Source organism: Rattus norvegicus, chromosome 3, assembly GCF_021556685.1.
Source record: "Rattus norvegicus strain SHRSP/BbbUtx chromosome 3, alternate assembly SHRSP_T2T, whole genome shotgun sequence".
Lineage (NCBI taxonomy): Eukaryota > Metazoa > Chordata > Mammalia > Rodentia > Muridae > Rattus > Rattus norvegicus.
The window spans coordinates 155,922,026-156,058,141 of record NC_141536.1 but is presented as its reverse complement, the minus strand read 5'-3'; the positions used below and the strand labels follow the sequence as shown (position 1 = coordinate 156,058,141).

Sequence of the window (136,116 nt, the reverse complement as noted above, 5' to 3'; positions counted from 1 at the left end):
CCTCTGCCTCCCAAGTCCTCAGGCCCTTGTCATCACACATAGATACCATGGCTGCTTTTATTGGTGTCAGTTGGCAGCTCCTGATGTCAACACTGACCAGAGGGCCCTGTAACTGCAGCTACACACGGACCCAGAAGAGAACCGGAGGGGTTGGAGCGTCAACCAAAGCCTGACCCAGCTGGGCATGGTGGTGCATGCCTGGGATCCCAGCACTTGGGAGGCAGAAGAATCAGGAGTTCAAGGATAACCCGTCTCGAGAACAGACAGACAAACAGACAGACGTGTCTGCAATGTTCCTAACGGTGCCGTTCTTCATTCTCCATGGTCAAGTTATGGGTGTGACTCAAACACCCATTGCGTGACCAGTGGGTAAACCAAGTGTGGTTTATCTGTAGGATGGCACATCTGTCGACGAGAAACAGCCGAGCTACTTGGTAAGCTGAGGCAAGAAGATCGCCACAAGCTCTTGGCATGGCTGAAGGTGGAAAAGCTGCCAGCCTTAGAGGCCTCTGCACAGGAGCATGGTCCAGACAACACCAGAGGAGACAAACCCACAGCAATGGCTGGGGTGGGGGCTGGAAGAGGGGGTGGAGAGGCTCCTCTTAGGTCAGGGTACGTTCTGGAACTGGAGGTGAGTGACGGTTGTGAGGCACCGTGAAAGCTGACGCCTGCCACTCAGCACGTTTACCTCACCTGGAAAAGAGGCCTCATTCCCCCAGAGCTTGGCAGAGCGAGCCTCTTGGAGAGCTAGCCTCGGTGCTCACTGAGGGAATCATCAAGCAGCTGGCTGCAGGGTTAGCATGTGAGGCACGTCTAGAGGTGAAACTCCCTAGTTACCCTCAGCGGCGCTGTGCTGGGCTCCGCAGCTGTGTACCCAGTGCCACACTGAGCCCACGACTCCTGGCTATTTCGGGGAAAGAGACATTCCCCATCGCTGCCGTTTCCAGAGAATAGGGACTCTGATGTCATGTGGCTGTGAGTGACAAGAGAAGAAGCCCAAGGTGACTCAGCCAGGGCTACCAGGGAATGTTCTGTAGAAGACGTGAAAAAGCTCAAGACAAGCCTGACGGCCCTTATTAGGACTTGTGCATCCCTGTGTGATGCCCACCATGTCTGCCCACCTCACGACACCATCTAGTCCCCTAGACTGCACATCCCCTCCCCACCCCTATCCTGACCACACCTGGCACACAGCTGGCTTTGCTGCAGGGCCTTTGCACTTGCTGTTGTGTGCTAGGCTCGTGTCCTCTGAACTGGCTCCCTCTCGCTCTTTATATCTCTGTTCATGGAAGTCCTCCCAGCCTCCCTGTCCCTCCCCGTCCCTCCCCGTCCCTCCCCGTCCTGAGGGATCTTTATTTTTCCTGCTATTATCCCCTCTCCCACTGTTACCTTTAGGACGTTTCACCCTAAATTATCTTTGACCTGTGTCTATTTTCCGGCCCCCTGCCCCATGAGATAGTCCATTTCCTAAGAGCCAGGCTGCCTCCTTACCAATACCTAGTAAGTATCCTGCACACAGTAGGTGCTCATCTGTGTGCAGTCAGACACAGAATAATAAAATGTGTGCACACATGAATGAATGAATGAATGTTTCTTTGTATAGCCCTAAGAGGGCTAAGGCCTCCTTACAGACACACAAAAAGGAGGTGACCCTGGGGCTCCCTTTCATCCCAGGCACCACCACAGAAGCCTCCGTTAACTAAAGGCCGTGAGTTGGCAGGAGGCCAATGCAGCTTGGGGGACCCCCGTACACCTGCGACTTCCTCCCTGGGAAGTCTAACCACTCAGTTCTCCAGCCGCATCCTGCCTGGGCAGGTCTCTAGCTCAGGTGACCCTGGGGACTTTCACCAACAGGTAAGGGTGGGGACCCAGGTGGAACGGTGCCAGGCAGCCCCAAGACAGCTGAGCTTCTGAAACTTAAACAGGAAGAGAGCAGAGGGACCAAGCTCATTTACCTGAGGCCCCGAGGACACAGGCCTGAGGGCTCCTGAGCTTCCGACCTCTCCAGATCACTCTTGGCTTACGTGTCCACCACAGGTTCTTCCTGACATTCTGACAGCAGGAGTTTGCTGTCACAGGCATGCAAGGTAGCATACACCTGTGAACCCAGGACAAGACTCAGGAGCCTGAGGCAGGAGGATCACTTTGGGTTTGAGGCCAGCCTGGGCTACAGATTGAGACTCTCTCTCTCTCTCTCTTAGCCAAACAATAACAGCCACGCAACAAGCAGAAGCATCAGACGTCATGTCTGCCAAGGGAACGAGTGAAGGAAGAAGGGGGACACAGGTTAAGGCAGCAGGCAGGACAAGCAGCCGGCCCAGCATTGTCTGCCTCTGGCTCACGATCCCTGCTTCCCAACACATTCCACCTTGGCCTCCCAACAGCCTCTAGGGGACCGAGGAGGCTGGCGGGAAATGACTCAGCCAAGGCCTGAAGGCTGTCTCCAGCTGGGGCCGAGCTGGCCCATGCTTCTAGGCAGCTCTTAGGCTCCACGCGCTGACAAAACCAACCCCGATTTCTCCACATGACTCCTTTCAAACCCAGACCTTTCTCCACTGGAGAAACTGAGGCAGGCAACAGCAAGGAGCCTGTTGAGCAGAAGAAGCCACTCCTGGATGCGGCCCTTACCCAAGGGCCCTGGAGTTTGACTGACATGGCTGGCCAGGCTCAGGGAATAACTCAGCCAGGCTCTCAGTGAAGAAAATTCGTGTCCTGGCAGCCTTGGCTTGTCCCTGGCTCTGAAGACGGGAACTACCTCCCCCAGGGCCTGTCACTCCTGGCAACGGGCGGCAGATGTGGAAATCCAGAGGCTGAGCTGGCAAACAGCGGGTGGCGGGCGGGACTTAGGCCAGAAACCTTGGGCTGACTGAGTGTGTGAAACGTAGCCAGTGCTGTATTTCATTCAGTCATTCAACAAACATCCATGGAGGGTCTGCTGGGCCAGGCTCCTGGCTCTCATCCCTAATGTTGGTATTAGGGGAAGAACATCGGACAGTGTTTAAAACAACCCAAGACACTTGTTCATTATCCGTCCTGCATTGATTGTGTGATGGGTACCCTGTGTAGCCTATGAGACAGACAAGTGCACATGCGCCATTGGTGGACACACAGAAGCTGGGGTGGCACCTCATTCATTTGGAGTCTGTGACAATCCCAGGCAGTAGAATCACAAAGCAAAGAGAGATTCCAAGACTCCCCCTCTCTCTTCTTTCCTCTCTCTCTCTCTCTCTCTCTCTCTCTCTCTCTCTCTCTCTCCCCTCTCTCTCTCTCTCTCTGAAACTTAGCAGGTACCCAGGATGAAGGAGTCATACTGAGGTTCCCTTCAAAGGCAAGCAGTTGTCTCATAGCTCGATCATTCATTCAACAAATCCTTATAAAATCTGCCACAGGGGCCAGCGAAAGGGCACAGTAAGTAAAGCTGCTTGCTGTGTGAGCCTGGTGGCCTGAGTTTGATCCCTGGAACCCATGTAAAGGTGGAAGGAGAAAACTGACAACACAAAGTTGTCCTCTGACCTCTACACATGTGCTACGGTACACACACATGCATGTGCATGTATATAAACACACATACACACACTGCAATGATAAAATAGGGTTGGTTTTTTGTTTTTTTTTTTTTTTTTTTTTGTTTTTGCTTTTGTTTTTAAAAGACTGTTAGCGTGCCTTTGATTCCAGCACTTGACAGGCAGAGGCAGGTGGATCTCGGTGAGTTCAAGGCCAGCCTGGCTTACAGAGTGAGTTCCAGGACAGCCAGGGCTATATAGTGAGACCCTGTCTCAAACTAACACATAATTTTTTTTAAATATGTGTGTGTGTCTGAACGAGTCTGTATGAAAGTATGTGTGCCATGCATGTAGTACCCATAGATGCCATGGGAGAGGTCATCAGATCCCCTGGGACTGGAGTAACTGGTGGTTGTGAGCCACCATGTGGGAACCAAATCTATGTCCTTTGGAAGAGCATTAAGTACTCCTGACTGCTGAGCCAGCTCTCCAGGCCCCAGGTGGAATTTTGAAGAGCTGTCCTGAGACAGGTGGCTCAGGCCTGTGATCTGAGCACTTGGGAGGCAGAGAGAAGAGCTAGTTAGAGGCCCCTGGGCTGCACAGCAAGACCCTGTCACAAAAGTAGGTGAGCAGAGGGAGAGGTAAACGGGGCCTGAGGACTCAGCACATCTCCTCAGCCATCACGTAGCAGATGGACGACCTCACAGAGGAACTGTTTTCCTTAGGTTTCTGTTGCCGAGTTAAAGGCTGCAAGCAAATGCAGGAAGGCCTGGCTCCAGCTTACACTCAGGTCATACTCTGTCACCAAGGGGAGTCAGAGCAGGAACACAAGGCAGGAAGCTGCAGGCAGGAACGGAAGCAGAGGCCACACAGGAAAGCTGCTCATTGGCTTACTCCCCACGGCTCTCTCAGCCTGCTTCCTTATAGAAGGAGGACCACCTGCTCAGGCTCCCATCACCCACAGGGGGCTGCGAGTTCCCACATCAACCACCGGGACTCTGGAGGCAGACGCAGGCCCAGTCTACAGATGGAGTTCCAGGACAACCAGAAGATCCTGTCTCGAAAAAAGAAAGAAACAAAAAGGAGTGTGAGAGAGAGAACACCATGGGCCAATTTGATGGAGGCATTTTGCCAAATGAGGTTCCTTCTCAAATAACTCTGGCTTGTCTCACGTTGATTTTGATTTTAGATAGACAGACAGACAGACGACCAGTATAGTAGCTTAGACTAGATCTGTCTTAGGTCTTAGATGTCTCTAGACACCACATTTTGCCTGGCTCCCTCTTGGGTCTCTGCAGCAACCCTTCCAGCAAGATACGGTCCTCAACCTTGGATACAGTCCTCAGACCTTGAATCCTTGAACCTCAATCCCAGCACTTGGAAAGTGGATAGGTGGACCTCAAAAAAAAAAAAAAAAAAAAAAATCCAATGTGAACCTCCACCCTCTGGACCAGGGACGTAGCAAGCTTCCATTTTATGTGGATGTCCCATCTGTGGGGCCAAAAGGCATGAGTCATACATAGTAGGATAGGGCTTGAGGCCACGAGACCCTGTGAAACTCCTAGTGGTGTACACCCAGCATGAAGAGGCTGAGGCAGGAGGGTCACCTCCAGTTCAGGGTCTATTTGGTCTATATAGTGAGTCCTAGGTCAGCCCTAGCTCTGTGTATCTAGACTGTCTCAAAATAGAATAATAGGCTAGAATAAACCACCCTAGATGTTTTCAGGAAGGGCCCCAGGGACACTGGCACTTGAGCCTCCCCTGTGCCCTCCTCCACTGGTCCAAGCCAAAGCACATAGAGTTGAGAAGAGATTCCCCCCGGTGTCCCATTAGGCCACACAGAGGCCTGTTCACCATACGGAGGGTCTGGCACAAGCCAAGTGGGTTTGGAATAGGGGTGGCAAGGCACAGGCCTTAGGGCAGAGGGAAACTGGCTAAGATCTGCAAGAATAGGGGGTCAGGAAATGGAGGTGGTGGTGGGGAGGTAGAAGGAAAGAAAGAAGGAAAGACAGAAAAATTGGGGTCTGTGGCTACAGGCCAGTAATCTCAGCTACTCCAGAGGCTGAGACAGAGTCTCACATTCAAGGCCAGCCTGAGCAATTTAGTGAGATCCTATCTCAGAATAAACCGGGGAAGGAAGCTGAGGATAAGGTCTAGTAGAAGAGCGTGTGCCCAGCATGAGGACCTAGGTTCAAACTCCTGAACAGCAGGACAGGCGGTAACCCACACCTTTAATCCCAGCACTTGGAAGGCAGAGGCAAGTGGATCTGTGAGAGTTCAGGGCCAGCCTGGTCTACAGCCCGAGGTCTAGGACAGCCAAGGGTATACAGAAAAAACTGTCTTGGAAAAAAAAACGAATGAACGAACGAATGAACGAAAGAAAGAAAGAAAGGAAGGAAGGAAGGAAGGAAGGAAGGAAGGAAGGAAAGAAAGAAAGGGGAAAGGAAGAAAGAAAAATAATAAATAAATAAATAAATAAATAAATAAATAAATAAATAAATAAATAGTGGAAGAAAGACAGAAAAGGCTGTCGAATGTGATGGCTCATACCTGCAATCCCAGCACTACCCAGGCTGAAGCAGGAGGACCACCATGAGTTCAATGCCATCCCGAGCTACAGAGTGAAAACCTGTCTCAAAAATAAAAATTACAAACTACAAACTACAAAATAAAAGAGGGGGAGAGAGAGACGGGACGACAGAGACGGAGAGAGAAGAAGACTAAGAAAAGAACTCTTCTCTGTCACAGGCTCAGGGCTGTGTTGGAGCCAGACCACAGGGTTCTCATTTTCTGCAGATTTTTCCGCCAGAGGCAGGAAACGCTGTCCCCCGGGAACCTCCGAAATAGCTGAGTTCCAGTGCAGGGAGGCTGGGGGCGGAGGCCGCGGCCAGGAGGGATTTACACCCCGCTCTGCAGCGCCTGGAGCTGGAGAGGGCTGCGGCTGGCGCCAGTCGGCCTGGGTGTGAGCCCCTCCGCCGCCGCCGCCGCCGCCGCCGCTGCCTGCCTCTGCGCCCCTCACTCAACAGGGATAGGTTACAGCAGGGCCATGTCTACAGCAGGGGCATGTCGGCATGGAGGCGGTCTCAACTCATCGCCAGGCTTCTCCAGCTCCTCCTCGCCCAGGCAGTGTGAACACTATAAACCCTATATCTGAGCAAGGGGAAGCTCACATCTAGGCTCGCCCCTTCCTGGGGTTGCTGACCCTAGTTAAAAAAAAAAAAAAAGTAGTCCTCACAGGGCCAGCTAAAAGTCTTGCACTCTGTTATTGGCAGAGAGGATAGAGTTCTCTGATTGGTTAGTCTAGTCCCTCCTAAGTCTGGGGGATGGGGGCAACCCAAAACCTTTGGACTGAGACCAGAAAAGGGAAAAATGGGGGATGGGGGTGGTAGAAATCAGTATTAGATACCCACAAGGGACCACAGGGACAGAACCAGAGTGGGCAACTTGGCATTTATTGAGCACCTAGCATGCTCCAGTTTAAGCCTCCCCAGAAGGTCCTTCCCAAGAAGTTAGGCTCAGAGGACTAGGTTGACTAGGCCAAGGACACCAGAGCCACCGTATCCCTGCACCCTGGTACCTATGCATTGTCTCTGCACCCTGACCCCTGCACCCTGGCCTCTGTGCAGCCTGCACCCGGCCCCCTTCTGACCTTAGCCTTTAGACAACAAAAAACAGAGATGGACTGAGGAGGCTTGTTTGAACGTTGGCCTCCAGTTCCTTACCACTGACCAAGCCCCTAACACTGCCGGAGGATAGGGACTCCACTGAGGGGCTTGTGCAGGTCTCACGGCAGGGAAAGAGGAGCCAGAGGCTGGCTCTGGAGGGGTCTGGACTCACCAGGGGAGACAGGGAAAAACCAGACTCAGGCCCCAGACCACAACACCTTGAGGAGTCCAGGCCACCACAGCTGCCCTAGCTGTGCCAACCTCATCGGCCGTGACATCATCTGGGTGAGCCAGGCCTCTCTGGTCTCCAGATCTCCTTTCTTGGCTTTCAAGAACCCTGATGTGAGTGAGATAGACATTTCTGCCCCCAGATGCCAACTTCGCCACCACCCAGAAATAGGGATGCCCAAGATTATCAGTCTACTTTCCAGAGGAGAAACTGAGGCACAGAAAGAGGTGGCATGGCAGGTTTCCCAGGCTGGAGATGTTGCCCTTACTGCTAACAAATAAATAGTAAGGCGAGGATGGGTAAAACTCGGGGTTGCTCATGCTGGGAGCAGGGCTCTAGCACTGAGCCACACCCCAGCCCTAGAGCATAGCCTAGGTCCTTGACCCAGGGCCCTACAGACAACCAAGGTCAACTGACTATTATCACTGCCCTTGTGGCTGGTACTATCTGCCCTGTGTGGACCAAAGTCAATTCTAAACAGCCGTCCTGTTTAGTACACTACTGGGGAAACCGAGGGACAGGGTAAGTCTGTGTGGTACACAATCTTGAGGCCAGTTATAGTTTCTCAGGACAAAATCATCTCATCCGGCCTGCACTCCCCAACCCCGACCACCCATGCCCCAGCACCCCTGCATGCGCATGCGCGGGTTGGGGTGAGCGATGCATGCAGGAACAGTGAGTCCCCTGTGAGGCTGAAGCTGTCTCATGTCAGCTCCACGGCTCCGGCTCCACGCTGGCTGCAGGACATTTGCTATAGTGTCAGCTCCAGGCCCCACCCCGACGGGGGGCCGCAGGCAGGGGGGTTTCCTGGTGTTGGGAGGGAGGAGTGCACCCCACCCCCACCCCCAGCCCCATATGGCCAACATCCTGGCCCATCTGCTTTCTATTGCCCAGCACCCGCCAAGGGGCTGCCGCAGCCCGCCTGCAGGGGTGTGAAGTTTATGTGGCCGGGTTTGGAGCCGGCGGTGACAGGGCCACACACACACATGCAGACATACACTGGACATCCCCTACCTTGCTATATGTGGACACATCAATCTACCCTCACGTGCCCTGAAGTGCCCAAATACTCTCCAGATACCAGAGGCTACCTCCAACCCAACAGACTCCCCCTAGACACACCAGCTCACACACTCACACATGCACACACACTCAGCCTAGTTCAGTCCCAGAATACACCTCTGCACCTACTGACATGCCACGCCCACTGACACGAGAGTGTGCCCCCTCACTCACACCTGCCACACACACCTCTCTGCACCAACATAGGCAGGCTCAGTCAAGCCAGCTCAGTTCAACACAGTGACTCACAGCACAGGCCCAACTCAAAGGAACCCAAATTCCTGAGCCTACAGGGCCCCCTTCTCCCACCATTGTTTTTACTTCTGTATCTTTTGATCTTTTGATCACCCCAAACCTGAAGTGCTAGGGGAACCCAGAGCCCCACACCTTCATGACACATGTTACACCCCCTTTGGCCTCCCCAATCCTTCCCAGCCTCTGGAGCCTCTCCTCCTTCAGGAGAGACATGAAGGATGCTGGACTGGCCCCCAGGGAGTGTGTGCAGGGCCAGGTTCTAACTCAGGCCCAATGGTGTCTGCACCAGGCACTTTCTAACTATCCTCAAGAAGTCCCCATTGACACCCCCACCCCAACACACACACACACACACACACACACACACACACACACCACACCACCCTAGCTCGAAGTCTCTTTTCTCTTTCTTTCCTTTTTTTTCTTTTAAAGACAGAGTTTCAAACAGTAATCCAGGCTGGCCCAGAACTATGTAGACCTGGTTGGTTTTAACCTCATGGCAATCCTCCTATCATAGCTTCCCTAGTGCTGGGATTATAGGTATTAGCCACCAAGTCCAGATGAAAGGTACAGCCCGGAATCCCCTCTGCTCTTAGCAGATATGGAGAGAAACTTCAGTCGGAGGCACACTGTGGCGGGTCACTCCAGACCCCTCTTCTGTATCTCTGCATGTCTAAGGAGTGTCCTCCCAACGCCATGGGAGCTGCTCAAGGGACAGTGTGTAGTGTCTCAGTGAACCAAGGAGCAAACTTGGCCTAGATCTCAGCTCAGAGCCCTGTCCCCAAGAAGAGAATTCCAGGGCCTGGCCCAGGAGGCTCTGCCACAAACGCCATCTAAGCTGGGAATCTCTGGGTTAGCCCAGACAGTCCAGCCAGCTGCCTCGCCAGAAGAGAGCTGGAGCCTCCTTTACAACGTGTGAGAATTCTCACTGGCGGCAGGCAGGGCGGCAGGCAGGGCGGCAGGCAGGGCGGCTCTGGCCTCCAGGCCCCCACCCTGCCAGGGTGCTGGTCCTGCAGCTGAAAATGAGCCTTCCTTTGCTGGCAGAGCCTAGCCCTCAATCCCTGTCCCTCCCTTTACCTGGCTCTCTGCCTGCCTGTAGCTCAGGAAACCTGCCCCTTACTAACCAGAAAGAAAAAAAGAAAAAGAAAGAAAAAGTTTTGGCGTCCACCTCTGCTTTTGTCCATTCACCAATTTCTTTTTTGCATTTATGAACACCTACTGTGTGCTGGGGTGGGTACAGAGGCTGTGAGTAAGTACAAAGCCCTGCTTTCTTGACCCCCAGGGCAGGGAGAGGAGGCAGGCAGGAAGCTAGGGTATACCAAAAGGGGGTATAATATGACCAGGTGAGATGGCACATGCCTGTACCCCCAGCCACTGGGAGGTAGAGTCAGGACAGCAAGCAGGGTGCCAGTCAAGACCAGTGAGTTCAAGGTCAGCCTATGCTACACATTGATACCTTGTTCCAAAACAGTCTGTTTGGGGCCATACGCCAGCATTTGGAAGATGGAGACAGGAGCATCAGGAGTTCAAGGCTAGCCTGGACTACATGAGACTCTGTCCCCAATACACTAGGGTGTCAAGATAGCTCAGAGGGTATACTGCTTACTGAGTAAGCCTTAGTAAAGTGAGTAACCCTTAGTTCATTCCCCACTGTCCCTTCAAAGGTAGAAAACATCACATACCTCCCCAACGTCATACAGACACAATAAAAATAAGTAAAATGGGACTGGGGAAATGGCTTAATGTAGAAATGGCTGGTTGTGCCATTCCAAGGTCTGAGTTCAAATCCCAGATCCCACAAAATGCTACTCAATCTCACACACACACACAGACACAGACACACTGTGTGTGTGTGTGTGTCTGTGTCTGTGTCTGTGTCTGTGTGTGTGTGTGTATAACCCCACACTACTCCCACTGCAGATGGGAAAAGGAGGGAAGAGTCCCCAGAAGCTAACGGCATCCGAAGTCCATGAGCAATGAGGATGCCCTGTCCCAGAGGAGGGGGAAAGACAAGGACCAAAGCCTAATGCTGTTCTCTTATACACCTGCCCATACACAGGTACGTACATCACACACCCATACACACACAGAATCAAACAGAGCTGGAGAGATTGCTCAGCAGTTAACAGTGCCTGCTGTTCTCCTTAGGACGAGAGTTCGATCCCAGCACCCACATCAGAAGGCTCACAACCACCGGAACTTCAGCTGGGGGGGGGGGGGGGACTCAAAGTACAAACCCAAAATCTAAAAAACAGGGCAGACAAGATGGCTCAGCAGGGAAGAGCACTGGCCACCAAGCCCTGAGTTCTGAGTTCAAGTCCCCAGAGCCTGTTTGGTGGAAGGAAGGACTGGATGCCAAGAAGTTCTGACCTCCACACAAAGGCCACAGCCCTAGCCAATCCCCCACCGTTAACTAATTGACTTTTCTTTTTTTTTTTTTTTTTTTTTTTTTTTGTTTGTTTGTTCTTTTTTTTCGGAGCTGGGGACCGAACACAGGGCTTTGCACTTCCTAGGCAAGCGCTCTACCACTGAGCTAAATCCCCAACCCCACTAATTGACTTTTCAATTAATTGAAATCTTAAGCATATCATGTAATGAAGACTGTGACAAAGGGAATGGCTAGGGCGGCAGGGAAATGCACAAGTGTTTTGAGAAGATCCCTCAAGGCTGTGGAGGAAGGGATGGAGGAATTCAAGCTAGCCTGTGGAGCCAGCAGGGTACCCGGTCCCAGGCAGAAAGAAAGATCCACTCAAAGAAAAGAAAAGACTGACTGCCCTCTCCCCTACTCCTGTGCTCCACCTTGCTGGGACTTTTTTTTTTTTTTTTTTTTTTTTTTTTTTGTTCTTTTTTTCGGAGCTGGGGACCGAACCCAGGGCCTTGTGCTTCCTAGGCAAGCGCTCTACCACTGAGCTTAATCCCCAACCCCTTGCTGGGACTTTTTAAATTTGATTTTATTTGTTGGACAGGGTCTTACACTGTAGCCCAGGTTAACCCAGAACATTCTGTGTGGTTCTGACTGACCTCTCTGAGCATGGGAACTCTCCTACCTCACTCTGTACCTTCTTCCTATGATTCTGAGACAGGGCTTTGTTGGGGCAGGGGAATTGCCTTGTATCACTCCTGGAGGTCGTCACCTGCCTTCCCTTTCTCCTCTTTGCTCTCACCACTGCTGCTAACGGTACAGGAAGGCACACGTGCCAACTTGGGAAGAGTGTTGGGTAGGGGACCCTAAGGGGGTTTAGGTGATGAGGATTCTGTCCCATGAATGGATTCCTGTCACTGTCGGTGGGGGGGGGGGGGGGGCTTCACCTCCTCTTTGTTCTTCCACAGTGGTGACCCAGCACAAGGACCTCATGTGGAGGCCACCAGCACCATGAACTGAGCAAGTGTCTTTGATTTATACAGAACGCTGCCTCAGGCATTCCTTCCCAGCCGCGCAAACAGATGAAGAGGCAGGGGACTAACTGGTCTAAGCACAGCCCCCCAACCCCCACCCTGTCCCCACACACACACCCTGCAGAGGGGCCCCAGTGTTCAGAGCTGGTAAGCCCTTCTTTCTCTTAGCTTGGCCTGGCCCAGCGCGCGACGGTAGGGAGCTCAGAGAAGCCCCAGGTACCGAGGCACTGAACTCCATCCAGACCTTAGTCCTCCTACACTGGGCAGGCGGTGGCCTCCTTCACCCACCACCCTGATTTCAAGTTTGGCTTAGCTTCCTAAGGCTGCGGGCGTCACCCTGAAATCTAGCGGTACACGTAAGTAGGAGGTGGAGACTGGAGGATCGGAATTTCAAGGTTATTCTCCGCTACACAGCCAGTTAGAGGCCAGCCCGGGCTGTCTCCAATAGCCAAAAAGGGAGGAAAGAAATCTGGATCCGCTGCTGTGACACTCCGAGAGCCTGCCGAGCTTGGGCTGGCCACCCTGTCGACTGCAGCCCTCTCCTCTCCCGCCTCCACCTGCCGGGCGACACCCCCCGCCTCCCGCCTGCGAATTTTCCACGCAGGGTTAGGCTGGCGGCGCGCTGTCTGCGGCCCATAAAGGCGGCCGTGTGCTGCATTCGTCTCGCTGCGCCGCGGGCGGCCGGGGCTGGAGGGGGCCGCGCTCTGGGACCCCACCGCTGCCTCCCCTCCCCTTCCCTCCCCTGGCCTAGGCAAGCCTGTGTTTGAAAGAAGTGGCCCCAAAGTAGGTAGTGATGGCCGTTGCCAGCTCTAGAGATGTGGAGACTGGAGTCTCAAAGGGACTAGACCTGCCTTGGATACATTGCAAGTTTGAGGCCAGCCTGGGCTTACTGAAGACATTGTCTCAAAACAGAGAAAAAGAAGAGGAAGGGAGGGAGGGGAGAGAGAGAGAAGCAGACACAGAAGATGGCTCAGGTCAGGGTGCCTGCCCCCAAATCTGATGACGCACATGCTGGAAGGAGAAAACTGATTCCAGAAAATTATCCTCTGACCTCCACATTGGTATCCTGACCTACGCATGCCTGTGAACATTCACACATACACATAGATAGTTAAACGAACGAATGAATGTAAAAGAAAGCAGAGGTCCAAGGTCACCCAGGAGGGAATTTGGCAATCCTGTTTGATCGTTTGATCTTAGCTCAGCTTCACCCTCAGGTACCATCAAAGACGGATATCACAGGAACAGAGCACCCAGCCTCCTGTGGTGACACCTTCCACAGGAGAGCCAGACACCAACAAATCTACACCTAAGCACAGTGGCAGATGGTAGCCAGTGCTGTGGGAGGAGGTGGGGTGTGAGGAGGTGGGGTGTGAGTGCTGGGAGGGGGCCACGGGGCCGGGGAGACACGGAAAAGCTCCAGGATGCTCAGGGGGCAACTGTGGGAAGGTTGGAAGTCGGAGGGCATCAAAAGGAAGAGTGTCCTGGAAAGTAAAAACCGCCTGACAAAGCCCTGTGGCAGAAACCTTATCATTAACCACAGGTGTCATCCCCCTAGGCTCCTTCTCTTGGGCTAATGCTGGCATCTGCAGGACAAGCTGCCCAGAGGAGGGAAGAAGCCTAGTCAAGGTCCCATGCCAGGCAGGGAGCTGCTGGGGCCTGAACCATCGACCATCGACCATCGTCTCTGGTTCTCTCTCCCTCTCCCTCTCCCTCTCCCTCTCCCTCTTCTCCTCCTTCTCCCTCTTCCTTTCTTTCTCCCTCTCTCCCTCTCTCTTTTTTTTTTTTCAGGCAGTGTCTCGTGTACCTCAGGATGACCTCCAACTCACCTTGAACTTCTGGTCCTCCAGCCTCCACCTCGCACAAGCTCAGACTGCAGACACTTGCTACCACACGGAGTTTGTACCGTGTCACATACACGTGACCAGTCTCCCTACCAACTGAATCATCCCCAGGCACGAGAAAGGGTGTTACTCTGTGGTCCAGGCTACCTGAGATCCTGTCTCAAACCAAGCTAACAAAGCCCTCAAAATTCACTAAGGTCAACTCAAAAGCGAGCATACGGTTTGAATATCATCTGTTTTCAGTAATTAAGATAGGTGGATTGTATTGTAATTTAGTCATAGAAAGACGTTGAACACTATCAAGTGTAGGAAATGCAAGTTAAGAGCATGAGATAGGAGCTGGAGAGGTGGCTCAGTGGTTAGGAGCGCTGGCTGCTCTCCCAGAGGTCCTGATTTGATTCACAGAACCCACATGGTGGCTCAAAAGCACCTGTAACTGCAGTCCCAGAGGACTCTGTTGGTTTCTGTGGGCACTGTACACACACATGGTACAGACATACATTCAGGTAGGACATCCAAACACATAAAAAATTAAAAAATAATATTTCTCAAAAATAAGAATTGAAGTTGGGTGTGGTAGTGTACAACTTTAGTCCCAGGACTCAGGAGGCAGGGCAGGTGGCTTTATCTGTGAGTTTAAGGCCAGCCCAGACTACAGAGTGAGTTCTAGGACAACCAGGGCTACACAGAGAAACCCTGTCTGAGAGAGACAGAGACAGAGAGAGACACTGAGAGACAGAGAGAAATGGGAGAGACAGAGACAAAGACAGACAGAGAGAGATAGAGAGAAACAGAGACAGAGAGACAGAGGGTCAGAGAGAGAGACAGAAACAAAGAGACAGAGACAGAGAGACACACACACAGAGACAGAAAGAGACACAGAGAGACACAGAGAGACAGAGACAGATAGAGAAACAGAAAGACAGAGGGTCAGAGAGAGACAGAGACACAGAGAGACAGAGAGACACATACAGAGAGAGAGAGAGAGAGAGAGAGAGAGAGCTATAATGAAACCTGGCTGTGCACAGTGAGACTCACCGGTAATCCTAGCATTTAGGACTGGGAGGCAGGAGGATCAGGAATTCAGGTGTAGTCTTAAACCACAAAAAGAATTCAAAGCCTGCTTGATCTCAAAAGAAAACAAAAAAAGGGGGCCTGAGGAATGGCTCAGTGGGGTCAAACTGATGACCTGAGTTTGGATCCCAGATCTTATGGTGGATGTCGAGAACCAGTTCTCAACGTTCTCCTGAGTCCGCACACATGAGTGCCCACACACAAACGTACACACCAATGAAAGCAGCATACTAGAGAGTTGAAAACTCAGAAAAAGGTGAAAGAAAGAGAAAGGAATGTGGTGATGCTTCTTCTCCCCTCCCGGGCGGCCTAAGTCCACGCCACCCTCAGCTACCCGGCCCACAGGTGCCTCTGTCAGCTTCCACTTCCTTTCTGTGGCTCAGTGGCCTCTGCCTGGTTCCCACGTGAAGCCTAAGGCACTGTGTCACCCCTTCAAGTAAAATCCCCTGGTGGCTTCCTGCGGCTTAGGAAAAAAAATGGCAGTGCTAGATCTGGACCATGAGTCTCTTCAGGGCTGCAGGTCCAGCCCTGCCCATTCGCACTCACTGCCTGACATTTCTTTTGTATTCTCTTTAGTTTTGTTTGTTTGTTGAGGCAGAGCCCTGGCTGGCTGGAAGTCCGTGTCGACCAGGTAACTAACTCACAGAGATCCACCTGCCTCTGCCTGTTGAGTGCTGGGAATGAAAGTGTGTGCTACCACACCTGGCTTTATTATTTTTATTTGTTTCAAACTTTATTATGGGTATGTATGTGGGCACAAGTGGCTCGGCGTCCTATGGAGGTCAAAGGACAACTCGCAGGAGAGCAGTTCCCTTCCACCGTGTGGGTCCCTGGAATCAGACTCAGGTCATCAGGCTTGGTGGCAGGCACTTTATATTCTGAGCCATCTCACCAGCCTTTTTATTTTATATTTGAGACCGTAGCCCACACTGGCCTTGAACTCTATATAGCAATTGCAAGCCTTAACCTCCAGATGTTCCTGCCTCTGCCTTCCCAGCACTGGGATTCCAGGCACACAGCCATGCCTGCCTTGTGAGGCGGCTGGGGATGGGAGCCAGGACTTCATGCTGCTAAGCAAGCGCCCTCCTGGCCGAGCCACACCCCCAGCACCCTCCTGCTGTCTCTGGCCACCCTGGGCCTTTGTGCTCAAGGTCTTCTTCAAGTCCCCCTGCTTGCTTGGTGTCTTTCCTATGTTTCCAGGGTGCTTGGGTGCTACAAGACTCCCCATGATGTCACGACAGCCACCATAGGTTCCAGAACCAGGCTGGCTTGTGGCACCTAGCTCAGTGACATCATTTGTGTCGGACCAGCTGGGAGTCCAGGTGGTTCACATCTGACTCCTTACACCCTCTACCAACCAGTGCCCAGTTCTGAGCAGAGCCCCAGATGGGACCCAAGTGCTGCCTCTCTCCCACCTTCCCAGGCATAGAGTCGGTCCTCCACCCCCATCCCCAAAGCTGCCAGGCCGTGGTGGAGATCCCAGATCAGATTCTGCCTGGATGATGATGGCCACAGTCTTGCAGCTTTCTTTCTCGAAGAGAAAGAGAAGCTCACTGACCAGATTTCACACACGACACAGGACGGTCAATCCTGCCTCCCTCAGTTCTTGAGGAAAGGGCTACACAGCCACAAACTCATCCCCCCAGTGGAACAAAGAGGTTGAGATGGGGCTCTGAGGTAGAGAGTTTGTGTAGCCTGCAGGAGCCCCAGGTTCGGTCCTCACACTGCAAATAATAAACGAATGTTAGAATGAAAACTAGCCAGGCATGGTGGGACACACAATTAGGCTGAGGCAGGAGGATGGCAAGTTCCAGGCTAGGCTGGGCTCCATGAGAACTGTCTCAAAATCATAAAAGCAAACTCAGTGGTAGAGCGCTTGCCTAGCAAGCACAAGGCCCTGGGTTCGGTCCCCAGCTCCGAAAAAAAAAAAATAAATAAAAAATAAAAGCAAACTGGATGGTGGTGGTGGCAGTGATGCTTGCCTTTCATTCCAGCACACAAGAGGCAGAGGCAGGTGGATCTGGCTGCCCTGGAGCTCGCTATGTAGACCAGGCTGGCCTCCAACTCACAGAGATCTGCCTCTGCCTCCTGAGCCCTGGGATTAAAGGTATGTGCCAACATCTCCAGCCAACCGGAGGGTACCACTCTGTCTTAAAGATAAAAAGATGCTGGAAAGATGGTTCGCAGGACGGCTCCTGCAACCCAGCCTGACAGCCTGAGTTAGGTCCTCCGGAACCCATGTAGTGGGAGGGGAAACCAGTTCCCATAAGCTGTCCTCTGACCTCTCCACATGAGCACACACACATGTACGCACAAATTAAGAGAAATGAGATATAACTAGAGATTTGCTAGTGTGGGGTACGGTGAATCACACCTGTAATAATGCCCACATATGGGAGGCAAAGGCTGAGAGATCAAGGGTTCAAGGCTGCCATCAACTACACAAAGTCTGAGACTAACCTGAGCTATGTGAGAGCTCTCCTGTTTCATTTATTTTTTTTTTAAATCAGTTAAAAAATAAACCGTAAAAAAGGTCAGGGCAGTGGTGGTACATGCCTTTAAGCCTTTGGGAGGCAGAAGCAGGCAGATCTCTGAGTTCAAGGCCAAACTACAGTAAGGCCCAGGACATCCAGGGCTATCCTGAGAAACACTGTCTCAAATATCAAAAGAAGAAGGAAAAAAAAAGGGTGAAAAGGGACAGCCTCGACTGTCACTCGGTAACATGACATTCTCCTAGCGTTATCCTGAGGACCCTGCTTTCAGTCCTTAGTACGACGAATAATAAACAGTAAGTAGTAATACGTCAGTAGAGACCGAGATGACTCCAAGACAGTTAAGTGTCCCCTTCCAGTCCACACAAACACACACAGGAATGTCCCAGCAGGGTTTTCCCCAAGAGCTGAGGAGAGAACAACCCTAATGAGTGGATGGTATATATGCATATCCGGGAATATTATTCAGCCTTTAAAAAAAAACAAAAAACAAAACCAAACACGAGCCTCGGCAGCAAACGAAGGCACCTGGCTGAACCTTGAAAGCAACAGTGGTGACACAGGCCAGACGCAAAGCAGAGCGTGCGATGTGTGTGACCTACTTTATGACTCCATGCCTAAGAAATGTCCTGAACAGGCAAAGCCACAGACACAGAGCCGATGCGGCTCAGCAGAGGCGGGGGCAGGAGAGGGGGAGGGACCGTCCCTGGGTCTGGGATTTTGTTTTCTGGTGCTGTATTGTTCTGGGGTGGAGAGTCAGCCTGGTGACACAACCTGGGGGACACGGAAGAGCCTGCCTCGTCGTGCCCTAGAAAGTCATTAAAAACTCCGGCTTGTCACCACTTCCCCACCAGCTGCGTCCTTGGACAAGTCCTTTGTCCCTTCAGACCTTAGTCTCTGACTTCTCAAAGGGGCTGTCACCGCCCGCCCGGCCTGCCTCAGTCCCAGCAAAGAGTGACTCACCGGCCAGGGCTGCCCCTGTGGGAGGGGATCCCAGTCTCAAAGCTGCAGAGACTCAGAGACTAAGGACCACAGTCCAAGAAACCTTATCTCAAAAGTCAGACTGGGATGGGAGAGGGTCCAGTCAGTACGGCGCTTGCCTCAAAATGATAACCGGAGTTGCTTCCCCCAAATCTGCTCATATTAAAAAAAAAGCCGGGTTGGGGATTTAGCTCAGTGGTAGAGCGCTTGCCTAGGAAGTGCAAGGCCCTGGGTTCGGTCCCCAGCTCTGAAAAAAGAGAACCAAAAAAAAAAAAAGCCAGATGCGGTGTGACACCTGTAATCCCAGCCCTGGGAAGGCTCTCCGGTCAGCTAGTTTAGCTGAATCAGGGGGCTCCAGGTTCACTGACGGACCCCGCCTCAAAAAGTACAGTGGGTAGCAACTGAGGGAGACACCTCTGGCCTCCGGGTGCATGTGCACCCGCAGGCACACAGACACACATCACACAGACCGAACAAATGCACACACAGAATGGACCACCTCCCTCTCTGTCGCCTCCACTTAGCTTCAGGATCACCATGGCAACGGTCGGTCCCACCTTCCTTTCCCTCTTTTCTTCCTGCCAGAATGGGTTCACCCGGCACTGAATTACTAGGGAACTGGGGGGAGGTCAGTTGAGTGCTTGCCCTAGGTCACAGCTTTTCTTCCTCTGTTCTTGTTCATATACAATATATTCTAAATTAAATAACATTATTTATATGTTATATTTTACGTCATCTGTCATGCTAATATATTGTATATTATATATAATTTATATATTAAATTATTTAAATTAACTATTATTTTATTATTATTATTACTCTACACCCAGCAAGGCACAGTGGTGCATGTCTATAATCCCAGCACCCAGGAGGCAGCGGTAGACAAATCTATGTGCATTGGAGGCCAGCCTGGTCTATAGAGTGAGTTCCAGGACAGTCAGGGCTACACATATAAACCCTGTCTCGAAACACCAAAACACAAAACAAAAACAAACAAACAAAATCCCCAAATTTTTGTTTTTACATCCCGGGAGTTGAACTCAGGCTTGGAGACAAAGCGGCCTCACCACTGAAGCTTCTCGCAGGCCCTCGTGCACAGCAGTATCTTATCTTCGAGTTTGCCCCATCTAAGTTCTGAGAGGCTGTAAACAGAGGATCTGGATGAGGGCACCCAAGCCCTTCTGCCGAGCATCCAGGCTTAGGCCAGCCCTCCGCTCAGCTCTGAAGCTGCAGGATGCAGTGGGAGCGAGGCTCATGGGCCTTTCATCGTGATACTGGCCCCAGACTGGGCTCATCCCCAGTCACATGTAGAGGGAGGCTGCTGAAGGCAGGGTCACAGAGGGAATGGTAACACTACTGAAACCTTCAGGGCAGGGTTGAGGGCCTCAGGAAAGCCCCCTGCCCAGCCTGGGCTATTTCCTGGGGTGACGGTGGGTTTCCTTGGGGGATCCCCTCCCGAGCAGTCCCCGAAGTAACATGGGTTTCATTTCTCCTTGTGACTGCCGTTTCTGTCCACGCTGATGCTTTTCATTGGGCCAGAGGTGGGTTGTGGAGCCCTGGGGGTCTCCATGCCAGTACAGGCCTTGGAGAGGGAGCTGGCAGGCTCAGGCTCCAGCCAGTACAAAACAACTAAAATGTGAGACACAGTCTGCCCTTTGGGCAGCAGTGGGAAGGTTTGGCATTGTCAGAAGCTCTCCCGGGGTCCATCCAACAGGCACGGTAGTAGCCCTGCCTGAGGCAGGCCCACACCTGCAATTCACTAGAGCCATCTGGGAAGGAGGAAGCTCACACTTGAGAGAGGTTATGCCACTCGCTGTGGCTCACACAGCAAACAGGTCAGCCATGATGTGGAATGTGAATGCAGCCAGTCTGGCATCATGGCCTTTTTGCTCAGGGCTCCACTGGCAATCTCTTGAAAACAGGTGATCACGATACTATTTGATTTGTTTTAGTGTTGTTGCCTTGTGGAGTTTGTTTTTCTTGTATTTATTTATTTATTTATGTATTTATTTATTTAATGTCTATGTGAGGGTGCCAGATCCCCTGGAACAGGAGTTACAGAGTTGCGAGGTGCCGTGTGGGTGCTGGGCATTGAACCCAGGTCCTCTGGAAGAGCAGTCAGTGCCCTTAACCACTGAGCCATCTCTCCAGCCCCAAGGCAGGTCTTGAAGTAGAGTCTCTTGCTTCAGTCTCCCAGATGCTGGGATTACAGAAACAGACCACCCAGGATACTGGGTGCTTGCTTTCCTCTTTGACTGAGATGCAGATCAGGCCTCACTCACCCTTCTGCCTTTCGTCACTCGGGTCTAAACATCCTGGTGCCAAGATGCAGGCTGGGGCCTCCTCCTCTAGAGCTGGCTTGATATCCAGGCTTGCACCCCACGGCCTACGCATAGGATCCCCCCAAGAGTGTAAACTCTCACCCCTCCCTCAGTGGTACCCTCCGGTGGCTCCCCGTGCACCCCAGGATGAAGCCATACTTCCACCTGCGCGCGAGGCCCTGATCCTAGTCCAAGCAAACCTTGCTCGTCCACACCCTGATGCCTGCTTAGCCTGTGACCCCAGAGGCCAGGGTCAGTTGAGTTTTGCTTAAGGCTACTCTCTCGTAGGAGTCACACAGCAAGATCTGACTCACTGTCTTTGCCCCAGCCTCCTTCCTTCTCCAGGCTAGCTTCCTGACCTCTCACAGCGTTTGGTGTATGGATAGTAAAAATCGCAAGGTGGGGCTGGAAAGGTGGCTCAGTAGTTAAGAGCACTGGTTGCTCTTTCAGAGGACCGGGTCCAGTTCCCAGCACGCACCTGGTGGCTCACAACCACCCCGAACTTCAGTTTCTGACCTCCACGGGCACCGGCATATATATGGTACACAGACATACATGCAGGCAGAACACCTATACACGTAAAATAAATCTTAAATAAAAAAAACGTACAAAAGGTCGCAGGTATTTTATAAAGACCCATCCAACTCTTGGCAACTGGTTGAATTTTAAGGCAGAGGCAGTGATCCAGGCCATAACCCCAGCATTCATGAGGCTGAACCAGAAGGATCCAAGTTCAAGGCCATCCTCACCTACTCAGTTCAAGGTTGACTGAGGAGACCTTGCCTCAAAAACAAACCGGGAAGGGCGGGGTCAGGGAAGCAGCAAGATTGCTCAATGGATAAAAGTGTTAGCTGCATGAGTTGGCTTGCCTAAGCTTTGTAAAGGTGAAAGAAGAGAGATGACTCTGTGACGTTGCCCTGTGACCTCTGACCTCTACTTGGGAGCCGTGACTCATGTGCCCCCTCCCACACTAATACAAGCAAAATTTTTTTAAAAATTAAAGCAAAACAGAAAGATATCCTGAGAAGCTGAAGATGGTAATACTCACCTGTGATCCTAGCGTTTGGAAGGCAGAGCCAGGAGGTTGTAAGTTTGATGCCAACCTGGTCTTACCTAGTAAGTTCTGTATAGAGAGCCTTTTTTTTTTTTAAGATTTATTTATTTATTATATATGAGTTCACTGTAGCTATCTTCAGATACACCAAAGAGGGTATCAGATCTCATTACAGATGGTTGTGAGCCACCATGTGGTTACTGGGATTTGAACTCAGGACCTCCGGAAGAGCAGTCAGTGCTCTTAACCACTGAGCCATCTCTCCAGCCCAAGAGCTTGGATTCTAATTTCGCACTCTGTTGCTGTCATAAAACACTCTGACTTGTAGCAACTTTGGGAAGGAGAGGGTTTATTTCAGCTCTCAGTCAAAGTCCACCACTGAAGAAGGTCAAGGTAAAAACTTGAGGCAGAAAGCATGGAGGAACAATGTTTGCTGGCATGACCACATGCTCATGCCCAGCCACCTTCCTTTCTTCCTCTCTTTCTTTCTTTCTTTCTTTCTTTCTTTCTTTCTTTCTTTCTTTCTTTCTTTTTTCCGGAGCTGGGGACCGAACCCAGGGCCTTGCGCTCGCTAGGCAAGCGCTCTACCGCTGAGCTAAATCCCCAACCCCCCAGCCACCTTTCTTATATAGCCAACGACTACCTGCCTAGGGAATGGTGCCGCCCACAGTGGACCCTCCTACAATTCTACAATTAACAGTCAAGACAACCCTCCATAGACACACACACACACACACACACACACACACACACACACACACAAACACACACACACACGCACACACACACTGGATGGAGCTGGGTGTAGTTCAGTGGTAGAACACTTACCCAGCATGCAAGGTCCTGGGTTCCATTCCCAGTATCCTCCACATTCACCCCATAAAGACAAGTTCAAGTCCTAAGCACAGAACTCACAAACACAATTTCATGTATGACAGGCCCTTTGCAGATGTAATGGAGTCAAACATACCTATGGCAGAACAGATCTGAGTTTAACAGGACCCAAAAGGAGGAGCATCCCGGAACAAAGACTCCAGGCAGGCCTCTCCCCTGGGCCTCAGAGCCTTCACCCTGAGGACGCACTTCCTTTGGGTTTCTGGTCAATGATGAAATCTTACTGCTTCAAGCTGCCCAGGTCACAGTGTTTTCAGAGAAACCGTGGAAAGGCTTGAGGTACACAAAACCCATGTGAGCAAGCTGAGGAAGAGTTCGGATTGGGGGGTTGTCAGCCCTGTCTTGGTCTGGAAGCTTCTGATCCCTTCAACCCACAGGTTTGTGATGTCCTTACTCACTATCTAGCCACCCATGACTCTGGTTACCTACTGCAGACAGCTAGGTCTACAGCAGGGATTCTAGGAGATCAGCTCAAGTGTGTAAAAGATGCAGGTTGAATTTGCTGTCGTTTAAGACACTCAAAAGTAAAAAAAGAAGCAAAGGGCAAACAGTAGCACAAGAACGGAGGGTTCAAATCTCAGGGCTGCTACTTCACTGCTGTGTGACTCTGGGTAAGCCACTCACCCTCTCTGTGACTAGGCTACTTTTAGGTCAGTTGTGAATGTCTGCTTCATTAATCTCAGTGTTGGACAAAGAGCAGCAACAGGCAAAACAGAGAAAAGAGCAGACTGCAGCTCCCCCTGTGTGGAGTTGACACTCTGGCAGGGAGAGGGTCAACAGGGGACCTGTGGAGGGGGACAGGTGAAAATGAAGATATGTGTTTTGTCAGATGTGTATTAGTGGCAAGGGCAAAACAAGGCAGGAAGGACTGTGGGACAAAGAGGAGAGGGAAGGCAGGAGGTGACCCTGTGGTTCCCTGGACAGAGCGTTCCTGCTAGAGAGAACAGCCGAGAAAAACAGGGGGGACAGAGAGGGAGGAGGTGATGGGGTTGTGCAGGCCCCATGGGGCAAGAAGAAGGAGACTTTGTTCTAGTTTGGTTTTACTACACTGGGGACAAAACCCCAGTGCCTTGTGCAGGGTGGGCAAGGGTTCCGTCAGTGAGCTGTGGCCCAAGCCTGTTTGTTTCATTTATTCATTGTTTGTTTGTTTGTTAAGGCAAGGTCTCACTGCATAGCCTGGTTGGCAAACAGATCCACCTGCCTATGCCGTGCGTTGGGATTAAAGGTTTATACCACCATGCCCTGACAATTTCTTTATTTTTGAGACAAGGTCAAAGGCAAGCTCTTGCTTGCCTGGAACTCACTACACAGATCAGCTTGGCCTGGAAGTCTCAGAAATCCATCTGCTTCTGTGAAGATCAGAGGCCCTGTTCTACCACTGATGGCTTCTCCTTGCCAGCATCCCTAAAATGGATGCGTTTGTTACATATATTTTATCACCACTGCCACTGAAAGTCTCATGTAACCCAGGTTAGCTCGACACTCCTTAAGTATCCCAGGATAACTTTGAACTTCTGATCCTCCCGCCTCTACCTCTGAAGTACTGGGATTACAGGTGAGTGACCACCATGCGTGGGTGTTTCTGGGATGGTTCAGAGCCCTGTGTGCTCCCTTTTCTTGACCATGGGGTCTGGGGACAGAAAGGCACCAGGAGGGCTGTGATGGCATGGGTCAGCTGAGCCTCATGTTGCCCCCTCCCTGCTCATATTTCTGGGTGTGAATATTTTTGCTGACACATATGTGCATGCATCGTGTGCACGCTTGGTGCTCTATGCTTGGCGCCTGCAGGGTTCAGAAAAGAGCGTTGGATTCCCTGGAACTACAGTGACAGACAGTTGTGAGCTGTCATACAGATGCTGGGAGTCGAACCTGGATCCTCTATGAGAGTAGCCAATGCTCTTAACCACTGAGCCACCCCTAAAGCGTCACACTTTTTATTTTGTTTTGTCTTGTTTTTATTGAGGACATAAATTCTTATCACATTTGTGAAACTGGCCTTTGGAAAGCAAGAGGGGGAAAAAAAAGGTCACCCTAGATCTCTGACAGCTAGGACCCCCACATCCCAATCCAGGGGATACCTCTGAGCTGCCGCCAGGCCACTAATAGGGCCCAGATGTGCCCAGAGGTGGCCCTGGCTCCAGACCCGCCTGCTGGGACACTCACCCGGGGGTGGCTTTACAGCCTGTTTATTTCCTGGAATGATTTTAAAGAAGATCCCAAGGGAAGAGCTAATGGCCCGTCCAGATCCTGCAGCCCTGGCCCACATCTCCTCAGGCCCAGTGCTGAGCCGGGCGGAGACAAGGCTTGTTCTTAGGCAGGAAGCCAACTGACCAGTGCAGTCAGAACGGCTGTGCTGGAAGGGCTCCATTTTCGGACCATTGTAGTAAGTGGGTTCTTTGTATTGTTTTTAGAGATTGGAGCCCAGGTTGGCCTCCAATTTAGGAAGCTGTCACGGATGACCTTGAACTTCTGTGCTTCCTTCCTTCCACTCAGAGTACTCACCTGCAAGCACCACCCACCATGCGGCCGGGTATCTGCAGTGCTGGGACCAAGCCCAGAGCTTCATGCATGCTGCACCAGCACTGGACCAACTGAGGCACGTCCCAGCCCTCCCATGTCTACCTCGGAAGGAAGTCAGGGCAGTAACTCAAAGCAGGAACCTGGAGGCAGGAGCTGATGCAGAGGGCATGGAGGGATGCTGCCCACTGGCTTGCTCCCCATGGCTTGCTCAGCCTGCTTCCTTATAGAACCCAGGCCCACCTGACCATGGATGACATCATTTATAGTGGGCTGGGCCCTTTCACGTCAATCATCAATCAAGAAAGTGCACCACAGGCTAGCCCACCGGCAAACCTTACGGGGCCCCTTTCTCCATTGAGGCTCCCCTCTTCCCAAATGATTCCAGCTTGTGTCAAGTTGACATAAAACTAGCTGACAAAGACTGACTTTATAGATCAGGTTTGTCTTGAACTCACAGAGATCCGGCTGACTCAAGAGCTGGCATTAAGGTTGCGTGCCACCACACCTGGGTTTTGTTGCTGAGTTCAAGGCTCAGGCAGGCCTTGAACTCCCAGCAATCTTTTTGCCTTAGCCTCCAAAGTGCTGGTGTAAGCTATCAGGCCTAGGAGGCCTGTACTTAAAAAAAGGGGGGGGGGGCGGGTTTGGGGATTTAGCTCAGTGGTAGAGCGCTTACCTAGCAAGCACAAGGCCCTGGGTTTGGTCCCCAGCTCCGAAAAAAAAAATGCCAACGTCATGGGCTGGGGTTATAGCTCAGCAGTCCATGTAGAGAACTTGCCCAGCGTATATCTCCCCAGTACCACAAAAGCCCTTAGTGCTTGTCAGCCCTTCACACAAAGGGATAAGATTTTTTTTTTGGGGGGGGTTAACCTAGTCTACATGGTGAAACCTCTTCAAAGCATGGGGTAAGGGTGGGGTTGGCTTAGAATGAAACTTCATTAGTAGAATGTTTGCTTGGAATACACAAGGTTTTGGGGGAGAGGATCTATCCTCAGAAAAGCCCAACTAGACATAGTTATACATATCTGTTATCCCAGCACTGGGGAGGTGGAGGCAGGAGGATCACTCAACATAATCCACTACTACGTGAAGACTTGGTGGCTAGCCTGAGCTACATGAAAGCCTGTCTCAAAAATAGTGCTCAAATAAATAAATTAATTAGATTAAATAAATGCTGGTGGTGTTGATGGCACACGCCTTTGATCCCGGTACTTGGGAGGCAGAGGCAGGTGGATCTCAGTGAGTTCCAGGACAGCCTGGTCTACAGTTTGTTCCAGGAACTATGCAATTAGAACTGCATAGGAAGACCCTGTCTCAAAAACAAAACAAACGAATCTAAAAAGAAAAAAAGAATGCACGCATACCCATCCTCTCATTTCTCCTTGGCTAGTTTCACTGCCTGCATTCTCCTAGACACAGCCTTTTCTCCTCACGTTGTCAAAAACTGCACATTTCTGTGAATAATCCTTTGCGGTTCCCACCCCTGCTCTTCCCACAGACGGCTGTCTGTCTGCTCAGCCCCAGGCTGAGGGAGGCTCCTTCTGGGACAGCTCTTTCCCATTTAGTGGGGTCTGTTACCAGTCCCGGGGAAGCGGGCAAGGTCCCAGGCTGGGTGGGCATTAAGCTTCCCAGCTCCCATAGCCCTGGTCCAGGCCCTCTGTCACCTGCTAGCTCTCATCTCCACCCCGTTCCTTCTCCTAGCTTCTTTCCTCCCAAGCTCTAATCTCTGCCCTCCCAGGCAGCCTGTGGGACCTTGGTCTCAGCTGCAGTCTCAAAGTCTCTTGGCTGCATTCTGTGCGGAGGTTCCACAGAGGCCCTGGTCTTCCCTCCTCCTGGCTTTCTAGTGCCTCCAGCCACATGGTCTTTCTCAGGACAGCTTCTCCCAGCCCCACAGCCCACTCCCCCACCCCGGTCTCCCAGGACTCGCCCATCCTTCTTCCTCCACCTCCGTCTTTCTCATCTTCTCCCTCCCTCTCAGTGGAATGTCAACTCTCCTGAGGGCTCTGGAGGCCTTAGTGGGAACCCTGCCTGCTGCTCTCTAGCCTTCCCAGCCGGCTGGCCGGCCTCTCATTCCATCCTGGCACCGCTGCAGGAGAGCAGCGTGTTTAATTGCTTGTTTGTTTTCTGTCTCCCCCACTAGAACAGAAGTTCCTGAGCATGGCGACTGTTCACAGGGCCTGGCACTCCCGGATCACAGTACCCACTGAATGACTGAAGGAATGTTTCCCCACAGCCTCTCCAGAGACAGGCACTGTTGCTTCAGACTTCCAGAGGCAGAAACTGGGGCCGAGAGCAGAGGGACTCTTGCTTGTTTCTGGCAGCGAGAGGTGAGAGGCAGGGCCAGGAGCCAGGCCTACCTGACTCCAAGCACGCTCAGAACCAGGCTGACCAAGGCACTAGACCCGGGGCCAGGCCCTCAGCGCTGAGTCTGGTCCTGGAGGCCCATCCCACCCCTCCAGGCCCGGGGTGAAGTCACTCACTGTTCAACCTATGTGGAGAAACCAACTGGGGACACAGTAGGCCTTCAGCCAGTTGGTGCCCAGCCCCCAGTACCACCTCACTAACCTTCCCTTCAGGGAGGCCTGCCACAATTTGGCGATTGTTAGAGACTTTTTTTTTCCTTTTGGGAGGAAAGCTGTAAGTCATTAGTCTGCTCCCGCCTGCGGGTCACCATTTCCTGTTTAGAAGACTCATCTCTCCTTTGGAGCTGGAAGCTCCCCACCCCCAGCCCGGTTGGAGCTGGGCTGGCTGAAGCTTCTCCAGCGGACGGACGCTCAGCTCCCCACAGGAAACTGGCACCTTCAGCACCTTTTGTGCTCAGAAAGGACACTCATTTTCTCTCGAGCCCCGGGAGGCCCTCAGAGTTGAGGTCACCAGCACCAACTAGCCCGAGGTAAATTGCTCCGGCCCTGGTCCTCCAAGCAGGAAGCTGAATGACCCCTACCCTTTGGCCTGGCTTCTCACCCTCCTGGCTCCAGCTAGTCCATTTCCTTGCATCAAAGGCCATTTGGTACCCAGCAGCCAGACAGAGGTGTGGGCCTGCCTGACAGGGAGGCGCTTGGGAACAGGAAAGACATCCTCCTTCAGCTGGGAGGGGCCGCTAGTTCTGCCCAAAAGACCTGCTATGGTGGAGCCAGGCGGTAGATAAAGACCATGGAGCAGCTTCCCAAGAGAGCCCGGATAACTAAGAGCTCAGGAAGCTTAAACACAGTCCGGGATTGGGATAGACACCAGACCGGACAGCCCAGTGCCCAAAGTTCATGACCCTCTGGTTAGAACTCCAAAGCACAAGACTTAAGGTCCTGCCCCTCCCTCCTGTAAGTCCCTTCATGGTGTCCCCCTCCACAACGCTGAGCAGTTTTTAGTATATAAATTAACCACTTTATTGAATATCAATAAACTGTACATATCAACTATACAAAATGCTGCTTACAATATAAATACCTTTAAAATGTAAACATCTTTCTCCCCGGGGACACCTGTTGGGCCCCAAAATAGTTCTGGGAGACACGTTGGCCAGGCTGAAGCACCCCACTTGGCCCCTAACAAGTGACGGCCATTATTCATGGTCCCTTCTGAGACAGTTAAACTGCTGTGAGACAGGTGTCCCCAGGACAAATGGGGCGGGGGCTGAAACAGCTGCTCAGGCCCAGGGGCACCTGGACATGTGTCCAGTAACCACCCTGCCGAGGCATGGACGCAGGAGGGATGGGACTATTGCATAGTCTGTTGTACCTCGAGGAAGGTGGCCTGAAAGGGTCCTTGGGGGAGGTAGGGAAGTGGGGTCCCCTGAGTGGGGTTCAAGCTTCCCAGCCAGTGGGTTGGCTTTAGTTCTATGGCTCGAAGCAGCTGTGTCCAGAGGCTACACCTCATGAATACTGAGGGGCAGGAGGCTCTGGGAGGGTACAAAGGCACTCTGCCTTCCATCAGCCATCTGCAGCAAAGGCCACCAAGAGAGCCAAGCAGGAACCAGGGCCAGACATGGACTCCACAGGTCCCTGGACTTAAGCTGGAAGGAATCCTGGCAGTGAGGAGCTCCAGGGCACCAGGGAGATGCCAGTGAGGATGGGGAGGTAGCAGGGTCAGCGAGGGCCTCCGGAGCAGCCAGACTCTTGGTGTTTGTGGAGCAAGGACATTCGGGAGAAGGTTCGGGCGCAGGCCTGACACTGGTATCTCTTCACATCCGAGTGGGTCTGGAGGTGGGCACGTAGGTTGGAGCGGTCGGCAAAGGCACGGTTGCAGTGGGAGCAGGAGAAAGGCTTCTCACCTGGGGAGAGATACCAGAGGGGTTAGGAAGTCCCGGACAGGGCCCCATCAGCCCAAGCACAACCAGGCCTGCACTGGGTGATGGATAGTCTCTGGGCTTCCTGCTGTGCAGCCCTGAACACCACCAGACTTCTGTGTCTCCAGACTTCTCCCAGGTGGGGCTAACTGAAACAGAGTCCTTCCCAACTGGCAGGCACTCAACACTTCTGATTAGCCTGTCACCTGTCCCTTCTGCAGTCCTATTAGAGATGGGGAAACTGAGGCACAGAAGGTGAGTAGCAGGTTCCAGGTCACTCACCAGGCCTCCCAAGCCCCTGGTTGTAGTCACTGCCTTAGGCAGGGGAGCTGCTGTTCGTTGGTCTTCCTACCACCAGCCTTGAGTTTACTTTGATTTACTTTGTCTGGGACAGAGTCTGAGAGGCAGCCTGGAGAGGCCTCCCCACCCCCACCGAGAGCCAGCGAGGCCATTCCTTTGCACCCTGCCAGCAGCCCACCGCACTGCAATGCCAAAATCTTGGCTCCCCCTACCCCCATCAAACTAGTAGGGAACCTCTCCTTAACTTACTTACTGCAAGCCCCAACCCAGGGGCTTACAGACAGGAATCCTGACACCCCCCTGCCTACACATGGGCTGTGTGGCCAGCAAGGGCTTAATAAACGCTGTGGGTTTGCACCCCCTAGGATGGCTGAAAGCGGCTCCATTCAGTGAATACCTGAATCGATAAATGTGCTTTTTAAAAGCGGGGACCTGAGCTTGGGGGTCCTCACTTGGAATCCCAGCACTGTAGAGAGAGGGGGAGGAGGGTGTCTCGTTTAAACCCAGCCTGGCTTGAGCTGTACAAACAGCAACAAAACGAAACATCTGCTGCACCCCTACTATGTGCCAAGCATGAGGCTATAATGCCAAACGGATTTTCAAAACAAGGCAAGGCAGCCCTCCGCTCCCTCCCAGCCTGCTAGCCCACAGGCGGTGCCCTTTGGTTAGATTCTTGTGATGGAATTCAGGGCTGATGAATGACTCCTGGGCGTGCTGAGCCTCTGGACAGAGGGATTCTCAGCAGGGTTCCTGTGGGACCCACCCACTCAGCAGGTATTCACTGAACCAGTTGCTTTCAACCAACCTAGGGGGGGCACAAACCCACAGAATTCTTCAACCATGCAGGTGGGGCTCCATGGGGCTGGGAAAAGAAGCCCAGGGTGATGGTGTACCAGCAATCTGCAGGTCCCTACAAGCTAGGGGTTTTGACCTCTCCCAAGACGGGCTGAAGCACTACCTGTCAGTTTAGCAGGGAGGGGTGAACTGAAGTAAATCTTAACAAAAGGGAGGTGCAAGATAACACGTGGTGAGATGGAGCCGGGAGTCTCTGGGCTTGCACAGGAAGTGCAACCCCCCCCCCACTCTTCACAGATCCCCGACCCCCAGACGCCTCAGTGTTCCTGGCAAGTGTGAAATCGGCACCAGGCCGGCTGGGACAAAGGCCACTGAGGGGGGCACTGTACATGTGATACCCCTTGGATTAAAGGGGCCTGCCACGCAATGAGCCAGCAGCTGCGGCCAGAACAGGTGCTGGGCACCGCTGCCCCATGCACCTGCTCTAACCCTGCAGGCCCCCACCCCCTGGGCCACCATTAAGACACACAATGGAAACCCATGAGAAGAGGGTGGTGCATTTCAAGGAGGGTTTTGTCTGAGCCGTGCCTTTACATCAAAACAAAGTCCCTGGGGGGGATAGGAGGCAGCCTAGGACCCCTGAGGGCTTCTGCTCTCCCAAAGTAGAGCCCCACAGCTTAGCAACCCTGTAGGAAAGGCCAGCCCAGCCTGTTACACTTTTATAGGTTAAATCTGAGGCAATCTATGCCCGGAGGAGCAATGGGTAAGTAGTCTTATTCATGTAATAAAGGTGTCAATGAGACCTGCAAATACCACCCCCTGGCCCGAGGCCTCACTGCTCCAATGCTGGCCACAGGAAGCACAGCTCCAACGGGCCAGCTCACACCCCAAAGCTGCCCCAACAGGAATCTCCACCAAGACTGGCTGAAGCCTTTTCCTCACACTTCTAGAAGCTTAGTGTTCCAAGGCTGAGAGGAGAGCAAAGTCATTTCATTTTTTTAAAATGATGCATTTATTCTATTCTCTTATTCTATGTGGATTGCTGTTTTGCCTGTATGTGTATCTGTATGAGGGTGTCATATCCCCTCTAACTGGACTTACAGACAGTTGTGAGCTACCGTGTGGTGCTGGGAATTAAACCAGGGTTCTTAACCACTGAGCCACCCTCCCAGTCCCTGGGAAGTCATTTCTTAGCGGCACCTGTACCCAGCACTTCACTCTGTACAAAAGCCCCACAAAGTGTTCTTAGGTTGATTTTAGAAATGGGGAGACCGAGGAAGTTCTCAACCGAGGATTCAAGGCCAGGTGGAGAATATCCTGTCTACCAACATCCTGTCTGGCTTCTACAATGCCCTCCCGAACAGCAAGGAACTGGACAGAGAACAACCAACCAACGTCTACTTTGTCCACTGCTTGGCAGCGACGGGAGTTAAGTGTTGAGTCCCCCAGGGTCTGAGTGAGGCCAAACAAGACTCAGCACTCAGCTATGTACACTCACCAGTGTGGGTGCGGACGTGGCCCTGGAGCAGCCAGGGCCTGGAGAAGGCCTTTCCGCAGGTCGTGCAGACGCAAGGCAGCGTGTGGCTTCGGATGTGCATCTTCAGAGCGCCCAGGCTGAGGTACTCCTTATTACAATATTTGCAGTTGAAGGCCTTCCGGGACTGGGGGTCCTTGGCCACCGAGAGCCTGGCCAGCTGCTTGGGAAGTTGGCCCAAGCCCGGGAAGGCAATGAAGGCCTCGGCTTCCAGGGATGAGGCCGAGGTGGAAGAGAAGGACGACGGCGCCGGCGAGGGCGGGCTGGGCGGCTGGGAGCTTTTGCCACTGTCCTCATCGGACAGAGAAGTCAGCTCTGCGGCCCTGGGGCTCTCCCGCAGCGGGAGGGTGGCCCAGGCCACCGGCTGTACTTGGGGCACCAGGAGAGAGTCCCAGATGAGGGTGGGCAGCGAAGCGGCGGGGTTGAGGACCTCGGGCGGAGGGATGGCCGCCAGCAGGTGGGCCTGGTCGTAGGGCTGCTGGAAGGTGAACTCTGCGGGAAGAGACAGCAGGGAGTCAGCTGAGCCGATTCTCGGGGCGCCAAATAGGGGGGCTCCCCGCCCGCCCCTCCCCCACCCGGGCTCCGCAGGGCTGCCCGCCTTCGGGTCTTCACTCGCAGAGCCTCCCCGTCCCGGGTCACAGACGCCCTGGGTGGACCCCAACTGCCAAGACCTGGAGCTCCAGATCCACCTGTCGCGCCCGCAGAGCCCGATTCTCTCCGCCGCACCCTTGAGATCCCCGAGCCGCCCGCGTCCCGCACCCCGCCACGCACCCACACACGCGTCCTGCAGCTCGCTATAGTTGGGCTTCCGGCGGGGGTCGGACGGCTTCCTGACCAGGAAGGAGCGCGGCATGGTGGCCGGAGCGACCTAGGTAGTCGGGGTCACCGGGTCGCGCAAGGTCGGTAGACAACTCTGCTCGCGAGGCCCGGCCGCGGCACTGCGATCCCCTCGGACCAGCAAATTCCTTTAAGTACCAGAGCTGGGGGCGTGGCCTCGGCTACGATCACGCCCCTTTGTCAAGATTGCGCCAATAGCTGACGGCGGCGGGGCCGGAGACCGGGATCAGAGCAGGTGCGCCTGGGCTGCAGGGGCTCCCGCCGCGTGGCGCTGAGATTGGGCTTGGGCTCCTCTCGGGCCGGACCGTGCGGTGTCCCAGCGCCTCGGGCGACCCCTGGTGGCCGCGCTTGCCCCCCGCCGAGCGCGGGGGCCCCCCAAGATCCCTGAGTTGTTCACCTTTGGGCACGGGGGAGCAAGAAAAGTGCGGCTCTGCACGTGCTTAGGAGTTCCTAGAGCTGTCAGTACAGCCCAGGACAAAACAAGCAATGCCCTACCCTATCTAAGGATGGCTTCCAAGGATGGAGGAGACAGTCGGAGTAAACAGAGGATTTTAATGCTAAAGGGAGGGGTGATTTGATGAAGGGAGGTAGGGAGAGACAGCTGTGACCGTCAATGGACGGTCACCTGACAGGGGAGGGTGTCCATGACTTCCCAGAGGAAGTGAAGAAGCACGGAGGGGAAAGGCCCGAGGTTAGAGTCAGTAATTTCAGCCTGCCCAACCTTTGAGAGCAGTTCCCAGGATGAGGTTGGTGTGGGCAGGCCTCGAGGGGTCCTCGAGGTTTCTGGCCTCGGGTCTTTGGAGGAGTTTGGACTTTGCCTTAAGGGCACTGGGGAGTCACGGAAGGACTTTCAGCTGAGGATGGATGCGTTTAGAGTTGCGTTGTGAAATACCACTGAGGACAGGTGCGAGGCAGAGGTAGCGAAGACCAGGGCTGAGACTCTTGACTTCCTGAAAATCGTGTTGGAAGGGTCCCTGGGAGGAAGTGTGGCCCGGGAAAACAAGTCCACATCCCATATTATGGAGCTATAAACACCTGTAAAGTGGAGGGGCTATGGAAACCTCTAGGGCCCCGCGCTAGAAGAACCACTGAGTCTCGAGGCACTGGAGGTAACGACAGTGAATAGAATCAGACGCCCAGCACTGGTAGGAGGATGGTCAGACAATAGGCAAATAGGGTGCAGAACACTGCCCTCTGCGCAGATTTAGTTCATCTATGAATCTCCCCTTGAGTCCAGAGGGAGAGCACTCAGCGTCCCACCACCACCCTCGTCCCAACTGACAGGTCAGGTGACTTTTCTCCACCCCCTACGCTCAATGAACAGTCTTTCCTACCACAGGACCTTGGTACCTGCCTGACTCCTGACCTGTTTTCTCTCCCAGATCTACACCTGGCTAGACTTCCTTTCATCCTTTGTTTCTGCAGCGAGCAACCCGCCCCCGCGGCCCCCCAAACCTCCTCGGAGCCTCCTTAGTAAGGAGGGAAAGAGAAAGGTAAATGGAGCCCAAGGGGAGGCCCGTTCACGCCCTCACACCTGTCAGAGCCTTCAAAGTAAAACTTGGTCAAGTGATGGATGCTGGCATACCGCCGCTTAGAAAAGGTGTGACTTAGCCCCTAACAGGTGACAGGCGACTCTCCACACCCAGGAAGCTGCCTTCCTAGGCCGGACTGCCACCCAGAGTTTTTCAGCCAAGCTTTCCTCGAGAGAGTGTCTGAAAACACCTAAGCCCGCCCTGCCCTCACAGGCAGACACATCCTGATTTGATTATCTAAGGGCGGGGCTGTTGGCATTCGCATTTTAACTGTCAAAAGGACTGGATGCCTCTAAAAAGTAACCAAAGCTAAGAACCCATAGCCAGCCTCAAACCCAGACCAAACAACACGACAGCCCTGACACCTGTACCCCACCTCCAGCCCCACCCCCCACAGGGTTTTTCCGTGGACCAGGCTGCCCTTGAACTCAGAGATCCACCTGGCTCTACCTCCCAAGTGCTGGGATTAAAGGTGTGTGCCACCATTGCCTAGCTGGCACCTGGGTTCTTAATATCAAAAGGAAAATGGAAGAGAGAGTGTGAAAAAAGACCAGAAACCCCCAACAAAACCAAACCCTCAGATATCGCTCAACTGTAGACATGAACTAACCAGACTACATACCCACAGTGGAAGACCATACAGCAACAAAAAAATAACTACGGCCAGATTGGGTGGGGTGGGGGAGACACATCTGTGTTCCTTCTACTTTGGAGGCAGAGACAGGAAGCTTGGAGTTTCGAGGCTAGTCTTGGCTGAAGAGTGAGAGTCTGTCAGGAAAAGGAAGGCAGGAAGGCTGCATGTACAGTTCTATGCAACCACGGAATGACTCCCAGCCCATAGTGACGAGCAAAAGCCAGAAACAGGTGTGCGGTTACCTGTAGCTGGTCAGAGGCAGGCAGAGTGAGTGGAATAGAATTCAGGGATGCTCCCTGCACTTCCGGAATGAAAGTGGAAGGGTGCTTAATGCAGAATCTTTCTCTCTCTCTCTCTCTCTCTCTCTCTCTCTCTCTCTCTCTCTCTCTCTCTCTTTCTGTTTTGGTTCTTTTTTCGGAGCTGGGGACCAAACCCAGGGCCTTGTGCTTGCTAGGCAAGCGCTCTACCACTGAGCTAAATCCCCAACCCCTCTTTTTTTTTTTTTTTTCTAAGACTGTATTTCCTTATTTATTGTTGTTTTTGAGACATAGTATCACTTTGTAGCCCTGGCTGTCCTGGGACTCACTCTGTAAACAAGGCTGGTCTCACACTCACAGACAATTGCCTCTGCCTCCCCAGAGCCGGGATTAAAGGTGTGTGCAGGCACTGCCCAGCCCTGTTTCTTATGATTCTATTAATGTGTATGCACCTGTGGGAGTGCACACCACATGAGCAGATGCCCTCAGAGACCAGACTCCCCTGGCATTTGAGGTTGTGGGCCACATTGTGGCTGCTGGGAAACAAACTCGGATCCTCTGTAAGGGCTACTGTTCTTAGCTGCTGATATTCATATTCATTCTCTCTCTCTCTCTCTCTCTCTCTCTCTCTCTCTCTCTCTCTCTCTCTCTCTCTCCAGGGCTTTCTTGAATTCCAGGTCCTCCTGCTTCCATCTCCCTAGTGCTGAGGTCAGGAACCACCTCAGAATGCTAGGGTTCAAAGCAAGGGACCTGTGTGAGCTACACTAAAGCCCCCTCCGCCCCCAATTCTTTTGCAGTTATTTTGAATCTTTTTTTTTTTTTTAAAGACAGGGTCTGTCTCGAAGTCACTATGTAACCAAGGATGTCCCTAAACATCTGACCTTCCCTTCCCAGGAGCAGGCATCACAGGTCTCCAGAGACCACCTGAAGGAAAGGTATTTGGCCTGCACAGGAAACAAAGTCTTTTTTTTTCCAAGATAAGGGGAGGTCTTTCCGAGCAGTCTTCCAACTTCAAAGAGACACTTCAAAGTCTTTTGGTTTGACTGATTGATAAAAGACAGGTACCATGTAGCCCAGGCTGTCCTCTGCCTTGCCCTGTAGCCTCCAATAGCCTTGAACTCCTGGTCCTCCTGCCTCTGACTCTTAGGCTCTAGGATCACAGATGTGTACCATTACATCCAGTTTTATGCTTTATTGGGAATCAAAGCCATGGTTTCCTATACCAGCAAGCACTCTTCTTTTCTTTCTTTCTTTCTTTTTTTTTTTTTTTTCGGAGCTGGGGACCGAATCCAGGGTCTTGCACTTTCTAGGCAAGTGCTCTACCACTGAGCTAAATCCCCAACCCCACCAGCAAGCACTCTTGTCAGATGAGCCAGCGGTACGATCAGCCTTAGAGTAACATATTTAACCCAAAAAAATATAATATTCAGAGATAACACCGTTGTTCAGAGTCCTAGTGCTCTTGCAGAGGACCTGGGTTCAGTTCCCGGCACCCACATGACAGCTCACAACCATCTGGTTCTGGGGGATCTACTGCCTTCTCCCGGCCTCTCTCCAGGCAGTGTACAAACATAACACAGGTAAAAACATCAAGATACATAAGTTTATATGTATTAATACACACACACACACACACACACACGCACGCACGCACACACACACACACACAGAGAGAGAGAGAGAGAGAGAGAGAGAGAGAGAGAGAGAGAGAGAGACTCTATGTAGTCATGGCTATCCTAGAACTTGCTCTGTAGACCAGACTAATCTTGAGCTCAGACACCCCCCTGCCTCTGCCTCCATGTGCATATGTCACCATGTTACAAGCCTTTAGCCTAAATAAGTAAATCTTTAAGAAACTGTAAAAGTCACCTCAGGAGAACTTGTGGTCATGGCTGGGTGCAGGGACCTGGGCTAGCACTGGCTGAGTGACCCGCAACTCCAGGTGAGCTTCTCCAGGTGGAACCTACCTAGCCTCTAACAACCTCAAGTGTAAAACTAGGTGGCTAGCCTGGTGTAGCTGTGCATGCCTATAAGCCCAGCACTGGGGAGGAGGAAGCAGAACTTTTAGATCATCCTTACTTAGACATAGCCCCATCCAAGGCCAACCTGGGCTACCTTGGTGGCTGCTGTCTCCTGAAGATGTCATAACAGGTGCAGGAGCACCTGCTGTCTGAACCTGGTTGTCCATGTTCCTCCAGAGGCGGTGCACAGCAAGGAGAAGCAGGCCTTCTCTGCCAGGCTTAAGGCTGAGTGGATCCTCCTGGGTGTCCCCACAGCAGGTCTCACAGTGCTTGCTGGACACCCCAGGATAAGAGACCACCCACCACCCGCTAGAGGCCAGGCCCAGGTAACAGGAACTGACTTTGGGGTGCAGGCAAGAGCTAGACTGGATCTTCTTGCAAAGCAAGAAGGGTTTTGAGACTGGGTTTCTATGTGTAGACCAGGTTGTCCTGGAATTCCCTTTGTAGAGCAGGCTGCCCTTGGACTCAGAGATCCATCCACCTGCCTCTGAGTAACGGGATTAAAGGCCTATAACACCACACCTAGCAATCCATTTGGGATTCTTTTTTTGGTTTTTTTTGTTTTCGAGACAGAGTTTCTCTGTGTAGCTTTTGGCTCTGTAGACCAGGCTGGCCTTGGATCTACCTATTTCTGCCTCCAGAGTTGGGGATTAAAAGGGCGTGGCACTGTGGCCCGACAACTTCATTTGTTTTTAAGACAAGGTCTCATAAGCAGGCTAGTCTCAAGCGTGTTATCCTCCTGCCTCAGTCTCCTGAGGACAGGGACTGCAAAACACCCTTTTGATGCGTAATATTCTCCCCAAAAGCTCCCCGTTGGCCACCCTGCCCCTCGAGGGAGGCGCAGTCTTCCTTCTCCCTCTACTGGCCAAAGTGCCTCCCTGCATCTTTCCATCCTAGGACAGCAACCAGGGACTGTTTAACTGGACAAAGAAAGGCATTCCGGAGGAGGATATATTTGAATACAAGCTGCATTTCTATAAGTGTCCCTCCACTAAAACCGTGATTTACAACCATCCAAAGCCTCCTTCCAACCTAGACCTCCAGAGGTGACTTTGTAATAGACAAAGGGATGGTTACATACACACAAGCACTTATTAACATAGTTTCTTTTTGTCACCAAGAATGCCCACCTCCGGGGGTTGGGGATTTAGCTCAGTGGTAGAGCGATTGCCTAGCAAGCACAAGGCCCTGGGTTCGGTCCCCAGCTCTGAAAAAAAAAAAAGAATGCCCACCTCCGGGGCTGGAGAGATGGCTTAAGAGCACTGACTGCTCTTCCAGAGGTCCTGAGTTCAAATCCCAGCAACCACATGGTGGCTCACAACCATCTGTAATGAGATCTGATGACCTCTTCTGATGTATCTGAAGACAGCTACAGTGTACTTATAAATAATAAATAAATAAATCTTAAAAAAAAAAAAGAATGCCCACCTCCATGCCAGACTGGGCGGTACTGTGATTTGCCCGTGTTTGTCTGTTTGAAATAGGGGCTAATATAGACCAGGCTGGCTTCGAACACCTGTCCCTCTTGAGCACTGGGATTACAGGTCTGAGCCACCACAGTGGGCTTGCTCTGTCCACTTATTTGTTTTTATATTGAAGACTGAATTCAAGGCTCCCCTGAGAATGGCCATACCACTAAACCACATTGCTTACTGCTTAGGCAGTCGATGGTGCCTGTTTGTGCATGAGTGTGTATGCACATAAGCGTGCATGTGCAGGGTTGGGGATTTAGCTCAGTGGTAGAGTGCTTGCCTAGCAAGCGCAAGGCCCTGGGTTCGGTCCCCAGCTCCGAAAAAAAAGAAAAAAAAAAGTGTGCATGTGCACGTGTTCATGTGAGTGCACGGGTGCTGCTGCATGCAAGTGGAGGTCATAGGACATTTTGTGGACTCGATTCTTTTCTTTCTTTCCTACATGGGTTCTGAGAATTGAACTCAGGTCACCAGGCCTGCTTGGTAAATGCTTCTGAGACATCTCACATTTTTTACTTTGAAACCAGATCTGAGTTCACCAGACCTGTGATCTTCCTGCCTCAACTTACCAAGGATCTGGGATTACATCTTGTACTGTGAGGCCACAATCCAAACATTTTATTCTGTGGATTTTGCTGAGTTCACAGTTTAACCAGAGGACTGGGGTAGAATCACTTTTTGTTTGTCTCGTTTTCAAGACAGAGCTCTCTGTGTAGCCCTGGCTGCCCTGGAACACGCTCTGTAGACCAGGCTGGCCTCGAATCACAGACATGGGCCTGACTCTGCCTCCTGAGTGCTGGGATTAAAGGCACACACCACTGCCACCACCCAGCACCTTTTTTTTCCTGCCACAAATAAACAAGCAATTTCAGGGAATGGCTGGGCTCATCCACCTAGCGCTACACTGCAGACACAGCCAGTGTGTTCCATAAAACCCTGACATCTCTCTAAATGTCCTCCAAAAAAAGGTTAAATCGAGGTCCCTTCAGCAGGGAGTGGAAGATTCCTTTGCAAAGCTTGGTCCACACCGGCTATTGTCTTCTTCCCTTCTATCTTTAGTACCTGAGATTAGGGCCTTTGGGCTGGCCTCTGGGCTGGCATTTGCAAAGTGCACAGTCCGTTTTTTACTTCTTTTAGAGATTTGTCTGACTCAACCCGGACATTTATATCCAGAGCTGTTTTGTGTTCTTTATATGCTAAAATACTTGTCAAGTCTTCTTGGTCACCACACTGCTGACTTCTTTTTCTTCTTCTTTTTTTTTTTTTTTAAAAACACTTTTTATTTATTCACTTTTTATTTGAGTACAACACTGTAGCTGTCTTCAGACACACCAGAAGAGGGCATTACAGATGGTTGTGAGCCACCATGCGGATGCTGGGAATTGAACTCAGGACCTCTGGAAGAGCAGTCAATGCTCTTAAGCCACTGAGCCATCCCTCCAGCCCCTTCTTTTTCTTCTTATTTATGTATAGAAAAGGTTTCAGTAAGTAACCCCGGGCTGGCTTAGAACTTGGAATGTAGATCAGGCTGGCTTAGAACTCAGAAAGATCAGACTCTGAATTTTTAATTTTTTTTTCCTCCAGAAGAACTAGGAATTAAAGCTAGGGTGACTTACATTCCCCAACCCTTTCCCTTTATTCTGGTGTACATGCCGTGGTGTGTGTGTGTGTGTGTGTGTGTGTGTGTGTGTGTGTGTGTGTGATCAAGTGTGCCTACCATGTGCTGTGTGTCCTTCCTACTGGAGATGGAACCCAGGCGTCCCGGCAGCAACCATCACCTGTTGGTCTGGTTCCCAGGATCCCCTGTTCTTACTTTTCATTATGGGAAAGCTCTTATCTCTAAGTTGCTGGGGGGGGGCAACCTTGACCTTTGACCTTATTTAGCCTTTAGGGGGTCCTTCTAGTCCCTGGGGTCTTATCCCACCACCAGGCCTGACTGGGAACTTATAGTTTCCACTGAGGGATTCACTGGCCTATTGATTAGATGAGGAGATAGAGGGCAGAGCTGACCTTGACTGGAAGAACAATGGGACAGTGAGAGGTCAGAGTTCAGCCTCAGCTTCCACCTCCATCTTTAGAAAACAGACCCTCTGGAGGCGGGGTGTGGTGGAGCACACCTCTGACCCAGCACTGGGTGTGGAGGTAGGGTGGAGGGTGCAGAGGCAGGTGGATCTCTCAGTTTGAGGCCAGCCTGGTCTACAGAACAAGTTCCAGGACAGCCAGGGCAACACAGAGAAACCCTGTCTCAAACAAAACAACAATAGAAAGGAAGGAAGGAAGGAAGGAAGGAAGGAAGGAAGGAAGGAAGGAAGGAAGGAAGCTGGAGAGGTGGCTCAGCGGTTAAGAGCACTGACTGCTCTTCCAGAGGTCCTGAGTTCAATTCCCAGTAACCACATGGTGGCTCAAAACCATCTGCAATGGGATGTTCTCTTCTGAAGTGTCTGAAGACACCTACAGTGTACTCACATATAAATAAAATAAATAAACAAAAAGAAAACAGATCCTTCTCATCTGCCCGAAAGCAAACTAGTGGGTTATAGTGGGTCATGGATCCAAATTGCTTTTAGGTCAGGGTCCAAGACCTTTGAGCCAGGCCCAGAGCAAGGGGCCTGTTCCAGCCTTCTCATCCCAGCAGGAGAGCCTCCGCTAGAAACCTAGGGACCAGGCACTCCAGATGGGCCCACACAGGACCAGTGGCATCCTGCCCATAGCTAGGCAGAACTCTAGAAGAAAGGGAGATGCAGGACATTAGCATAGGTGATCCCAGCACAATGGACTAATTTGCATACGAGAAGGAAAAATTGTGAGGCAGTTAGAGACCCAAAAGGCTATCCAGCAGAGCAAGACTAGAACCTGGTGAGGACGGCTCTAGGGAGGGGAAGGGAAGCAGGGTGGCGGGCAGTCCTCTTTTGCACCACATGCCTTTCCTGTAAGTTGTACACTTTTGCAGTGGTGGAGGGTGAACCTGGAGCCTCAGCCCCTGGCTTGACTTTTCTGTTTTTCTGTTGTCGTGGTTATTGGTTGCAAATATTCATGATGTTATTTATTTACTCTCATTTCCAAAGGCTTACTTACTTAGATCATTTTTGATTTATTTCATGTATACGAGTGTTTTACCTGCACAGTGCACGTGCGCCGCATACATACATACATGCATGCATGCATACATACATACATACATACATACATACATACATACATACCTGCCGCTATCGGAGTTCAGAAGGCAGATGCCCTGGAACTGGAGCTCTGGATGGTTCTCAGCCACCGTGTGGGTGCTGGGAAGTAAACCATGGCCTCTACAAGAGCAGCCAATGCTTTTAACCACCGAGCCAGATCTCCAGCCTCAAAAGATTTCATTATGTATGTGGGTACATGAATGTGTGTGTGTGTGTGTGTGTGTGTGTGTGTGTGTGTGTGTGTGAGAGAGAGAGAGAGAGAGAGAGAGAGAGAGACAGAGAGAGAGAGAGAGAGAGAGAGAGAGAGAGAGAGAGATATCAGGCATCAGCACCCCCTGAGCTGGAGTCACAGGTACTAGTAAGTCACCCAGTATGGCTGCCGGGAACCAAACTTGGATCCTCTGTAAAAGCAGCGCATGTGCCCATCACCTGAGACATCTTCTAGCCCTTCCAGGTTTGTCACAGAAGTGACAGTGTAGCCAGGAAATGTATTAGCAGGTGAGGGCACTTGCTGCCTGATGACCTGAGCTCCATCCCAGGATCCTATGGAAAGGAGGAAGGAGAGGAGGACTCCATGGTCCAGTGTCCAGTGATCCCTACAAGTGCCAGGACCCGTGCACACCCGCGCACACACACACCACACACCCACGCACACATCACCCACAAATGCAAGCATGATAAATACATTTTCAATTTTAAAATAAGCAAGAAGCAGTGGATAGACTCTCTCTCGGTTATTTAACTTTGATTCCTTTCCTGGGAGCGGAAACTGACCCACTTCCATCTCAGAAAAGCCACCAGAGTTCAGAAGGCCTTACAGAATTCACCCCACCCCTCCCAGCTCAGTGAGGTCACTGCTGCTGAGTACCTCCAGTCTCAGAGACACCAGGGATCCCTAGGACATCCTCATTGGATCTCCGACTCGGTGGCTCACCAGCTCCCTCTGCAGTCTGGCCTGGCACCGACACTCCCCCCTCCCCTCCCCCCCTTCTTAATGCCTGACCTTAGGATCCTTCCTAGGCCTGACACTTTGTTATCCCGGTTTAGACCAGCAGTTGATAGACTCCAGCCTCGTTTGCCCCAAGGATGGCTTTTGTGAGGCCCTGCAGCTAAGAATGCCTCTTACAGACAATCCCTGCAGTGGGTTTAAGGATTATCTAAATTCGAAGCCCTAATTACTAGGTAATCCAATAAGTGTTAACTTCTAAGAAAGAGGGGTTGGGGATTTAGCTCAGTGGTAGAGCCTGGGTCCTCAGCTGGGGCGGGGCGGGGGGGGGGGGGAACGGACAAAATAACTTCTTTTTTTTTTTTTTTTAAAGATTTATTTATTTATTATATATAAGTACACTGTAGCTGTCTTCAGACACACCAGAAGAGGGCATCGGATCTCTTTACAGATGGTTGTGAGCCACCATGTGGTTGCTGGGAATTGAACTCATGACCTCTGGAAGAGCAGTCGGGTGCTCTTAACCGCTGAGCCATCTCTCCAGCCCTGACAAAATAACTTCTAAGAAAGAATTCTATGATTTGACCCACCAGCCAGGCACAGCACACATTTGTAACCCGAGCATCTTAGGCAGCACAGATCATAAGGTCCAGGACAACCTGGGTTACATGTTGCAAAAAATTAAAACAAACAAGAAACTGGCATTGTATGTACACGGTACGCAGACATACATGCAGGGAAAATACTCATACACATAAAAATGTCAAACTATTAGAATTAAATAAATCAACAAAATCCACAGCTGACCATCCACCCATCTCCACAAGGACAGAGGATGTTTATCACAGAAGTAACAGAGCATGGGAGCCTGGGAGGACCCAAGAAGTCACCTGCAGACAGGAGGGTAGAGGGAGAGGGAGAACAGTCCACCTTACAGACTTTTTCTTTTGTGTGTCTTTGGGGGCACCCAGAGATTGAACCCCGCTTTCTCCTGGGCACTGGCTCCGGTATGTCTCTCAGATACCCAGGGGCCCTCGGGGCCTCAGCCTGGGCTGTAGAGCCTTCCCAAGCTCTCCTGACAGCCGACTCAATCTCTCTGGGATTTCTTTCCTCCCCACAGGCCCTAGGCTTCCTTTTTTTCTAGATCTCTGAACTACAGAGGGCAAGGGAATGGCCCAGAAAGGGGTGCAGGATGGATGTACAAGGGTTTAAGCATCCCTTACTTAAGTCCCTGAGATTAATTCCTGAACTCTTCCTCCCTGATAAGGCAATGGTGGGGAAAGAAAAATTATGAATATATTGGGCCTAGGAGTTTGGGGCCAGCCTGGGCAATAAATCTAGAACCCCACCTGTCTCAAGGGGTGGGGGTGTGTGAGAAAAGAACGAACAGTCTTTTCCCCAGCAATTATGTCTGGCAGCATGTAACCTGTAACTCAAGCTCCAGAAGGTCTGGGGTGGGCTCTGTGGGCACTTACATTCATGTGCATATACCACACACAGGCACATAATTAAAATTTTTAAAATAGCCAGGCATCGTAGTTCATGCCTTTAATCCCAGCACTTGTGAGGCAGAGGTAGGAGGATCTCTGTGAGTTCAAAGCCAGCCTGGTCTACAAAGTGAGTTCTAGGACAGCCAGGAATACACAGAGAAACCCTGTCTCGAAAAACAACAAATTTTTTTTTTTTTTAATGAAGTTGAACATAGTTAGTGCTACAATCCCAGCACACAGGAAGGCTGAGGCAGGATTGACCAAGTTCTAGGCTAACCTGGGCTACATAGCAAAACCCCTTCCTTAAAGAAAAAAATCTAGAAATGAGGGAGGGAGGAAAGGAGATGGGAAAAATAATAGCCAGTGGTTTTCTTATGAAAAATGTATTACTTCCCAATCATATGTATGAAATGCTTATATAATTGTGACATAAATAAATGGTCTTTGGTCTGTTATCTTCTCCCACCTTCTCCCGCTGGTGATTTCCCAAGGTCACAGCTAGCTTTTCCTTTTGGACTCCATCCTGCTCAAGCCACCAGACCTGTCGTGTCGGTGCTGACTGTAATCCTGTTCACAGGCCTTTGCCTCTGCTGAACCACAGATCTTTCTAGTGGACATTCAGCTCAGAGATGCTAATGTCACCTCCAAGCCACAAACCTGGCTGAGGGCTGGGTTACTGTGATAAACCAGGCAAGCCCCGCCAAGGTATGGGCATCCTTTAGAAGCCTAGGGCTGGGCCAGGTGGCTGTTCCTGAGATTTGTTCTGGAAGTCAAGGCTGCCAGCAGAGGCTCTGGAGCCCTGAGTTTTGAGACTGCCCTCAACGGAGGATGGGAGGATACGTATGATACCACCCCCGGTTTATGCAGTGGTGGGGATAGAACCAGCTCTGACATATGGACATAAAATGAATATGAGGGCTGTGCCACTGTGGGGTCAGCTGGGGGTACCTCTGGGGGGTGCTGCTGGGGATGCCGCTGTCCCTTACCAGGAGGAACTCTGTGCTAATTTCATCCTTCCACTGCTTAATTTATAGATTTGCCAGATATGGCCGCGATGCACAGGGTGATTTAGAATTTCGTACAGATAATGAGTACATTTTTAGCATGAGACTACAGAGAACACCTTAGCTGAAATTCAGATTTAACTGGGGCTGCCCATGATTTCATCTGTTAAATCCTGAGATTTGTTTAGAAACTGGCTTCAATGGGGTGTTGTGGCTTACACCTGTAATCACAGCTCTTGGGAAGTAGAGGCAGGTGCACAGCCTGGGCTACATAGTGAGTGTGCTAGGCTAGAGTGAGAGCTTGTTTTGAGACAGAGACAGAGAGACAGAGACAGAGGAGAGAGTGGGAAAAGTAATTTTTACAACTGTCTGGTACTTGTAATCTCGGAACCTGGAAGGTGAAGGAGGTAGGAAGTCAGGGCCAACTTGGGCTGCAGGAGATCCTCAAAGCAGCCAAACTAGCAGAAGAAAAGCATTAATTCCTATATGCCTGACTCCTGGTTTTCATTTCTGGAACTGGAGAAGAAAGAATTAAATGGGTGGCAAGTTGTCCTATGACATCCATATTGGTACTACAAAAATGACATTTTCTCCACGCACTCCAAACGAAAGCCAAAAGAGCAATAATAAACCTAAGGGATTTCCTATTACTGCAGGGCTCAATTCCCACACCTCTACTTACCTGGCCTTTAGGGGCCAACCATGGAGTCATTCCCTGCCTCTTCTCTCCTTACTGAATCTTCCACCTGACCCAGTGAGACCACTCCAGGAGCCAGCCAACATAATGGCTACTTCAGTCTCCTGGTCGGCTTCTCTATATGTTCAAAGAGCCTCACCTCCATCTAAGCCAGGCCATGTCCATCAGAAACCCCAAGGCTCTGGTCTCAGCCAATGGAGCCTCCACCCTGCTTTCTTTTTTTTTGGTTCTTTTTTTTTTTTTTTTTTTTCCCCGGAGCTGGGGACCGAATCCAGGCCTTGCGCTTCCTAGGTAAGCGCTCTACCACTGAGCTAAATCCCCAGCCCCCCCCGCCCCCCGTGTAAAGATTTTAATCTGTTTTGAAGAATATGTTTTTGTGGTGGTTGTTTTTGGAGACCATGATGTAACTTGTGGGTATGAGATAATCTCTTCTTTTTTTTTTTTTTTGGTTCTTTTTTTTTCCGGAGCTGGGGACCGAACCCAGGGCCTTGTGCTTCCTAGGCGAGCGCTCTACCACTGAGCTAAATCCCCAACCCCTCCACCCTGCTTTCTATCCATGCTCAGTCCCTTCCACTGACCCTGCATAGTCCCACAGTGCCTCATGGGTAAGTAAAATGCTGTCATCTTGGGCCTCTGAACTCAGCTCTGAGTTCGGGTGTCAGCTCAAATCTTGGAGACAGTCTTACTATGTAGCCCTGGCTGGCCTCAAACTCAGTCCATCTGCCTGCCTCTGCCTCTGGGATTAAGGGTGTATGCCACTCTGCCTAGGCACATTACTTTTGGACTTGTTCTTGTATTACAAGGGATTTACTTCTAGTGTCAGACCTGTAACTGGAGTCCAGGACTCAACTGAGATGCAAATGTAGCCTCTCAAAGATGTTGGAATGAAGAAGCCATTCTCAGACATCTGGATTAGGTATTTCTTCTCATCCTCTCCAGAACGGAATAAACAGAACAGCTCATTCTGACATGTCCACAGTCAGGTTTGAGACAGGAATTGCTGAGATCTCTGGGCCTTATTCGAGTCCCTACGGGACCAAGATGGAAATGAAGCCCAGGAGGTTAGCTCCAGAGAATCCCAGGCAGCATGGAGTGCAGGGTTCTGTACACCCTTTAGATGGTTCACTGGATACCATGGCCTCAGTTCACAAGGGATCAGCAACTGGCATAGTGCACACATACACAAAGGCCCGAAGTCTGTACGGTTATACCAGCCATTGCAGCTGCGGTCTAGAGCCCAGCCTGCTATTGTGAATTCCCCTATTTTAAGGGGGGATGGGGACATAGGGACATGGACAGATTTCTGCTCGGTTTTTAGAGAACACAGATGCTTGAGGCTCAGCTGCTTAAGTCTCAAAGTTAAGTAGAAGGCAGGTTGACTCAGGGACAGACAAGAATGCTCCTTTGAAGTAACAACAACCTTCTAGAGGCTGCTGGGCCCATAGTTCAGAAAAAGCTGAAATGAAAACATTGCAGCTTGCTGGTTGCATAAATTATGAAATTTATTTATATTTCACCTCCTAAAAGCCAGAACATAGCCATCCTTCTGGAAAGTCATTTCATTAGAAACAGTGAGTGTGATGCAGGACAAGAGGCTCCTGCTGCACTGTGGCACAGCTGTGCTTTTCTCAGTTCCTCAGGGCAAGGTCTCACCAAACCTCCCTCCATACATCTCCTGAGCAAACCTTTCCAGAGTACAGTGAAGAAGCAGGGACGTTGGGAGAATAATCCTGGACTGACTCTGCTGGCCTCTGAGCTGGCTTCGCCCTGGCAGGCAGAGATGCCACTGTGGAGGTGTGGAGTCAGAAGCACAATGCTGCATGCAGTCTCGGACAAACCAGAGCCACATGGCTGGAAAGAACTCACCCCAAAGCTCTAGTCTGTCCGAGGGTCTGCTCTGTGGTTAGACCAGTGGTGTCCTAATGTGCTGCATCCCCAGCTACTGCTCAGGAAAGCCTGCAGCAGACCCCTCCCTCCCTCCTGTGCAGAGGTCTAACTTTCTTAACTTCCCAGGGACATGACCCAGCTTTACCACGCTTTCCAAACTGAAAGGCAGGGTTAAAACGCAGGCTTGCTCAGGGAGGCAGCGATACTGCTCAGGTCCATTAAGTTACTAAGCAGCACACAGCAGTCAGAGCCTCCCTCCAATACACTCTCAGAGCAAGAAATGTCAGCAGACACTCAACAGAGGGCACCTGACCCAGCCACCTGAGAACACTCATCGGCATCAAAGAAAAGCAAAAGGCCACCTCTCCACCTTCTCTCTACTCAGAGATGAACACACCCATCTTCGCTACCCAGCATCTTCACTACAACTCTATGGTGACACTTTGTCCTAAAAAGGCACAGTCAGGCATTTAGGACAGAAGCCATCAGGTATACGGATGGAGGTGCGGGTGTAGGAAAACAGCAGTAACCAAAACTTCCTCCATCAGCAGACTGCTATGTCACCCAGGAGAAGAGGAGCAGAGCCCTGGCCCAGTAAACCGCAGAACCAAGGCACCTCAGGGCCAAGGGAAGGAGGAGTCCCTGCTTTATTGTGCTAGTCACTGCCCAGGGAAGGTCCTGACTGGCTAGGAGGACCTGAGAGAGAACACTGGACAACAGGATGAATGTGAAGGAAGATTGTGTGGGAGAAGCAGTTGAACTCTTCTTAAAGGAGGCAGTAGCTGAGGTGCAGTAAAAGCAGACCATGGGACAAACAAGGTTATCAGTGGGGAAGACAATGCTGACAAGAGCCCAGAGGAAACAGGGCTCTCTCTGCCCTAGGGCCCCGTCACCCTTGAAGTGACCCTGTCTGGTGCCATGGCTCAATTCCACATCTGCATTACATGTGAGGTACAAGAGTCAAGGGCTCACACCTAATGCATAATGGAAGCTCTAGAGTGAAGTGGACAGCCAGGACCCTGTTCATTGGTCGATGATGGAGCGTTGTAACACCTGGTTTATCATGTCATCTTCGTCAACATCATAATCCTGAGGACAGAAAAGACAGCAGCTGTTCACACCCAGAAGAGTCACCTTCATAGGAGCCTCCAGCCCAAGAGGGTCTGGAGAGGGCTGCTAAGGACCCCGGCTATGTCTAGTTGCTATGGAACTGGGAAAATGACTTCATCTCTCAGTGTCTTTGCTGTCTCCATCATTAAGTAACAGTAACAGTTTGGGGCTAAAGAGACAGCTCAGCAGTTAAGAGAACTGAGATCACAGGTGTGCACCTCCATGCCATCTTCTTACATGGGTAGCAGAGACCCGAACTCAGGTTCTTGTGCTTAACAGAATGTCAGCTTAGCAAGCAGAATGTCAGCTGCCTGCAGAATCCTGATGAGGGTGTTAGAGCTCTGGAGATCTAGAGTTACAGGTGTGCTGGGAATTGAACTTGGGTCCTCTGCACGTATACTACGTGCCTGCCCTTCACTCTTGCCATTCTGCAGGCTGACCCTGGTTGGTGTTACTGTCTTTACACTGCTGGGGATAGAGCCCAGGATGTCTTGCACGGAGCAAAGGCTCTCCCACTAAGCCACACTCGTACTGTCTAACAGCAGCCTTCAGTCGTATCTGGCACCCACACCTGCAGAGAGACATTGTGCAGCTTCCCTCTGGGGCTGAGAGTTCCTCAATACAGAACAGGGCCCCAAGAACCCCCTCCCAGAAACCTGAGCAGTAGGGCTGTCCCCCGTGGTGATGCAGACTCACCACAAAAGTGTCGTAGGAAAAGCGGTGGCGGCGCTGGATATGCTCCATGAAGTTGGCACTGCGGTAGCTGGGGTCTCCCCAGGGCATCGAGGCACATATGGGACAAACCTGTCAGGAGGAAGCAAGGTGCTGCAACCTGCTGCCTGAGCCAACCCTCTGTGACCTCTGCTCAGCCCATTTCTGTCAGGACAGCTTTACTGACAAGCCTAAGTACAAGGTCCATAAACATGAAGCAACCCAAAGGACATGTGGGAATGGGCACAGGCTTGTAAATGAAGGCAAAATGCAGCTGGGCACAATGATAACAAAGTAAGGGACCAGATGACAGGGATGAGGACAAAAGTGTGTACACCAAAAGCCAATCAGAACAGCATGGGGCAGAGCACATGTCTGTAAACCTCAGCACCAAGGAGGTAGAGGAAGGAGGCAGAGTTCAAGGCCAGTCTGGCTACAGGAGTGATTTGAGGGCAATGACGGAGCAGTCATCAGCACAGGCTGCCCTGACTCACGAGAGTGAGAGTGAAGCAGCACTTGGACAGCGCAGGTGGCACAGCCCCTGATTTTCCCCATTTTGATTCCCTGCTCTGTTCAGTTTGCTGGACCTAATGGGGCAGCAGCCTTCCTCAACTGCAGACAGACCCAGCCTCCTCCTTCGTCCAGGAGAACACAGCTTCCTCAAGTCTGCCTCTTTGTCTATTTTTTTTTTTTTTGGTTCTTTTTTTTTCGGAGCTGGGGACCGAACCCAGGGCCTTGCGCTTCCTAGGCAAGCGCTAAGTCTGCCTCTTTGACTCCAGTCACCAACTCTGTTTCAGCTCTCCAAGCTCACACACTCCCTGCTTCAAACTCAGGCTGTGGCCACATGAGTTCCAAGCCTTTTAGAAGTCACCTTTCACTGTGAACCCTGAAGACACTGCTGAGCTGGTGCTGGACTCCTCTGGACTGTGAGCCTAGCTAGACAAGGACGCAGCAGCATCTGCTCCCCTTCTGACTGGTCTATGAACGAGAGCACCCAGTCTTGAACATAGCTGGAGTTTGAACCACCTTTGCCAGTTCTGACAGCACCCACTTATCTCTATAGCTGCTAGGCTGGTGCATGGCTTGATGCTGGAGCACTTGCCTAAAACAGGTAAGACCCCAGGTTCAACGCCCGTGCAACAAGCACGTGAAAAGAGAACGTCTGCAATCTGCGTGGCGGCTCCGGCCTGTGGGCCTGTGGTGGTCATCCTCACTTGGAAGGTAAAACACGAGGATAAGATTCAAAGCCACCCCTGCTAATGGTGAGTGCAAGGCTAGCACAGCCTACATGAGACTCTGAGTCTGTTGTTTTTGTCTAAGTGATTTTTAAAGAAAAATTTAAGATAGACACTGAAATATTCAAATGGCAAAAGGTACCTATAAGCTCTTCCTAAATGGCTCATCAAAAAAAAAATCACATATATAGAACACAGTTAAGCAATCCGGGCAAAATGTTAAGTTGGGTGAAGGGTTAAGGCTTCACTGTACAGCCTGGTTATTTTCTATTAAGTCAAAGAAGAAAAGCCAATTCTTACCACAGACTTGGTATCCGTGCTGTGAGTGAGTTTGCAGTGCTCCACAAGTCCTTCCTGATCAAAGTTCTTCTCGGGACAATAAGGACAAGGAAAGGTGTATCGGTTTGGGACATTTCTGGGAGGTGAGAGAAGAAGACCCTGAGAGCTGTTCCAAGAACTGAGTGCTTGCACATTAGGAGCACAGCCTGATATGAACACATTCCCACCCCAGAACCGGTCAACCTAGCCAGCTCCAGTGACACCTCCAATTCTCCAAATTCACACCCTGAACCTTCCAACAACACATGCATCCCACGTCTTCCTGGGGAGTAGGTCTGTACCTCTGCTGAAGGGATGCATCCTTGGTAGTGGCCTTTACACCTTCCATGATGTAACTCTGGTATTTGGAACATGAAGCCACGTGGGCCCGGATCTTAGATAGGACAAACTTGAATAGAAAGAGCAGGACCAATAGTTAGTGAGGCGTCCATAAGAGGTAATCCCCAACCAAGGACAAGAAAATTAGACCCGCACACTGGGCTGTACAACTGAACCCCTCCTGACTGTACCAGTGGGCAGGAGCCAGGCTGCTGTTTTATTCACCTACATCTGCTTCCACTGTGAGGTCGCTCTCCCCCCAACCATCTGCTCTCTGCTTACTGACATTTTCCAAGTGCTATTTTTAAGTACTCTACATGCTTATCTATTTTGTGCATGTATATGTGACTTGCGTGTGTGAAAGCCAAGGACACCCCGAGCTGCTGTCCTTACCTTTCTACCTTGTCTGAGACAAGACCTTCCCCTAGTAGGGAAGCCAGGCTGGGTGGCCTACAAGCTTCTGCTACAGCATCCATCTATTCACAGGTTCTGAGCTCAGGCCTCATTCAGGTCCTTAGGATTAGGCAGCAAGCACTACCGCCTGCAAAGTCAGTTTGCGAGCCCAACACACACATCTAAATTGACTCTTACTTGGGCAGGGTGGCACACATCTGTGAGCTCAAGGACTCTGGGAGGGTAAGGCAGGAAGACCACCAAGAGTTTCAAGCTGGCCTAACCTACACAGAAACTGAGTATTATTTTGGTCTGCCTCCAGCTGCATTCCCCATTCTCCTCCCCTCTTCTCTCCACGTGCTCATGGCCAGCCTCTACTCTATTCCTCTCCTTTTCTACTCTACTTTCTTTTTCTGCCCTACTGCCCTCTTAACTCCTCTCCCCATGCCCCTGAATAAACTCTATTCTATACCAAAAAAAAAAAAAAAAAAAAAAAAAAATTATATAAGGGGAGCGGACTGTGGGAAGGGGGCCTTTGACCAGGATAAAAAGTGAATAAATTAATAGAAAAAAAAATACACGGGGCTGGGGATTTAGCTCAGTGGTAGAGCGCTTACCTAGGAAGCGCAAGGCCCTGGGTTCGGTCCCCAGCTCCGAAAAAAAGAACCCCCCCCAAAAAAAACAAAAAAACAAACAAACAAACAAAACAAAAAAAACACAAAATGAGGAAGGGAGATTATATGGGGGCATGTGTACCACACAATCACCAATTTTTATTGTTTTGTGACAAGGTCTCATATAGACCAGGCTGGCTTTGAACCTTTGTCCCCCTGCTTCCACCTTCCCAGTGCTGGTATTACTGGCATGTGCCAGTAACACACAGCTTTACTAACCTTGGAAATGGAGAAAATTTTGAGCACACAAAGGAGAAAAGCGACCATGGAAAAAGACAAAGATGGAGGACAGTTTGTTGAGATTTAAAATGAAAAAAAAAAAAAAAAAAGTGAGAGAGAAAAAGATTCCAATCCCAGAGTATAGGCACCAGCCAGAGTGCACTGACTCAGCCACTACCTAGGAGCTGGCCCAGGGCCTGGGCTCGGCTATCCACTTAGGAGCCTGAATTTAAATGTTGGAACAAACCTGTACGGACTGTCAAAGTCTTACTGTGTACCCCAAATACCAAACCCTCTGCAAGGACTGAGGGAAGAGATACATTCTTTTACAGCCATCTACACGATGATGCTCAGAATTCAGAGTTCAAAGACATTCCCAGACTTCCTGAATCTGAGGCCGGCTGAGGGTGCAGGAGACCCTGAGTAAGAATAAAAAGGGGAGCTGAAGAAATGACTCAGCAATTATGAGCACTGGCTGCTCTTCCAGAGGACCCAGGTTCAATTCCAAAGGACCCAGCACCCACAGGGCAGCTCACAACTGTCTGTAATTAGTTACAAACTGGGGATCTGACACCTTTGCACAGACATACATACAGGCAAACTACTAATACACATAAAAATAAATAAATCTTAACAATATAAAACATAAATAAAAGGGAGGGGAGAGAGAGAAACCTGCCAGGCATGACCTCTCACATTTGTAACCCAGCACTTCCAGGGTGGAGGCAGGAGGACTGCCTTAAAGGCAGCCTTGACCATAAAAGACCCTACTGTTTGTTTCTGGTGTGGCTAAGGCACCAGATCAGGTGTGGTGGCCACACTTTTATCTCTGCACTTGGGCGGTCGAGGCAGGAGGATCTCCATGAGTCCTGGTATCTGGTTCCAGGACAATCAGGACCACACAAGAGAAAATTTGTCCCAAAAAACAAAAACAAAAAACCCCCAAGAAACCCAGCAAGTCAGGCAGGGGATAAGCACCAAGACCTAGCTGTGGTGACTCATGCCTGTAATTGCAGCGCTGGGGAGCAGAGGCAGGTGGAACGGAGTTCAAGGCCAGTCTGGTCTACAGTAAGGCCTTATCTAAACACAAACAAAAGTAAAACAAAATAACAAAGACATACAAGTATAAATTCAAGTATAAAAAAGAGGTAAGAGGTCTGGAGAGATGGCTCAGTGGTTAAGAGCACTGACTGCTCTTCCAGAGGTCCTGAGTTCAATTCCCAGCAACCACATGGTGGCTCACAACCATCTGTAATGGGATCCGATGCCCTCTTCTGGTGTGTCTGAAGATAGCAACAGTGTACTCATGTATATAGAATAAATAAATCTAGCAAGTGCATCTTGTGTGTGTGGAAACATCTGCAGTGATGCTGGCCTAAGGTAGAGAGTGCTGAGCAACTGCCCAAAAGGAAATGTACCACCACCACCACCCCGACCCCAACCCATCAGCCCAAGGGCCAGGATCACCAGTGTGTGTGTACACCACACAACACACTGACTGCCTTTCCATCGAAGTCGGTGGAGGAAAACACAGTGGTGTTTACCCCTTTTTACTGTCTGGAATAAAAGTTGGAATGACTTAAAAACCACAAAGGAAGATGAAGCCCTAGTTATCTGTGCTCCCAGCAGCAGTGAGCAGTGTAGGTAAGCACACAGTGACAGCCTGGTGCAAGTGCTTGAGGGGACACCACAGTGATGGTACAGTGACAGCCCCGTACAAGTGCTCAAGAGCGCATTCCACTGGTAGGGAGACATCTACCGCCCTCCACCTTACACCCCAGACTCTGGAAAGGGCTACAACGCAACAGTAAATTTCATGACTCTAGTGGCAGACTCGAGTTTCCCTTGAGCTCAGTGCAGAGTTGGTTATTTTGTTTTTTTTTTTTGAGAGACAGCCTCATGCACACCAGGCTGGCTCTTACATTTAGATTCTCCTGCTACCATACAGAGTGTTGGGATTATAGGTGTGGGCCATCATGTCTAGTTGAAAGGGGGCTGGGGAATGGAACCCAGGGCTTCTTGCATGCTAGGCAAGCACTCTACACCGAGGGATGTTCATTCTATATCTATCTTAAAAATCACGAAATACTCTTATATCCTATTTAGAGTAGAACACACACAAGTGTCATACTTTCTGAAGTAGGTCTCCAGTAGCCTGAAGTAAAATGTATAAAGTAAATTGTATAAATCGTTAAACCAAGTCATGAAAAAATAAAACCCAGCAAGGTGAAAAAACCAAAACCACAAACAAAACAAACAAAAAACTACCAGCATCCCTCCCACCCCGCAGCACAGCCACCACACGCAGCAGCATGCACTTGTGCTGTGAGCCAGTACTCAGGCTCTAACTGCAGACACTTGCTCTAGCTTTTACCGTCTCATCACCAAAGACAAGGGCCCTCCATGTGAAGTGCACATACATCCTTACGGCAGCCATGGCAAGAGGTCTCTATGCTCTCGATCTGCCGCTCCAGCTCCGCAGCCCGGACGCCAGGCGCCAGAGCACTGCGGCACACGCCACAGACAGGCTTCTTCGGCTTCAGACATTCCTGCAGGCATGCAGAGCAAAAGCTACAACAAGACATACAGAGAACCTGTGTCATGCAAAGAGACAAGACACGAAAGTGGATCAACTTTTAAAAGACACAATGAATCATGGATTGGGACAGTGATTCCCTGATCTTATTCAAATAAAATACCATGCCCTTTCCAACTGAAAACAAAACAAAACAAAACAAAACACTGCACCTGGGGTTTGGGACATTATGGAGAAATCACACACACAGCCTGGTATTTGGAGAAAGGCATGATGTTTGAGCCTTCAGAGCTTAGCTCCTGTCATAGGGAGTCTTGATGAGGTTTCCTGAGCCCTTTTCTCTTTTCTTTTTTTTTCTTTCTTTTTCGGAGCTGGGGACCGAACCCAGGGCCTTGCGCTTGCTAGGCAAGCGCTCTACCACTGAGCTAAATCCCCAACCCCCCTGAGCCCTTTTCTTGTGTGCAAGAGGAAGATGTCATACCCATCTGGAGGACCGCTGGAGCCTGACTGTACTGCAAACGCTTGGTATCTGGTTCTCATGAAACAACAGGTGAGACTGTTACTATCAGAGGTGAAAGGGAAGCACTGTGCAAACATACAGACCCAGAGGAGCTGGTTATACCCCAAGAACACTGCTCATCAGACCTCAGAGGCAGCCTCTGGATCAACCTTAAAAGAGTGTGATTGGCAGAGAATATCCCATGCCCTCAAATTAAAAGTTCAGTCTCTGCTTGGTAGTGCAGAACTTAGGGGGCAGAGGCAGGAGGTTCTCTGACTTCCAGGCCAACCTGGTTTACATAGCAAGTTCCAGGAGAGCTAGACTACATAGAGAGACCTTGTCTCAAAAAACAAAGCAAAAAAACCCCCAAGCCCCAAATTCAAAAGTGTCGAGGGAACTTTACTCACAGGCAGGAAATTAAACAGTACAGATCCTGCAGATCAGAAGCTACTGAGGGAGGGAGGGCACTCAGGCTGAAAATTCTCACGTATTCCAGGACTCACACCATGGCCCAGAGGCAGAGGTGGCACCTGCTGGCTCACAGCACAAGAAGGCTACTAAGGCACAGGACACCAAACAGACTCACTCAGACAGGTCGGTCTTATGGCTACACTAACAGACTGCTGGAAGAGCAGTGTGTGTGTGTGTATGTGTGTGTGTGTGTTTGCGTGTGTGTTTGTGAGTGTGCGTACATACATATCAGAAATGACACACACCCTCCCCCCCCCTTTTTTACTATCTTTTAAGAAATCTTTATCATTTCTATTAGGAAAAAATTCTAGTCCAGGCTGGGAGGTAGCTAGTTAGTTACCTGAGGGCAGAGGAGACAAAAGCCCCATCCTTATCATTCTATACTCCTTTTTTGTAATGTTTGTTGGTTTGTTTGTTTCTCTGTGTAGCCCTGGCTGTCCTAGAACTCACTCTATAGACCAGGCTGGTCTTAACTCAGAGGACCTCCTGCCTCTGCCTCCCAAGTACTGGGATTAAAGGTGTGCACCATACCACTCAGCATGACGCTGAATTTGAAGAATACAGTGACTTCATGCAGTGATGAAGAATAAGGATGGTAACAGAGAGCCTGGCAAGTGGAGCACTGAGCATCTGAGATAACACTGAACAGCAGGCCACAAAGACCTGGCCACAGATTGTGTCAAGTACAGAAAGGAAGGCCTTTGGGGCAATGCTGTGGCAGATCACACAGAGAAAAGGCAAGGCAGGGTGGGCAGGCTCTTCACAATAGCCCATCCCAAGAATAACTCAAGACAACTGAGGAATCCAAGCCAGCACAGATTAAAGCAGTTGATTTAACAGTCCACCAGAGGGGCTGGGGATTTAGCTCAGTGGTAGAGCGCTTACCTAGGAAGCGCTAGGCCCTGGGTTTGGTCCCCAGCTCCGAAAAAAAGAACCAAAAAACAAACAAACAAACAAACAAACAAACAAAAAAACAGTCCACCAGATCCTTACAGTCTGTGTGCCCTACAAGGAGGCAGCATCTAGATGCCTGTGTCTGGAGCTGACTTTCAGTTTCTATTTCCTAGAAATGGACATCAACTAGTTCTGCCTGTCAGTGCTCTTTAGCATCTAGCTATCTGTGCTCCACCAGATCCGAAACCGTGTAGCCACAGGGCTTGACCTGAATTTCATAAAAATCAAATGCCCCAACCACAGCTGTAGGGCTCTCCAACTTCAAAGGCAAACATTCAAAATGAAGTAGTTAGTGCCCAGAGCACTTGGAGAAGGCTCGGAGCATCTGCTACTCTTCGACAAAGGTGTGTGTGTCTGACTTCAAACAGCACCAATATGCTGGACACTGACTGGGGCTGGTAACGTTTGCTATGCCTGGCAGGACTGCTTCTTGCCCTCTGACCTAGGAAAAAAGTCAAGGAAGCCTCAAACTCTGGTGCTTCTCAATCAAGTCACGTTTTTCCATAAATGTCAGCAGCCCCCACATGCTCTCCTACTACACATGCCATAGTTTGCACAGTCATTAGTAGTTCCCTTAAAAAGTATTTATGTGTGCGCACACGAATGTGTGTATCACTGAGGACAGATGGAAATCAGAGGACAGTCTGTGGGAGTCAATTCTTCTACCTCAGGAGCGAACTGAAGTCATCAGGTTTGGTGACAAGAGCTCGAGCCATCTCGCTGGCCACTACTTACAATCAATTTCCTGAACTGTAAACCCGAGGGCCAAATTGCCTCTAAAGCTCTATCCCAAAGCAGCACACAGAGAGGCATGCAGACACTCCAGTAAACTGTAAGGGGTCTGGGGATGTTCTCTGTGCCCAACACTGGTTTCCGTTAACGGGAGGTGAGGATATGGTACTCTCTTCTTGTGTCCCTACATGCGGCTCTGTGTAATGAAAGAGCTAGCAGAGCCAGGAGACAAGTGAGGGAGGTTGTCTACGTTACGTCGGGACGCGAAGCTTGAAAACCTGTACCTGAACTCAAGCTGGCAGGAGCTCAGTGTTCCTGGAAGTAACAAGCATCCCACGGTGCTGGCAAGGCCCTGGACCAAACCAGACCCGGGCAACGCACCAGGGATGGTCTGACAGGTGAGGCTGCCCCGAGTGAGCGAGTCTTGACACTTGCATGTTGATTCACCCGGAAAAAGACTGGCACTCCCAGGACGATAGTGGGAGTGCATCCAAAAAAGATGCTCGTACTCGAGTTGGGGGAGTCACGAAGACCGACTCCTAGGTGGTCGCCCGTGGGCGGGGTCACAGGGAAAATGAGGAAGGTGGTCGGGCATCCCCAGTCACAGCTGACTGGTGTTTGAAATGTGGAAGAACGGACTTCACATATCGCTACACGGTCACAGCACCTAGGGAAGCCCAGGCCCGTAATACCGGGCTTCATTCACCCCGAGGGAAGGACGCCTCCGAGAGCACCTCACACCCTGTACGCGGGTACGGCCGAGCCTCCCGACACTTCCCTTTTGTTCCAGGCTAGCCCAGCGCCCGCTGTCAAAACTTGCCGCCCGCGGCCTCCGGCGCACTTCGGACGCCCAGGGGGCGGCCTGGTGAGGCGCGACGCCGAGGTTCGAGGGGGCCGGCCGTGCTCCAGGGTCCGACGCCGCCGGTCGCCCACCCGCGCTCCCTCCCCGGCGGGCGCCCGCCACTCACACGTGTCCGCAGGGCACCTGCACGGGCTTCTCGAACACTTCCAGGCACACGGGACACGTAAAGCGGCTGAGAGGGTCAGTTTCGGACGCCGGCTTCGCCGACTGCGCGGCTCCGTCGCGGGACTCCGGCTGCGCCGCCGCCATCTTGCCGCTGAGGAGCGTCGCGCTGAGAGAGAAAGAGCCGCCGAGGGGGGCGGGCCCGCCGTCGTTTGCGCACGCGCGAGGGGCGGAGGTGGGCGGGCCCCACAACCCACCGGGGCTTTTGAAGGCCACCTCCCACCAGGTGTGTAGATGGCAGCCTAGAGTAGAGGACCCCGCCACGCTGTGCCCACGCCTCTCACCCACAGGAACACAGACTATGAATGTGTATCGTTATTACAGTTGACCTTAGCTAGCTCACCAACTTGCCCAGGCGAGCTTTGACTTTTCCATCCTCCTGCCTCAGCCTACCGAGTATTTGGAGGTACAGATGGCACCACCAGGTGTGGCCAGAGATGATTTCATCTGATTTCTCAAAGGTTTTTTTCTGACTGGAAAGGAGAAGTCAAGGTTTCCTGCCTGCACCTCTAAGGGGGGACGTGTGTATCTCAGTCCCCTGGCCTGTAGGTGGATGCCACCTGTGTTAATCTTCCCCGTTTTCTAGACATGCTTACTGCCCTTTCCCTATGGCTTATTCGTGGCCTGGAAAAGTAAAATAAAGTAGAGGCTTGAGCTGAAGGAAGTATAACAGGAAGACGACCAGCCAATATCTTGTAGGTGCCAAGAGTTCTGGCAGGTGTTGGGGTACTGGCAATGATCGATTCCGAGAGCAGCAAGGAGTTGATTGTCTGGAAAGTACTGTGTCCACATAGGTAGAGTTCTCGCCTAGCATTGCACATGGGTTCCTGGGTTCCATCCCTAAAAGTGTATATGTCACATGTGGTAGTGCACACTCATAATCCCCGGCACTTGAGAAGTGAAGGCAAGAGGATCAGAAGTTCAGGGCTGTCCTGGGCAATATAGTGAGTTTGAGACTAGCTTGGGATACAGGATGGTGTACTTACCTGTAAAATTCAAAGTTTTGAGCTTTTTTTTAAATATTTATTTATTATATTTATATGAGTACAGTGTACGCTATCTTCAGACGCACCAGAAGAGGGCATCAGATCCCATTACAGATGGTTGTGAACCACCATGTGGTTGCTGGGAATTGAACTCAGGACCTCTGGAAGAGCAGTCAGTGCTCTTAACCACTGAGCTATCTCTCCAGCCCAAGTTTTGAGCTTTGAGGTCAGCCTGGATTGCATAGAGAGACCCTTTCTCAAAAACCAAAGCAACAAACAAACAAAAAGTGCTTCTAAAAAGTTGCACTTCAGGGTGCTGGAGCAGTGGCTCAGCAGTAAGGAGCACTGTTTGCTCTTCCGGAGGTCCCGAGTTCATAATCCCAGCAGCCACATGGTGGCTCACAACCATCTGTAATGGGATCTGATGCCCTCTTCTGGTGTGTCTGAAAACAAGGTACTTCTTTTTCTTTTCTTTTCTTTTTTTTTTAAAGATTTATTTATATGATTTATTTATTTATTTATGTATATGAGTACACTCTTGCTCTCTTAACAGGTACCAGAAAGGGGCATCGGATCCCACTACAGATGGCTGTGAGACACCATGCGATTGCTGGGTGCTCTTAACCGCTGAGCCATCTCTCCAGCCCAAGGTACTTCTTTTAAATAAATAAATCTTAAAGAAAAAAAAGTTGCACTTCCAACTCGTATGAGCCTGCAGCTCAGAATGCTCGTGGCCCTGGATGTGACGTGCTGTAGTTCCACGTGCTTGCAGCCCCTTTCCTTCTGGTTTTTTCTTTTACATTTTCTTATTCACGCATGCGTAAGTATGCACCTGTGTTTGCAGGTGCTTTCAGAGCCCAGAAGAGGGTGCTGTATCACTTGGCATTGGAATGATTGGCAGTTTTGAGCCATCCCAAGAGGATACTGGGATCTGGTCCTCAGCCACAAATGTTCCTGACTGCTGAGTCATCTCCCTAGACTCTCCTATGTTTTTTTTTTTTTTTTTTTTTTTTTCCTGCCAAGGGACGCTGGCAAGGGATGCTGGTGTGTTAACTGGTGGGTGGCTTTTCCTTGCTTGCTTCAAAGGGCAAAGATGTTTGCTTTCTGCAAATGACCCTTTGAACATTCACTCTTTTTTTTTTTTTTCGGAGCTGGGGACCGAACCCAGGTCCTTGCACTTGCTAGGCAAGCGCTCTACCACTGAGCTAAATCCCCAACCCTGCAAATGACCCTTTGAAGCCCTGTACTTGAAGGGCTGTACGGTCTACACACTAATGGCCATGACCTCTGGGGACTGTATTCAGAGCAATTAAACAGCCCCCAGGTGAGATCAAGATCCAAACCCGTGAGCTATGTCTCCTTGGAGGTGGGTTGGGCAGGGTGGATCCCTGGTAATAACAGCTCTTAGCCAGTAGTTACCTTTGGACTTGTGGGTGCTGTGAGGATTTGAGGCACTGGAGTTGGGTTTATACAGGGAGAAAAGGGGTAGATTGTGGATTGTGGATTGTGAAGGAGTCAGAGAACACATGTGCCTGCTTTGCGGGTGACAACCACCTCCAAGGCAACGAGTGCTCAGGAACGAGATGGCCTCCTTAGCCTCCTGTACTAGGGCAGGAAGCCTCATTAGGTAAAACCTGCTGTCAGGTTTGGATGAACCTCTTTCCTCCTGGTATCTCACCCAGCAGGCAGTGCTTGCCTAGCATGGGTGACCCAGCGTGATGCTAACCAGGCAGTGATGTCCTCTTCTAATTCCTGTTATGGGGAGGTAAAGGCATGAGAGTCAGGAGTTCAAGGCCATTCTTGTTAGCACAGCAAACTCTCGGCTGCAGGACACCGTCTCCAACAATGAAATCAAATCAAACCTAATCAAGATAACCTTGAGCAGGGAACTATGAATGTAGGTCAAGTAACCGAGGTTTGGGGAGATGATTCCACACTCAGTCCGACTTGACGCATACACTCACAATCGTGAGACAAACTACAAAGACACTGTTGGAAGTAGGCTCAACATGCTGGGCGGTGGCAGTGCACGCCTTTAATCCCAGCACCCTGGAGGCAGAGGCAGGTGGGATCTCTGTGAGTCTGAGGCCAACCTGGTCTGCAAAGTGAGTTCCAGGACAGTCAGAGGGCTACACAAAAAGGGCCTGTCCCAAAAACACAACCCAAACCAAACAAACAAATAACAACAATAACAAAACAAACAAAATCGGCTCAACAATCTCCACAGATAGCTCAGTTGGGTTCCTAGCACCCACGTTAGGCAGCTCCTTATCAACTTTAACTCCAGCTTTGAGGGACCTGACCCCCTCTACTGTTCTCTGTGGGTACCAGTTACCAGTGTGGTGTACAGAGTACATGCAGGTAAAACACCCATACACATACAATTAAATCTTTTTTTTTTTTTTTAATTTAGGGGCCGGAAAGATGGCTCAGAAGAGCTATTATTGCTCCTGTAAAGGACCCAGGTTCAATTCCCAACACCTACATGTTAGCTTTCAACTATCCGTAACTCCAGTTCCAATGCTCTCTTCTGACTTCATGGACACCAAGCACACACACAGGGCATATATATACGTGCAGACAAAACACACAGAAAGCAAAACAATTGTTTAGAAAAATCTTTTTTTTTTTTCCAGAGCTGGGGACCGAACCCAGGGCCTTGCGGTTGCTAGGCAAGTGCTCTACCACTGAGCCAAATCCCCAGCAGAAAAATCTTTTAATAAAAGGCTTTTTGTCCAGAGGGAGGGTCCTTGAAAGGTGTGTCAGGGATATTTCATTCAATCAAAAGGAATGGTCGGATTTATCACACCTATAGTCTAAGCAGGCCAATGCAGGAGAACTGCCCTGAGTTCAGGGACAGCCTGGTGCTAAATAGTGAGTACTTGGCCTTGGCCACAGTGTAAAGCTCTGAAGAAAACGTAAAGGAAAAGGGAGTGTAATGAGCAGTGGGCGTGGTGGTGACCGGAGGCCAGTGCTTCTTAACCAAACTAACCCTTAGACCCTTCAATACAGTCTATGCTGTACTGTCCCCAACCATAAAATCATTTCATTGCTCCTTTATAAACCTTGCTACTGTGATGAGTGGTAACATAAATATCTGATATGTAGGCTGGCAGAGTGTCACGATCCATAGGTTGAGAACTGCTGCTCTTTTGAAGGGATGGGAATGAGGTCAGGTGGAGGGCTGGCACGGTGGGTGGCCTAGGTGCTTGACCTCAGTCGTCCCTGGGGCCGTGTTGGTAGGAGGTGATGACTGACTTCATCAAGTTGTTCTCTCACCTCCACACCTGTGCTGTGGTGTGCAATGATACCTCCCCTCATAAACATAATAATTAATGTAAAAACAAACAAAAACGGTAAGCCTTCGCCTCGGAAGGTGGCTGCACACACCTGTAATCCTATCACCTGAGAAGTGGGGGCAGGGTTCTGGGTCAGCCAAGGCTACAAATGGGGATTTTACGTGAGCAGGGGGCTATTAGCAACTGACCTCCAGTATCGATGGCTACTGTTGAGTGCTTGGTCCAGCACTTGGGCAGACATCTCTTGTCACCTGTATCTATCTGTCTGGCAGGTGCAGTTATCTGGAAGCTGACAGGAGAGGAGCCTGAGGCAGAGAGGTTTCAGGCTTTCTAGTGCTCATTAGACACTGTGAGCTAGCACTCAGGAAGATACCATTCTACTATGTCCAGCACGGTGTGTGCCAGGCCCTGTATCTTAGCACCCAGTTGTGTGCTCGACAGCTGCTGAGCTTCCGTCTCCTCGTTTTTTCTGGCCCGACTGCTTTCTTCCCTCCAGCTGAAAGGAAGGCCAGACCTGCCCACATGCTCACAACCCCACTGAAAACTATGGGATTTTATTACTTGAAATACTGAGGATTGAACCTGAGGCCTCATGCAGTGAGGCAAGCACTCTACTGCTCAGCTATATAGCCCTGTTTTTGGGGGGGTCTTGGGAATGGGCACAGGGTCTTACTATGCAGTTGTGGCTGTCTTAGAATTTTGGGCCACTCTCATGCTCTGCCTTCTAAGTACTGGGATTACAAGTATACATCACAGTACCCAGCAAGTTCTTTTTTCTTTAAAGATTTGTTTTTATTGGGTCTGAAGAGATGGCTGCATAGTTAGATGGCTGCAGGGCTAAAGAGATAGCTTAGTGGTTAAGAGAATTGGCTGCTTTCACAGGAATCAGGAGGCATTCCTAGCACTAGAAGACTAATCTGTTAAGTCCAGTTCAAGGGGATCTGATGCTGCCCCCTTCTAGCCTCTACGGGCACTGCAGGCATGAGGTGCACAGACTCACAGAAGGGCATATTGCATACTTGTACACATAAAAATAAATATTGGCTGAGCAGTGGTGGCACATGCCTTGAAACTCTCTGTAATTCCAGTTCTAGTGAGTCTCAACACCCTGCCCTCTTAGTCTCTGTGGGTACCGCATAACATGGTGCACATATGTGAAGGCAGAGCACACATACACGTAACTGAAAACAAGGTCCATTCCTTATGTTCAGCTGGGTATCAGATCCTCTGGAGCTTGAGTCACAGGTGATTGTGGGCTGTGTAATGTGGGTGCTGGGAACTGAACTTCGAAACTCTGGAAGAACAGCAAGGGTTTTTTTTTGTTTTTTGTTTTTTTTTTTTCCGGAGCTGGGGACCGAACCCAGGGCCTTGCGCTTCCTAGGCAAGCGCTCTACCCCTGAGCTAAATCCCCAACCCCCAGACAGCAAGGGTTCTTAACCGTGGAGTGCCTCCCTGTCCCTCCAAACTAGACCACTTCTATGTAGGTCTCAGATTGGTATTGAACTTGCAGCCATTCTCCTGCCTCAGCTTTCCAAGTGCTGGGACTAGAATGACTGGGGAAATAGGCATCTGACCCCATATTCCCATCTCTGGTTGGCTCTGGATACTTATTGATGCTGGCTGTTGTTTTTTTATTCTGTTGTCAAAGTGTCTCTTTCTTGCAGTGTGCTTTGAGGTACCGTGTAGTTCTATTGTCCTCTACAGGTACAGGTTGGCTAGGCAGCCACATCACTCACTGGTTAGAGCTGACCCTTGGTTTGCTGCTGTAATCACACGGCGTCTTGCCCTTGTGTTAAAAGCCCACTGTGGGGTCAACAGGGTAACCACTCTTACTCTTTTGGCTTTTGTTCTGTATGCTACTTTTGTGATTTATGGAGGAAAAAAAAGAGGCAGGTAGTGTTGGTTCCTAAAGAGTAAAGGTCCTGACTTACCACATGGCCGTTATGTAACCTGCGGATGGGTCGTTATGTAATGAAGTCTGGATACCAAGCTCAGAAGTCAGCAGTCTTCATTTGTGTAAAAGATGAGAAATGTTCCTCTCTTGAGACTGTGAGTCTTTCTGACAGGAGATGTCAGGCATCTCCATCCCTAGGGCTTCCCTCTTGGCTGTCACGGAACCACAGAGGCAGAAGGGACTTTTCTGCAGCAGCCCTGTGTGAAATACAAGCTTGCCACATTGGCTCACACTGGCTTAGAGTGCTTTCCTTTTCCCTTTCATTGTGTGGGGGTTTGAGACAGGTCTCATATAGCTCAGGCTGGCCCCAACTTACTCTGTAGGCAAGGATAGCCTTGAACTCCCGACTCTCCTTCCCCATCTACTGAGCACTGAGTTTACAGGCAGGCGCCACCACTGCTGGCTCTTAAAGAGCTTTTTGTTGTTTTCCTTTTGTTTTGTCTTTAGAGACAGGGTTTCTTCATGTAGCCCTGGCTGTCCTGGAACTCACGGAAATGCACCTGCCTCTGCCTCCCAAGTGCTAAGATTAAAGGGGTGCACCACCATTCCCAAGCCTCTTTAAAAGTTAATTTTTACTTTTTAAATGATGTGCATGTCTGCCCTGTGAGTGCAGGAGCTCTCAAATCAAAGGCAAAAGTGTTGGAGCCCCTGGGGTTGGAGTTGCGGTTATGAGAAACCTGATGTGGGAGCTAGGAACAGAATTGGTTCATCTGAAAAAAGCAGTACAGGCTCTACCCCTAAACTTGTATGTGGATTACGGAAGCTTCTGAGAAGCCACTGGCATTCTTTTGTTGGTACAGCCATGGTTCTAAGAGTGAAGTTCATGACCACGGCAATCCAAGAGCTCCAGTTGGATGGCCCCCAATCAGACATGCAGGGGGCTTCTGGGGAATACAGATGAAAAGGATCTCGGGGCCTAGTGTAGACATCAGGTGAACACATATGTGACCTGCTGTCCTGAGAGCTGACATAAAGTTACTAAGAGTGCTGAGGGGAGCCGCAAGAGAAAGGCCGAAGCTCTGGCTGGACACGAGCAAGCAAGACAGGGACAGGTGCTGGGGAGGGCACCCACGACCAGGTATTGGGAAGAGGAGGCCAGAGGCCTGAAAAAGCAAGAGGTAGTGGTCCACACCTTTAATCCCAGCACTCAGGAGGTAGAGGCAGGTGGATCTCTGAGTTCAAGCCCAGCCTTGTCTAGAGTGAGTTCCAGGTAGGACAGCCAGGGCTACAGAGAGATTGTTTTGAAAGAAAGGAAAAACAAACGCAAAAAGTCCAGTCAATGACAAATGATGCTTAATGTCTTAAGTTTTAAAAATTATTTGGTGTGTATGAACTTTTTTGGTCTGAATGTATGTCTGTTCATCACATGTGTGCAATGCCCTCAGAGGCCAGGCAGCAGGGGTCTGATTCCCTGGGACTGGTGTGTGGATCTGGGGAACCCAGGTCCTCTGCGAGTTCATCTCTCAGGGAGTTGCAAGTAAATGTGGCAATCAGGAGTTAGAGACGCCTGTGAAGAGTCAGGTGCAAGGTGTCAGGACTTAAGCCAGCACAGACTGTGCAGGTCCTGCAGGAAAATCGGGGATTGCTCATGCCCCATGGTTTCCATGATTAGGGAACTGAGAATCAGCACTTTCATTCAGGAGACAGAGGCAGGCTGAACCACAAGTTTGAGAGTAGCCTGGGCTACAAATGAGTTCCAGACCAGTAGCTAACACTGAGCTCTAGACTGACCTAGACTCAAACGCCAACTCCTTTAGGTCCTTAGTGTCTGAGCTCACTGTGTGCTAAGCAGTTTCTTTTTAAAAAAGATTTGAGTGATCTGTTTGCATGAACAACTGCAGGCCAGTAGAGGGCATCAGATCCCCATTACAGATGCTTGTGAGCTCCATGTGGACACAGGGAATTGAACTCAGGACCCCAGTGCTCTTCACCACTGAGCCAATTCTCCAGCTCCACTAAGCAGTTTCTATGTAGTTCATTCGGACTACATCTCACTAGGGAGCTGGTATTATTGTTGTTGTTGTTTTTTAACAGATATTATGATGCAGGTCCGAGACATTAAGTGGCAAGTTCAAGGATAAGATGTTAGTTAAGTCTACACTGGGAGTCTCCCCACCCTCTTTTTTCCTTGTTTGGAACTGAACCCAGGGAATACACACAGTCTAGACAAGGGTTCTAGGGCTGGGCTACAGCTCCAACCTTTTATTATTTTGGGGGAGGAGCTCGATAAGTTATTCATCCTAGCCTTAAACTCACACTCCTCCTGACTCAGCTTTCTAAATAGGGTTACAGAACCGGGCAATGAGGTCGTCTATGAATTAATAGGAATTTATTATTTCCATTATTATTATATCCATTGTTATTACTTGAGAAAGTTTCGCTACGTAGCGATTAACTACGTATATGAGTGTGTTGCCTGAATCTACGTATGTGCACCATGCATGTGCCAGATAACCGTGGAGGTGTGAGAGAGCATCAGATCTCCTGGTACTGGTGTTATAGATGGTGGTAAACTGCCACGTGGGTGCTGGGGACGGAACCCAGGTACTCTGCAAGGAACAAGTACTAAGTGCAGAGCCCTCCCCTGAAGCCTTGTCGACCCCACCACCCTACCCAGATCGGCATCCTCAACCTGGGTCACCAGCAGTAACACCCATAGCCCCCTCTCCAGTCTCGCGTGACCTCTGCCGTCCCTTCTTTGAAATGGGATCGCGGGTCTTCACGTCAGTCCCGGTTCTCCAGCACTATCCTGACCAAGGGAAAGTCGACAAGGTGGGAAAAAGGACCCCCAAAAACCCCAAAACCAATCTCCCCGCTCTGCAACCTGTTTCCATGACAACCCGGCCAGCCACCGTCGGCCGGTGGAGCGCCGCGCGTCACTTCCAGTTCATTTGCTTCCGGGTTCTGCTCATGCCTCCTCGACGGGCCCTAGGAGTGAAGTTCGGTTTCGCGGAGAAGCACTTGTCCCCCGCCTCCTGCCACCTTCTCTCCGTTCCTCGCGTTCACCTACTCGCCACAGATTTCCGCCGCTCTTTCCTAGGCCCAGCGCGCAGCCGCGATCCAACCTCCCTCAGGGCCCGCCTCCGTGCGACACTTCCGGACAGAATACTTCCGGGCTGAGGCTGTCTCCGGTACTATTCTCGGTTCTTGGAGCCGGCGGGAGCGGCGGGGCCGTGAGGGCCCGTGCTTTGGAGGCGCTCGCTTTCCTGGCGGGCAGCGGCGGGTAAGTGCAGGAGGGCGGGTCCCTACGCGCGCTGTCACCAGCCAGGCCCTTGGCTCCGTCCCTGCGGCCGCGGCTGCTCTGGGCGGCTGGTCCTAGCACTCCGGGGTGACGGCACACGCGCCCCCGGCACCCCCGGGGGCAGGCACCGCGCTGTGGCTCTCAGCCGGGAGGGGAGGCTGACCTGGTTTTGGACTCACCGAGTGACCTTGGCTGAGTCGCTCTGCCTCAGAATCCTTGGTCTCCAGGTCTGTGAGGAGGGACGAGGCGGCCTTCCGGGGCCGCGGTGGGCGTGGAAAGAGGACACGGTTGTTGCACGGTGTCGGGGTGCAGCAGGTATCTAACGACAGGTCCCGGTATTTCATTGGCAGACCGAGGGGCGTTTGCAAGAGCTTGCCCAGTGTGTGCGATGCCCTGGGGCGTTTTCCCCGCTGCTATGGCGGTCAGTGGCTGGCGGCTTACAAAGCTGGGAGTAGCCGCCACAGGTTTACATTCCCTGCCGAGAGGGGACTTGGCTCCCTTCGGAAGCGAGAGAGGCTCTGCGGAAAGGGAATCCAGGCTTCAGCACAGCCCAGGTTGTTTTCAGAGCGTTGGAAGACCCCGTTGGCCGTGTTTCTGGAGGCTAGTAGGGGTGTGGGGCCTCTGTATTGTTTTACAGCCAGTAGGAGATGCCAGGGGTGGATCTGTGAGCCTCTTGCTTTGAATGCATAGAGGGTTGGGCGGAAGGAACGGTGGTAGAGCCACATCCCTGATCCTGTTTGGAGACTAAAACTGGATCAGGGGTGTGTAAACGTGTAAAGATTGGAGAACTGGGACCCAGATAACATCTGCCAGTATAGAGAGGGAGTGCATTTCAGTGTCCTCACGGGGCAACACTTCTTCAGTGGGCCATGCCAGCAGAGGTAAAGCCGAACCATTCATTGCTCTACTTCCCCAACTATTTTGGTTATATTTAGCTGAACTTTAAACGCGTTCGACTTTCCACACTGGATGTTGTTCCTGTGCACCAGCCTTGTCTTCACTGACTTGCTTTACAAAGGGGCCCAGATTGTGGGTGCAGGAGGTGCCACCCAGAGCCGATGGCACTAAGCATCCTTCTGCTTATGTGTTCCGGATATTTACGGAGCTTTATTTTGTTTTCCCCCTGCCAACCTGGTATGGCTTGGCATTCCAGTCATTGGGTTGCTTGGAGAAATTAACAGCTTCTGTCGCTGGGCCGTCTTGCTCTCCTGTAACCAGGCTGTGTTTAGTAGAGAACGTGTTTTTTGTTGTGTTTTCGAGAGTGCCGGGAATAAATTGCTGGCTCTGTGCTCAGAAAAAGACACCAGTTAGGGCCAACCACAAGGCAGCCTGTATTCTTAGGAAATGTATTCAGCAGGGATGATGTAACTGCCTCACTGCTGGCTGGTCTCTGGCCAGCCTTTCTCCTAGGCTCTTGAGCTTACATCATAAAGAGGTTGGTGGCTCTCCCAGCCCATTTGGTGTGGGAAGGTGGCAGTTTTGCTACTACCAGACTTCGCTTCCTGGCCATAGGGCATTTTGACTGACCAAGCCTTTCAAGGAGCCCAGCTCAGAGAAGCAGCAAGATGGCTTTTGCCTACGGTTAGATTCAAATTCAGGTATCAGATCCCCTTCTTCTTGGCCTTGTGACTTAGGACAAGTGAGTTGGCTCTCCGTGTTCAATTTCTTATTTAATATCGAATTTGTCCTATCGACCTCACTGACTTTTGAACTGGCACAGGACCCGGATATGTTGACCCCTTTGTAATTAGCACCAGTTGTAGCCAGAAGTGAGGGAGCTGAATGGGAGAAAGCCAGTCCTTGGGGCCTGTTGGTCCTTTTGGCTTTGCCAGAGACATTGATTGCAGCTGAGCCTCTGTTTCCCCAGCTGCTTCAAGGATACAATGGGAGATGTGATTAAACTGGGGAGCCTGCCATGCCACTTGGAAGATAGTAGGCTCTTCTTCACTGTTTCTTTCTCTTACCCTGAGGAAGCCAGAGGTTGCATGACGTTCTCTTAATCTCTCCACCTTATTTTTTTTTTTTCCTGTGGTTGGGTGTTTTGTTTCCATGCATGTCTGGACCATATGCATGCCTTTGAGTCTGGAAGAAGAGTGTCAGATCCCCCGGGACTAGAGTTACAGAGTGTTGTAAGCCCCAATGTGGATTCTGGAAATTAAATCCAGGTCCTCTGTAAAAGCAGCCAGTGTTTTTAACCACTGAGCAATCTCTCCAGACCTTTTTTGAATGTGTATTTTTCTTGAATGTATGTCTGTGCACTCTGGGCATGCCAGGTATGCACAGAAGTCAGAAGAGGGTGTTGGATCCTCTGGGACTGGAGCTATAGACAGTTGTGAGCCATTATGTGGGTGCTGGAAATGAAATGCAAGTTCCCTGTAAGAACAGGTGTTTTTAACCACTCAGCCATTTCTCCAGCCACCACCGCCTCCTTTTTTCCTGTCATCCTTTTTTTTCCTTCCTTCCTTCCTTCTTTCTTCCTTTCTTTCTCTTTTTTTGTGAGATAGGATATGTAACTCTGGTTTTCCTAGAACTTGTTCTGTAGACCAGGCTGCCCTCAAAGTCACAGAGATTAGACTGCCTCTGCCTCCCAGTGCTGGAGTTAGTGGTGTGGGTCACCAGTACCTGGCCTTTCATTTTATACTTTGGAACCAGGTCTCACCAAGTCTGGAGTTCATCTGCTCATCAAGTCCTCGGGATCCTCCTGCCTCTGCTTCCCAGTGCTGGCTACAGCATGCGCTGTGCTGCCACGCGGGTGCTGGGAATCACACTGGGTCCTCTGTAAGCATTCCCAGGGCACTGAACTGCTGAGCCGTATCTCCAGCCCCTACCCCTCCTCTTCCTCTTGTTTTGTCCCCCGCCCCAACCCCCAATCCCCCAGATAAGGTCTCTCTGTGTAGCCCTGGCTGTCCTGTAGTTCACTATGTAGACCAGGCTGGCCTCAAACTCAAGAGAACTGCCTGCCTCTGCCTCCTGAGTGCTGTGATTAAAAGTGTGCACTGCCTAGCCCCTAGCCCTTCTTATTAATATTTTATCTCAGCACTTGGAAATCTGACACCGGGGGCTGGGGATTTGGCTCAGTGGTAGAGCGCTTGCCTAGTAAGTGCAAGGCCCTGGAAAAAAAAAAAGAAAAAAAAAAAAAAAAGAAAAGAAAATCTGACACCGAGGATCAGAAGTTCGAGGTCATCCTCAGCTGTGTAGCAAATCTGTGGTTAGCTTGGGCTTCCCTCGTCCCTGTGTAGCTCTTATGATGGAGTCCAGGGGCTCCTGTGTTCTAGGCGGTTACTTCACCACTGAAGCAGGAGGGAAGCTTCTCTTAGGTCGACAGCAGCTGCGTGTGTCTTCTTTGGCGGGCAGTGAGTTTGCATTGAGAGGAAGTGCATGCTTGGGTGACTGCTGAGCCCATCCAGACTGTCTTCATCACTGATAGATGGCCTCTACTCCTGTCCCTCACCATAAGCAAGCCAGGCACAAAAAATACAAGTGGGACATGAGCCCCAGGGTTGTCAAGGGCACAGGCTCACCTCAGCTGCAGGCTGCATGGCATGCATATTTGCAACTCATCCTCTTGCTGCTCTTGTGGCCCTGCTGAGAGACTGAGGGTCACTGGGTGCTTGCATTCTTTATATCACTGATGGCTCCAGTTGCAGTAGGTGCCCATTTCCAACTGCATCAGTGCTCAGTACTGTGGTGATCTTTGCCTTTGTGGGAGTTTCAGGTCATGGGGAGAGACTGAGGGTCAGCTAGTAAAAGAACATGCAAAGCCAGTAATTGCAAGTTGTGGTTATCCCAGGGAAACCACAGTGAGGGAGTGGGAAGGTGGGGTTTACCCAGCGTGACGTAGCAGGAGATCTTTGTGTTGGAGCTGAAGCCTGTATAACACGGTGAGTGATGGTCCGTCCACTCAAGAGTCAAAGAACAGAAAAAAATCAGTGCGTGTGCAAAGGTCCTGGTGTAGAATCCTGACATGGCTGAGGAGCAGGGGTTTGCGTGGCTGTTGCTTAGAGGGAGAGCTAGACTGCTGTGAAGGTGAATATGACCTTGGCCTCTGGTTTTGGTCAGGACTTAGCACTCATCTTTGGGGCCCTTTTGTGCTCTTCAGTTCTGTTTGTTTCTGTGTGCTGGGTAGGTACCCTCACAGGCAGTGGGTGAAACAAGGGGGTCTGTCTGGTTCTGTCTGTCTGTTCTGACCTTACACTGTAACCAAGGCTGCAATGGATTCCAGGAAGTTTTGTTGAATCTCTTGAGTGTTGGAGCTACACTGAGCCCCACCATGCCCACCACAGTTCCACTCACCTTCACCCTGCTGTTAATGCTGCCCCTCATGTCCCCAAACTGGAGATGCTGAGCTGTGGCTCACGGAGGCAAGGGTGGTTCTATGGACCGTGGGATTGTGGCTAGAGGACCCCACAGGCCACGCCAGCCCCCCAAGGAGCAGCCCAATCCCCTTACCCTCCTTCAGTCTCAGTGACTGATGACCCGAAGCTCCACCTGAGTAAGATGTGAGGCTCAGAGAGGAGTGGTCACTACCCACATGCTGGGGCTCTGGCCAGGAGAGTGCCAGGTGCAGGCCACACCCACTCTCCCGGAGCCTTCATGAGAAAGCCTGCCTGCTGTCTTGAGGGTGGATGCCTTGCCAGGGCAGAAAAGGCTGTCAGAGCCTTCCTTACTTGGCCACATTGTGCAAAGCTGTGTGTGCTGATCTGGATTCCTGAGAAAAGAGAACCAAAGGGATGAGGGTGCTGACGGGCCCTCTTGAGCCACATTTGTCTGCAGTGGGTGGCAGGCACTGTATTTACCTGAGATAAACCTGTGAGCTGCTGGGCTGTGAGCTTCTCTTCTCTCAGCTGGCTGCAGCCCCCTCGGGTGAAGGGTACAGTAGCCTGGTCTCTATAGTCCCTATCCAGACCCTTCAATTAAACTCTTCAGTGGTTTATGTGGCCTTTCACAGAAACCCTGGCTCTGTTCTGCTGGGAGTTAGCCCAGGGTCCCTCACACAGAGTGGTGCATCCTGGCCTCTCCCAGCAGAGGCAGCAGTAGTCAGTGTGTTCTCTGAGCGGTCAGGCCCCCGCACAATCCCTCTGTGTTGCCCTGATCTTTAGCAGCCTCCTTTCTGTTAGTGCCAAGTTCCTTCCTGCTGTAGGAAAACAGGGTGTGGTGGGCTGGGCCTGGACTCTGGAGCCTGCCTGGGCTCTGACCTTAGCTCTACCTTGGAGGCTCTATGACCCTGGGTGGTTCTTTCAATGGCCAGCTGTCTTGAAGGGTCATGGTAACTGCTGTGCCCCTTGCTCAGGAGTAAGAGGTTAGTACTGGGACATGTTCTGTGGTGCCAGCTCAGCATCTCCCCATCACCACCCCTAGCATCACACCCTGGGCCTGGCAGTGCTTCAGGTTTAACTCTGCCTTGGGGCTTTCCCAGACTCCTCCTCCTGTCACATCAAGACCAAGTGTGCACCCGCTCCCTGAACCCTGCCTTCGGGGGCATTAGTCACTGCTGTGAGCTGGTGAGCTGCAGTGCCTGACCCCGTGTGTTTTCTTCACGGTTCACTATGTGCGTGCTCCGTGTCAATGAGGTGGAAGAGCATATGGGGACCATCTGGGCCAAAGAGCCAGCATAGCCCAGGCCAGCGCTTGGCTTTGCTGTCCTCGGCATTCTGAAGCTGGGATAGGGACCAGTCAGATGGGTGATGGCTTCTTGTTCCCCCTTTTCAGAGCATGCGCTGGTCCATGGGCACCATGCCAGTTCTTCATGTGATGTGCCAGCCTCCAGCCCCAGAGCCATGGGGGAGATGAGGTAGCCCTTGGGTTTGATTTGGGGAAGCCCAGTTCAATGGATACGAAGTACAAGGATGACTTATTCCGGAAGTACGTGCAGTTCCATGAGGGCAAAGTGGACACCACCCCCGGCAAACAGTCTGGCAGCGATGAGTACCTGCGCGTGGCAGCTGCCACCCTGCTCAGCCTGCACAAGGTGGACCCTTTATATCGATTTCGGCTGATCCAGTTTTATGAGGTGGTGGAGAGCTCCCTCCGCTCGCTGAGTAGCTCCAGCCTGAGCGCTCTGCACTGCGCCTTCAGCATGCTGGAGACAATGGCCATCAACCTCTTCCTGTTCCCCTGGAAGAAGGAGTTCCGCAGCATCAAGGTGAGGTGGGGTGGCCGCCTCTGCCTGCTGCTCCCTCCTGAGTGCACGTGTCCCTGTTCTCAGCGCATGGGCTCTAAGCAGCTGGGAGCTGGTGTGGACCAAAGCCCCAGTTAAGGGGTGGGTGTGTGTGCGTGTTGGGGGTGGGGGTGAGAGAGTCTCACTTTCCATAGCAGGGGCACGGGTGAGCAGAGACTGCAATAAGCCAGGCTGGAACCCTAGCACGTTCCATTCGTTTACTTGTTTACTGTGGTGCTAGGATTAAATCTGTGGTGCATGCTTTACCCTGAGCCATGTCCCTACCTCGGTGTGTTCTTGAAACTTTGACAGAAGGCTCAAAATGCACATCTTCCATTAGGCTTAGCACACCCCCTCAATCCCATCCCTGTACTTCCTCCTGTGGAACAGAGCCTTCATACCTACACACAAACTCGGTGGTCTCTTTGGCCTCACAGGGGCCACGTGTATTCCTGGCTTGGTGGTGTGCATTTAGTGTGCTCTTGCCTGTGGTCTACAGGCAGAAGCCCCCATCTCTCCCTGCTGGTCCCGCTCTGCATTTGGTTTGAACAGGCCTCGCTATAGCATGCCTCTTTTTTTTCCTGCCCACTTTCTCCCTAGACCTACACGGGCCCTTTTGTTTACTATGTCAAGTCCACGTTGCTGGAGAAGGACATCCGAGCCATTCTAAAGTTCATGGGCTACGAACCTGAGTTGGGGACTGCATACAAACTCAAAGAGCTTGTGGAGTCCCTCCAGGTGAAGATGGTCTCCTTTGAGCTCTTCCTGGCCAAGGTCGAGTGTGAGCAGATGCTGGGAATACACTCACAGGTAAAGGACAAGGGCTATTCAGAGCTGGATGTGGTGACTGAGCGCAAGAGCAGCACAGAGGATGCACGTGGGTGCTCAGATGCCCTGCGGAGGCGGGCTGAGAGTCGAGAGCACCTGACCACTTCCATGGCTCGTGTGGCACTCCAGAAGTCAGCCAGTGAGCGCGCAGCCAAGGACTACTACAAGCCCCGAGTGACCAAACCCTCCAGGTCGGTGGATGCCTACGACAGCTACTGGGAAAGCAGGAAGCCCCCCTCAAAGGCCTCACTGAGTCTGCGCAAGGAGCCCCTGGCTATGGATGTAGGGGAAGACTTGAAGGATGAGATCATCCGCCCATCCCCCTCATTGCTGACCATGTCCAGCTCCCCCCATGGTAGCCCTGATGACCTTCCCTCCATCTCCCCCATCAATGGCCTGGGCCTTCTTCGTAGCACGTACTTCCCCACTCAGGATGACGTGGACCTGTACACGGATTCCGAACCCAGGGCCACCTACCGGAGGCAAGATGCTCTGCGGTCAGATATATGGCTGGTCAAAAATGATGCCCACTCCATCTACCACAAGCGTTCACCCCCCACCAAAGAGTCTGCCCTCTCCAAGTGCCAAAACTGCGGCCTGTCCTGCAGCTCCTCCCTCTGTCAGCGCTGTGACAGTGTCTGTCCTTCGGCCTCCAAGCCCAGTGGTTTTCCCAGCAAGGCCTCTGCACACGACAGCCTGGTCCATGGGGCACCTATGCGGGAGAAATATGTGGGACAGACTCAGGGCCTTGACCGGCTGGCAACTGTCCACTCAAAGCCCAAGCCCTCTACCACAGCCACCTCCCGCTGTGGCTTCTGTAACCGTGCAGGTGCCACCAACACCTGCACCCAGTGTTCAAAAGTTTCCTGTGACCCCTGCCTCGGCGCCTACCACTACGACCCCTGCTGCAGAAAGAGTGAGCTGCACAAATTCATGCCCAACAATCAGCTGAATTACAAATCCACCCAGTTCTCCCATCCCGTGTACAGATAGGCCCCGCCCCCCATCTTCTGCTACAAGGGCTATACACCACTGACCTGGCTTGGCAGCAGAGCTGTGCTGGAAGGGAGCAGAGACTTGAGCTTGACCATGGAAGCGCCAGGGCTAACTGCTCTGTCACACAGCTCACTTGGCACACCACATCCCAGCCGGCAGCTGCTGTGTGATCTGAAGGACAGGATGGCACTTCCAGTCACTTTGCTGACCTCTCCACTCCCTGCTCAGCCGGTTTGGGTTTGGGTTCTGGTTCTGGTTCCCTTGAAATAAGGTCTCTGTCTCGGGACTCTTGCTACACCTGCCCCCCACTGCAAAGCCAGCTTGGACTGGGAAGGAGCCTTTGGGGTCACTTTCAAATCCTCATCAGGAGTGGTGAGCTAGAGGCCTGCTGGCTTGTGAAATGAGCCCTCCTGCCACACCCGGCCTCTGATGGCTCGCCTCTCTTTCTGCTCCCTTGATACAAGGATCCCTAGGCAGATGTCCCCACCCTTTGTCTCCCTCCAACTGGTATTAAAGGGGAGCCAAGTCCAGTGTTAGTTGAATCCATCTTGCCAGCTCCACTCAGTCAGCCCACAGTGTTGGCAAGCTCTGCTTGTCAGTTGGAAAGTGGACTCCATGGCAGGACGGCGTCCCTTCTGTTTGCATAACCCCTTTACTGTATTGTATATACAGAATTTGAGGTTTATTTTTAAATGAGTGTTCAACTTGCTGTGTGTTTCAACATGGTGAAAGAAATTAATGACATGATATTTATAAAGGTGCCCCGGGCTCTTTAGTCTTCCAAGGGGGGCTGCGTGCCCTTTCCCGGTGGGAGCTCGGGGTAGGGACTGATAAAGCCCATGTTTCTTCCCATGGTGGTAGAGAGCTACTGTCTTCCCTACAGTAAGTATTATACACCTACCTCCAGTGTGCACATGGGGTTAGCATGGTGCCGGGGTCTGCAAAGACCTCAGGGACAAGGTGGGGACCTCAGTCCTCACATCCATAGCTCTGGTCTTGGTGCCTGCTGAGCATGAATCTTGTACCCTAAACCTCGAATCTCAGAAGGAAGTTCAGGTGGTGGGGTCCTTCCCCTCATCTTGCCTTCCTCACTGATTCCCAGGGCTGTCAGCACGGCTCTCTGTCTTTTTGCACTAGGGTGGGCAGAGGTGGTGTGTGCTCATTAGATAGATGCCTCTCCAGTCTCAGCCAAGTATCCACGCTTTCTGGTATAAATCCCACTTCTGGATTTTCCTTTTTAGGGAGAGGGGCAGGGCAGGGATTTGAGGCTGTCACTTCCTTGTGAAGTGCTAACACACTTTAGCCATAGGCAGTTGTGCTGTCCAGTGTTTGGGATCTATGTATAAGTAGAGTTTTCCCAAAGGCAGGCATTCAGCTCTGGAGCAGGCTTGACTCTGGCCAAACCCTGAGCCACTGTGAATTTGCTGGTGGTCTTCCAACTTACAGGAGCGATTTTAAGGTTTTCCAAATCTTATATGACTCTTTTTTTAATCTCTAACTGATAGACCACATGTAGATAGGTGTATATACAGCTGAATTTGGGCAATTTTATTACTGAGACTGGCCTTCCTGGGCAGCTCTTTGATGTTCCACACCTCAGAACTGGCAATGCCTGGCCCTTTCCTGAGAGCTCTGGTTTTCCATTCCAGTTACTCCAGCAATGCAGGGACTCTCTTAAGATGGGGGACAGGTTGCCTCAGGAAGTCCAGTGTGCTTTCCACCAGGAAATACTGTGTACAGACTGGCAAGGCCTCTTCCCTCCGAGGTGTGTCTCACTATAGGAGAGTGCTGTGATCCAGATAGTTGAGTATATGCTAATTTAAAAATGCACATATTTTGCATTTGATTTCTACAGAGTTGAAATGTTGAGAGACTTTAAAAAAATAATAATAAAGTGTCTTCCATTGTTAAATGAAGTGTTTATGGTGTTACAGCCCCTTCTGTGGCTTCCCTCATTTGCAGTATGCTCGGGCCTGGACACCATGGTTAGCTCAAGTGACAGGACTCAGATATGGCTGCCTGGTCATCTGGGAAAGATGGGAGCCAGGGCCAGGAGTCAGGCTGCCCATTTCCCCAAAGTGAACTTTGTCCTCCAGGAGAAATAACTGTTACAGACACACCTTTTCCCCTGCCTTCTGACGTTTTCTCATTAAAGGCATGTTCTACCACATCTAGCCAAAGATTTTTTTTTTAACTTTCAAACAAAACAAAACAAACAAAACTTGGCAGGTGGTAAGATGGTGCAGTGGTTGTTAAGAAACATTGGCTGCGGGTTGGGGATTTAGCTCAGTGGTAGAGCGCTTGCCTAGCAAGTGCAAGGCCCTGGGTTCGGTCCCCAGCTCCGAAAAAAAGAAAAAAAAAAAAAAAAGATGTAAAGAAACATTGGCTGCTTCCAAAGACCCAGATTCAATTCCTAGCATCCACATCATCGCTCACAACCATTTCTAACTCCAGTTCTAGGGCACCCTCTTCTGGCCTTTGTAGGCACCAGGTATGTACGTGGTGTACATCCATACATGCAGCCCAGACAGCCATACTTTTTTACTTCCTAAAAAAGTATTTCATGTGTATATGTTTTATTGCATCAAGCTCAAGTTCCCCACACTGCAAGATGTTGACCTTTGGGGCATGTAGAGGAATGAATCCAGGGACTTGTGTGTGCTAGACAAATGACGTGCCACCGGACAAGTCTCTCCCAGCCCAGAACATGGATGTTAAATGGCCATTGCCACTAAGGCTGCCCTACAGAACATAGGAGTCCCAGTTCAGTTTCCCATTTTTTCTTGAGGGTTATGTGTGTGAATGTGCGTGCAGGTTTGCACATGCTTGTGCATATATTAAAGACCTTCATTGAGGCAGGATAATGGTTAAACCCAGAGCTCATGGATATATATAGTGACTCATAGAAGCTGGTTTGCAAGTGCCTGAGCTTTGCTTAGTCCAGTCTTGCTGTCACATGGCCTACTCTCCTGGTTCCCTAGGAATCGGTTGCCTCTCCCTAAGTCCTTCCTTCCTGCATGTGCTGTTGCAGGAACCATCATGGGTTAGCTCAGTTCCTGAGAGGAGCTGGCTTGGTTCTGACACACTGGCCTACCTACATGGGAGGTGGTGTGTTATTGCTGCGTCGTCCTAATTTACATGTGTAAGCTCTCTATGTGTATGGGTGTTTTGCCTGTGCACTTGTCTGTGCTCTCGGTGCGTGCTGTGCCCACTGAGGCCAAAAGTGCGTGTGGAATCCCTAGAACTGAAGCTACGACCGATGACTCAGAACCTCTATGTGAGGAATGGAGTGCACTCCTCTCTGTGAGAGCAACTGATCGGCCTCTTAACTGATGGCCTGGCTATTTAGCCCCATTAAGTAGGGTTTTGTTTGCTTTTTTTTTTTTTTTTTTTTTTGGAGACAAGTTTCTGTGTAGCCTAGATGTTTTGGAACTCCTGTCCAAGAGGCTGGCCTTGAACTCAGAGATCCACTTGCCTCTGCCTCCTGAGTGTACTGGCATCAAAGGTGTACACCACACACACACACACACACCCCCAGTCACAGTATATTTCAATCATATCGCCTCTCCCCAGAATCTCTTTATCATGTTCCCTTCCAGCTCCATGTCTTTGTTTCTTTAATGACTGTCTTAGGGTCTTACTGCTGTGAACAGACACCGTGACCATGTAAGTTTTATAAAGGATAACATTTAATTGGGGCTGGCTTACAGGTTCAGAGGTTCAGTCCATTATCATCAAGGCGGGAGCATGGCAGCACCCAGGCAGGCATGGTGCAGGGGGAGCTGAGTTCTACATGTTCACTCGAAGGAAGCCAGGAACAAACTCAGCATCCTAGGAGGAGCTAGGAGGAGGGTCTCCAAACCCACCCCCACAGTGACACACTTCCTCCAACAAGGCCGCACCTAATAGTGCCACTCCCTGGGCCAAGCATATGCAAACCATCACAATGACCCTGAGTCCAGTTAGTGTTGTTCATGTGTGTAAGGGGAGGGGTTTGAGACTGTCACTGAATAGCTCAGGCCAGCCTTAAACTTGTGATCCTCTTGCAGGGATCGTCTCCTGAATTCTGGCCACCATGGAATGCTGCTTACTGCCTTGCTTAAAGTATCTGGAACCACTTCCCAAGGGTGGGACGGCCCACAGTAGGCTGGGCCCTCACGTGGCAATCACGGAAATGTCCCATATGCCAGTGGGGGTGGTGCATACTTTTAATGCCAGCAACTCTGGGAGAGGCAGATCTCCAAGTCCAGCTTGGCCTATACAGGACAGCCAGGGCTAAACAGACAAAAAATGCTTCATAGGCCTGTCCACAGGCCACAGGTGGGGGCACTTTACTAATAAAGGTAATTTACTCATACTCTTCTGAAATGACAACAGCTTGTGTCAAGTTGACAAAAGGCTAGCCAGTACAAGCCCTTTCTATGCTAAGGTGGCCCTGGCTTGCTGCTTTTCTTGGGGAAGCATCTGGAACTTGGTCAGATGTTCCTTCTGTGACAGCTCTAGTTTTGCCTGCCGTCCTGTTATCATGGAGTGGTACGCACTCTGGCTCTTCAGCATTCATCAAACACACGAGAGACAGACTGTACTTCAGCAGGACGCATGTGGGGCCCTGCCCTCTGGAGTCACTCCTGCTTAGCTGTCATTTCACTCACACTGACACGGAGCACCCCGGTTCTGATTAGCAATGGGATCTTTCATTTCTATCATTTCATTTCTATAAAAGGACCTCCCTGGCTGGTCTGAATGTAGACATGTGAAAAACCACACAGAAATGAGTGGATACACATACCACATAAATGTTTTCTCTGGTCATTGTTGGCTGGTATCTGCCATGGAGACCGTGTTGGTCTCAGACTTGAAGCAGTGCATTGGCCCGAGTCTCCCAGATGCTTGGATTCTAAGTATACACCACGATGTCTTAGCTTCATGTGAAACGAAAGCTGGTTTGGGGAGATGGCTCATTTGGTTGAACGTTGCCTCCTAAGAGAACCTGATTTGTTCCCCGGAACCCAAGTTAAAATGCCAGGTGTAGGACTTGAGAGATGGCTTAGTGAAACAAAGTGCTTGCTGCTCTCAGAACACAGGAGTTTGGTTCCTAGCATCCACTTTAGAGAGATGGCTCCTGGCCTCCTGTGCCTTTAATCCCAACACTCCGGAAGCAGAGGCAGGCAGATCACTGGGCCTGAGGGCACACTGGTCTACCCAGTGAATTCTAGGACAGCCAGAACTATGCAGAGACGCCCTGTCTCAAGAAACTAGAAGAGTGCTTTCTGCTCTGCCACCTTCAGGACGCCCCCATCTCCCCAGGCCTTGGAATGGCAGGTAGCCGCAGGCCCAGGTTTTACACCTTGTTTTATGTAAGGGAAAGAAACCGTGGGCAGCTCTCCAAGGTGCTGATCTCTCGGCCATCCTGGGTCAGAGACCTTTCCTCAACAAGGGGCTCACAGGAGTGTGGATCTGGGAGTGTGCCCAGCTCTCTTCCTAGGAAAGCTGCAGACCCAGAGAAGCATGGCGGCACACAGAGAGAACTCAAGGGTGTTAGTAGTGTCTTTGTTCTTGCCTTTTTAAAGGCACTCTTTATAGTTAGTTCAGGTTGGCTCAGAATTGTGGCCTTCTTCCTGTCTCAGCCTCTAGTGCTGGGATTATGAGTGTGCACCACTTAGGCCTGACAGTATGTTTGATTTTGGTCTCACTGTATAGCCCTGGTTGGTCTGGAACTTGCTATGTAAGCCAAGCTGGCTTCTAGCTCAGAGATTCCCCTGCCTCTCTGCCTCCCATATAGCAATGTTTTTAGCATTCACTAAAACATCTCTTCCTCAGACTTGTTGAGCTCTGTGATGGGTTGGGTTGGGGCTCTGGGACCCTTCTCCCCAAAGCTGCTCTGGCCTCTATGGAAGCTATTTCTTCCTGTTTCTCCTCTCTACTTTCTGGCTTTCTCTGAAGTTGATCAGGTGGGATCCTTCAGTGGAACTGAGGCTTTTCTTCCAGGCTGACACTACTCAGAAAAACCTCTAGCCATCTTCAGGACCGCCAGGGCATCCTGGTATCTGACCTGTTCTTCACCAGTGTCTGCCCTGACTTCAAGGCTGGTTGAGTTCCCATCAGTTGTCACACTCAGGCAGCCCTCCCTGATATGGCGAGGCCACACAATGTCAGCAGAGGGGCCTCATACCTGCATCCTGTGGCTGGTGCTAGGGAGATATGGACAGGGACTGTTTCACTCTCTGGGTAGCTGGTGTGGGCGGGGGAGTCTCAGAGCTGGAAAGAACCAGAAAACATGGCTTTTGACCACTGAGCTTTGCTGTCAGGCTCTGCTTGTACCAGTACTTGGTGCTGGCTGCAGCTCCTTCAGGAAGTGTGCTTGCATGAGCTGCAGATCGTGGAGAAGGTCTCCATTTTCTGCTGTCAAAAACCAACATGCAGTCAAGCAGCAGCAGGCCCTGAGCAATGGCTTCCTGATAACCTGGGAGGAAGTCATGGTTAGCGTGAGCACTCTGCCTCAAGTGTTGCTCACTGAGAGCCAGAGCTGTTCTCCTAAACACTGCACTTCTTGGAATGTGCCTGCTGCTGTCGTACAGAGCTCTGGGGACCCAGAGCCATACCTAGGAGTATACAAACACGTGACACAACAGAGGTCAGCTTTGATTGCACAGCAATTTATTTCTAACTATCCAGTGATGTGGCCTGGGACACCCCTCCCCAATTCAGCGGTGGGGTGAGGGGAGCAGACAGGCAAGAGGAAAGCTCCCGAAGAGTGACAAGCTTCCCTCTAGCTCAGACCCCAGGCCCCTCCCAAAGCAGCAAAGGTCCCAGGGACCTTGAACCTGGCCTCCCTAAATCACAGCAGAAAACTAGGGCTTCCAAAACCCTCCACTGATAGAGAAGAAAGCAAGCAGGCTTGTGAGGAGAGCCTTCTGCCTCCCCTTGTGGAAGCAGTGCAGCTCTACCACTCACCGGCCTGTGTTGCATGGCTCTAAAACAGGGCCAGCCACTGCATATGACGGTGCCTGGGTGAGGGAGCATGGCACCTCCTCTGAAACTGGTGGACAGCTGGGAAGGCAGGATGCAGAAGCAGGGTCACCAGAAGGCTTCCTCCCCTGGGCTCTCACTGCCTCATGCTCCTATGTGCTTTCAGTTACCAGTCTGCTCTCGCTGCTTGGACACATGCCAGCAGAGAAAACAAGCTGCTATTTCTGAAGAGAATGGGGTGGACCCCGTCTCCACATGGCATCTTAGAAACCTGGTGGGTGGTAGACAGCTACTGGATCCTCCTGTTTGAGCCAGGAGCAGCCAACCTCTACCACATGTACCTACATAGCTAAGGGAGGAGGGGTCAGGCTAGCATCTGCTGGGTCCCTACCATGGGCACATGGACCTGGTAGCCCTTAGGGTGGGTTTTAAGAAGGCTCTCTGCTCAGTTTCTTGGCATCCACAGAAAGAAATCTGTACACCGAGCCCCTCAGCCTGTCAAGATGCTGGACAGGGCTGTTTGAAGGGACCCTGTGACCACAGCACTGCAGAAAGCGTTGTCACTGATTCCAAGACCTGGCTCATATGCGCTGCAGGGATGGACCACTGGGAGGTACAGCGTGTGGCCTGTACCTCTGTGGCCTGTACCACTGGCTAAAGTGCCAGATACCCAGGGGCATCCATGTCTCTCCCTACTCTGAAGTATTACCTTCTGTGTGCCCAGCTGGCCTGTCCCTTGGCCTAGACCTGAAACTCCAAGCACAACTGGGACGGCATCTTGTACCATTTACGCCTTCAAAACTGCACACAACGGCACTAGCAGGTCTGAGGATGTGATGGCAACAGTTTGTTTCTCAGGTAAAACATCTGAACAATGAAAAACAGCTAGCACTTTGCTCCCTGGCCAATGGCTTTGAAAGGCTGTGCAGTCTCCCAGGGTGCTCAGCCTATATCCTCCAGCAAGAGGCAGAGGTGCCTACTAGTTAGTGCACAGAGCTGGTGCTCTGGGAAGCTGGCTTCAGTCTCAGATAGAAATAGGAGGCCAAGAAATGTCCCAGGGACAGGAGACCTGGAGACAAGGGGCCAGCTGAACAGTGGCCTGACTCCATCTCAAAGACGGAGCCTGAGTTCTGAGAAAGAGAAGAACCCAGCCTGAGCGCAGCCCCTTTATCCCAAAAGTACACAGGGCCAGAGCAGCTCCAGATCCAGTGCTAAGGTGAGAGCCAAGGAAGAGGACTGTATGTACAGAAGCAAACTACATGCTTCCAACCTCACCCTCACCCAGTTCTGCAGCACAGTGAGGTGGCAGGGCCTTAGAGGCCTGGTTGACCTTCCCAACATCAGAACCACAGCACTTGAGGTCAGAACCACCTGTAACAAAGCCCACTGTGTCCCCATTGTGAGTCAGGATCATACACAACTAAGCCACCCAGAGTACAATGGGGGACTAGGGCCACATGGGTAATTGCCAAAGGGCCACGGATGGGCAGAGGACAGCAGTTATAAAAGGGCAGGTGAGGACATCAGGCAACAACCATTGCCTGTGGTATGATCCAGCACCTTATCCTGTGACATGCATGGGTGCGTATTTCTGTGGCCCAAAGTCACCGGAATCCAAGTGGCCAAAGTGGGGAGCACAGCCCTGGTGTCTTGGAGAGCTGGGGCCCCAGCATGGAGGGCAGAGCTCCAGAAATTGGTAAAAGACAAAGCTCGGCTCTGAAGAGCAGGTAGATGGAAAGAGTTTCACATTACAGGGTCTAGAAAGAGGCTACTGGGGAGACAGAGGGCAGAAATGAGAGATGAGATGGTGGGAGAGGAGACATGGAGGTGACTCCCACACTTGGGAAAGGTGCCCCCAAGGATCCTGTGCTTCCATTTTGTCTCTTCAGAGAACACTCCAAGCCCAGGCGATGGGCGAACACCTTTCCTGGAAGCCTACAGGCTGACCCCTGCCAGGCACCAGTGTAAACATCTGCATTGTGCCCACAGGACGGTGGGCCATAGCGGCCTTTCCAAAGGCAGGCTGGAAGTACCAGGCCTTCAGCCTTTCTCTTAGGGAGTGCAAGACACAGAACAGGGACTGTGAGGCTTCAGAGTCTCTTGGCCTTGGTACAGGTCGAAGTTGCTGCTGCCGACACCAAGGCACCTTGACAATTCAGAGACAATGGCAGATGTGCCCGCCAGCAGCTGCTCCAGAGGTGTGAGGAAGGCATGGCCCAGACAGGTGTGAGATAAGCAAGCAGCCTCCCAAAGTTTTCTCTGTGGCCTGGCAGAGAGGCAGGAGGAGGCTGGCGACTGCCATCCTCTACAGGCCCAGGAACAACACTGGCCTGGGTCTGTCTGGTTCCATGAGTCATAGAGGCCTATCACATTTCGGAAGCCAGCATGCTCCAGAGGCCTGAAGCTTCCTAGCTAGGACTAGCCCTTGACCTACCATCTTGTGTTCTGAGGAGGCTCTGGGAGGCACTGTGGGCTCAGAACAGCTCCTGCTCATCATCCTCAGAGCCCGATGGTCCCTGACGGACCTCCTCATACCATTTGTTGGTGAGGCTTTTCATCTGGATACGCCCGTGATGGAGGTCCTGGAGGAAGATATGTAAGAGGCTTGTCAGTGAGTCAGTGACAGACAGGGTCAGGTGACAAGAGGCTGGAGGTAACAGGAGTGTCTACTGACAGGTGAGGGGGCAGAGGGAGAAACGTGTCAGAAGCTGGGCCTCTGGAGTTAGATGTCGGCTCTGTGGCAGCTTTGCAGTTTGTTGCTCTGCATAAGGAGGGAACATGTTTTGCTGCTTGGCTGTTGAAGGACACCATGCTCAGAGGGTTGGAAGGTGCTGTGCTATCAGACACAGGTTGGAAGGAGAGAGAGAGCAGCCAGGAAGCCAAGAACCCCCCACCCCCCCAAGCAGGCAGGAGGATGACTCAGCATCAGAAGCCCATCCATCTCCCACAGTGTGCAGAGCAGGAAGAGCAGCAGGGCAGGGCTGCTTCCTGGCCACCAGCAGCTGCTCCCTTCCCACCCATGGCCACTGCAGGGCTGCAGGGAGGCAAGGGATCCCTCAGGTGCCCACCTCCTGTGTCAGCCGCCGTGTAAAGAAGGGGTTCAGATACTTGGCATCCAACCACATGAAGCCTTTGAGGTCCTGCTGTCTGATGTAGTGAGCTTCGTACTCCTCCTCAGTGAGCTCAGACAGGTGTTCTGACTCGATAGCATTTCCCTATGCAACAGAGCTGTCAGCATCAGCCAACACTTCCCTGGGAGCCCAGTCCGCCTTCCTCCCAGAATGCTACCCTAATACACACTGCTGTAGTACAGGTGATCACAGGCACAGACCTTTTTTTTTTGGTTCTTTTTTTCAGAGCTGGGGACCGAACCCAGGGCCTTGCGCTTCCTAGGTAAGCGCTCTACCACTGAGCTAAATCCCCAGCCCCACAGGCACAGACCTTTTGGGACCCTAAAGCCTACCCTAAGCAGGGTGGTCCAGTGACAACAAGACTGAACTTAAAAGTCTCTAAAGCTGCAAGGTCCTGCTGGCCTGGGCCTGCAATGCAGAGGAAAGTGGAGGAGGTGCCTGTCAGCCTCTGGGTTTGAGAAACCTGAAGATGGCATACGTTTCAGCCAAACCTACAATTTCTGCAACAACAGGTCAGGGGCAGGCTTCCGAATCTGCATATTTAACATGTTCCCAGTGCCACTACTGGTCTGGGAAGACCTGGGGAGACTGGGGGCAGGCTCTGCCTGGAGCCCTTCTTATGCCTCAGTGTTCTTCTCACCTGCAGCTCCCTGCACATTCCAACTGCCTTGGCCAAAACAGTGCATTAATTATCCCACCCACTGGACTGACTATCCCAGAGTGGCTATGGCCTTGGCCGGAATGTCGGTCCGCACAGGGCTCTCCTCTGTTAACTCCCAGCACTTGGGAGTGGGAGGGAACAAGACTGCAAAGGCAGCTGGAGCTACAACAGAGTCAAGTCCTGCTTAGGCTACAGAGTGACAGAGTGAGACCCATCTCAAAAAGCAAAATATGGGCTGGAAAGATGGCCCACTGGTTTGGAATGCTTGCTGCTTTTCCAGGACCTGAGTTCAGTTCCCAGCATCCATGTTAGGTGGCTCACAACTGCTTACAGCTCCAGTTCTGGAGGATCAAATGCTCTCTTCTTTTTGCATTCATGAGCACCCCACCCCATACACACACACCATGGCATGCACATACGCAGACACACGTGTGCTTTAAAAAGGTTGAAAATAAGGAAACAAAAACAAAAAACAGAGCACAACAGCACACCAAGCACAGGGCTCAGCTAGGAGAGCTGGGAAGACAGACCTCTAAACGTGAGGAGCACCTGCAGAACCCTGGACCATGGCCTCCCCAATCTTTTTTTTTTTTTTTTTTTTTTTTTTTTGGTTCTTTTTTTCGGAGCTGGGGACCGAACCCAGGGCCTTGCGCTTCCTAGGTAAGTGCTCTACCACTGAGCTAAATCCCCAGCCCCTGGCCTCCCCAATCTTAGATGGTACTTGGGTGACTGACCCAAGTTACGTCTCAAACAGGAAGGGCAGTGCATCTCAGAAACGTAGGAAGGGTAGGGCGGAAAGGTGGATCAGGAGTCAGGGTTGTTACAGCACAAGAATTTGGTGGTCCCAGCCCAAGAGTAGGCTGGCTGCAGGAGGAGGCTCACAGGAAGTAGGGGTGGGCAGAGGCTACAGAAGGCTAAGCTTCCAATGTAGCCAGACCCTTTGTCCTTGAGGATGCCACCCTACTTACAGTCCTCAGTTACCACCATCCTCTTGGCCCTATCGAGTGTAAATGTACACTGAGGAATGCCATCATCTGAAAGCTCTGGGTCCCTGACCTGGGCTTCTGCCCCAGCTCCTGGCAGCAGAGGCCTCTCCTGGGAGTCTGGCATGGGACCAAGCTAGACTTCACCCTACCCCAAAGAGCCCTGCTTCAGAAACCAAGTCCTGCACCTACTCTCAGGCTGCATTGCTGGCCCTGAGGTAATCAAGTCCCAGCCGCCAGAAGCCTGGCCTGGCCTGGCCTCCAAGGCAGCCAGGCCACAGGGCCCGCAGCTCACTAACCATCTTCTCAGTCTTGCTGAGGTTCACATCTTTCTTGCTCCTTCGGCGAGCCCGGGCGTCCTCGATGTCCACGAGGCGGATGAGGGGCATGGTGCTGCCGCCCAGCAGCAGGATGGTGAAGAGCACAATGATGATGGTGGTGGTGCCTATGAGCTGGCGCTTCTCCATGGGCTCCAGACCCAGATGCAGGCTCAGCGCATAGGGAATGGCCCCTCGAAGACCTGGGAATGGCAAATGGGGATTCAGGGCCACACAAGGAAGGGAGGGAAAGAGAAGGAAGTGGCTCCAGGGTGGCTTCAGCTCAGCATCATTAACAGTGGGACCTGTATCTGATAGGAGTGGCCCAGGATTCCAGAGTAAGAGGCAGGGTGGCCAGGCTTAACTCTCTTGCATGTTCTGAATGGGCTGGTTCCAGACAAGATGACAAAGGCCATCCTGTGTAGCAGGTGTATTTGGGGACCCATCATCTGTCATGTAACAGCTTTGATGGCTGAGTCCTCCCTCAGTGCCCCAGGCCACCAGTTAGAGCTGCCTATCATAGAAACCTGCTTACCAGGTGTGCCACTCTCCTTGGCACACAAGCAGGGGTAGCTATTCTGCTTCTCCAAAGCCACAAGAGCCACAGGATATGGGACCAGGCACCTATAGGCTCAGTGTGCACACATGCCCAGCCAGTGCCAATGAAGGGAGCCAAGTATGCCAACCTACCATGCTGCTTCCCAAGAAGGGAGGGCAAGCCAGGTAGGCTGTAGGCCCCAGCCTAAGGAACCTACTGCAGCCCACAGCACCCAGAGACAGAGGAGTATGAAACTGGGTTCCAGAGAAGGGCTGTTCTGGAGAGCTGGATGGATAAAAAGGGCAGGTACAGAGGGAGGTGAGGTCAGACCCTAGGATGACACTGCAGTCAGTGGAAAGTTCTGGGTGGGAGACTGGGGAGCCCCAGGGGACAGTGTCTTCCATACACTGGTAACAACAGTGGGGAGGGGAAGCAGAAGCCCAGCAGCTACACTAAGCTGAGGGCTAATGCTGCAGAAGCCAGCACAGCAGAAGGGGGCAAAGTAGAGGAAATGAGAGCGGGGGAGGAGCTGGGGCTGGGGGAGGAGACTGTTTAAATGGTGGTAATCCAGCACTTTGGAGGCAGAGGCAAGGAAGATGGCTGCAAGTTCAAACCTAGTCTATACTGCAGGTTTCAGATCAACCGGACTGCTATGTTTGTGTGAGACAGGGTCCGGGTTAGACTCAAACCAGAAACCTTCTGCCATGTTCTCCCAAGTAGCTGGTGTTCTAGTTAAACACTAGTGAACATGGCTCACAGTTTTTTGTTTTTTGTTTTGTTTTTCTTTTTTTTTGGAGCTGGGGACCGAACTCAGGGCCTTGCGCGCTCTACCACTGAGCTAAATCCCCAACCCCTCACAGTTTTTACAAAAAGGTTTTTTGATGAAAAAGTATGAAGCAAGTGGAGTGGACATTATAAAGGTGATGCTAGAGTTCAGCTCACATGGAAATACTTCAAATATATTCATTTATTTTAATTTAATTTTTTTGAGACAGGGTCTCACTATATAGCTCTGGCTGGCCTGGAACTCACTATGAAGAGCAAGTTGGTCTTGAACTCACAGAGCTCTGTCTGTCTCTCCTGGGATCCAAGGCCTGTGCCAGCATACCTGGCTAATGAAACTTAAATAGGAGACATATGGAAAGTTAAAGATCCTAAGGGACAAAGGGCAGTGCTGGCACACACCTTTAATCCCAATACTTAGGAGGCAGATCTCTGAGTTCAAGGCTAGCCTGGTCTACAAAATGAGTTTTAGGGTAGCCAGAAGTGTTACATAGAGAAGGAGCCTGCAATGCTCAGCTTCAGCAATGAGGACTCTGTAGCAGAAGGAGAAGTAACCTGCCTTTCATGAGGGATGGTGACAGCTGGGTCAAGGGGCCAAGTACCAAAGTGCCTGCCTAGCATAAGGAGGCCCTGGGGCAAGTCCCCATCCGTAGAACCATACCACATCATGCCTCTCCATACTAACCACACCACACACACTCAGGTCCACCAAGGGTCCTTGCTAAAAGACCACCCACTCCATGGTGCTATGGTGAGGGTGCCGTATGGTACCACTTTTTTTTTTCTTTTCTTTTTTTCGGAGCTGGGGACTGAACCCAGGGCCTTGCTTGCACTTGCTAGGCAAGCACTCTACCACTGAGCTAAATCCCCAACCCCATGGTACCACTTTTTAAGAGCCAGGCCCACCCACCCTGGCTGCCACTCACCACTGAACCACATGATGAACATCATCTTGGGGGTGATTTTGTGATCCCGGAAGAAGTTCAGCAGGTAAGACAGAGGAAAGATGTTGACAGCTCTGCCGAACAGAACCAGCACCTGCCAAGGTCAACATGCCCAATGTAGGTGGTGTCTTCAAGCTAACACCAGTGTCTAAGGCAGCCTTGCCCTCAGTCGTATAGAGGCACAAGAGGCAGAAGTTCATATGTGTGCTGCCCTGGCTCTGCCCGGATGAGGCTTTGGAGAGAAGAGACTAGCAAGCTTTAGTCACACAGCCCCAAAACAAAGGTGAGCATCAACAAAGCTCCCAGCAGTGCCTAGAGGTGAGCTAAGGGACAACCAAGACTCCATACTGGGGTGGCTCATTTTGCACTGTAGAGTCAGAGGTAAGGGCACACAGGCACCTCTGTCTCTGATGTGGGGGCTGGCTCCTCAGAGCAAGTAGGGTGGGCTGTGTGAGGTCTGCCTGGGAGCACACAGGTGGCTCAGGTCCTAGGCCTGCTTCAAGGCAAAGCCTCTGCCAAGGACTTTTAAGCTTTGATCACTACAGCTCCATGAAATGGGGAGGTCCTGGGTGGAGCCCTGAATTACAGCCTACAACTCAAACCAGCGCAACTCTGTATGCAAGGTCTCCCAAGTTCCCCGAACCTGCACTCCCAGGACAGACTGACAGGCGAGCTGCTCTGCAGAAGTGGGGATGGAGATAGGACACAAGAGACAGGGACCTAGGCTATTCTTGAACACAGCATATAGTTAAAACCTTTCACTGTCTTTGGAGACAGGGTCTCACTGTGTAGCCCTGACTGGTCTGAAACTTGTAACATAGACCAGGGTGGCCTTGGACTCACAGAGGCCTGCCTGCCTCTGCCTCCTGAGGGCTGGGGTTAAAGACATGTGCCAACACCACTCAGCTGTTCTTAAATTCTTTGATCCTCCTGCCTCCATCCCCCAAGTGCTGGGATATGGGCATCACTGCCCTGCCCTGGCTAAAACCACTATTTAAAGGAGACCGCCATTCAGGGACACTGAAAATGTAACACGCTGAGAACCTTATGTCTGAGATCTTCAACACAAAAAAAAATTTCAACAGAAGCATGTTTCTGTAGCTGTTGACTCTGAACAGTTACAAAATGATTCTAAACCATGTAGTTACTATGTTAAGCCATTCAATGAGAGAAATAAGAAAAAATACTTACTATGCACCAGATGACAAAGGAAATTTCAAACTTGTGAGGGAAACTAAAAATGGAGAGGCCAAGAAATGCAAACACACATGTTTCTGAAAGAAACCAAAGAACAGATCAGTCATCCCAGTTCTTCTTACAATTCAGTAGGAACACTGTGTCAGACTCTGTACTTAGTCTTTCGGGGTGGGAGTGGGGAGTGGATGTAGAGGTAGGGTCTTGCTGTTTGGCCCAGGCTGGCCTTGAATGCAGTATGAGTGCAGGGATTGCTGGTGTGAGCCACCACAGCTGGCTTCTTTCTTACTACAACACAGGCAATGGTCCTTGCTACTGAGGATTTCACAAAAGAATGAGTTAACTGTCAGATACTATAAGCAGGTAACCAACTAAGCTCCCACCATGTATTTACTGAACACTCATCAGCCAGGATCCTATAGGGCAGCAAAGTGGCAGAAATTGAGAGAATGTGACTGTGGGGCCACATGACAGATGAGAAAGGGGCATGTTAGGTAACATCCTCCCAGTAGGTTCGAGAGGAAGCTAACTCACAGAACTTGCAGGGAGGCCCACTCTGAGGCTCGGCTGCACTTGGTGTGCTGAAAACAGCACCTCTCAGGTTCCTAGGCTCCTGCCATGGTGGTACACACCCCTTTAATCCCAACACTTAGAAGGGAGATCTGCATGTTTGTGAGTTCAAGGCCAGCCTGGTCTACAAAAACAAGTCCAGGACAGCCAGGCTACACAGAGAAACCTTGTCTCAATAAACAAACAAAACAAAAACAAAAGAAACCAAAAAGAAAACAAAAGCAACTTTCCAGGCTCCTGATTAAACCATCTCCCCCGACACATACACAAGAGCCCAACACCCAGGAGACAGGGATGGTGAGGCCGTTTACCCTGGCTCAGCAGCGTCTGCAGAGTCTGCTGTGTATCCTTCTGTGTGGCCCACAGCCGGGCAGGGTGCTCACCCATCTTTACCCTGCCTGAGATGCCTTCCTATTCGATACTGACTTCTACATCCATGCACCTAGGCCTATTTCCTTTCCCTGGCAGTAAGAACGTATGGGTGGCTTAACCCAACCTCTCAGGGTGGCCATAGGCTGCTTCTGGCAATGCAGCTTACGTCACAACAGCCTAGTGCACTAGCTAAACTTCTCTTGGTGGAAATGGTCAGGAGAAAGTACATGCCTGATGAATTCCATGGAGGGTCTGACAGAGCTTCAGGACAGGGCATGCGTGTGCCCAGCATGTAAAGCTGGTCTGGGTGCAGAGCAGAAGCTGAGGAGTGTGCTGTTCTCTGCTCCCTGCCCTGTGAGGGTCAGGCCAAGTCAGAACCTTAGGCTGAGGCTTTCAGGTAAGAGCTGTGGGTCAAATGGCTACCAGGCACTAGAAGGCTGTCTTCTAGCTTGCTCCTTGGCCATGGGCTCCCTAATCTCTATTTACCCAGCCTCCCACGGCCAGCCCTACCATCCTGGCTCCAAAGTCAAACAGGGCTCCTCAACACCAGGGGATGCTGAGGCTGCAACCGAGGCCTAGCCCTGAGATAGAGTGAGTGAATGAGGCGGAGAGAGTGTGTGTGAGTGTGTATAGGAATGGCTAAAGGTGGCATGCTTCCCTTCGGGTATGAACAGGAGTGGGGTCAGGGAAAGATGTGGGGGAAGCTCTCCAGCTGCTGCTGTTGAACAGAAAGACCTCATGTTTAGCCTAGGGAAACTTGGCTCGGAGTCCTCTCGGTGCTAGGACATCCTCCCTTACAAACTCACAGTGCCCCTAGCTGGAAAGCCTTGGGCTCACAAAGCTCTTGAAACTCCACCCTAAGAGTCCAGGACTTATGGTGGGGTCATCCACCCTTCCTCAGTATCATTTCCTAGGAACATGTGTGTGCACTGTCACATCATACATCCAGAACGCTCTACAGCATCTCAATTCTGACCATAATCTACAGTCATCAGATGTTCATGTCTTTTATGGAATCACAAAGCCGGAGGAGCCAGCCCTGGAGGTAGGAGCACAGTAATGGCCGGGCTTGGAGGGCTTCTGTGCCCTGCTGCCAGGGAGAAATCCTAGCCTCACCCAGGCAGGCAGGCAGGATCCCAGCTTGTGTGGCTACTCAGAGGTGGGACTCACCACACAGGAAGGCCACAGTCCGGAGGGTCTGCTGCATGAGGATCTGAGTGACTGGGGAGAGGTTATGATGTGTGTAGTGTGACATCACGATGCCAGAAAACAGGATCGCCATGATGCCTGGAGAGAGGCAGAGGGCAGACATGACACAGAGCACGGGCAGATGTGCAAACCAAACAACACTCAGCCCAGATTCCCCATATCCCAAATACATTAGGGGCTTAAGAAAATGGGAGGGTCCGCAAAGATGATTCAGAGGGAAAGAACACTGGCTGCTCTTCCAGAGGAACCATGTTTGGTTCCCAGCACCTACAAGGCAGCTTTCTACTATATATAATAAATTCCAGGGGATTCGATATCCTCTTCTGGCATCCATGAGTGCCAGGTATGCAGTATACAAGATTATAGATAATATAGACATATATACATGTGTGTGTGTGTGTGTGTGTGTGTATGTATGTATGTATGTATGTATGTATGTTACATATTCAGGCAAAACACCCTACACACACACACACACACACACACGTAAAAAGGAAAAAGCACAGAAGGAGGTGGGTGCAGCTCGAAGTTGGTAGTTGACCATTTGTTTGCCTAACAAGCAAGGAGCCCCGCACCCCCCTCTGAAGAGCAGGAGCCGATGCAATGCACATGCACTCGTAATCCCAAGTGTCAGAAGATGAAAGTTTGAGGACAACCAGCGCTCTGAAACTCTGCCTCAAACATACGGAGACAAAGAAAGTGAGGAAGAAGGGTGGAGAAGGAAGAGATGGGGGCAGGGGAGGGAGGGAGAGAGGTGACTGGGAGTGGAGGCAAATACACAGTCCTGAGGACTTCTAGAAGCTACAGAATAGCCAGGTGTCTTCCCTCAGCTGTAGCTGGTACAATCCTGACCCCCACAACAGCCAGAGGAATGGAAGATGAGCCGTGTGAACTAACAGCTCCATAGCTGTAAGCATCACTGGATACTTAGCCTTAGCTTAAAGGTTAGATGAGAAGCTGGCACTGTATCCACAGGGGAAAAGTCCCCAAACCCGGGTGTGATGAGTAGGGGGGGCCATCTGACGGACCTTTAAAATACTCTCATTTTAATTTCCCCATAGTCACCAGTTACTGTTCTCAGATACAGAGTGACCTATTATCCAGGACTGCTTCTCCCATGGCTCAGCCATCTGTGTGCTCTCAGAGGACTGCTCCTCTAGCTGTGCCCGCCTGGCATGCTCCCCTTTGCTACTTGGAGGCTCTACATAGGTTCTTTTATCAGAGCCGCATCTAGGCAGAAGCAGCTGAGGTTTTTTTAAAAGCCACTGCACAAGATGCAACACACATAAACTGAAAATCAAACTTTGTGAGTCAAGTTCCAACATTACAATTCACTTCCATCACTGTGGGGAGAGACGGTTTAATTGGCAGACTACACCTGTGCAAAGGGAGTGTCACACACTAGCTTCTGAGATGACGCAAATCAGGCCACCTGCTCTGTGAAATCCCCACCAGGCTCTGCCGTGCACATGACAGAAGGACTGGAGTGTTCTACCCCCAATACCCCAGGAAGGAGCACTTTCCTTTACTCTTCATCTTGCCTACAAAAGGGGACAGACAAGAAGATACTCCAGAAAAGATGGCCAGGGGAAGAGGCAGGGTGGGCCCCAGACCCTCAGATCCCTGTGGATGGCAGACAAGAGACTCCTGTGGGAGTCCCAGCACTCATGCCTCCACCTGTTCTTAACATCTTGGTAAGGCCCTACAGCCATCAAAGGGCGACCCCAGGAGGCTGGGAAGATGGCTCCATGGTTAAGAGGACTTGTTGCTCTTGTAAAGGACCTAGGATTGTGTTAAGGGACAGATGACTCCATTGTAATCTTGTCAATTACACACTGTAGACTGTTTCCATTTTATAGCCATAACTAACCATAAAATGTTTCATGGTATGTTAACTGTCTGACCATAAACCCATAACATGTACCTTTTTTATGATGGTAAGATAACTGAAAAATTCTGCTTTTTAGCTCCTGGATCTTGACACCATGACATTTGAGTCCTAGCACCAACACGGTGGCTAACAACCGTATACAGCTCACAGGCACTCATGTGGTACACGATCATTCACAGAAAATACGTCTAACCAGGCATGGTGGCAAGTACCTTTCGTCCCAGCACTTGGGAGACAGAGGCAGATGGATCTGTGTTGAGTTTCAGGACAGTCAGAGCTACACCATACAAACCCTGTTCTCAAAACATAAAACAACAAAAAATCTTAAAAAAAAAATTTACAAAAAAGTGTCAGCAGACAAAGTAGCTCTGGTGATACATGTTGAACACACTCAAGGCCCTGGCCTGAGCCCTGGGCCCCTTCCCCAGTTCTGTACAGCAGCCCCCAGCAAGAAGCACCCATGGACTAGGAGGGAGGGAGGGTGTAGTAGGGAGTGGTCTTGGGCTTCAACAAGAACCATCAACGCTTGTCATCTTGATACAGGGTTAACCAGAGAGTCCCAAGCTACAATGCAATCATCAGGCAGACCACCACTGAGCCACCCTACAAAGACAGAGGTATTGGCAGGAGGGCCTGTAAATACTTGCTCTGGAGACCAGAGGCTCAGGAGGCACCTGAGCCTGACACTGCAGTGTGGACATTCTTGCAGTCTGTCCCAGGCAATGCTGCTCAAATCCAGCAGGGGGCAGTGTGGCCAAAGGGGTCTAGATGGCCAAGGTGCACTGGCCAGGGGGTAAGAAACTGGAGAACACTGGATGTAGCAGTGACCCTCAGGGCCAATGCACTGCTCTTCCTTAGGTTGCTGCAGCCCTGTAGGGCTGGCCCAACTCCACTTCTGAGATGATGGGAATCTGTTTCTTACCAAAAATTTTCTAAACTTCTGAGAGCGAGTGATGCGAAGGGTTCCATTCTGCATGGAACCCAGAGGCTTTGCCATGGGCCAAGGAAAGTATGGGCGCTTGGCCAGTTCTGGGGCCACAGGAGAGCCCAGATGAGCACTCCACGAGACTCCATGGTGCCTCTCCACACAGGCTACCACCCTATCTTGACACAAAGAATACCTCACCTACTGTAACACCACCTGTATACAAAGACATCAAAGGGAGGAAATGGTGCAACTGGGGCTCACTTTTGGGAGGATACATGGATTAGCTAAACACAAAAAAAATACCTGAAATTTTTTTAAAAGTTCTTTTTAATGTATATGCCCATGATCTGCTAAAACCAGACGAACTGGCCGTTTTTGTTTTTGTTTTTCTTTCTGATTTCAAGACAGGATTTCTGGGCTGGAGAGATGGCTCAGCGGTTAAGATCACCCGACTACTCTTCCAGAGGTCCTGAGTTCAATTCCCAGCAACCACATGGTGGCTCACAACCATCTGTAAAGAGATCCGATGCCCTCTTCTGGTGTGTCTGAAGACAGCTACAGTGCACTTATATATAATAAATGAATAAAAAAAAAAAAAAAAAAAAAAGACAGGATTTCTCTGTGTAGCCCTGGCTGTCCTGGAACTCACAGAGATTCTCCTGCCTCTGCCTCCCAAATGCTGGGATTAAAGGCGTGATCCCTGCTCACCCCTCAACCCCAGCAGAATTGGTCACTGTCAAGCACTCAGCAGTTACTAACATAGTAAAACTGGTCTGTCACCTCAATCCTAAGTACTCACCCACACAAAGGAAAACATTTGTGAACGTTTACAAGCCAAAGGTAGAAAACCCTCCTCAGCCCTGGACGGTGAGATGGTAGTGCTTCCTGCCACCACTGTCAGACAGAATCAGGCACCAATCACTAATCACTGTATGTCACATGACTTCATCTAGTGACATCTGGAAAGAACCGTTAATAATGTAGCTCCCGTTGAACAAAGATGACACATTATGGGGGCAAGGCCCCCTCTCCAGCCTGCCAGGAGCATATGACTGCACACACCTGTCACAACTCAGCAGAATTCCACACATAGATGACTGCAGGGATGTGGGCCCACTGCAGTTTAAAGGAGAAGCCTCCCCATAGCAGAGCCCAGTCTGTGTGGTGCTTCTCCTCAATGGGTCCTACATGGATAACCCTTACCTAAGGCTGAGGAGCTGCTGTCAAAAAGAGCCCTCCCTGGGGCTGGGGATTTAGCTCAGTGGTAGAGCGCTTGCCTAGGAAGTGCAAGGCCCTGGGTTCGGTCTCCAGCTCCGAAAAAAAGAACCAAAAAAAAAAAAAAAAAAAAAAAAGAAGAGCCCTCCCTGCTCAGCTCTACCTGTACATGGGGACAAGGCACGAGGCTTCCTCCCGACCTGCAGAGCCTCCCCATCCAGACTGGTGCCCTTATAACTTGACACACAGCAGCCACAGGATCCACACCACTTGGGACAAAAAGCTCACAGAAAGGGGCTGCTGACTGAGTTCGAAGCATAGACGGTGCTAGGAGCCAGGCTTGGTGGACAGCCCCTCCTCCTCCAGCTGGGGCAAGGATGGCTGTAGCTGGGAGTCCAGAAAGCCAGGGTCTGAATCTCACCACCTCTCTAGCTGCCTGACAACTTTGAATAAGGAGTCAGCTGGGTGCCACTCCAGGGGATGTCAAGGTTAAGCCTGTGGGACTGACAGATAAGGGACTGCATGTCTGACATCTCAGCTAAGGAGGCAGAGGCAGGAGATTTCAAGCTCAAGGCTAGCCTGGGCCATGTAGTAAAACTCCCATCTTGAAAATCAAAACAAACAACACATTTTACTGTGTCTAAGAAGCCCCACTATATTAAGGAGCAGCCACATTTTGCAGTGTATGGTTTCATGGGAAGCTGCTGGAGGGAGTTGCGTCAAGCAGGTTCTGAACGTTGGTTCAAGAGTCAATACATAACGGTTCCAATTCCAGCTAGGGAGCAGCACATGTGTCTTTGTTTGGCTTCTGTGCTGTGTACACTGTGCACATCCATGAGGGTGCATGCACATGTATACTGTGTGTGCATGTGGAGGCTGACATCAGGTGTCTCCTCTATTGATCTCATTTTTAAGGCAAGGTCTCTCTCACTGGCCTGCACTCCTCCTGTCTTAGCGTCTGGTACTGGGGTTATCGTCACAGGTATGACACCACACCTAGCTTTTACTTGAGCAGTGTGGGCCCAAAGTCACATCTTCCTGCTATCACAGCTTTTACTTTACCAATTGGACCATCTTTCTAGCCTCTGCCTTTAAAAAATATTACATTTATCTATTACTTTATCTGTCGTGTCCCCCTCACCCCCTCACACACATGACAGCTTTTGGAGTTGCTTTTCCCCTTTCACTATGGAAAATCAGGAGATCAAAGCAAGGTCATCAGTCTTGGTGGCAAATGCCTTCACTTGTTAAACCACCTCAGGAATGTGATTTTGTTTCCAAGGCAGAAACTCATAGCCCAGGCTAACCTTGAATGGGTTATGTGGTGAAGGATGAGCTTGAACTCCTGACCTTTCTGCCACCACCTCAACTCCTTACCCCTGTTGGGCACTGTACCTACTCTTTGTCAGCCTCAGGTTTTTTGTGGTAAAACAGGGGCACTAAGCACCTGTGTCTCTGCCGAGTGAAAGCAACTCCCATGCCAAGCCTCTACCGAACAGGCAGGTCCCAGCCTCCTGGTACTCACTGCCTCTTACCTGAGAGTGAGATACCCTCCGCCAGGCCATATGGCAGGTAAGCAAAAATGATCATCATGCCAAACTCCAGGGAAGGCGTCTTCCTCAGGTCAATGTGCTTCAACACATGGCACAGGTGTCAAGGAAAAAGGAGAAAGGGCACTGGACAGGCAGGTGCAAGGCGATGGGAGGGGCGCACCACAAAAGATGCCAATTGGGGCTTGGTTACAGTGGGAAATTTCTCAGTGAAAGTTCTCTTTGTAGAAACTAGAATCTGACAAGACATTCCGAAATGCTGACCTAAGAGACTGGGGCTGCAGACACAGGTCACTCTACTGCCTGCTCTCAGGGACTCACCATCCTGCTGAATGGCCCTTCACAACACCATACTCATGCCCCTGTTAACAGAGCCCGTGTTCCCACGTCTGCCTCATTACAATAACAATATATGCTCCTTGAAGACAGCCAACTCCACCGAAGGACTGTAGGTAGCACATGCCCGTCCCCACTCTTCTGCTACCTCTCCTTTGCAAACCACCGACCATGTCCCACACATTTTGCCTCTCTCGCAGACAGAATCTTGCTCTGTGGCCCTGCTGACCACAGGAATCCTGCCTTGGTCTCCCAAATGCTGGGGTTACAGGCATGCACCTCTATCTCTGACATGCTTTTTATGGTGTGAGCGGTTTCCCTCTATTGCCTGTGCACCACACATGCACAGTGCCCACAGAGGTCAGAAGGGTCCAGTCCCCTAGACCTGGAGTTTCATGAGGATGTGAGCTGTCATGTAGGTACTGGGAACTGAACCTGGGTCCTCTCTAATGCAGGCAGTGCTCTTAACTGCTGACCTGAAGTCTGGGGAATGTTGCACTGAGTGTCTTCCTCATTCTGATGCTGGGGCAGCTGCTGTCAACGGATTCCACTGCCTTCAGCCTCCAGCCAGAGGAGCAGCCAGAAATCTCAACAGGGTGGTAGGACACAAACCTGAAGCCAGGCAAGAATGTCCCAGCTGAATCAGAGACAAACTGCTCCAGAAGGGCCATGTAGCCATTTTGGGGACATGGGCCAGATGGCTGCAGAGCCACTGTGCAGCCTGTGCTACTTCTATGCCCCGCTGCTCTAAGGAGTCTTTCTTTCTCTGCCTAAGAGCCCTTAGCTAGTAAGCAGCACACACAGTACAAACAGCGTGGGGGGATGACACTTCCCTGAAAGCCCGTTCCTCTCTTCCAGAGAAGCTGTCCCGGGTGGGGTGGGGGGTATGATTTTCAGACCCACCCACTGAGCTCAGTTCCTGGCACCTGATGAGCAACTCCCTGTGTGACCTTGGCTGTCCTGGAACTCGACTCAGAGATGAAAGGGCAAAGCTGTGTGCCACCACACCCAGCTTCCCGATGGCCTCCTCCAACGCTGTACACACATGCACACAGCTCTCCCAAGCTAAATTAACCTAAAACAACTTACGGTCTCTAAGAAAATTCTGTTTTCTGGATGTAAAAACCAAGACAGCGATGGAATGGCGTCATCTGCACATGGTTCCCATCCCCCAGCAGCAGGAATCCAGGTCAAATCTGCCACCTAACAGTGTGGCTTTGAATGGCATCCTGGCCATGTTCCTAGCACTTGGGAGGCAGAGGGAAGTGGATGAATCTGTGAGTTAAGGCCAGCCTAGTCTGCATCGTGAGTTCTAAGACAGTCAGGGTTCTGTAGAGACCCTGTCCCAAAAAATAAAAAGAGGAAGGAGGGAAGGAGGGAGGGAGGAAGGAAGGGAGAGAGAAAGAATGGCATCCTAGGGGTGTGCTGGGCAAACCTGTTGTCTGTAGGATACCAAGCTCAAGGCCAGCTGAGGGGACCCTACTGTCTTGATGAGAAATAAGTATCCCGATACTTCAGAGGTTAAATTTAAGAGTGTGCAGGCTTAGAGCTTTTCTCAAATCACAGCTTAGCACAAAACCTTCTTTTAAATAAAACTTTACATTAAAATTGGGTCCTTGGGCGGCTCATGCCTTTACTCCCAGCACCTGGGATGCAGAGGCAGGCAGATCTCTATGAGTTTGGTGCCAGCCTGATCTACAAAGAGTTTCAGGACAGCCAGGTTATGTGGAGAAGCCCTGTCTCAAAACAAACAAACAGGGGTTGGGGATTTAGCTCAGTGGTAGAGCGCTTGCCTAGGAAGCGCAAGGCCCTGGGTTCGGTCCCCAGCTCCGAAAAAAAAGAACCAAAAAACAAACAAACAAACTAAATTGGGTCCTTGAGGAAGCTGAGAAAATGGCAAGACACCACCAAACATGACCCCTGTGCCCTGTGCCCCCGTGCTAAAAGGATATTAATGCTGAAATCAAGCCAGTCAGCGTGCCAAGCGCTGCAGAGCCAAAGAACATTTTGAGGAAGTAGCCGAGGGCTTGTGAGAATGTTTGCCACCCACTGACATCTGACATATGTTTTCTTGTTAGACCTTCAGCCGTGCTAGGAAAAAAGAAAACAGAGAAAATTAAAGTGCTCCTGACCCAGTCCTTAGAATCAGTGGGCATCGTTCAGCGCCTCTCAGAATACCCTTTCCTGCCATTTAACCCACCTGTCCCTCCAGGCTCCTATGGTCCGTCACCTACATGTCCAGGCACTGAGGCAGTTTCTGGGGCTCCGAGGAGAGGGCAAAGACTGTTTCAAGAGCTGGCCTAGGTAATTAGGGGGGAGGTCTAAGAGCTCTGAAAATAGGGTGGGCATCCAACTCAGACTGGGTTAGGGGAATCCAGGAAAGTTCCAGAGCTTCCACTTAGGATACAGGGGGGGTCTCAGCATGGATGTGCAAGAGGTCTATCAGGCTGAACAAACAGTGCCCAGGGATAGGGGTTTGAGTGTGAACATTCAAGTGCACAGAGGATGTGGGGTGGGGAGGACCTGGGAGAGCACCAGCCAGTGCAGGGCCCATGGCATGATGGGAGGGGTCAGTGGTTCACCCTAAAGGCCTTAGCTGCCAACTGCCGAGCAAAGGAATCCTATGGTAAAACTCTAGATGGGTCTCTGGCAGGAAGTCAGGTAGGATGAGGCCAGGGAAGAAATCGGAGCTTTATGCTCAGAGTGGGACTCGGAGCCCCAAGAAGAGGGCCAACACTAGAGAACTACTCTGATAAGTCAGACATGCAAAGGTCACCCTGCCCTCCAACTGGAGCCAGCTCCCACCCTCAAGGATGCCCACGTCTGTCTGCCAGCCAGGTCTGCATCAGCAGCTGAGTGACCCTTAAACCACACAACAGTCAAGGAACCAGCGGCTCCTAAGTATGAGCCCAGGCCCAGGAGGAACATCAACTAGGTTTGGTAGTTCAGAACCAATGAAAAGCCGTCTATCTCCATTCTTCTGCTTCTGTCTGAAAATGCTCACTGGCTGTCGGGAAGGCCTTTCTGGAACCCTCCAGGGCCTTCCTGCCCGTCTCCTGCACTTCACTTCTCTTTGGCGCACTGTGGACAGTTACTGGAACCTGAGTAGTGCAGGCAGGTGTGTAGCCCAGAGAACCTGAAGGTGGTGGAGGCGGCCATGACACGGAAAAGGAAGCTGCCCACTTAGCAGGTATGTGACCCAGAGTCACCTGCAGGAACATCTGGGGAGGCCTCCAAAGCCAGTCTCCCAGTAGATGTGCAATGATGACATCTTTCCCCCTTTGTTTCAAAAGTCGCTCTTCATCTTGGCAACTGTGTGGCAGAGGCCTCGGAAAGCTGACATTTTCCTACTGACAGATTTTCTTCACAGAAATCCGAGGCAGAGAGATTGAGTTCTGCCCCTAACGATAAAAACAGCTCAGGCCGTCACCTCCAAGTAGGCAATTCTGCATCTTCACGTTTAGCCAGCTTACCAGATGAGATGAAGGCAAAATCTGGAGCTAAAGAGCTTCAGAAAAGGACGTATTCTGGTACAAGGTTCCATGTAGCTGAGCCAGGCTGGCCTCAAACTCCTTATGTGGTGGAGGCCAACCTTTGACTTCTGATCCTCCTGCGTCTACCTCCCAAGCGCTGGGACCATGGCAACACTATGAAGGCTTTGGTGGGAGTTTAACGGGAATGGCCCCCATAGACTCAGGTTTGATTGCTCTGCCCTGGGAGTGGCACTGTTGGAGGAAGTGCATCACTGTGGGGGTGTGCATGCTTTGAGGCTCCTGTGCTCAAGCTCAGCTCAGTGTGGCACAGTCACCTCTCCTGCCTGCGGATCAAGATGTACAATTCTCAGCTCCCTCATCTCTCCATCCCCAGTCTGCTTGCACTCTGGGACAGTTCCACTATGACAATAACAGACTGAGCCTCTGAACCTGTGAGCCAGCCCCATTGACTGCTCCCCTTCGTAAGAGTTGCCGTGACCACAGTGCCGCTTCCCAGCAACAGAAAGCCTCACCGAGACAGCCTTAGGGCACGATGCACAACGACTGCCTACCTACAACTACAGGCCTGCTGACCAAGAAAAGCCAGTGTGAGGACAGTGGCAAACATGCTGATAAATCCAAAGTGACACCCAGTTAATGATGTAACCTCGACAATTTCATCAGCTGTGCTCAAAGGGAAAGTTACACCTAATATTGGGGTATAAGCCATCCCAGCAGAGTACTCATGTACTGACAGTAGATTGCTGTCAGTAATCACCCACACAAGTCACTATGTAGCCAAGGATCACCTTGAGTGCCCCCCAACCCCTACCCCCCTTCACAGGGTCTCTCTGTGTAGCCCTGGCTGTCCTAGAACTCACTCTGTAGACTAGGCTGGCCTAGAACTCACAGAGATCCTCCTGCCTCTGACTCCTGAGTGCTGGGATTAAAGGTGTGTACCACCACTGCCTATAATAAAACAGATTTCAGCTTCCAAAGTCCCCTCCTCACAGCAGCACCTCAGGCATACAAGGAATCTGTTTCCTTCAGAGACGTGAGAAAGAAGGTGTCAAGCAACCACTAGAGGACGGCAGGGCCTGTCTGCCCTGTGGAGAGGGACATGGCACCACAGTGGTTTACCAGTGAGCACTAATCCACACTGCATTCACTAATCCAGGGCTGGCACCCAAACACAAATCCCTCATGGCTGATACAGACAGGACAACGATGGGATCCCAGACCCACTGTGGGGTGGGGCCTGGGAATGTCATTTCTGAGAACCCTTCAAAGATGCTAAAAAACACACAAGTCAGAAAACGCAAACTCAACTCCCTGTAGCAGACTGGCTGTGACATACTCCTGTGGCACAGACCGCTTGCCAGAGTAGCAAAATGTAGTAGTGAGCTGATCACATAGGACTAGACTGTGTGCTGGCCTCCGTGTGCCGTAGGGCCCTTCCAGTCTTTCCTACTTACTTGGTGAGGACAATGGAGACTGCATCGTTGAGAATGCTTTCTCCAAACACCAGCATGTTGAGGACAGGGTCCACGTGCAGTGCATTGAAAATTGCAATAGTGGCAACCGGGTCAACTGCAGATATCAGGGAGCCAAACGCGAAACTGCAAGGAGAAGCAAGAGCAGACTGTAAAGTGTGGTGCTGGGTCCACACAGCTGTGCAGGGGATGTGGTGCTGAGACGGCAGCTAAGGGGCCAAAAGAGAGAGGCTGTGCTTTCCCGCTCACCGTCATGCCTAGCGCAGGAGCAGGGAGGCTAGGACAAGTGCTGCTTGCCTGGGTTCCCAGCAGTAGCACTGTGCTCTGTTCTGGATGCTGCTGCTGCTGCTGCTGCTGCACACAAGTCTGTTTACCCCAGCACACAATGCCCAGCTTCCTTGGCCAGAAAGTTCTTTATAAACTATTGGCTTTAACCTCTGCTCTGCCACACCAGGTCAACTGTGTCAACTGTAACCAAACCCAGCCTCCACTGAGATTTGCAACAACCAAGAAATTCCCAAAGGCCAGTGGCTACCAGAGGGTGCAGTCTGTGCTGCTGACTGGAAGCTGGGCCCTCAGGCCTTACAGGCAGCACTTGACCATAAGGTCCACTGCCACGAGCACTGACCACCTGCCGAAGCTCACCAGCAAACATCTCCTTACCACACAGGCACTGCCCCAAGTCCTTCACTACTCTTATCATCCAGCCCGGAGCCAGTGCCTGTCCTGGAGGGCGGTGTAGCCGGAAGCAGAGCCTCAGGCCAACTTAGAAAGTGGCAATGTGAGTTGGGCTAGCATGATTGCTAAGCATGCCTGAGGCCCTCGGTTTGATCCCAAGCAACATAAGCTAGGTGTGGGACACACACTTGTAACCCAGCACTTAGGAGGTGGAGGGGTGAGGAGTACAAGGTCACATTCAGCAACACAGCAAGTTCCAGGTCAGCCTGAGCTATGAAACTGTCTCAGGAAACCACAGAAAATATGGAAACGTGACCGCTGGAGGAGGGGGGTTAGATTCATCTGACTGGGGTCACTGAGTAGTCTACACAAAGAAGCAGTAAGGGGAGGAAGCTGTGAGGCAGGCCAGTCACCTCCTCCCCCTCAATTATCAATCCACAAGGTGGCAGCTCCTGAGGTGAGGATGCAAGAGTGAGGTGGCCAGGAGAGAAGCAGAGCCCTCTGGACGCTCACCTCCCGTTTCCACACCCTCCTGCCCTCATCAAAGGTGATGCATGCATGTGCACTACCTGTCGCCCTCCCTCTCTCTGGCCTGTTCTGAGGATCTGTGCCGAGCACAGGCCAGAGCCTCAGATAAAGGCAGGTGGTGGGGTAGGGAAGAGGACTGAGGAGAGGCTCCCTGCAGCAGTCAGGTAGCCAAGGCCCACAGCCTATGGGAGCCGTCTTCCCACCCTCTAGGTATGCAGCAAGGGGCTCCAGGGGTGGGCCTAGTACACAAGGTTGGACTAGCTTTACCAGGCCTAGGGAGAAGACTGACCCCCGGGGAGGTGCTTAGAGCTGTCTGTGTTCCACAGGAATGAACAAGATCGTGTTCTCTGAAGTGCAGAGGCAGTCTATGGGTTTGTGATAAAAAGGGTGTTGTCAACACTCAAAAACGGGAGCAATGGGCTGGGTGCAGCCCACCATTAATGCTAGCAGTTGAGAGGCAGAGATAGAGCTGGAAGTAAGCAGATCTCCACGAGTTCAAGGCCAGCCCGCCGTATAGAGATTTCTACGTCAGCCAGGACTACATAGTGAGACCCTGTCTCAAAAAACCAAAGAACAAAACGGAAGCAAGGTATGGTAGTAAACACGTATAGCCTCGATTGGGAGGTAGAGGGAGGAGGATCAGAAATCCAAGGTCATTCTTAGCTATACAGCAGGTTCAAGGCTAGCCTGGTCTACATGAGATACCATGTCAACAAAAACCACCTTAAAAATAAATTAACTGGGGCTGGAGGGATGGCTCAGTGGTTAAGAGCACTGGCTGCTCTTCCAGAGGTCCTGAGTTCAATTCCCAGCAACCACATGGTGGCTCACAACCATCTGTAATGGGATCTGATGCCCTCTTCTGGTGTGTCTGAAGATAGTTACAGTGTACTCATATACATAAAATAAATCTTTAAAAAAAAAATAAATTAACTGAAACAAAATTAGAAACCTCACCATAAACACAAACTTGGCTTTTAAAAGTGCACACTTGTGGGTTAGAGAGACCGCTCAGCAGCTAAGAGCACTGACTGCTCTTCCAGAGGTCCTGAGTTCAATTCCCAGCAACCACATGGCGGCTCACAACCATCTGTAATGGGATCTGATTCCCTCTTCTGGTGTGTCTGAAGAGAGTGACAGTGTACTCACATACATAAAATAAATAAATAAATCTTAAAAAGAAATGCACACTTGTGTGTGTGTGTCAGGGTGGAGGTAGGATTCCTAGACTCTTAGCTGAGAACAAGTATAGAAGGATTTTAAAAGCAGAGCAGCCTCATACACATATAGCATCCACCTAGCACATCAAGTCCTGGGTTCCACCCCCCAGCCTAAGCAAAGTTTAAACAGCTGGTAATTGCTGGCCACATGTCCACATGGCAGGCAGGAGGAGCTAAAGAGCATTGTCCCCTGCAGACAGTGACCTGTAGCCACTGTCAAACTGCATTACCCTGCAGCGTCCCTGTTAAGGCTCTGCTGTTCTATAAAGCAGTCCCCACTGCTGGACAGAACTCCAACAGAAAAGGGGCATCTGCACAGGGTGAGGCTGTCTGGGCTCTCCTGCTAAGCATGGCACTGCTTTTGTCTCTCACCCAGCCATGCGGCTACTGGCTTTAACTTAGTTCCAGACACTGATCAACACTCTGCTTCTCACGAGTATCCCCCAAAGCAGGCAGAAAGCAACACCTTCCCTGCCGTCTGAGCGCACGGGCCTTCCTCGTTCCCTTGCAGCACACTCAGACAACTCCGGGTGCTGGTTCTGGTGCACTTCTGGCTCCTAGGAAGGAAGGTGACTCGGGCTGCTTGTCTATGTATTAAAATTTTCTGAGCTTGGAAGGCTGAGGCAGGAGGATTGCCTCAAGTTTGGGGCCAGCCTCGGCTATAGACTAAGTTCCAGAGTCACCTAGGCTACAAAGTGAGACCCTGTCACAAAGAAGGGGAAACTTTTTTAAAAAACAGAAAACCATCCAATATCCCTCCTGGGGGGGGTGAGGGATGGGTATGTGGCTCAAGCTTGTTGTCAGTGGCTCATTTCCCACTGACAGTTCTGAGGCTCTGGAACGAGGTGCTACCTTGCAGCTAAAGCCCGACATTCTCAGTCATGGGAATGATCGGGATGGACGAGTCGCCCTTGGCCCTCTTCCACAGCTTCCCACCAGACATGAGACAGGTGCTGAGCTCAGACACAGGACACAGCAAACTCAGCACGGCACACATCTCCGGCTGAGCTAGGCCTGGGCCCTCTTGTAACTCGTGACTGGGACCTTCTGAGACACAGCTGCCCTAGCTGCTTCTCCCTTGTGGACTAAGGAGACTCTAAGAGCACAGTGTCTGCTGGAATGGCATCAGATTCAGAACTATCCAGCCCAGGGCCAGCTTCCCCTAATCTTGGTGAGAATTCCAGAGTCAAGGTCTCACCTCACGCTCTCCTGTTCCACTCTTATTGGGAAGGCGACCCTCTGGCTTAAAGAAAACTGAAGTTTTTGCTTATTTGCTTTTCCAGTGTTGGGGATTGAGCCTTATAAACAGCAGGCAAGGGCTCTGCCCAAGATATATATATATATATATATATATATATATATATATATATATATATATATATATATATATATATATATATATATATATATATATATATATATATCTCCATCCAGACAATGGTAAGGAGAGAACACAGAGTACAGGATGTGGCTTGGAGATGTCCCACGATAGCTAACTGACCAGTTATTCCTCCAGAGTTTAAGTGAGATCACTCATTTCAATCAGCAATGTTATGATCAGGGGTCTTCAAAAGCATCAATATAATTCTGAGTCATTTCAGAGACAAATTGGTTCAGAAGAGATTCTATACTGCAAACATTGGTGAGCCAGGCGGGGAAGAGGGAAAGGACCACACCCAGGAAGCCACGTGCAGAAACATCCCGGGCCTGAACAGCAGTCGCACAGGGGAATTACAGCGTGAAAGATTTACCTGTCTGTCATGTTGAGTTTAGAGATTACATCAGCCTGTAAAATAAAACACACAGACACACAGACACACACAAAGATTCCCTGGAGAACAGCCGGGAAGATTAAAATGTCTATCAGTGTTTTCTTATCAACTAATAAGGACATTGTCTTCAGTCCCCACTGAAGACAGGAGAGTCCCAAGGGCTGCTGTGAGCGTGTGGGCACGCGCACTGTGCTCTCCTAGTCTGGCAGCTGTGGTTCTCTGCTCTAAAACTGACTCCCTTAGCCCTGAAGAGACACAGTGAGTCAAGCATCTAGGAAAGCTTCAGGGCAGACTTGATCTTGGCTGTGGAGTCAGCTGTGAAGGGAGTGGGCTGTGGTTACCAGGAGAAAGAGCAGCTGTGGCGTCAATAGCAACCTGTTAGTTCTCTGCCCTGAGGCGGTTACGCTTTCTACTGACAGCACAGGAAATGGGTGGTGCATGACATACACCAAGGAGGTCTGAGTGACACCTTCCAAGAATTCATTCCAGTTGAAGTAAGCTCATGTGAAGCCCAGAGCCAAGAGCATTGGCTACTGCCTCAGAGAAGGGCTGACAATGGCCGGGGCACCAAGGAACTGAGTGACAGATTCATGGCCAGCCCTGGTTTAAACACAAATCTTCATTCAAGAACAACTTTCAGGCCTGCTACAGTCTCCCTGTGAACACAGCTGCCACTCGCACCACTTTAAAGTGTGGAACCACATGCCACTCTGCTTTGAGCCACTCCAACTAAGGAGACCAGTTAGTAAGTAACATCAAGTATCTGGGGTGATTACAGTCACCTCAATTCCAGATACTACAGTCACATACATGAATGGGGACCTCCTCCTAAGAGGGCATACACCAACCAGCAGGCATCTCTGGCCTGGAGGGCCCTGTCCCACCCTGCACTACTACTAAGTCTTCACGGTCACCAGGGATGCTTTGCTTACCTGACCCAGGAAGTAAATTCCTCCACCTACTACAAAGGCTGAGATTGCTGTTCCAAAGACAGCGAAGAGAGTGATGGAGCCAATGTTTTGAAAGAAGTTCCCCTAAGGGGGGGGGGGGGGGGGAGACAAGAGGCCAACTGGTAAGGCAGGGAGGATGCACCAACTGTGGTCTCTCCAAGGCTGGACTCTCACGTGAGGGTCAGGGCTGTTGCCTGCCCTCCACTGCTGGCTGGAACCCCTGCCACCATCTCTCTGCTTTCCTGTCTCACAGGTCCCTCATCCTGGCCTAAGGCAAGAGCTAACCAGTCTCAACTGTCCCCAGCCCCTTTATCTCTATCTACTGTTCCCAGAATGATCTCTGCAGAAGCTTGGCCTGATATTGCTGCCTCTGCCTTGATTCTCACTTGCATTTGAGACATGGGTGAGCCCCAATCCCTGGCTGAACTTGGGAAGGCCTGTGCCTTCATCTGACCCTGTTGCCTGGGCCCTAGCCACCAAGGTGCATCCTGATCCTTTGTGTGCCTTATGCTAAAGCTCCTACAGAGGGGTCTTCCTTGGTCTAGCTCTTAGGAGGGATCTGCCTTTGCTCGCTCAATGGCAGCTGCACTCAGCACTTGCTTGTGAACAGCTGACACCTGCCTTTCCCACAAGGCTCAAGGCTCAGTAGGAACAGTGGCATCTGTCATATGGATAATAATCAAAACACAGGTGTGGAAAGAAACAACCATGTTTTGTCTTGGGCTAAAATAATATCTACACTATCACAGTTTTCACTCAATTAAAAGGTGCATTTTGAAAGGCTCTTACATTAAAAAATCAGGACAATGGACAGTGTTAGGATGCAAAGAAACCTGGGACAAATGGCTGAGGGCCTATTAACACATCAAAGCAGATACTGGCTACCAGCCTCTCAGAATCACAGGTAGCCTGGCTCCTCTCAGCACTTCTCACTCCAGCCCCTTACCCTAAACCTCTTCAGCCTCCAGCTTCCCTTCCCTGTCCTCAGTTTCTCTTCCCTAAATAACTTAGACATTTGGTCACAGATTCTCTTGGCTCTGCTCCTGGATCTCTCAGTCCACTTACGCCTCTTGTCTTTCTCTATCCTCTCATGTCTAGGTCTATTCTACTAGCCATGTTCAGTCTGGACCCTTCTAGAGGCCTCTGGCTGTTCTGTCCCTCACATCACTCAAAACCCTTTCCTTAACCATATCTAGGAATGGCTATCCCTCTGTTACTTTCATGAGAAAGTCCCTTATGCTGTATTGGCATCAGACAGGCAGAGGCTCAGCTGGGGCCCATGGCTAAGTTCCTTCACTGCTTGCCTGGCATGCATGAAGCCTTGGGTTCAAGTCCAGCACCGTACACACAGGTGGAGAGGTGAAAGCAGGAGGATTACAAGTTCAAGATCATTCTCAGCCACACAGAAAGTCCCAAGCCAGCCTGGACTACATGAGAATCTATCTCAAATGAACCCAAACCATAAAAACAAACAAACAAACAAACAAACAAAAACAAAAAACAAAAAAAAAACAAAACAAGAAAATATTTGAGTCCAGGCAACATGGGAACAGTCCCTGTAGTTCCACACAGGAAGGAACTGAAGTGATTAGACCTCGAAGATTCCACTCAGGCGGCACTTCGAAAGCGCTCAATGTGGAGAACTCTGTCCTTGTTTCTAGGTCAAGAGTGTCCTCTGGGGTGGAGGGAAGGGGCAGATGACAGTTGAGAGGATGTACTGGGGCTCGGTATGATGAGTTCATCCTTTTGTTTGGTTGTTTTTTGATACCAGCACTCAGGAAGCAGACACACAGAGAGGGCCAGGCCAGCCAGGGCCACACAGTGAGATTTTGTCTCAAAAAAACAAAACAAAAACAAAAACAAGGGCTGGAGAGATGGCTCAGCGGTTAAGAGCACTGACTGAGGGGCTGGGGATTTAGCTCAGTGGTAGAGCGCTTACTTAGGAAGCGCAAGGCCCTAGGTTCGGTCCCCAGCTCCGAAAAAAAGCACTGACTGTTCTTCCAGAGGTCCTGAGTTCAAATCCCAGCAACCACATGGTGGCTCACAACCATCTGTAATGAGATCTGATGCCCTCTTCTGGTGTGTCTGAGGACAGCTACAGTGTACCTATATACATAAAATAAATAAATTTTAATAAAAAAAAGAACAAAAAACAAAAACAAAAAAAAAAAAAACAAAAAAAACCCAAAGGATTCTGCTCTATAGTTGGCCAAACTACCCACAACCTTCAAAATGCAGCCCCGAGGGGCTGGGGATTTAGCTCAGTGGTAGAGCACTTACCTAGGAAGCGCAAGGCCCTGGGTTTGGTCCCCAGCTCCGAAAAAAAAGAACCCAAAAAAAAAAAAAAATATGCAGCCCCGAAAGCTCCAACACCTGCACAGGCTCACATGCCGTGTCAGGCCTTACCCAGGAAGCAGGGGCTACGGCTACTAAAGGATTTCAAACTCTTAGGGAGTAGCCACAGCCCCAATAGCACTGCTCCAGGGGACCCTTACCTTATGCAGTGAGTATCCCGACTCAAAGATGATAGGTGGGAGCAAGAGAAGGAAAAACATGTTGGGGCGAAACATTTCTTCCTCCTGTAAAATCAAAAGAACACTCAGGACGGGACCTGTCAGCCAGTGGAGAGCTCAGGAAACTGGGCTCAGGGACTAGGCTGGCAAGTCTTGGATGTTGAAGCAGACACTTGATAACAATGAGACAATGTCACCTTCTGCATCTGACAAACAGCACAGGGCCGGCAAAGAGCTCAGAGGCGAAGGTTCTGGCTACTGCAGCTGGGGACCTGTTTGATTTCCAGAGCCACAAAGAGAAGAAGAGCGGACTCCTGCAAGTCACGCTGACACTTTGGAGGGGACTCTAGAGCTTCTGGAGAAAGAGAAGCTGTTGTAGGGTTGCAGCATCCTCTCCCCCAGTCAGTCCGGCTGTGACCTAACTTGGAAAGGGGACCTCTGAAGGTCGGGTTAAGGTCAGTGGTGAGGAGAGGACAGAAGCAGATGACAAGGGCACACACACACACAGACAATTAATTTTGCTTTGTTTCACATTTTTCTTGGTACTGGGGATTGAACCCAGGGCCTTGTGCTTACTGAGGTAAGAGAACATCCTGTGAGTCAGAAAAGGACACAGAGATCCAGAGACGGCCCCAGGAGAAGGTCTCATGAGCAATATGGATCCAACACCACTACCCAACACATCGAGGAACTTGAGTGTTTTATTGTCTTTCCCCTTCAAAATTTTGCTTTCTTGGCAGGTATGGTGGTGCACACCTTTGATCTAAGCACTTGGTAGGCAGAGGGAGGAGGATCTCTGTGAGTTCAAGGCCAGCCTGATAATCAGCTAGCTCTAAGAAGAGCCAAGACTATAGAGACCACTATGTCACGCAACAAAACACAACGAAACAAACAAACCCCCCCAAATTTTTTTTTATTTATTTTTTTAAAGATATGTTCCTGGGGCTAGCGCCATGTCTCGGTGGTTAAGAACCAGTCACTGGTTGCGGGGGCTGGGGACTTAGCTCAGTGGTAGAGCGCTTACCTAGGAAGCGCAAGGCCCTGGGTTCGGTCCCCAGCTCCGAAAAAAAAAAGAACCAAAAAAAAAAAAAAAAAAAAAAAGAACACTGGTTGCAGGGTTGGGGATTTGGCTCAGTGGCAGAGCGCTTGCCTAGGAAGCACAAGGCCCTGGGTTCGGTCCCCAGCTCCGAAAAAAAGAACCAAAAAAAAAAAAAAAAAAAAAAACACTGGTTGCTCTTGCAGACCCAGGTTTAATTCCCAGCACCCACATAGAGGATAACAACCATTTGTTTACTCCAGTTTCAGAGGATCTGATGCCCTCTTCTGGCTTCTGTAAATACGAAGCACACATGTGATGTACAGACTTACATGCAAACAAAACAAATAAACCTCAAGAAAGTAGGGATGGGTGTGTGTACCAGGAGTCAGGTCCCTGGAGCAGTAACTAAATGTCTGTGAACTGCCTGCAGTCCCCACAATGCAACATTGGTTTGTTTGTTTGCTTGCTTGTTTATTTGTTTGTTTTTCCAGGCGGGTTTCTTTGTGTGACTACCTTGGCCATCTTGGAGCTCACTCTGTAGACCAGGCAGGCCTCCCAAGTGCTGGGATTAAAGGTGTGTGCCACCATCACCCTAGCCCAAGAGATAAATCTTGACCACAGCCATCTCCACTTGCACTCCAACTTGGTCTTTTCAAATGGCCAAGTATTTATTCACAGCACCTCAGACTGAGTCAAGGTACAGCACTCCGACGTGCCTCCCTCCCGAGCAGCCTGACCTCCTCTGCATCTAACCTAACAACTGTAGGCTGAGGTACAGCTCAGTGGTAAAGCCCAGGCATACACAGCATAGCATGCTCAAGGCCCTAAGCTCATCCTAGGCACCAAATTACAAAAAGGACTGCCAGCAGGGTCTACGGCATTCACCTGCAGTTCTGGTTACTTTGGAGGCAGAGGCAGGAGGATTGACAATTTCAGGCCAGCCTGTTTCAAGGCAAACCAGGTGGAGTATGACGGCAACTCCTTTAATTTCAGTCTTCAGGAGTCAGAGGAATTTACAAACATAAAGACAGGATGCACACTTGGAATCCCCCAGCAGAGAGGGAGAGACAGGAGGTTCCTGGGCTCCACGGACCACCGTACTTAAGTCTGAGCTGGCGAGATACCTGTCTCAAAGCATAAGGTAAATAGCACTGAGGAACACTGACACCCGGACTGCTCGCCTCGTCCCCTTACATGTGCTCACATCCACACGCACAAGGGAAAGAAAGCAAAAGCAGTGACTGTGACCAACCTACCTTCCAATTTGCCAGCTTCTTAAACTCTATAACTTTTATAACTGCTCCCATGAGAATGCCTGGAAAGAAAAAGCAAACAGCAGAAACTTAGCACAAGGCTGCTTGGCTGGATTGGGCAGTGACCACCCCCGCAGCTTGCCCTAGAGTCCTGCAGGCCTGTATCTGGAAACTAAGACCAGGAATGACCCCAGCGTAGTAAATCATGGTGAGTTTCCCATTTACATCGCAGGTGAACACACCATGATAAAGCCTGAATATGCGGGGAGAAGAAAACCTTACTTGGCACTGCTCTACCCTGCATGGAAACAACACCTTCCACAGCTGGACACCCTTTACTACCACCTGGTTTCAATGAAAAGGAACAGGAGCTTAGAAGCTGGACGGACATGTCCTATGATACTCATCCTTCTTTTTTTGTTTCTTGTTTTCCTAAAACAGTTTCTCTGTGTAGCCCTGACTGTTCTGGAACTGGCCGGTCTCAAACTCAAGCCTCCCAAGTGCTAGGATTAAAGGTGTATACCACCTTATTTCTACTACTCAAAACCATGGGTGGTGTGTGTGTCTGTGTCTGTGTCTGTGTCTGTGTGTGTGTAGGCATGAGGTAGCTAAGTTGGTAATGGCACTTGTCACCAAACCTGATAACCTGAATTCTAACCCATGGCCCACATGCTAAAGAGACTCCCAAATGTTGTCCTTTGGGTGGGACATGGTGGTTCACACCTTAATCCCAGCACTCAGGAGGCAGAGGCAGGTGAGTTTTTGTGAGTTCAAGGACAGCAAGGATACAGAGACAAACCCTGTCTTGAACACCACCCCCTACCCCCACCCCCAACAAAAGTTGTCCTTTGACCTCTACATATGCACAACTCAAGGGTACACATATACAACTGTTGCATGTGGTTTTATAATGAAAGCCAGGTTGGGGCAAACAAAAGCCAGTGTGGAGATTCATATAACCCAGACTGACCCCCAACTATGTAGCTAAGGGATAGCCTTGAACTCCTCTCACTTGTTTTATTTTTCCTTTATTTTCTGCAGTGTTCTCTCTTTTTATGTATTTATTTTTTTAAAAAAATCCAGCAGGTCACTGGGCAGTGGTGGCTCACACCTTTAATCCCAGCACTTGGGAGGAAGAGGCAGGTAGATCTCTGAGTTTGAGGCCAGCCTGGTCTGCAGAATGAATTCCAGAGCAGCCAGGGTAGCACAGAGAAACCCTGTCTTGCAAAACAAAAACCAAAAGCCACAGTGATGAACACTTCTAATCCCAGCACCCAGGAGGTAGAGGCAGGTGGATCTGCATGAGCTTTAGGGCCAGCCTGGTCCACACAATGAGTTCCAGGACAGCCAGAGCTGCTACATAGTGAGACCATGTCTGGAAAATACAAAACAAAGAAACAAAAACCCCAACAAAACAAAACAAAACCAAACCAAGTCATTAAGTCCATATGTCCTGCCCATACACACTCTTGGATATGTGGCCTTCCTCCAGGATGCCATCAGCTATCTGGAAGAAGCAAAGATCGGCTGAGCGCCTGCAGGCTGAGTGCACTCCAGGGTTCCCTCTTCGACCTATCACTATGCAGGGAGAGGGCTTTGGGTAATGTAGCTGTCTTTGAGTCAGTTCTGTTCCTGTAATCCCCCCAAATACAGAGATATCCAGAAATCTGGGAACAATGACCTCTCAAGAAGTACACCTGAAACCATTTTCATAGTAAGGGAAACAGGTAGGCTCTTATTCAAAGCACTGAAGTGGAAAAGGAAATGTTTTAAATGTGGGTGCCAGTCCTACTCTTAGAACACTCGGGCTCACCACGAGAGAACCATGTACCCAAGTCACTGCAGGGCCCATGAACTTAGCACTGGGAGAGAATCCAAGGACACACCTGGTCTGCTTCCTTTTAGCTTCCTGTGGCCTTGTTCTCCACACAAGTCAGACATTCTTGAAGTGACCACCTCAGTACTATGACACCATGCTCCAGCCGGAGAGGGTGTTCTTTCAAGTCATTTGAAAATTTATTCTTGGGGCTGGGGATTTAGCTCAGTGGTAGAGCGCTTGCCTAGCAAGCACAAGGCCCTGGGTTCGGTCCCCAGCTCCGGAAAAAAAAGAAAAGAGAAAAAATTATTCTTTCATTTTATATGGGGGGAAGGTGTGGTTTGAATATGCTTGGACCAGGGAGTGGCACTATTTGAGGTGTGGCCTTGTTGGAGGAAGTGCGCCACTTCGGGGATGGGCTTTGAAAGCTTCCTCTTCCTCCTAGCTGCCTGAAGATGCCAGTTTTCTGTCAGCCTTCAGAACAAGAAGTAGATCTCTCAGCTCCTCCTGCACCATGCTTTCCTGGATGCTGCCATGTTCCTGCCTTAATGATAATGGACTGAACCTCTGAACCTGTAAGCCAGCCCCAATTAAATGTTGTCCTTAAAAGAGTTGCCTTGGTCATGGTGTCTGTTCACAGCAGTAAAACCCTGACTAAGACAGGAGGCATCCACGTTAGTGTATGGAGCTCAGAGGACAACCCCATATGGAAGCAGGGGATCAAACTCAGGCTGAAGGCTTGTCAGCAAGCATCTTTACCCACCGAACCATCTTGCCAGCCCTGGGCTTTAAGAAATACAGACTGTTTTGTCTGTTCCATCACTGTTTCAAGTTCTGACCACTCTTCACATAAGAAACACTCTTATGTGCTCTCTCGGATGTGCTTTCTACCTATGTGTGCAGACACACCTTTTTTATCACTAGACAGGGACTTGGGCCACATCCGTGAAGAAATGGCCCAGTGGTTCTACCCCATCCTGAACCTGACGCCTGTGGTCTGGTACCAGAGGGGCCAGGCATCCTTACCGAGGCAACTGCAGCTGCAGGGCTGCTAAGCAGCCTGCCTGAGAGAAGCCAAAAAGGAAGCAACAGTGATGTGATGACCAGCGACTTGGGCTCAGAAGCCTCCATTATTTGTGGGTTTTTGGTTATGTGAGTCCAGAGGTTTGCAAGGCATTCCCCTATGGCCTGAGTCTGTTTAAAAGTGACTGACCTTTTAATGGAAAAAGTTTGATATTGGTCTATATACTTTTAGCAGCGACCTGGAGGACCTGGTATTTAAAGTTATGGGATGATGTCACAGATGAGGCAGGCACAAGACAGAATGAGGCCTGTCATTGGATGAGAAAGAAAGATGGGCAGAAGAAAAGTTTGAAGGAAGAGAAGACAGAAATGGGAAGAGAAGAGAAGGCAGAGAAGCCGAGAGACAACATGGAGGCTGACGTTAAGATTCCCCGCTGTACCTGTACAGGTTGTTATGAATGCTCTTAAGGGATGGATGTGTACAGGGCTTTGTGTGTTTAGGTGGGCAATTATATCTTATCAACGGGATCAGAGGTCATTGTGTTGTGTGGTCTTTCTTGTAGTGATTTAAGTGTAAGAGAGTGTGCGGCTGCTAGGGACATAATTGGGATGTGTGCTTCTGGCAAGATATCTACCAGATATCTTGGGACACTGCGGTGCCGGATCTAGTGGGGGATAAAAGACAGCATTTTTATTTTTATATTTTTACAACATCATAAAGTCTATGGGAACAACTGTTTATTATTCCTGCAACAGATAGTGCTGCAGATTACTGTGGGCTGTCAGGTCAAGAAAACAGTAAAACCAAGACTCTGGCTTCCCATCTGCCCCCTTGGCCATGCTCAGTATTCTAGCTTCTGTCTCTGAGCCACGTAATTGCAAGATGGCTGCCCATGTTCCAGGCATCACATTCCCAATGGCAGCATCAAAAGAAGGAAAGGCTGACTTCTCTTGGTTCTATCAGGAAGGAAGGTTTTTGGAACCCCACAACCCCGGCATACTTCCTGTCAGTCCCACTGTCAATCACAGCACAGTGCATCTTTATGACAGCCAAGACCAAACACTATCTACCTGAGTACCCCTTCCTCACAGAAAGCAGCTTGATCAAAAGGAGCGTCCCAGAGGCCAGTGGGAATATAGCTTACTGGGGAGCGCACTGCCTGCCTAGTGCCTGGGAGGCCTTGGTCTCAGTCCTCAGCACCAGAAACCAAGTACAAGTTAGGGTTCTATTTCTGAGAAAAAAGGAAGAAAGGGCAGCTCATGTCTGCTGAGAGCCTGAGGGCCAGTGCTATCAGGGAGCCATACCCACCTACATTTAACAGTCTGTCTGTCTGTCTGTCCATCTGTCTAGATAACTATCTGCACATGCCCACAAGTAGGTACTGGACCCTCTGAAGTCACAGGCAGTACTGAGACCTGATATGAATTTGGGGACTAAACTACTGAGCCACGCTTCTTGTCCCTAATTTTCATATTTTTGAGATTCATTAAAAAAAAAAAATTTGTGGGGTTGGGGATTTAGCTCAGTGGTAGAGCGCTTGCCTAGGAAGCGCAAGGCCCTGGGTTCAGTCCCCAGCTCCGAAAAAAAGAACCAAAAAAAAAAAAAATGTGTGTGTGATATTATGCCTGCATGTATGTCTGCACACCACACGCACACGCACACGCATGCCTATCAGCTGAGGACATCTCCTAGAACAGAGTTACAGATGGTTGAAAGCTGCTATGTGTTTGCTGGAGTCCAGGCAGGCTGGGCAGGAGAGCAGCCAATGCTTTAACAGCTGGGCCTATTATTATTATTATTATTATTATTATTATTATTATTATTATTATTATTCCTCTTCTTCCTCTTACTCATTTTTCCTCCTCTTCTTCCTCTTCCTCCTCCTCTTCTTGACAGGGTAACCTTATATAGCCCTGTCCTGGAACTTACAACACTAATAAGACCTGAAGTTAACCTGCTCACCTGTCCAAGGCCCAGGTGACTTTCTGTAATGCTGGGAGTTGTAGTTCGTGGAAATTAACACCACCACAAGGGAAAGTGTGGTGGCCTTGTGAACTTGTCCTGAAGTCGCCCTACAAAATGGGTCTCATTGCCATTCAGATGGGAATTTCAGGGAATGGTCCTGACCAAAGCCCATCCTGGTCAGTATTTGATGGAAGTTTGCTTCAAATTTGGCTCAAAATTGCTGAACTGCTTTTTCTCTGGTGAATCTCAGGATTAACAGTACCAGGATAGCCTTGAACTTACATAGATCTGTCTGCCTCTGTCTCCTGAGTTCTTCTGGCCCAATATTTATTGTTCTTTTTTTTTTTACTTTATTTTTTAAAAGATTTATTTGATTGATTGATTTAATGTATGTAAGTACATCAGACATACCAGAAGAGGGCATCAGATCCCATTATAGATGTTTGTGAGCCACCATGTGGTTGCTGGGATTTGAATTCAAGACCTCTGGAAGAACAGTCAGTGCTCTTAACCACTGAGCCATCTCCCCAGCCCAACTTAATTTTTTATGTGAATGGGTGTTTTTGTCTTCAAGTGTGTCTGTGAGAGGCCAGAAGAGGACATCAGATCTGTTAGAACTGAGTAACAGAGGAGTAGAGCCACCATGTGGGTACTGGGAATTGAACCTGGATCTGACGAAAGCAGCCTGAACTGAACTGCTGAGATGTCTCTCCAGCCCCCAATATTTATTTTTAATAAATGGTAAAACTATCCACAAAGCTATAAATTCCCTGAAGCAGGTCTATAATTCTTTGAGAAGCCCTCTCTGGCAGATTACTTGTGTTGCAAGGAGGAAGTAGGAAGGAAAGCTTCAGAATGCTCTCCCACCTAGAGTTCAAAAAACTATCCCATTAGCTGAGGCCATTAGCATCTAAAGAACCTGCTAACCAGACAGACTCAGGGTTTCCTCTGTCCACAAGATCAACCAACCATGGCATCTGTTCCTTAAAGCACAGTGTCACCAGAGGATGATCGGGGGACTTAAATGAGATAGTAACAGGAAAGCCCTGAAGCCAGACACTCAGCATGACCATGAGGCCCAGGCAAGATACAGGAGGGTCTGGACAGGGCTGGTGAAGTTTCAATGCTCATTTCCATAGCCAACCTGAAGCACAGCTCTGCTGGGTGAGCACTCCCACAGCAAGGCAAGTTAGCTTACAAAGCCAGATAGAAAGGTAAGCGTTAGCCGCAAGGGGACAGACAGCGAAGGCCAAGCAGAAAGGACCTGAAGAGAGCCTTCAGCATCCCCCAACTGCAGCCTGCATCCACAGCATTCAAAGGGCTGGGTCCGCTGGTGAAAGCCTTTACCCGAGGACCTGGACCTGAAGGCCAGCCTTAACTACAGTGACTGTGAAAAACACCACCACCACCTCAAAACAGAACACTGCTACCTGGAAGGCAGAGGAAGGCTATGAGTTCCAGGCTAACCGACCAGGGGTGGGGGTGGGGGGCAGGGATAAGGATGGGGGAGGGAGGAAGGGAGGAAAAGAGGGAGGGAAGCAGGATCTGGTGCTATAGGAGCCATTTGCCACCTTACCGCTGTAAATCCAGGGCCCTTCTAGCTATGACAATGGCCTTATCAGCTAAATGCCAACCACCAGCCACCACCAAATTCAGAGGGGCTAGACACTGCCATGGCCTGGCAGGTCACTGTGGTCTGAGGGTGGTGAGAAGCAGGAGGCCAAAGAGCCTCTGGGTGATGGATGGACCGCTTTTGGCCTTGTGGTGAGCTACTGAAAGGAATTGGGAAGTTACCACATCTCTTACAGATATGGCACTGAGGTGGCCCCCAGAGAGACAGTTCCATTACGTACAGGTGAGATGTTCTGGAATGAACCCCAGTATCACTTACCTAGAGAAACAACAGCCACGCTCTCAGGCAGGAAGTGCAGTCGGTACCGAATCAGCAGGTGCACCAGGATGATGCAGATGGCTGTGAGAAGCACAGGTAGTTTAAAGAAAGCGAGCTCAGGGCAGTGCTTATCTCAAGGAAGTCAGGCTAATAAACAGTTGGCAAGCAAACACTGAACACTGGTCATATTTTTATTGTCTTTTTCCTTGTAGAGCCTGTGAGATGGTTCAGCAGGTAAAAGCACTTTCTGCTAAAGCTGACAACCAGAGTTCAAGTCTGACAACCAACACGTAGTTGGTAGAGACACTACTTCTGAGGGTTGTCTCTGACCTCTGGGTCTGCACTTGCCATGCACACATAGAAGTAATGAAAAAAGATTTTTATTTCATGTGTAAGTGCCTACATGTGTGTGTGCACCATATGAACGCAGTGGCCAGTGGAGGCCAGAAGAGGACGCTGAATCCCTAAACTGGAATCTGTAGGCCGCTGTGAGCAGCCCTGTGGGTTCTGATTCTTAACCACTGAGCCACCTCTTCAGCCCAACAAATGGGTTTAAGAACTTTTTTTGAGACAGGTTCTCACTATAACCAGGCTGGCTGCAAACTCTGAGATTTGCCTGCCTCTCCCTCCCGAGTGCTGAGACTAAAAGACGGCACCACTTAGAACTGTCACTGGGGCAGGCCACAGAAGGGACAGCTCTGGCGACAGTTCTCTCCATCCCTCTTCTCATGGGTTCTGGAGTCATGTCACCAGGCTCCTAGTGTTTCTCTGCTAAGCTGTGTGTACAGGCCCTCCAAGAGCACAATTAGTAAGCGATGGTGCTGACAGCCATTTCAACTGGCTCACACTTTCCTGATTATGAGAAATACCCTGCTTCCCCCCACCCTTCCCCCTGTCTCTGTCTGTCTGTCTCTCTCTCTTTTAAGCTGTGGTCTTAAGTAGCCCAAGTTGTTATACTTGTTTTGAATGGGAGTATGTATGGAAGGATGACCTTGAATTTCTCATTTTCCTGCCTCTACCTTCTCAGTGTTGAGATTATAGGTGCCCAGTTTATGCTGGACATTGAACCCAGGGCTTCATGTGTTAAGTAAGATCTCATCAACCTACCTTCCCTGTCTGAAAAATAAAACAAGCCTTTAAATAAATAAATAAATAAATAAATAAATAAATAAATCCACATGTACACAGGCACGAATATACGGACACAGTAATATAAACAGTAAAAGTTTCTGGGCCAAAACCCCCACTCTTATGTATTTGCATCATTCCAAATGTAAGCTCACAGTCCAGACACTAGTGTGTACAGCTCTCCAACACTGAGATCGCAATGCAGCTCACTACCACAGAACAGCTGAATGGCACCGGAAAGGTCTGTGTATGTGACTAAGGTTAGCCTGCTCTCACTTGATAGCCCTCAGGAGTCTTGAACTCATAGAAATTCTCCTGCTGCAGATTCTCAGGTATTGTGATTATATGAAGGTACCACCATACTCAGCTCTAAAAATAATCATTGAAAGAAAAACTGTTCAAATGGGGCATGAGAGACGGCTCAGAGGGAGAAGTGCTTGCTACATAAGTATGAGTTGAGCTCAGAGCCCAGCAGCCACATAAAAAGCTGAGCTGGCACATCCCTACAATCTCAGCACAGGGACGAGAAGACAGAGGACTCTGCGTTCCCACCAGCCGGGCTGTGTCACTCAACTCCAGGTTCCCTGAGAAACTCGTCTAAAAAATGAGGAGAGTTTTTAGACCCTGCTGCTAAGGGTGTAGTCTACCATGTCCAGACAGCACTCCTGAGCTTGGCACAAAATGAAGGACTCCCTTTCCTTAGCAGAGTTTCTTCTTCTTTGCCTGATCTGGGGAGCCTGACCCCCACATCTTCTACCCGAGGAATGTCAGAGTCCTTGGAGAAACCGCAGGTTTGCCCTCCCCTCTCCAGGTGAGACCCTGCTCAGCAAGCACCTGGGATACTTGGATGGCTTTTTGGTGCAAATGAGTCATTCCGGGGTTGGGGATTTAGCTCAGTGGTAGAGTGCTTGCCTAGCGAGTGCAAGGCCCTGGGTTTGGTCCCCAGCTCCAAAAAAAAAAAAAAAAAAAAAAAAAAAAAGAATCATTCCAGGTACATGAAGCTCCAGGCAATGACATCCACGTTCCCTGAAAATCCCTTTCCACTCTCCAAGATTCATAGACCTCTTGTCCATCCCAAATAAAGCATGTGTACACAAGCTGTTTCACGGAAGATTGTCTAGGAGAGCTGTAACACTAAAGTCCTTGGAGAAGCCTCCTGCCCCACACCTCACTGCCACACCTGGATCCTTCAGATCCTACCGGCTCAGACTCCTTTCCCATCCGGTATGTGTGTAGCTGTGCCCAGACACCACAAGCGAGGAAGCAGAACTGGGAACCTGGCTCCACCCCACGGTGTGCAGCATGTCTGAACACCCCTGAGGTTTGAGGAAACGGAACTCCTGGGAACCACAGGGAATAGTTGATAAAGGTAATTGTAATGAACCCCCATCCTTCACACGCATGTGCATATACATAGATATGCACATACTACACTCATAACCCATGCACACACACACACACACACAGAGAGAGAGAGAGAGAGAGAGAGAGAGAGATTGATTGTGAATCTGCAAAGCTGCTAAAAGGCCACCCTCAGAGTTTACACAGACAATTTTGATTTCTCCAATTCCATCAAAAAGCACCAGGTGGCTAAAGGTTAACAGCTGTCAATGCAGAAGTCCTGTCCTCTTTTCCCTCCATATTGTAAGCCTCCAATCTGTGATGGTGTTTCAATGTAAATATTTACTTCATTAGAAGATCCTGCATTCGGGGCTGAGGATTTAGCTCAGTGGTAGAGCGCTTACCTAGGAAGCGCAAGGCCCTGGGTTCGGTCCCCAGCTCCGAAAAAAAGAACCAAAAAAAAAAAAGAAAAGAAGATCCTGCATTCAACACCAACCACAGATGTGACCACACACTCTTGCTAAGCTGGAAGTCAAGGAAACACAGAAGCTATAGCCCATGAGAGGAGGACGGAGCCTGCTGCTGCTGTGTGTACCAAGCTGGGCTCCTTTTAAGGTGTGTGTGTGTGTGTGTGTGTGTGTATGTACGTGTATGGTCTTTCTGTATGTGAACATGCATGGGGTGTACATGGAAGCCAGAAAAGGCATCAGATCCCCCTGGAGCTTGAGTCACAGGAGGCTGTGAGTGCCATGTGGATACTGGGAACTAAACTCAGATCTCTAGAAAAGCAGCAAGTGCTCTTAATTGATGAACTTTCTCCCCAAAGTATGTTTTAAAAAAAATTTTTTTTTAATTTTTTATTTATTTTATGAGTTAGGGGCTGGAGAGTTGGTTCAGCAGTTAAAAGCACTGGCTGCTCTCCCGAATGACCCAGGTTCAATTCTCAGAACTCACCTACAGCTCACAACTGTCTTTAATTATGGTTTTAGGGGAACTGACACCCTTACACATACATACATGCAGGCAGAACACCAATGTACATATAATAAAAAAAAATAAAGAAATCATTTAAAAAAAATCAAAGAGCTGGTAAGGTAGCTCAGCAGATAAGGTGTTTGCTGCCTGACGACCTACATCTGATCCCTAGAACCCACGTGGGAGAAGGACTCCTTCCTGCACTGTCCTCTGACTTACACAACTTGACAGTCATACTCTGCACACAAAATTACATAACTTCTTAAAAGATTAAGTTAAAACATTTACTGGGGAACTGAGGAAATGATTCTAGAAATAAGCACTTGCCATGCAAGCCTAAGGACCTAAGTTCAAATCCCCAGATCCCATGTAAGATCAGCAGCAATAGCACACACACCTGTAATTCTAATACTTCCCTGGAAAGATAGCAGCCAGGACAGAACACTTGCGACAGCAGGCCAGTGAGGCTGACACTGGCAGTGAACAACACAGACAGCAACAAAACAAGCTGAAAGGCAATGACTGACAACTAAGGCTGCCTCCTGACCTCCAGATGCACCACAGTGCAGCAGGCATGACCCTGCGATCCCAGACAAGAGCATGTAGGACTCCGGGTGTGACACAGTGAGGAGAACCCAGCCTGGCCAGCTAGCACAAGACCTGGTTCCACCACTGGTGGTTAATATTAGGTCCAAAAGAAACTCCAATCCCCCAAACTCCAAAAAGTCCAGTGAGCTCAACGTGGACTGAGGGGCATTTCCGGTGGTCAAACAGAAGCTAAGGAACTTGTGAACGTGGTTCCCACTGACCAAAAGGAGCCGTTTCCCTCACCTCTGGCAGAAGGGACTCATGGCTACCTGTGGTGCCTATCAACACAGCACAGCTCATGCTGGCCTCCAAGCTCCTCAGTGTGACAAGCGTCTGTTACATATTTTCCAGTACTCTCTCCAGCTCACTGGCTTCCCTGCCCTGAGCTATCTATCCGTCCTCCTTATACCCTGCTAGTCTCACCTATCTGGCCCCTTCCCTGCTACCCTCGCTCACAGACAGCCCCAACCATGTTCACACTTCTCTCTCCTTCCATTCTGGACTTTTCCAGATGCCTCTGGCTGTTCTCTCTCATATCTACAATTGAAACCTCCAAGTCACACCATGGAGCAGTCCTGTTCGTTTATACAGGGAGTTCGGAAGGTAAACACAGGGACTGTTATGGGCAAACAAGCCTTAGCTGGGTTTCTGTTTACTGGAAAAGCAGATCTCCCTAATCTGGCTTCCAGTCCGTCAGGAACGACCTTAATCCTCCAGGAACCTCCCTTAAGACCTTCCCTGAGGCCAACTATCTCAACTATCACCTAGCTCCCAGTCAACTGAAAGCCTCTATCAGTCCAGATCCCCACTTTGCTGTCATGCAAAATCCACTTGGTTTTCCACCATTTTGATCTTCTTTGTCCTCCCCCACCCGCAAAGGCTGTGGCAATAAACCTTTCTTCCGATGCAGCAGTCTAGTTCATTAAAGTTTCTCCCACCAGTTGGTTTATTTGGTGCTGAAGCCCAGGACTGAACCAGAGACTTTTAGATTACACCGCAGCTAACCCTTTCTCTCCTTGCTTCACGCTAGATGCTGCATGCTCTGTCTCTGTTCCTCTCGCTGCCTTTCTGGAGCCTGCTCTATGGAGGTCACCCAAGTACCTCAGGCCCTCTATGCCCTCCCGGGGACCCTCAGCCTCTCCCACCTCCTCAGTCTGTTTCTGAAGAACATCTTCTTCCTGCCCACGCACTGTCCCTTTGCTCCTGTCTGACTTTGTTAGAAAGGCTTGATTCTGGAGCGTGGATTTGCCCTCCCTCTGCAGACCCAAGCACACTTGTTTAAGTTCCCTACAAAGTCTCTGTCCTGGGTCAGGCTGGCCCCTGACTCTGACAGGAAGAAGGAAATCAAGACGGGGCTGCCCAGGAAAAGACACCATATGCTTAAAAACAGCTAAAAAGTAAACCACTCCCACTGAGGACTATTGCTGCCTGCCTCCGTCTTCTTCTTGGTTTTGTCTCCTGTCTCAAAAATGCACAGTATAGTCAATGTTTAGCTCTCTGAAGACCCCCCAAATATCTCTAAAACATATCTATATAATATATAATAGGTATATTTAATATATATTTTACTATATATAAACTTCCTGCATCTCATCAGGATTTATAAACTTATTAGCCATTGTGTTTAAAAGATCTGTAAAATCTTTTTAAATTAGTTTAAAACTTGTAACAGAAATGGTTGATAATAGTAAAAACATATATATATATATATATGTAATCTTAATTTGCTACAGTAAGCAAATGGAGCTTGCTTCAAGTCTAGTTTAGGAAAGCAGATGTTTTTTAAAAATAAATAAATAGGTGTTGGGGATTTAGCTCAGCGGTAGAGCGCTTGCCTAGTGAGCGCAAGGCCCTGGGTTCAGTCCGCAGCTCCGAAAAAAAGAAAAGAAAAAATAAATAAATAAATAAATAAGTAAAAGGGTGCAGGGCTGATGGGGTCGCTATGGATTGAACTGCAACCACATGGCTGGCAGCCATCTTCACTTTGGTTAAAGAGAAGTCAGACATGTGACCTCACCACCATCTTGTTTAAGGTGACCATGAGTATAAACCAACCAAGACAGCAACAATTAAACAACTAATCTTACTGGCCCTCTGTTACCACTGCGTCTTTTTCAGACTAATGGGGCAACATGAGGCCTCCAAGGCCGTTAGTTTTATTTTATTTTTTCTACATTAACGAGGCCAGCAGCAGCCTTCAGGATATTTTGGATCAGGGTGGATTTTGTATGATGATTTCTGCCATGAGAGTGAAAGTAGCAGATGAAGACAGAACTGTGAGCAAGGTCCACGGAGAAGAGGACTGAAAATGACCTACGTTTGATGATTAGTTTTTAAATTCCCCAAGTTATAAAAGTCACTCGAGTGCTGGCTAGTCTCAGGTCACCTTGACACACAAACTAGAGGTATCTGGAATGAGGGAGTCTCAGCTGAGAAGAGGCCTCCATCACTTCTGGCTGTATGGTGTTTCCCTCACTGTTACTCATGGAATAGCGCTCAGCCCATGGTGAGTGGTACCATCCCTGGGCTGGCGGTTCTGGCTTTCCTCAGGAGCCTATGAAACAGTTTTCAGTTCCCAGAAGGAGTTATTTCCCTTGCCTCTGGCAGAAGGGACACATGGCGCTCCACTGACGTACACCTAAGGTTTTCTGGTTTTCTATCGCAGTCCAGGCCTTCCTTCTGGCCCTTCCTTCCCTGCAGGTACTCCTCCACTCCCTTTCCTCTCTGGCAGATAGCCTAGCCGTCCAGACCTCTGCTCTGGGCTCCTGCAGATGTCCTAAGGGAGCAGCCACGTCAGCGGTTTCTTTACTAAACCCTCATACACAGGGTCCAAGACCCCATGGTAAGCCAAATTCAAGTTACACACACTGAAGGAAAACTATATCCTCGTGTTTTTATTGGCAAGTTGAATGGCTTTGTTTAATTTTTAAGTGGGGATGGGGAGTATGTGCCATGGCAGGCAAGTGGAGGCCAGAAGACTGGGTCTTTCCTTCCTCTCTGTGGGTCCCGGGGATTGAACTCAGATCGTAAGGCTTGGCGGCAAGTGCCTTTGCCTACTGAGCCTTTCTACTGGCCTCTGGCTCAGGTCTCTGAGAGAAGAGTTGCACTTTGTCGCCAAGGCTGGCTGCCTGCCCTGGTCTCTCTAATGATGGATGGTGTCATAGGCCTGGGGCTTTCCTGCCCACTATAAAACCAGCTTTTCATTTACTCCTGGGAAGAAAAATAAAAGTAGAAAAGCAACAGCCACATTGTTTGAAGGTGTGGAACTCACTAAACAGACAGGGTTTGTGCCTTTGTGCCAGACAGGGTTAACTGTCCTGATTCACTGTTCCCTGTGGAGTGGGAGCTCAGCAAGGGTTAAATGAAAGATTAAGGTGAAGCCTTCCTCCTGAGCCAAGGGACATGCTGAACTGCTGTCAAGATCTCATAGCACCAGGGTACAACTCCATTGTCCTTACTCACAGAATGAAAGCAAGGGGGTGTGTGCTGCACGGGCACGCCTGTCAGCCTCTGGCAGAGCCACCAGACAGCACGCTAACATTTAGTCAACACCCTCAAAGAAAACCTCAAACATTAAAGAAATGTAAACCTGATAAAGACCTAGTGTTCTAGGGCTGTAACAAAAGACAGGTATGGTGGCATCAGCCTACCCTCCTGAGCCAACATGGGAAGGAGAGGCCGACCTGACTACAAAGTGAGACCGTCTCAGAAAAACAAAAGATCAGTCAATTAACCAACCAGTCATCACTATGGTGTTCAACTCTTTGACCATTTACTCTAGCCTGAATATAAATGTGACTAAAACAATTTTTATTGTCTTCAAAAGCTAATTCTGACAGACATCAGAGAGATACTCAAACAGGCCATGATGGTACACTCCTGCCGTCTAAGCAATGGGAAGACAGAGGCAAGAGAATCAAAATTCAACCCTAACCCTAACCCTAACCCTACCAAGACTGAGGCCAGTCTGGGCTACAAGAGACATTGTCTCAAGAAAGGAAATACTCAAAACCCAGTTCTGCCTTCTGCTCTCCTAGAAAGATGACTCTGGTATTACCAAAGAAAAGCAGGTAGTAAATAAGGCCAGGGTGGCAGTACCTGCTCAGAATCCCAGCACACTGGAGGCTAACTGCTACTTAATGAGTTCAGAGCCAGCCTGAGCATCCTAAGACCTTGTCTCAACTGCAGACCAGTAAATGTGGTAGCTTTTACTGTCCGATGAAGCACAGACTTCAGACACATACAAAAAGCTTTTTACCCTTAGATAACCTGAAGTGATTATGTGGCTTCAGCTGCATTTTAAAAACTGTGTGTGTAGGTAGATGCTTGTGAAGGCCTGGAGCTCACTGATCCAGAAGACTGACTGGTCACTGGATCCACAGGATCTTCCTGCCGCTGCCAACCCAGCAATGGGATTATGAGACAGCACACCCTCTAAAAGCTCTTTCTTAGCCAGGCAGTAGTGGTACACAGCTTTAATCCCAGGAAATGGGAGGCAGAGGCAGGTGGATCTCTGTGAGTTTAAGACCAGCCTGGTCTACAGAGTGAGTTCCATGCCTATCAGGGCTGAACTTAAGAGAGATGCTGTCTTTAAAAAAAAAAAAATTTCTTCTTTTAAAAGCTAAAAAGAAGGGGTTGGGGATTTAGCTCAGTGGTAGAGCGCTTGCCTAGGAAGCGCAAGGCCCTGGGTTTGGTCCCCAGCTCCGAAAAAAAGAACCAAAAAAAAAAAAAAAAAAAGCTAAAAAGCTAAGACATTGCTTTGTGGAACTGCTAGGCCTGACTTCAGGAAGCAAAGGAAGCTTTAATGTGTTACAGACACCTCTGGCTTATTCACCTAGGACGAGAAGGCTGAAGAAAATGGTCATGCCACTTGACTGCTCCTCCTGCTGGGCCTGCTCTCCTGTCTGCACCGGAAGAATAGGCTTGGCTGGTGTTGGCAGCACCAGCTTCGTGGTGACACCCAAAGTGGTGTGAAGGGTGAAGTTGAAGCTCTCATGGGTCGTGTTGGAGAACCTGTTGGAGATATACAAGTAGCATTCAGATAAAGAGGGTCAAGGAATCAAACACTTGACTGAAAGACAATTCTGCAAAGCTCTCATGGTGTAAACAGCAGACAGGCCTTGAAGAGGTATTCCTCCCTACACAATACACCAGTGACTTCTATCATCTGTGACTGTGGCCATCCATCCAGAGGTCAGGAAGAAAGGGGTCAGGACTATGGAGAAAGAGTTATAAAGGGTAGAGGGGTGCAACTCAGCTGGTAGTACCTGTAAGAAGCCCTGGGTTTGATCTTCTATATTGTATAAACCAGTTGTGTGGCTCAGGCCTAGAATCCCAGCACCCAGGAGGAAGAGGAGAAGGATCAAGAGTCCAAGGGCGGGGTTGGGGATTTAGCTCAGTGGTAGAGCGCTTGGCCATGGGTTCGGTCCCCAGCTCCGAAAAATAGAAAAAAAAAAGAGTCCGAGGGCATTTTCCACTCTGACACCAGCTTGGGCTACATGTTAGCATAAGCTAACAGAACAAAAACATAAAGCCTGAGGTTATGTACAGTTGGTTAGGCAAGAGGATCACAAATTCAAAGCTTGCAGGGCCTAGTGAGTTAAATGCCAGCCTAGGTCTAACTTAGTGGCCCTGACTCAAATATAAAGTAAAAGAGATGGGCACAGTGGCACATGCCTTAATCCCAACAAGTTTGCAGCCTATCAATGTAGAGCTCCAGAGCTGCACAGAGAAACCTTGTCTCGCATAAAAGAACGAATAGAGCACCTGCCTAGCACTCAGCAGACTCTAGAGGTAATTGCCAATAGGTCCCTTTTCCCCACCAAAAACAACAAAAAGAGAAAGGCAGGGGTAGTAGTGGTGGTGCATCTCTTTAGCCCCAGTACTCAGAAAACAAAGGCAGGCAGATCTCTTTGAGCTGGAGGCCAGCAGAGCAAGTTCCAGGACAGACAGTTCTACACAGAAAAACCTTGCCTGGGTTGAGGGGAGAAGGATGCTGTGTGTCCATACCTGTAATACCTGAATTTGGGAGACAGATGCAGGAAAGCTAAGAGTTCAAGACCAAGGCCCCCCGGGCCTACATAGTGATGCACAGTGAGTTCAAGAGCAGTTTTGTGGGCTACATGAGCCTGTCTGGAAAGAAAACAACAAGGGCTGGAGAGATGACTCAGTGGTTAAGAGCTCTGACTGCTCTTCCAGAGGTTCAATTCCCAGCAACCACATAGTGGCTCACAACCATCTGTAATGGGATCTGATGCCCTCTTCTGGTGTGTCTGAAGACAGCTACAGTGTACTCATACACATAAAATAAATAAATCTTAAAAAAAAAAAACAAAAGAAAGAAAACAAAACAAAAGCAAATTCCTAGGGTAGAACTGGAGTCTCTCCACAATTTTCTTGAATTTTGGATGTAGTGTGAGTGTGTTTGACTAAACTATGGATTGAACTCAGGACCTTAGGCATGGCGGGCAAAGGCGAGAGCAGTCAGATTCCAGCCCTACTGGGATTACGTCCATAAACTGAAGTAGTCAGCTGAATCTACCCAGTTATACCCAGAATGCCCTAACCTACCCTACCAAACCCTTCCTGAGTCTCAAAAGGCCAGGTTGCTGCTCTGGGACACACACACTTCCGTCCTTGTTGTCAAGGTGAGGTCTGTAAACTAGGATAGTAGTGACAGGGTTGTGACCATCGAGCATTGCTTCTCTCCAGACTACAGACCAGACCACCACCTTACGAGCCCATAATCTGACCAAGCTGCAAACCCACACCTCAAACCATTTGGCTCTATATTAACCTTTGTCTTGTACTGCTGAGGCCTACCTTAGTGTCTGTGACAGCACGGGTACATAACAAAGGAGTTAATACTTGGTACCTGAGTGGCCAAGTGCTACCTGAAGTGCTCCCGGTAAAAGTTCAGCATCAGTTATGGGGTTCCTTGTTCATTTTCTGGGACTCATTTCAAAGAGAGAATTTGTATAACAGTAGCACATCTCCAAAAAGACCTGGAGTGAACCTCATTTTGTCAGTTGCTCTGGACACTGTACACCACTTGCCACTCTGAAGTACTCACTCTTTCCCTTCTCTTTCCTGGCAGTACTAGGGACTGAACTGGGGACCCTGCGCTACAGCCCAGCATCAGCCCCTTCTTGGTTCGGATCTTTTTTAACAGGTCACCTTCCCCATCTCTCCTATAAGGTTTCAAGTTTCCGACCAGAAGACGTCTTTTTACCCCCTAGGGTGGACTTCTTGTCCCTCATGCTATTCCATTTCCTTCCAAACATTTGGCAGGGTCTGAAAACGCCCTGTCTACACAGTCTCCTACTAGAGCATCATGGCGGCTCCCTGTGGGCGGCTCCTGATTCCCAAGGCCGAGAGAAACGGTCTACCAGTAGTTAATGAATGAAAGAAACCTGCTAGGGACAGACAAAAACAATTGGAGGTTGCTGATGGTTACGGGGGATGCCAGTGGCTGATTGTGGCAATGGGAGAACTTCCGTGAGAAAGAGCAGGAGGCTGGAAATCCTCAGATAACCGGAAACTGAAAGAGGGAATGACGTTCGTGGCTTCCAGGCTACGTATACTACAGGCCTGTGCGTGGTGATCGATATCAGACCTCCGGGAGGCCGCAGGACCCGAGACCTCATCCCGCCCCGCCCTGCCAACCCCAGCTCCGTGGGCCCGCGCCACTCCACCCGGGCGTCCAAGGCCCGCTGTCGCCCGCCGGCCCGGCCCTGCCGCCTCCGCTACCCGAAGCAGCGAACTCACTCCTCCGCCATCTTCACCCCAGTCCTGCGAGCTTCGGAGACTATAGAGTTCGGCGCCGCAGGGCTAGCTGGGCCTGCGGCTGCTTCCGGTTTCCGCTGCGGGCAGGGGCGGGGCTTGGCCTCCCGGGGTGGCCCTCTGCCCCGTCCTTTTGGTGGCTGGAGAATTGGATGACTTCGGGGACTTTCTGTAGGCTTTTTCCGGCCAGGCCAGGCGACGATCTGCCCTCAGGACAGTACGACTTTTTCCGGTCCCTGGCAAGGATTTGGGGGAAACTTTTGAGATCCTGGTGACTCAGCTGTGATTGGAAAGCGGTCCTTACCGCGTGGAAATCACGGGGGTAAAAATGGGGGGAAGAGGTGTCTGGGCGTCCAGGGAGGCTGTGCGGAGGGAGTCTGGAGGCATTCGAGTCAGCTTCAGTTTTCCCAGCTTTGGGAAGAGTAGGCAGAGGGCAAACGCTAGACAGTGTACTCCTAGTATAAACGTTGAGAACTAGGAATACAGAGGTTTACCAGTTGGTGTGTTATATGTGAAAATGAGATCCAGGACAACTTGAGTTTCATTTTCGCCTTACACTGTGTGGATCCTTGGCATTGAACTCTGGTAGTAAAGATTGGCGGCACCGCCTTTAATCATTGAGCTATCTTGGCACCCCAACAGATTCTTTTTAACCTGTATGTGGCGATTACACTAGGAAGTCCGAGGTTATCAGATGTCTTCCTTATTCATGCTCCACTTTAATTTATGAGACACAGAACCTGAAACTGGGGACATGCCATAGTGGCTAGCCAACAACTTCCAGGGATACTCCCTTCTCAGTCTCCCTATCCCTACGGTTACAGATGCCAGCAGCCATCCCTGGCTTTTATGTGGATAATGGGAATACTAACTGAGGTCCTGGGCTTTCAACACTTGAACAGTCTTTACTATTACTTAAAACTGGCCTGAAACTGCTGAGGTCTTCATGGAACTTTCTGGGTGTGCTCCGGGGCCCCTCAACCCTAGGTAGTTCTTTCCCCCTTTAATAAAGCTTAAAAGATAGTAATAAATGATTGCTCTGTCACTTTCCCAGAAAATGATCCTTCTCTCTCAGCATCTTGAGTAGTTGGGACTAGAGGGTGAGAGATACCCCGCTCCATCCCCATTCAGGTATCTGTCTACTTCTGTTCAGGGATGGAACTAAGAGCAACACATGGAAGGCAGGTATCCTTCTGCTGAGCTAACATGCCCAAATTCTCTATAGAGACCTATTGTATGCTGAGATGTACTTTGTGGGGTTGAGGCTATACAAAGGAACAAGGAAAGCCTGCTATTAAGGCAAGATAAAATTAAATAAACCAGGGTTGGGGATTTAGCTCAGTGATAGAGCGCTTGCCTAGCGAGCGCAAGGCCCTGGGTTCGGTCCCCAGCTCCGAAAAAAAGAACCCAAAATAAATAAACAAACAAACAAACCAGGGAAACCTCATACTAGTTGAGAACAAGAATTAATTAGTTAGTTAATTAACATTTACTATTATTATTATTATTATTATTATTATTCCACACAGGAAAGACCACTTTCCAAACATTAAAAAATTAATGTTTGCCAAGAAGGCTGCCCACATAAAGCAATTTTTATATATGAGTGTTAAAGTAGGATTGCTGAGATTATTCTGGGTGCAGCCTAACAGCTCTCGCTTAATTCCTGTGACACACAAGGTAGGAGAGAACTGACTCCTGCAAATTGTCCTTGACCTCCACATGTGGGATATGACATATGCTCTCACACACACTGTGCTAGATTCCTTGTCAAGTTGACAAAGGCTAGAATCATCTTAAAAAAAAAAAATCAATGGAGAAAATGTCTCTATAAGATCCTGCTGCAGGGCGTTTTCTTAGTGATTTTTTGGAGGGTGGCCCCACCCATTGTGGGTGGGGCCATTGTGGGTGGGGCCATCCCTGGGCCTGTGGTCCTGAGTTCCTTAAGAAAGCAGGTTAAGCAAAGCACGGAGAGCAAACCAATGAGCAGCACCCTTCCGTGTGGTCTCTGCTTCGGCTTCTGACTCTAGGTTCCTTCCCTGTTTGAGTTCCTGTCCTAACTTCCTTTGATGAGGAACAGTAATGTGGATGTGTAATAGAAAAAACCCTTTCTTCCTCAACTTGTTTTGGTCATGGTGTTTCCTCGAAACAGTAGAAATCCTAAGACACACTACAAGCAATTTTTAAAAACAAAGAATTTGAAAAGACCTCGAACCAGCTGGGTGGTGGCATGTACCGTTAAAGAGACAGATGGATCTCGAATTTGAGA

General features: G+C 50.3%; 4 protein-coding genes across 15 annotated transcripts; 1 reads left to right on the top strand and 3 right to left on the bottom strand.

Annotated features, from left to right (window-relative positions):
- Positions 1–28,645: 28,645 nt before the first annotated feature.
- Snai1 (snail family transcriptional repressor 1) lies at positions 28,646–33,131 on the bottom strand. Its single transcript, NM_053805.1, has 3 exons — positions 32,970–33,131; positions 32,163–32,690; positions 28,646–29,554 (listed from the first exon to the last, which is right to left on the bottom strand). The coding sequence occupies exons 1-3, from the start codon at positions 33,049–33,051 to the stop codon at positions 29,370–29,372; spliced, it is 795 nt and encodes a 264-aa protein (NP_446257.1). The 5' UTR covers positions 33,052–33,131; the 3' UTR covers positions 28,646–29,369.
- Positions 33,132–47,744: 14,613 nt separating this feature from the next.
- Positions 47,745–59,472, bottom strand: Rnf114 (ring finger protein 114). 2 transcript variants are annotated; one of them, NM_001001517.2, is given in 6 exon segments: positions 47,745–49,240; positions 49,958–50,065; positions 51,508–51,622; positions 51,828–51,934; positions 55,571–55,721; positions 59,311–59,472. In NM_001001517.2, coding segments are annotated over 6 exon segments (690 nt in total). In that variant the 5' UTR covers positions 59,454–59,472; the 3' UTR covers positions 47,745–49,174.
- Positions 59,473–68,713: 9,241 nt separating this feature from the next.
- Positions 68,714–78,997, top strand: Spata2 (spermatogenesis associated 2). 3 transcript variants are annotated; one of them, NM_001429657.1, is given in 3 exon segments: positions 68,714–68,828; positions 74,556–74,988; positions 75,604–78,997. In NM_001429657.1, coding segments are annotated over 2 exon segments (1,536 nt in total). In that variant the 5' UTR covers positions 68,714–68,828; positions 74,556–74,673; the 3' UTR covers positions 76,825–78,997.
- A 4,465-nt stretch (positions 78,998–83,462) lies between these two features.
- Slc9a8 (solute carrier family 9 member A8) lies at positions 83,463–133,874 on the bottom strand. 9 transcript variants are annotated; one of them, XR_015683030.1, is made up of 16 exons: positions 133,833–133,874; positions 130,900–131,078; positions 122,034–122,114; positions 115,341–115,399; positions 113,028–113,111; positions 110,515–110,616; positions 109,562–109,596; positions 105,367–105,510; positions 102,371–102,509; positions 100,068–100,173; positions 94,460–94,576; positions 92,345–92,427; positions 91,136–91,385; positions 88,871–89,091; positions 86,865–87,011; positions 83,463–86,378 (listed from the first exon to the last, which is right to left on the bottom strand). XR_015683030.1 is itself a non-coding variant. In XM_087652403.1 (16 exons), the coding sequence occupies exons 1-16, from the start codon at positions 133,841–133,843 to the stop codon at positions 86,271–86,273; spliced, it is 1,716 nt and encodes a 571-aa protein (XP_087508529.1). In that variant the 5' UTR covers positions 133,844–133,874; the 3' UTR covers positions 83,463–86,270.
- Between the last annotated feature and the right edge of the window lie 2,242 nt (positions 133,875–136,116).

Coding starts and splice junctions, on each gene's coding strand:
- Snai1 (NM_053805.1), bottom strand. CDS start 33,051: ATGCCGCGCTCCTTCCTGGTCAGGAAGCCGTCCGACCCCCGCCGGAAG. Junction 32,691..32,969: donor GCTGCAGGACGCGTGTGTGG/GTGCGTGGCGGG, acceptor CTCTTCCCGCAG/AGTTCACCTTCCAGCAGCCC. Junction 29,555..32,162: donor CCACGTCCGCACCCACACTG/GTGAGTGTACAT, acceptor ATCTCTCCCCAG/GTGAGAAGCCTTTCTCCTGC.
- Rnf114 (XM_087653477.1), bottom strand. CDS start 58,832: ATGCACTCCCACTATCGTCCTGGGAGTGCCAGTCTTTTTCCGGGTGAA. Junction 51,935..55,570: donor GCCATGGCTGCCGTAAGGAT/GTATGTGCACTT, acceptor TTTCTATTCAAG/TTTGTCCTATCTAAGATCCG. Junction 51,623..51,827: donor GATGCATCCCTTCAGCAGAG/GTACAGACCTAC, acceptor CTCACCTCCCAG/AAATGTCCCAAACCGATACA.
- Slc9a8 (XM_087652403.1), bottom strand. Junction 115,400..122,033: donor CGTGGCTGTTGTTTCTCTAG/GTAAGTGATACT, acceptor TTTTCTTTCCAG/GCATTCTCATGGGAGCAGTT. Junction 92,428..94,459: donor GACTGTGGCCTTCCTGTGTG/GTGAGTCCCACC, acceptor GGTTTCTTTCAG/AAACATGTGTGTTTGCATTT.